The 142,066-nt window shown below is 46.2% G+C and overlaps 7 protein-coding genes across 8 annotated transcripts in view; 4 read left to right on the forward strand and 3 right to left on the reverse strand.

Annotated features, from left to right (window-relative positions):
* Positions 1–9,278: 9,278 nt before the first annotated feature.
* C1QL2 (complement C1q like 2) lies at positions 9,279–11,327 on the reverse strand. The gene is made up of 2 exons (XM_074911340.1): positions 10,415–11,327; positions 9,279–10,095 (listed from the first exon to the last, which is right to left on the reverse strand). Exons 1-2 carry the CDS (start codon positions 11,060–11,062, stop codon positions 9,916–9,918), a joined length of 828 nt encoding a protein of 275 aa, XP_074767441.1. The 5' UTR covers positions 11,063–11,327; the 3' UTR covers positions 9,279–9,915.
* A 36,170-nt stretch (positions 11,328–47,497) lies between these two features.
* STEAP3 (STEAP3 metalloreductase) lies at positions 47,498–70,947 on the forward strand. Of its 2 annotated transcripts, XM_074910669.1 has the most exons (5): positions 47,498–47,596; positions 59,855–60,338; positions 60,813–61,340; positions 62,950–63,114; positions 70,507–70,941. In XM_074910669.1, exons 2-5 carry the CDS (start codon positions 59,856–59,858, stop codon positions 70,795–70,797), a joined length of 1,467 nt encoding a protein of 488 aa, XP_074766770.1. In that variant the 5' UTR covers positions 47,498–47,596; position 59,855; the 3' UTR covers positions 70,798–70,941. The 2 variants fall into 2 exon arrangements, with proteins under 2 accessions (XP_074766770.1, XP_074766771.1); XM_074910670.1 differs by lacking the exon at positions 62,950–63,114 and having other exon boundaries at positions 70,507–70,947.
* A 7,918-nt stretch (positions 70,948–78,865) lies between these two features.
* C7H2orf76 (chromosome 7 C2orf76 homolog) lies at positions 78,866–91,398 on the reverse strand. Its single transcript, XM_074911399.1, has 6 exons — positions 91,359–91,398; positions 89,437–89,589; positions 88,324–88,374; positions 84,891–84,928; positions 84,684–84,765; positions 78,866–81,666 (listed from the first exon to the last, which is right to left on the reverse strand). The coding sequence occupies exons 2-6, from the start codon at positions 89,567–89,569 to the stop codon at positions 81,590–81,592; spliced, it is 381 nt and encodes a 126-aa protein (XP_074767500.1). The 5' UTR covers positions 89,570–89,589; positions 91,359–91,398; the 3' UTR covers positions 78,866–81,589.
* A 274-nt stretch (positions 91,399–91,672) lies between these two features.
* On the forward strand, positions 91,673–95,063 carry DBI (diazepam binding inhibitor, acyl-CoA binding protein). The gene is made up of 4 exons (XM_074910678.1): positions 91,673–91,805; positions 91,939–92,056; positions 93,844–93,906; positions 94,744–95,063. The coding sequence occupies exons 1-4, from the start codon at positions 91,797–91,799 to the stop codon at positions 94,815–94,817; spliced, it is 264 nt and encodes an 87-aa protein (XP_074766779.1). The 5' UTR covers positions 91,673–91,796; the 3' UTR covers positions 94,818–95,063.
* Positions 95,064–103,872: 8,809 nt separating this feature from the next.
* On the forward strand, positions 103,873–108,278 carry TMEM37 (transmembrane protein 37). Its single transcript, XM_074910531.1, has 2 exons — positions 103,873–103,899; positions 104,948–108,278. The coding sequence occupies exons 1-2, from the start codon at positions 103,879–103,881 to the stop codon at positions 105,518–105,520; spliced, it is 594 nt and encodes a 197-aa protein (XP_074766632.1). The 5' UTR covers positions 103,873–103,878; the 3' UTR covers positions 105,521–108,278.
* A 4,459-nt stretch (positions 108,279–112,737) lies between these two features.
* SCTR (secretin receptor) lies at positions 112,738–132,011 on the reverse strand. Its single transcript, XM_074910556.1, is given in 15 exon segments — positions 112,738–112,914; positions 113,918–113,959; positions 114,141–114,279; positions 114,375–114,466; positions 117,204–117,273; positions 117,818–117,878; positions 117,970–118,123; positions 119,320–119,452; positions 120,432–120,529; positions 120,822–120,925; positions 124,879–124,989; positions 127,887–128,013; positions 131,784–131,888; positions 131,891–131,938; positions 131,940–132,011. Coding segments are annotated over 15 exon segments (1,533 nt in total).
* An 8,041-nt stretch (positions 132,012–140,052) lies between these two features.
* CFAP221 (cilia and flagella associated protein 221) overlaps positions 140,053–142,066 on the forward strand; it is a 20,996-nt gene continuing 18,982 nt past the window's right edge. The window contains exons 1-4 of the mRNA XM_074911016.1: positions 140,053–140,191; positions 140,636–140,736; positions 141,718–141,804; positions 141,910–142,005. Of these exons, the coding sequence (XP_074767117.1) occupies positions 140,053–140,191; positions 140,636–140,736; positions 141,718–141,804; positions 141,910–142,005 (423 nt within the window). The remainder of the gene's footprint in view (positions 140,192–140,635; positions 140,737–141,717; positions 141,805–141,909; positions 142,006–142,066) is intronic.

Raw genomic sequence — 142,066 nt, forward strand, 5'->3', positions numbered from 1 at the left:
CTGGCTTGGCTTCCCATCCCAACACAGCTTCACTACAGCCAGATCTGATGGATGTCTAATGAAAACTCTTAGAGTCCTTCTGCGCTGAAAACCCACAGCCTTACCAGGCAACAGGCTCCCAAACCTCACCATTTGAAAGTTCCTCTTTCTGTTTGCCCTTGCTGCTGCATCTCAAGACCCTCTTCTTTCCTACCCAAAATGAGCACAGAGAACACATTTCCCTCCCTCTCTTGTCATTAAGGACCATCCCCTTGTGCTCCCTGCACCCCCTTTCTTCTGGCTGAGCAGCACGATCCATCCCTCATTTCTCTCAGGTTGTATTTTTCAGGTCACCAGACTGGAAATCCACTTGTCTCCCAGCCATCTCACAGCTTTCTGATTGCATGCTCCCCACAAGCAGAGATTCCTCCAGGTCAGATCTTGGAGACCCCACGAGAGTGGGATCACTCCATGTCCCTTGGAGGCTCTGCTCCGGCCCCAGCACAGCTCAATATGTGTACATGTCACTAAGTACACTGCCCTTTTCCAGAGCATGCGCAGACACCTCACATACAGTCAGTGGTCCTCCATAGCCTCTCTAAGGAGCAGCTCCCTGGCTACTGTTTCCAACCATCCCCTCTGCTCCTCTGGCTTCACGGCACATGTCCATGCCATGGACTGCCTCTTGGTAGAGGTAATTTACCCCTCTTGAATTCTCCCCTGGTTTTTTTACATTCCTTTCCTCGGTTTTGTCCTTTTGAATTTAATTTTTTTCTCTGCCTTGATGTCATCTGCAGATTTAACAGACAGGTCTTCTACCTAATCAGTCCCAGCACTAACGATGGCACCAAATACAGCAGAGAACAGGACACATTCTGGCACCATCCCGCACAACACTGATTCTCCTGACTATGCACCATCCGTAACTGGTCTCATGGTACGATACCCAATGGGCTTAGAAATCACTGTGTAGGAGATTCATCTCAGTCTAATAGTTATAATATTCCCACAGCTATTTTGAACGTAACTTGCTACGGTTGCAGATCATTTTCTTATTTATCAGCAATAAAACAGAGAGAGGAAGAAAACAGCTTCACATCTGTTAAATCCACAGTTTTTTCTGCATTACCTGATGCCGACTCTGATGCCTGCCCAAGGAATTGCCACCAACAGAGAATCCCACAGGGAAACACATGGGAAACTACCAGGCCACTCTGCCCCTAAAAGACTTGTGTTCATGCCTTGTAGATATGGTGAGTTTAAAATGTCCGAGGGCAGTGACTGACCTCAGTGTGCAGATAGGGATGATGATGCAGTCTTACCCCAAAACTGTCCTGTTGAACCACGTGCCTTATTCCTCCCACCCCACTCCCTCCCACCACCAGTCTATGATAGTTAAGACAAATTTTTTAAAACTCAGCTCTGCCATTGTCCATACTTCTATTTGACAGCACTGTTCATGGATTTTGAGGCCTCGTTTGACCTTCTTAAGCAATCCAGGCTCTCTTATTTCACTTGGAGATTTCCAGGAGCAAATCAAGTGATGAACACGTACAGATACCTCAAAATTTAGCTATTGCAATGACTCCCTGCCTACCTGACAAGTTTGCTTTTCTGTTGCTTGGAGAAAGTAGTTTGAGAAATCTAGTATGAGAACCAAGCTCCATTTTTCAATTTAAGGTCTGGTAGAATACAGAGGTTTCCAGTGGCTACAAGCTGGCATAAATTCATTCTCCAGTCATCTGCCTTCCACGAAACAAACTGCTTCCCATTTAAGACCCATCTAAGAAAGTAAAACTTGGCAGTCCTATTAGTCCACTAATAGAAAGGAAAAAATAAAAGGACATCTTGTGGCTAGTTGTAGGTAGGTAGCTAGTGCACTAACTCAAAAGAAAATTAGCTTGGACAAGCTATCAAGAATTCTGCATCGTCATTGTGCCTGAAATCTTTATAGTATATTGTTCATCTTCCAGTCTCTAAAACTGTCATACAGCCTCTGCATACATGGGGATCACACTAGTGTACAATTGCTTCAGTTGTACCTCCCTGGCTTTTTTTTTTTTCTTCAGAAGGATGGTAGTGGGAAGCAGAAGAGGAAATCTGAATTGCAGTTCTCAGAAAACACCACCAACAAATTAATAACAGCTATGTATTCAATTTGTGCTGTTCTGAAGTAAAAGCACATCCATCCCATGCTCTGCTCCACAGGCTTCGAAGACTGTACCTATCAATACAGAGGCTTATTGATTATGCCAAGACCAAATCGAATAACTTCATGAGAACTGAGAAAAGTAACAAAAAAGACCACCACCACCAAATCCCAACCAAAGATCAAACCTAACCTTGATCCTGCCCTCACTAAAGCCACAGAGCCCTCCAGCTTTGATGGGGATCAGACCAACCCCACAGAGGACGTCTAGTGCACCTGCCACATGACTTTTCTTGAGCCCTTCCACCTAGACAGCAGAGCTGTTACAGACCTGGGGAGGCTAACAAATCCAAATATAAGAAAAAACAGGCAACAAAATCTCATTTAGATGGCTGCCTCAAGCATTCTGAGACTAAGAAATAATTATTCCTTACAACGTCCCCCTGATTTTGCTGCCTTAGGGAAAGATCTTGGAAAAGATTTGAGCAGAACTTATTTTGGTGCTGCAAAAAGAAATTTTAGGCAGATAGTCACTGCAGGGTTCAGCAGTCATGGCCTCTTATCCTGTCTTAGGTTGCCACAACAACGTTTCCCTGGAAGAGAGAAAATACTATGTCTCTGAGCAGCCTTCTTGTCCATCTCCCTTCTCATAGCTTTGAACAAACTTTGTTTGAGGACAGATTATCTAGATTGCCCAATCAGAAGTGAATTAAAACTAAGACTGTTTTAAAGACCTTCTTTGCTGTCATCCAAATACGTATTTCCTTTACAATCAGTTTCTCCGGGCATCAGTTTGAGCCTTTTTTTTAGGATCAGCTGGAACACCTTTCCTCTTTTCCACCATAATTCTGAAAGCAATATAGAGTGCAAATAGCTGTTAAGAAACACTGTATGCTCAACAGAGACACATTTCTTTGTGGTATTCCTGCCCCCCACTGACAGCCAAGGCTTTGGTAGATCCTGATACAGCACCGTGACTCACCCAGCCTGTAACAGTTTAACTGGGATCGCAGCAGCATTCTTACTATGCACAGCAGTGTCTTTTGGAGACTTCTCAGTGTACACCGTCAATATGTAATAACACTATGCATTGTGAATCATGGAGTTGCTGGAATCAATAGGATTTTGCATATTAATTGCAAACACACCCAAAAAGACAAAGGAATTTATTGGCTTAATTAGCATTTCAGCTTTAGTAACATTCAAGCTTCACACAAATTGATAAATAGCAGCACGGCATTACTCCTCGAGGATGCTTTGCCTTTTGAGAGGGGATGCTCAAGTTTACGATCCAATCTCAGTTCAGCTGCAGCAATGCACTCAGCAGGGTCTTGGAGGAGTTGAGCTTCAGAGATATTTGACACCTCTCTTTCCTAAGCAGGTTGCTAGATGCTGGCAAAAGGAGCTACTCTACCCTCTCTGCAGATGCTAATGGTGTTTTCCCTGGAAGGTATTTTTATATAGTCACACTTACTGGGGCAGACACAAAATGGAGGGGGACCATTTCCATCTCTAGGCTACAAAGACTGAGATTCATTATAACACGTCCCCAAACACTACATAACAGGAACCAGTTGCCACACTGGCAACCCGAGGGTAGCTACACACAATGTACTTAAGGATTGGTTCTGATTCCACATATGCTGAGAAAAAGTAAGTGTGAAAAGAATTAGATCAGTGTACCAGGAAACAGACTTTGGCCTTTGGGCTCCCAGCTCCCAGGAAGGACAATTCCACGAAAAATGAGGTGCCAGGAGAAGAAGAAGCAAACGTCAAGAATTCAACTGCATACCAAAACAAAAAAGAGAGAAACCCACCTGGATCTGATCTCCATCACCTCATGCATTCACACGCTGCAGCACAGCACGGCTGACGTGAAGTTTCAGAACAGCATTATAATAATGAGGGAAGAGCAAGACACTACCTGAAAAGCAGCTTCCTCCCCAAGGAGTTAAAACATTTTCTGCATTATCACACCATCAAAATTGCATCTTAAAACGAAGATTGGACAAAGAATCATTGTTCATAAAGCCTGTGCTCACATCTTCAAAGAAGTTATTCTCCTGGGCATGTTTCCCCCCCATTCTCAGAAGCAGATCTCTGCTCTTTAGGATGGGGATCACATCACAACACTTAAGCAATAAGCAATTTGTTGACAAAGAGAAATGGCACCAAGAAAACATTTCAGCTGCATTCAACACTGGGGTTGGCTATTTTTTTGTTTGTTTTTCTAGACATGATCTGGCAGCTGCAAGCAAAAAGAAGCGCCAGGATCATGTGAATGTCCCCTCGCTGGGAGAAGCACAGCCAAAGGCTGCAGGCGAGCCACGCTCTCCATGTCACCGTGCTCACAGCGCACTGGAGGAAATAATCCCGCATTAATAGGGCAGCAGATCACAGGGATCAAACAGGCCTTTTCTGTTTCTATCCTAGCTCACGCCAAAAAACAAACCTGGAGCAAATGCAACAGAGAGAGGGATATGCCATCAGCCCCCCGTGAAGAAAACCTGCTCCCACTTATTAGAACATAGGGCTGTGCCATGCAGGGTAATGGTTAATCCCGGCTATTTTATAATTTGAAGAACCCAAAGAAGATGGGCATTTATGGCTTTCTCTACGAGGAAGCAGGGCCATAAGTCACAGCTTGTTCAGAATTATGCTTTGTAAAACCTTGAGAGCAAGATCCTGCAGAGCACTCTGCAGCGGGGGCCAGGACACAGTGGTGCCTCAGCACCTTTCAGGCTGTGACCTGAAATAACCAGCTGTCAGGGCTTCAGCCTGAAACACAGGGGGGAAAGAAGGGGAATTTCGATGTATGTTCAAGCCTAGGACATCAAATCATATGCAGCCTCAGCTTTTTGCCTACCCAGGAGGTGATGCCTCTGTCCCCCAGGCTGTTCCAGGGAACCAGCATTGCCCTCTACTGGCCTCTTCCTAATGCATCGTTAAGGCCAGTAAAATCTGGTCCCAAATCAAGAGGAAGAGGAAGGAGCTCACATCCCTGCTTTAATCCCCCACGCAGCCTTCAGAAATGAAGCTTGCTCAAGAGCAAGTGGTGGGCTCAAGAAATAGTCAAGCATCTTCCTCACTTCTGCTGTGGCACCTGCTATGTGACCAAGGGATTAACTTCTGAACTGGCACGGGCTTGGTCTAAGAGAAATGAGCGGCCATTTGCATATTAGCCATATCTTATAATCAAGCTGAACCTCCTTCTGCCATTAGAAGTGAAACCAGCTGAGAGCAGGCTCTCACCTGTAAGTGCCAGCGTGTCCACACAGTAACAGTTTACCTCTCTCATGTGTAATTAATCTTCCAAGTCTCTGCATGATGTAGACGTTCATAGTAAAAAAGGCCAAACTCCTTGCAGTCTCAAAGTCAGTGAAGATTCAGTTAGTCTTTATTTCATTCTGACAGGCTCCTTTGTCCAAAAGACAATACTGAGACACAGCATCTTAGGAATTTTTCCTAGAGTTCAGTCCAATAGCAATAAGGGAAAAAAATGGCATGTTACCAAAAAAAAGGTATTTAACACAAATATACTAGATTTTAAATATATTTATATGCCATTTTGCCTTTATCCACCACAGACCCCTTTAATATAATTAGTGACACAAACAGAAAAATATCACATAAGCATCCACCAAACCCATCCTCCCTACTTTGTGAGTTCACAGATTAAACCTGTCCAGGCACTGTAAAACACTGAAGGAGCCAAGCAAGGAGATAAGCAAGCATTAAATCACCGAGAAAAATGCCCAGAGTGAGTTTCAAAGGCAGTAAGACCAAGACCAAAGTGTGGCTCAATGTGCATGTGTAAAGCCATGAGACCACTTTGCTTTTCTAACAGCAGAAGGGAAAGAGGAGAACCTAGAGGTGGGGGTCTCCAGCCCTGCTGTGGGCCAGGGTGTCCCCATCAACCCAGGCATCACTCCACCAAGGGATGAGCATCGAGAGGAAAACCTGTGGGCCCAGACCTTTGAAAATACAGAAGCACCAGACTTCATGTGGGACATCAGACACCCAGCTGCTCTCGCAGCAGGGCTATCCTCAGAAAACTCCTTCTGTACACTGGCTGGTGAAAACTTAGCCCCAGCAGCTAACCTGCTTCACTCAGGTCAAAGCAGGATTTCCTCACCCATCTGCCTGGAGACTTGCCAGGAGCTCCCCAAGCCAATGAAGGTCAAAACAGAAGAAAACAAGTGCCCAGCCACGAGCCTGCTGGCTTGGAGGAGAGCAGAGTCATCTGAATGCCTTCCCCCAGGGAACGGCCGCTGATGAGGGGTGGCTGGCACTCCTTTCTGGGCTCTCAGCAGCATCCCCATTTCCCCTTCCATGACGTTTTGTGTGCTTAGATGTCTCCCTTCCCCCCTCTTTTCCAGGAATCCTTTCCACAGCTGGTGCTGCCAGGGTCAAGGATTCACATCAGTAGCACAAAGATCAGGGATTTGTTGCTGCAATATCTAAGTTGCTTTGAGAGCATGAATACCTGTCTATTTTTCTTATTTTTTTTACTATTAAGTTGAGCATGCAGCTGGGCATGAAACAGAAGTACCTTTTGTCTAAAACTCCAACCTCCCACTCCTTGAAAGGAGGTTTCCCTATCTGCATCACATCTGATCACCTCACAATTTTTAAAAGCATTTGCTTTACTCATCAAGTAAAATAACACCTCTGAGGGGTCAGACCTTCAGAACAGACACTGGCTAATGGTTGTTTGACATGCCAGTATCACTTAGGAAAGTGGGTTCCAGAGAAAGCAGAAGCCAGCCTCTGAGTATACATTAATTCCCTCCTCTGACCCAAGCCAGGAGACCAGGGTATCCCCACTACAAACAACCCATTCTCTTTGTGCAGTAAAACACATAGAACCCATGGACCACATGGAAGTGGAGGAGGACCCAGTGGAAGCCCAGGGGGCTAGAAGCCCACCGAGGCTGTTGGCTGGGCTGCACATGACCCTGCTCTCACCCACAGCCACCACAGCACAGGGACTGCCATCCCCATCCACAACGCTGCCTCTGCTTTTCTGGACAGCTGCACCACCAGGCACTGAAGTTTTTCATCTCCCAATTGCTTTCCCCTGTGTTACTTCAGAAACAAACCAACCCACACACTGAGCTACTACCAAGATGACTGGGATGGAGGAGCCTGTCCAAGCACCAGTGCCGCAGATGCTGGGTGAGAGCCGTCAGCCCCCCAGAGGTAATCTCAGAGGACCCTGTGATGAGGAAAGAAAAAAGCCTGGGAGCAGCCGAGGGAGACGTTCATTCTATCGATTGTGTAAACTGTCAGTGGAGTGGCAACGAGCATTTTTTTTTGTTTCTATCCCAGGGAATAATCCAGCCTGATAATTAGTACATAAGAGATAAGTGGAAAATGAGACATCTAGCGAGGGCGGTTCAAGCCTCCTCATGACATTGATAATGTGCAGATACATAGATCACTGTCGGGGCAAACCGCCACTGTGAGCCTGTGTCTTCCCATTGCCTCATCAATCCATCATCCGCTTAGCTACTGACACCTTGGCAGGCACACACCGCCAGCCCTGCATTTGAATTGCAAGGAGCAGGCTCCACCAGGGAATACAGATTTAAAAATCTAAGATTCAAATTTGTTTAAGTATTGTGAACAGCAATTCCCTTGCAAGGCATCTTCATTGCCCTTTTGCCAAGGGGGAACAGTTGGGTCTTTGTTAGAAGTACAAATTGCTTCTTAATGCAAAGGATAAAGCGGAGCCCAGGCACCTCCTTAGAATTCCTCCTGGCTCCTGCTAATGCTGCTGCATGTCAATTTTAATTTTTTGAAATTTAAACCGAGGGCTTTGTGTCTAAGCTCCATTTCATCGTAGGGGAGGGGAGGAATAGTCAAGAAGGATTACGGATCTGGGGAGAATTGAGGATCCATAGCAATTATACTTCATTTGGGTCTCAGACACTGGTTTTAATCGTATTCTAAATAGTACAAATCGACAAGACATTAGAGATTGATAAGTGTCTAACACATGTACCTGGTTATGAACTCTGCTTCCCTCAGCTGGGGGATGTTGGAGGACAGGATGAAGGGAGGAATTGCTTTCTCTCTCTGACCCTCCTCTTCCAGCCAACGAGAAGACAATACCCACCGAGGACTAGGTAGGAGACAGAAGAGACTGTAAAAACTCGGTCGTCACTGGGGTGCCCCAAAGTGGGGCTGGAACAAGTTCATCCCAGCTGTGGTTCCCTTTCCTCCTGCGAAGTCAGGCAGGACAGGAGTGAGCTCCAGCCTTGGCGGAGCTGTTGCAGCCCTGCTCCTGTCTCTCTTACCTGTGAAACTGCTCTAACATTGCAAAAGGCAGTAAGCTGATAGAGAGGTAAGACCTTCAGGAGGGAAAAATGAAATGACAAGACAGTGAAATGAAAGTAAGTGCTCTTGTAAATCAGCTTAGCTCTTTCAGCTTCAGCAGAGCAACCCCAACTTACCCAAACTGAGGAGGTTAACTACTGGGGAGATGATGAAAGACGCAACTCCTCCACCAAAGGCTCAGAACCACACGCCCTAGTTACACACCCATGCGCTTTTAGAAGGACACAGAGTGGCTGGGATTTTACCGAGGACAAGCAGAAGAATCTTTCCGAATGGCCTGACTCTCCCAGCCTTCTGTGAGCTTCCTCTCCCAGCCCGTCTCAGGGACTGTGCAGACCCACTGACACTCAGGTGTGGTTTCCAACCCATCCACACACTGCACGAGCAGGGGTTTACACAGACACTCTCCCCAGCTGCCTTCTTACATTTGTTGTGTGTTACAGAAACATGGCTTTACATAACCACTGATTAAACCACTTTTCCTGTACTTTGCTAACCTCTGGATCAGGCTCAGACCCAGTAAATCTGTTTAGGAGATCCGCTCCACATCCCCACTTTCACCTCTTGATGACTGTGTGCTTTCTTTTCATGAAAATGCATAAAGGTGAAGATTTTTTTTCCTCTCCCTCTGCTTCTTCCCAGCTCCCTTGAATCATAACCAAGACCTAGGCAAGGTGCCCCTTCCTAACTTTAAATTTTGCTGCAAACCTTAAGGACCGAAGTGACCCCTTTGTTTACCTCCCACCCTCCCCTGGCACCATCACAACGCTCCTTTGCAGCACTGGAAGAGACAGACAGCAGGAAGGCGTTGTCTAAAAACATAATTTAATGTGATATTTTGGTGATTGTGGTCAATGACTGAATTCTTTTGCAGACAGGAACAGGTTTGACGTTAATGACACCATCATTCACACGAGCATTGCATTGCACAGAAAAGTTTACACTTGACCCCATACAAACAAAGCAGCAGAGGAAAAAACAGTTATGGTCCAGTCCCACTTCATGAATAGTCAATCTGAAAATTCATCATCGTAATTAATACTCATTGACGAAAAATGTGACCGGTTCAAATTCCACGTGCAGCACAGTCTGAACCCTGGGCTCTCTTACACCCCCTGGGAACCACTCGAGAGTTTCAAGCTGCCGAGTTCCTCGTGTGACACATAAAACACCGAGGCTGACAAAGGGAGAGGGGGGTTCAGAGCAAACGGGGCAGAGTAAGGAACGGGATCGCTTTGTTTCACTTCTATTTCGTTTCCACAGGGGTAAAAAAAACCCAAAACAAACCAAAAGAAAATAAAACATACAAACTGATAATGAAGCTAAAGTGACCTGTGGAGACAGCGGACACCGGCAGGAACAGCGGCACGACGGGGTACAGAAACACCAACCAGCCCCATGCGTATCAGTGGCGGGGCCAGTTGTGTCGCGTCGCTTGCTGTGTGTTAATCGGGGTATAAAAGAAAGCCAGAGAAAGTGCTGTACTTATTGTTGTTGCCTCCGTGCGCTTTGCCTCCGTCCAGCTTGACGTACACCTCGTCGCCGGAGTCCAGGTGCAGCACCACGCTGTTGCTGGCGTAGTCGTAGTTCTGGTCCGCGTCCTGGGCGATGGCACTGGCCCGCACCTGCCAACACAGCCGCGGGGCATCAGCCCCCCCCCGCCCCCCTTCCGCAGCCCCTCCATCAGCCCCCCAGCCCCTCCGCTACCCCCGTGCCCTCCCTCCGTCCCCCTCCGCGCTCCTCCTTCCCCCCCATCCCGGCAGGAAAGTTTGCAAGCCGGGAGTTTGGAGTTTGCCGCGGCTCTAAAGCCGCTCCCCGCGGCGCACCCCTGCCCCGACGGCGGGGAGGATGCTCCGGTCGGTCCCTTCCCCGGGAGCGGCGCCGGGGCCCGGCGGGGGGACACCGGGGGCGGGAAGGACGCGCGGAGGAGCGGCGGGGACCCACCTGCCCGTTCTTGCAGAGGTCGGCCCACATGCTGGTGCCGTCGCCGCCGCGCATGAGGATGTGGTAGGTGAAGAAGTAGATGCCGCGCACCTGGCAGGTGAACTTGCCGCTGGCCGGGTCGTAGTGGTTGCCCAGGTTGGTCACCACGTCGTCGAACTTGAGGACCTCGTAGCCTTCGTGGGGGCTCTTCAGCCCCACGTAGAAGGCGATGCGCGGCCCGCTGAAGGCGGCGCTCAGCCCGCCCGCCGCCTCGCCGCCCGCCGCCGCCCCGCCGCCGCTCCCGCCGCCGCCCGCGCCCGCCAGCGCCAGCCCGGGCAGCCCCGGCTTCCCCGCGTCGCCCCGCTCCCCCGGCGGGCCCCGCGGCCCCGGCGGCCCCGGCTCCCCGGGGGGTCCGCGGGGGCCCGGCTTGCCCGGCCGGCCCGGCTCCCCCTTGGGTCCCTGGACGAAGGGCGGCGGGGGGTTGGCGCCCAGGTCCTGCAGGGCCTCCACGGCGGCGGTGCTGCCGGTGCTGCCGGGGCCGGGCGGCCGCCCGCCGCTGTACGGGTCGCAGATCATGCGGCAGGTGCCCATCATCTCGTAGTGGGCGCCGCTCTCGGCGGGCGCCTGCAGCAGCAGCAGCGGGACGGCGACGAGCAGGGCGACGGCCATGGCCAGGGCGAGCCCGGCGGCGGCCAGCAGCCGCCTCCTCCGCTGCCAGAGCCGGGCGGCGACGGCGAGCAGGTCCTCCTTGCCGTGCGAGGCAATGGTGGCGCGGGGGGCCGGCCGCTCCCTGCGGGGGACGGCAAGAAAAGGCGGTGAGCCCCCCGCCGCCGGCGCCTCCCCGCCCGGCCCCCGCCTCAGCCCGCCCGCCGGCCGGCCGCTCGCCCCGCCATTGCCGCCGCCGAGAGCCGCCGCCGAGAGCCGCCGCCGCCCCGCTCCGAGGGGACGCGGTGCCCCGTCCGCCCGCCGGGGCTGGGCCGGCGCGGGGGCGTCGCCGCGCCGAGCGGGCGCCCGGCTCTGCCCCGAGCCCCCGCCGGGGGGGGGGACCGGGAGGAGAGGGGGGGGGGGCTGGTCTCGCCCGCCCCCGGTGCCGCCCCGACGTGGGGGGCGCGGAGCCGAGTGGGGCGGGGCGGGGCGGGGCGGGGCGGGGCGGGCGGACCCACCTGCGGGCCGCGGGGGGCCGGGGCGGAGCCGCCTGGGGGACCCTCGGGGCTCCGCCGCCGCTGCGGCCCGCCGTGCGCCCGCCTGCCGCCACCTGCCCGCCCGCTGCGCGGAGCGACGTCGGCGGCGCGACCCCCCGGCCGGGCGGGCGGAGGGGAGAGGCTGCGGGGCGTCCCGCACATCCCCGGGCTCTCCGGCACCCCCTCGCTGGATGGCGCTTGTGGGGGGGACACCCCGTCCGCCCCACCGACACCGGCGGAGTCCCTGCGGGTGCCGCCCAAACTGCGTCCCACTGGAACGGGACGGTCGGGGACGCGTCGCTTTGCCCCGGTCACCTGCCGCCCGAAACTGCTTCTTCCCTCCGTCTCTCCGTCCCTCCCTGCCCGCGGCGGGACGGGCCCTCCGAGATTTGCCGGGCCGCGGCCGAAGCCCCCGTCCCGTCGGGGCGAACTCCCTGCCGCTTTCCGCGGGAGCGGGTCGGGGAGAGCCCCGCGCAGGCGGCAGGTTACCGGCGGCAGGTTACCCCCGGCGGGTTCCCCGGGGCTTCCTCAGCCTCCCCCCGTCCAGCCTCGGCGGCCCAGAGACGAGCGGGAAGACATCGCGAGTGGATCTTGCTCCGCAACGGATCCCGGCGTAATTAAAGTTCCTTCCACCCGCCCCGATTTCCCGAGGGCAGGCAGGGCTTGCCAGGTGGAAGGGGAGCCCTGGGAAGAAATACCTTTTGTAGAGTTTAGGCTGGGTTACAGCACAGTTTTTTGTAGGTTTCCCTGCGTAATAAGGCGTCCAAATTAAGTGGGTTTCCCCCAATCGGGAAATTGTGGTGAAGTGCCTTTTCTTGTCTGAGTAAACGGTGCTAGTGCAGCGGGAGCTCTTGCGTCGTTACCTGCCTACGGGCATCTCCCCTCTGGAGAGTCAGTTGTCATCTTACCCACGCGAGTCTTAGCGGTGGGGTAAGCACTCGTCCCGGGAAAAAAAAAAAAAAAAAAAAAAAAAAAAAAAAAAAACCCAACAGAATACTACAGTGCTACTTCCTAAGGGCAACATTTCGGGGTTCCCCGCTTCCTTGGTGCGTAAGAAGGGTGAATTTCCAGCGGGTTCACCGGAGCTGGAGGCGCTCTGGTTTATCTTAAAACGGGCAAAGCCGCAGGTCGAAGGCAACGAGCCGCTCAGCCTGATGCAAGGCGCGCCGGAGCTGATGGCCTGGGGGCAGCCCATGCAAACGGTGACATACAGGCTTCTTCCGAGAACTGCAGAAATGCCCTACAAGGACCTGGGGCTCTTCTGTTAGCTTTCCTTGAATTTTAAGGAGGGGACATCAAGGCTTTCCCATCTGGAAGGCAGGCACTTCAGATCTCATCGCAGTTACATCCCGGTGTGCGCCCAGCAATTTTTCATGGAGTTATTCGGGCTTTGCTCTGCCGCTGCTGAAATCAGGATTCGTCCCTGGCCCTCCAAGTGCCTCTGTTTCGGTTTTTGTTTGGTTTTGGGTTGGGTTTTGTTTTGTTTTTTTTTTTTTTCCACATCTATGTATTGGAATCTGGAAGGGAAATTCATCTTGTAAATTAAAACCTTTCCCTGAGAATTGTATAGATAGTCGTATTAGAGTAACCATGTCTATTACTTAGCACAATGCAGCTAAATGTTTTAAGAGATGAGATTGTAACAAAGATCTAAGTCCTTTTCCTCTCCTCTAAATTACCAGTTGCATCCCACAGTGTTATTATAAGCCCCCACACTTGTCTAAAGCCTTGTAAAATGATTTCCAATAGTTGTTTCAGTTACAGCCTCAGTATAATTTTCCATATATTAACTGTGCTAAATACAAATAAATTCACAAATAAATGACACTGCTTTGCCGATCATCCCTACTTAACCTTCTGCTAATTTCCCTTTTGTTCTGGTATTTGTCACTAGCTCGGCTCTCCCCGTGCATGTGAATCCTTGCTATTCCCCCCGAGCTCTGCAAACCCCCCGAACATGGCTTTTTATTCTCTTCTTTCCCGAAGGCAGCAGACACACTGTAGCCTTTCTAACCCTTTTCTGAATATTTAAGTTCTTGTAACATTGGGGCAACTTCCCTGTTGGCATTAACTCACTTTTATGAGGTGACCTGTGCTGGGCACTATATTCCAACTGGAGGCTCGGCTCACCAGCCCCTCTACAAAGCCAGAATAATTTTCTGTGATGGGATCTGTTACTCTCACGGGTCAACAAGGACAGACGAAAAAAAAAAAAAAAAGTAATGTATTCTAACTTTCATCAAGACAAAATTGCTACAATTCTTAATAAGGACAGCTGAGCATTTGGACAAGCAAGCAGAGAAGATTATGGAGATATCAGCAGTTAGGTTAGGTGTCAAATTCTAGCAATTCTGTTTGGGAATAATTTAATTACTCCTCTGTGATGTGGTGAGATGGACGGATCACCTAGTTAATCCCTCTGTCAGATTGCTTTAAAGTAAACACAGTGTGACTTTAATGTATAACTCTCGTAGGATCTACGTTCCTGGAGACCTGGAGTTGTGGGCTGACTGATGTAATGCATCTTGTGCCCCAAGAAGTAGCACCATGATCAGTGGGGTGGCTGGTACCACCCACTGATCCTACACTAGTAAGTATTTAGGAATATAGTCGGAAAAAGGTACATGGCAACACTCAGCTCACAATTTTGCTACAGGCTACTACTACACTGTTCGGTGCCTACTTTCTGTCTGCGATGGAATGCACCACAGCGGTACAAGGAGCAGGAAATTACCAAATCAGCTAATCAGACAGTGTTTGAAGTACTGCTAGCTTGCAAGGAGGTGATATTTGAGGTGAAAAGTACCAAAGCCCCTCTTAGAGTTAGCCGCTTCACATCTTTCAGTGAGTCCGGTTGGTGCTCCATTGCAGGCTTCTCAGGGCTGGCAAGACTCAAGTACCTCTGGGTGTGCACAGAGAGAGAGAGAAGGGCACCCACCTGGTGAAACACAAAGGGTGTCTGGACCTCAACACTAGATGGTGGCTGAGAAAGAGCTTTGGTGATTGCTGTTGTTGGCCAAAGCAGTAATTAAGCGCTTAAAAGCTTGCGTGGATCTAACCTGAAACTCTGTTTTCAGGTGTCGCGTAGAGTCGGGAACCTGACTGATCAGGGAAGCATTTGACAGGTTAGGCACAATTCCCAAATTTAGACAGTCAAGAACCCAGACACTGCATTGAACCTCCAAAATTGCAAGGGCACATGAATTTCCGTCAGTTACCTCCTCCTTAATTTCTGCTTCAAGGCACAGCCACGCAGCTCATGTTGCTAGTAACTCTGAGAAGATGTTTCTGCTCCATCAGATCCATCCCCTGCAGTCATTTCCAGAGTGTCTGCTGGACTGGGCCTCTCATGACCATTGTATGAACTTGTCAATACATACAAGGTAGTGGTGAGGACACCAACCTGCGATGTTGGAGACTTGTTCCAGTCTTTCACCATTTACCAGATTTGGAGCAGGTTTTTTAAACTGTCTTTTCAGTCTTCCAGGAGAAAAAGTATCAGCCTTCCGATGCAGGGTGTTGTGAGTTAGATCTTCTTCAGCTTGCTCTCTAGGATTTATTCTGCTGTAAATATAATGAATATTCACAGGGATAGAGGAAAGAAGAATAATTCCACAGGTTGGTTAGGGCTCTGTCCCAAGAGACACAAAGGAAGGGAGCTGATCACTGAAGGAGCTCAGGGCTGAGCTTTCAATCCGTGTCTGTCCCCAAAGCTGAGCCACCTTACATGGTATGACCAGAGTCTGTCCCTCCAGGAGGCAAACAGGACATTCCTCCAGGCTGCGGCTGGTCATCTTTATTTCACAGGGAGGTTGTCAGCAAGGTGACAAGGAGGAGATGTGGGTTCAGCTCGATTTGTTGCCTAAGAAATCCCAACCTGTATTCTCTAGGAGGCTGCCACAATCTTCCAGGGTCCAAGCTATACAGGGGAGTTGGAGAGAGCAGGGAGGAGAGCACTGCATGCCCTTAGGTTGAATCTCTTTCTCTTTGCATAAAAAAATATTAAAGATTCATGGCGCTAGAAGAAGAGAAATACCAAAGGTGAGTATAATTTTTAGTTTAGTGGTGAGAGCACCTACCTGATCCAGAGTTTCAGTCTTCCTCCAAGAGCTGTTTGTGAATTCCAGCCAGGAAGGTGAGGTAAAAATGAAATGTGAAAGAGAGCGGATGCCTCTGGCATGCACAGTTCCCCTTCCTGAAGGACCATCCCAACTTCTGAGTTACTCTTCTGCACTGTCTCTCTTTTCTCTCAGAAGGTTTGTTTTTGTTTGGGTTTTTTTTTCCCCCTTTCTCAGATACACATCCTCAGCACAAACTCAGCTCATGAACTGAAGCATGTGGTTTTCTATGCAGCCAACAAGAGCTTGACCATCCCCTGAGCAAATCCATAACCCTGGCAGGATGCAGCAGGACTCAGACTCATCGAGGTGGTGGGGCTTCTGAGCACGTGTGCAGTTGACTGCTGTAGGTCTGAGGGTGTTGGAGACTGAAGGTAGGTGCCTCCTGAGTCAGGTACTTCTAGGACTGGACAGGAGCTGAGAGAATCTTTTTTATTTCAGTGCTGGATTTAGGTGCTTAAATTCTGTTTTAATCCCATTTTTCGGTTCCTTTTTGGATTTGGTCCTTAACTTGAAAATGTAAGAAGAGCTGTACCAGCTTAGACCTCTTATTTAGCAAAAATGTCAAGATCAAAGTAAGTCTATGGGGATACTTCCCTGGTATTTTCTCTCAACCTGCAGCAATCTATGGCTTAAGGACTTCATGAGACACAGTAAAATACTTTTAAGAAGATGAAATCAAGATTACCATGAGTAATCTTGGATCAGTACCCTCACCCATCCCACTAAGTAGCTTTGTTTCACTATCTTTTGTCATGATTGATTGAAGTTATAGGTAACATTACTCTCTGATCCTCTGAAGTGCTTCATTCATCACTTTTCTCACGTGACAAGATTCACAGATATTTCTCATTGCCAGAATTAACTATCTGGAACTTTGTGTATTCAACACCTAGTAAAACATACTATATATAATGCTAAAATGTTCACATTTCTTGCTGAAAGCAGATTTGAATCTGTTAATGTTCAGAATGCATATAATATTATTTCCATTCACAAAATATAATAGATAATAACACTGATTATTTTTGCTTAATAGAGGGAAAAGTTTAGAAATGGTTAGGCTTATTGTGCTAACTGCTATCATCCCCCCCAAACACCATGCACTTCTTTTTGACCTAAACTGGGATTTCCAACAGTGCTTGTCTTAACAGCACAATGCTGAATCTGCTCCCACTTGATGAACCCAGTGGGTTCATGGGGTACTGCACAGCAGAAAAAGCATTTTATTTCATAGAACAGGGACAGGAGCTGGCTCTTGTCCTACTGTCTGTGAGGCAGAGTCCCAATAGCTCACAGTAGCTTGTGCTGTAATATCAGTCCATAAAATTCTGTCCATATAGCCAGAATCGGCCCCCCTATACTGACACAGTATCTATTACAGATCCTGCACGAGGAGAAGTTTGTGTGCAATCCAAACAGACATCGCAGTTGGACAGGCTTTATTGTATGTATTGATCACTGTGAACTGCTGCTATTTGCACTTTACCATATCCTCTTGCTGTACATGGAAGACAAAATCTGCTGGCTCTCTCTTTTCAAGGGGGTGTTTGGGCAAATACATTTAGCTGTTTACAAGAGAGCAGTTTCCAAACCCCAGACCTGCCTTCAGGGCACAGCTTGGAGAAATACCAAAAATACGGAGAGAATCAGTGAAAGCCAAATGCCTTCACATCCCCAAAACAGGTGTTCACCAAACAGCAGAACTCAACCTGTATTTTCTGGAAAAGTTCAATCAGAGCAACTGAACCTCGCTTTCTGCTTTTGATCCAGTGGGACTTGTGCCCTTGCCTCACACCCTGAAGTTAATTCATCAAAGCTTAGATAAATCTTGTGGGAATGGAGAAACCTCAGACTGTGACTGAAGCTGGTGCTGAAGATGCCTGGTCCAAACATATGTGGCTGCTCATATCCTCGGGAAATTTTCAGGAACTGTATGGGAGCAGCAGCTGATACCTGGCTCTGGCAGCCCGGGTGATGGAGGAAATGTTACAGGAGCTCCAGGGTGTTTGGGAGCTCCCCATTCCCAGAGCAAGTCTTCAGCTGGAGCTACAGTAGATTTAGAGAGAAACAAAACTGTCCTTGACAAAAGGCAGGATCTGAGCAACATCGCCTATCAAACTACCAGGTTTGAATGACATCTTGCTTTAAAACAGTACATTAAAATGAAGCAGGAGGCTAAGTTGGCTTGCTAAGGCTGGAATTTGGGTCACAGTGAGAACAAATTCAACTCTTCTTTCCTAATTCTGTGTTTCTCAGTATGTGTTTACAAACTGCTTGAGGAGAAACAGGTTGGCCCTAGATTTGTCTTGTTCAATTTGTCTCCTTAGATAACTAATACTTTTCCAGTGTGACTGCTGGAATAACTGCACTATCAATACAACCAAGCATCTGCTTTTTAAGTTGAGCTAGGGCCTTCCATACAAAATACAAATAATGAAATAATAATTAAGCACATTTATGATAAACATAAGAGTAACCCGAATCTGAAGGTCTAGTAGAAGAAAGAGATCCTCCCCTTGCCTTCTGAATATAGCACATGTGCACTTGGACAAGCTGCTCGGCAATGTTTGTGAGTATAAAACCAAACCCCTGGCAGGCTCTCCAGCTGAAAGTAAGTCACCCATCTCCCTTCTGAATGCTCTGAAATGCTCAGCAGGACTCAACTCTCAAGCCTTCAGGACTTCAGAAGAGGGAAGGGGGAAGCTGGAAGGTCAGAGTGCTAAAATCAGTCCATTTATACAGATCCCTTAATTTAGCAAAATTTCCACACCCAACCATGAGGCTGATTATTTCTATTCTGTGAAGGGAAAAATGGCTGCAGGGAATTGATGCGCATGGACAGCTGGCTTCACCAGGATGAAAGGCACACATTAAAAATGCTTTTGAAGTGCATTTGGGCTTCCCTCTGGGAGTCTAGTAAACCTGCAGTCAGGTACCAGAGAGAGTTTGTCCCCTGAAGGCTAAGACTAGAATAAAATTAGTAAGAAATAATAGCCAAACCCACAGGTGTGACAGATGGTGTTGAACGGACATCTGTTGGAATAACATTCGGTTACTATGATAAACTTTTACCCTACATCCCCCAGAATTAAATGTGGTCCTCTGTTAATCATGTATAATAGCATGAAGAAGGACATGTGAAGACTGGAGACCCAAGGCTAAGGATGTCAGAAATTGGCTTTACACCTCCGTCAGGTGTAGGAAACACACAGCGAGCAGGGTGTAAAAGCCGGAGGAAGGCATATGGACGAGGTGGGGCAGATGGTCCGGCTCCGTGATGCTTTGCTCTGGTTTACTGGTGCCCAGTGGAGAGGAGTTGTTCTGCTGAGCAGAGGCAGCTGTAAGGCTTATGCAGAGTCAGGTTGCTTTGTTACATTCAAAGAGCCCCAGATGAAGAGGTTTGATTGCCATTTCTGGAGTAAAGGTAATTTGGGGTGTTGCTAGAGAGGAGACAGAGAGCTGGAGACAAAGGTCAAGGAGAATCAGTCCTGATGCAGTGGCATGTATCAGCTGGACAAGCTCCTGCACCTCTGGGGTGCTCAGGGAATTAATAACCAAACTTTGACAATTTCCCTGGTTAACCTGAGAGTAAGAGTAACTGTGAGGGAAAAGCAAGGATTTAAGTAAAAAAGAAGCTTTAAATAAGCACCAAACCCGAGTAGACAAGATGGCTTTGTGAGATTAAAAAACCCCCTGTTTGAGTAAAACATAATTAAATGTCCCAAAATATGTAGCCTTTTGTGATGACTCTTCAATATAAACCCAAATTAAAAGCATGACAATGGGCTTTATTTAGAAACATCCTGACCTTTGTCGTATGACTCTTGTCCTGCCTTCTCGTTACTTGTCGTTCTCAGTCACTGTATCTTGTTTAAATGAAAAGTGTAAGCTCTCCAGGGCATAGGACTGCATCTCTTTTTTTTTTTTTTTTTTTCATCCTCTCTGTACAACAATGCATGCAGCAGGGAGACTCTTAAAATTGTTAAATAAAACACAAACGAAATATTTATTCTCCAACTTTGCAACTTTACTGAATTTCTTCACAAGGAAAAAAAATAGTCTGGATATTAGTAAGAAGTTATTTGCTCACATAAGTAAAAGTTAGACTAAATAATAATCACAAAAAAGCAGTGATCTCCTTGGTAATGGTGTTTATTAAACTGCCAAACGGTTCCTGGGGGAAAGCAGTGGAAGCCCATTGCTTGGGATTTTGAGAGCAAGGTTGGGCAAAGCCAGAGACTGCACTGCAGGGCTCGGTGCCCCGCTGGCAGGAAGACGAATGAGAAGCCCTAACAGTCTTCTCTATTTTGTTCGTGTATGATCCTTATAAGAGAGATTGATGCTGACAGCATCCAGGTGGTGCGTCCATGACTCAGCTGTCACGTCACTGCTTACAGCTTAAAGCCAGTGAGTCAAGGAATGAAAAACAGGTGGAAGGAGGAGGAGAGCTCTCCCGAAGCGCTCACCTCCAGCCATCTCTCGCTAAGCAAGAGGGGCCAATTGCAGACCGCAGGGACACGGAAGAAGGAGAGGCAATGACAGAAGGAACGGCTGGTCACCTTCCTCCAAGGGCAGCAGGGTTGCAAGCTATTCTCCACGCCTTACGTGGTGTGGAAGAAAAGCCTGGTGTGAGTTAATGGACTTCTGCGAGCCAGAAGTGTCCACCCTATGTGGTAGGTCTGAGACCTGCTGACTCTTGTAACTATGCTCCGTAGGCAAAGCTGTAGATGAAGTAAATATTAAATCCATCTAGTTTTGTTCATGCTAGACAGAAAAGGTTACATTACAGATGTCTGGCCACATATTTTCATCAATACAAAGTTTACTATTATGGATCTGATTTCAGGCGACACCCTAAATCCTGTTCCGAGAATGACTCCTCAATATGCTAGTGACTGTGACAACAGACACTATTTCTCTGAAAATCCAAGAAGTCCTAGAAGACAGAAAGAAGACTCCTCGAAAACTCCTAGGTTCAAGGTGGCTTCTGAGACACCGCTGTCTGTCTGGGGAAGTTCTCAAAGGAAGTCTGCCACACCTGAGATCTAAACCCAAACTAATGTTTTTTGCCACTGCCTTGATTGCAAGGCCAGCCTCTTGTAACTCACAGTAGCAGAAGGTCAATGGCATCTCTAGAAGGTGGGTACTCCACTGCTGGCTCTGCCTTTGGGCACGATCATGGATACATGGAAATCTCTCCAGGAATGGAAATTTCATAATGTCCCCAAGAAGCCTGCTGCAATGCTTCATAATCTCTACCTTAACACATCTTCCAGCATCTGACTTTAATTTCTCTGCTCCAGTTTAAGCGTCTAATTCCTTGCCTTAACCATCACAGGCAGAGCGAGAAGGTAATTCCCTCCCTGTTTGTGATAGCTTTTCACACACTTGACAATTGCTATTTTGCTTCCCTGGTCAGTCTGTCCTTCAGAAGCTCAGTCCGTTCCACCTTTCTCCATCAATTTTTTTCTAGAGCTCTGGTCATTTTCACTGCCCACCCTGGGCTTTCTCCCATGTGAGATGATGTGTGGTGCTCAAGACTGGGCACAGGAGTCTTTGGCCAAAACTTTCTATTCGTCTATTTCAGAACAGTACATCACTGTTGACTTGTATCCAGCTTGTGATCCCTGTCACCCACAAATCCTTCTCTAAAGAGCAGTCAGTGCCCTGTACATCCCTGAATATGCCACCTCCCTGTTGTCCCAGGCTGAATGACCTTCTGCTCTCCTTCCCATGTGACCTTTGACATGCTACTATTATTTGGACTTCTCAGCCTGTCCTTGAGCCTGCCAGCTGTCACCACCTCTCTGTAAGTTTAATGAGTGTTCCCTGTCCCATCACTGGTGTCTTCATTAGCAATACAAATTGTACCAGATGCCTGGAAAGTCCCACCTTCCCTTTTGGCAATGACTAGCTGATACCTTCTCTGTTCAGTACAGTTTTGTATCCATCCTACAATGTTCTGGATGTTCCTGAAATGTTAGGAACAGTCTTCCCTAGTTCCCTTACAAGAATATCTTGTGTAACAGTGTTAAAAGCTTTTTAGAAGCCAAGATACATGGTACCTAGTGTTTTGCTATACACAAAGAAGAAAATTATATTGGTATGACACAACGGATTCTTGCCAAAAAGAAAAGTGTGCCGGTTATCATTTATCCCTTTATTATACAAGTATTGCATGTTTTGGTAGCTGCCAGGAAGCTTGTCATGCATTGGCACTTTCTTGTGCAAAGTGCTATGCAAACTCACAACCAAAAGATGGATCCTGTACCAAGAAATTCACAATCTAATTAAATTAATCTTATTTTTTTTCCCCAGAAAGAAAATTCCAGCTCCTTCCTTATCAGGAAGGATTGAAACATCTAGGAATAGGAGAATATTGATTCTGTAAACCTGTTTTATCACAAAATGAGACGACCATGTCTTTCCAAGGAGTCTCAAACAAGTAGTTATTACTGGCATCATCAAGAGCCATATCTAAGTCTTGATTTTAACAGCATTAAGCCTTGCTTAAGGCTAAAAGACATCATCTGTCTGCATCCCCCTCACTGTCTGCTCACTCACTGTCTGCTCCACCTAGGATGCAAGTCAGGCAGTTCTTCGGTTTTCAAACCTGACTGCTTCCAGTATGAGTGACACATCTTATGGTGACACAACTGCTGCAGGGTCTGCAGGAATTGTCTGAAAGCCAAGAGCTCTGTCCAAAGGAAGGAAAAATGGCAAGGATATAGTTATGTGAAGTGAATGAGTAAAAGGCATAAACTCCAAGACTGCAAGGCACAGTAACTGAAAATGTGGCATTTTACACTGCTCTTGCTGTGCAAAGTAAACCAATTTTTAAAAGTGCTAAATCATGGCACTGGTTGTGGGAAGCAATGAAACTTGATCTTATATTATGAAGTTTTGATCTTCACAGACACAAGGAAGACTATTATCAAGCTGAAGTATTCCAGCCAGATAGTCTCTGACTGGATGTTTGCCGAGCACCTGTGGCAGCAAAACGTGGGCTCTGCTGTGGTCTCTGGAACCAAAGCATTAGTAACAACTAATGTTGTTTATACATGTAAAGTGTTTGGAATTAATTACGGTTTTGTGTTCTATTTAAGTGTACTTTTAATTTCTTTTGATTAGGATAAAGAGGATCATTTTCTTTTACCAATTCTCAAGATATTCAGAACATCTGGAAACTAATGCAATTCTTTGCACACCACATTATTAGTGTAAACGTCAACATTTTTACAGAAAATGCTCCGTGAATGGGGAATGGCTGAGACATCTGGTATGGCATGGATGACCTGGGACCTTGATGCCATGGAAATGGCTGGCCATGCAAACCTTTCCCTACAGTAGACAGGCGCTATCTGTTGCTCAACCACACATGTTTGCCCAGCTTCTAGGGTTTAGAGGCCAGACTGCCAAAAAGTCCAAATTGGAAACATTTATTTTACCCATCCATCTTGCCTTCTCCCATGCAGCAGCTCTCTGAGATGAAGTGCTCATGAGCCTGACGTCAGCCCTGACCGGTACCAGCAGGGAACAGCGGTCTGTTCTGGCTTGGCGTAGCAGGTGCCCGTGCAATGCAGCTCACTCTCCATCTGCCTCACAACTGTATTAAATCATGCCTTTAAAGGCTGCCGTTCAGGGCCCTCTGCTCATGTTGGTGGGGACTTAGCTGAGGTGGACCCCAGCCTGCCTGAAGATGGAGCTCACTGCTTCAGCAGCTGCCAACACCCAGCTCCAGAGAAGAGGCAGAGGTCATCAGCCCAGACAATGGCCAGTGTGGGTGGCCCCACAGTGCCCTGCTCAACTTTGCTGTCACATCCACAGCTCTAAAACCTCTCCTCTAGCCAGATCTTCGTGGCACATGAGGCACACACTTCCATAAATAACTTTAAAAGAATTCCACTTCTCTGTGGGACAAATGGAGAGGAGAGGAGAGGAGAGGAGAGGAGAGGAGAGGAGAGGAGAGGAGAGGAGAGGAGAGGAGAGGAGAGGAGAGGAGAGGAGAGGAGAGGAGAGGAGAGGAGAGGAGAGGAGAGGAGAGGAGAGGAGAGGAGAGGAGAGGAGAGGAAAAAGCCAATGCAGTGAGTCTAGCATCTTCATCATGGGATGGCAGCAAGTATATCATCTTTTATCATGGAAGGACTGCACTACAGCCAGGAATGAAGTCCAGGCAGGTTGGTTTTGCAGCTGAATGCAGCCCCAAGGCTCCACGCGGAATCTCTCACCACCATGCTGCCCCAGCAGGTCCACGCTGATGGAATCAGGAAGCAGGCACGGATGCCAGTGATTTACTGGGAGTGCAGGAGGCTGCTTGCTTTAATATATAGCACATATGGCATGAGAATGTTAATAGAATTTATACTGTAAAAAAATTATCTCCGCACAAAGTATGGAATTACTTGGGAGGATTTATGCAACAGACATAAAATCCAGTGGAAACAGTCTAACCTTTCTGAGGCTTATTAAGTTTTCTCTTTATTTATGGAAATGTCTTAATTTATGCAAGGTGAATGCCAGAAAAAATGCTATAGATTTAGTCAGAACCTAGCTCTTGCTATTTATAGACTTTCACAGCTACATTCCGCTCTTGTTTACATCAGGAGTAAAATTAGTTGAAGTCACTGGGCTCAGTCCAAAATCATCTACATGACTCTGTTGAATGGGTACCAGCAGTATGGTATCAGTTGACCCTAAAATCATGATAATAATAAGCAAAACATGTGAAGAAAAAAAGTCAGTAATAAAGAACATTTTAAAAAATTTGCTTTGTATGTTGCTTACCCTTGGTGTATATGTTACATTAAAGATATGTCAAAGTAACACTTCCATTCATGCCTGCGCTCAAGCAGTAAGATGCAGGACTTGCTGAGGACAACAACGTTTCCTTGGAGCACCCAGGACTGGATGGTGCTTACTCCTTGGTGGCAAGGAAGATCTTTAGACAGGTTACTAAAGAAAAGATGACACTCAGTAATCACACTGTCTCTCCATCAGTGTTTACCCTATACCCACTGTTTCAACAAAATTGTGACAATGTCCATCAAAAAATTATGTTCATACAAGTGTCATGAAAATCAGAGAGGCATAAATTGGTGCTCTGGAGAGAGGAGGAAGAGTCTTCCCAAGGGTTACACCATCTCTGTCAGGACTGGCCAGCCCAGGAGGACACTTTCAGCCAGCTACCAGGAGCGTCACACACAGGGTGGCTTTTGTAGTACAGAGGTAGGAGGTGGATGGAGGCAATAAAAACACATAAATCCATTGGAAAACAGGTGCCTGTTCTTCATCAGTCAAAACATCTTATTCTGTGCATCTAAATCCTGCACAAATTTCACCCTGTACTTTTCCACAGCTGTATTGCTGAAGCATCTTAATTTCTTAAAGACACTAGTGAATGCAACCTTAAAATACTCCCCTGAGGTCAGTCGGGGCTGTTAACTGGAGGTGAGCTCCAGCAAATCTTGCTCCAGTGGCTTCCAACACCATCACCCCACACATCTGCTTCAGCTTCTCCCCAAAGTCACCACCACGCAGCTGGCAGAGGGGAGCCGGGGCTGGCTCCCCAGCCCCTCCAGCTTCCCAGCCCACATCCCCAAACCAGGCAAAACAGCGCTGATGGAGGCTGGCCTCCTGTGAAAGAAACCTGTAAGTCAGTGTCCCTGAAGCGCAGTGCATAAAGCGAATGCAGGAGGAAATCAAATGACATTGAGCAGAGAGTGTCTGGCCTGGCCTTTAGAGACCTTGCCCCTGGAAATGAGTTTGAAGTGAAACAGCGTGTCTTTTCCTCTCATTTTTAAAAGCAAAGGATTTTTAAAGCTCCCTGATGAGGAGCTCTCCTCGCCCCATGAGGCAGGGGAGACTCTGGGGTGGGGGCAGCCAGCAGGAGGGGGAATTTGAGCCTCAGAGCTCAGATTTTGTCACTCTGGGTGATGGGAGGCCACACACGGTGCATTCTGCTGGAGAACCAGCCCCCCGAGGGAGGCGTGGGCCCAGGCTTACTCAGCGGGTTTCCCTGCTCTCTCCAGCCAAGGCAAATCAGGGTCAGCTCCAGGCTCTAGAGCATTCTCTACCAGGCTTTTGGATCACCTCCTCCACCCCCAACAGCACCACTTCTGCTTTCTTCGTTGTTGACCCCCATCTGATGCCATTTTCCCCACGAGCTGTGTCTCACTCCTGTCCTCCCATCTCCATCCTCTGCTCCACCTCCATCTCAGTTCTTTCATACCCCCGTTCCCATCCCAGCTCTTCAGGCTCCATATCTGTCCCCACTGTGTCCAAATCCACTTGAGGTCTGTCCCCTGCACCAAATCTAACCCCCAACGCTTTCATTTTTCCACTCCACACACCTTCCTACGGCAGCATCCCAGCATGGTCCATCCCTCCTGCCTCTACTCCAGGAGTACAGAGAGCACTGGGAAACAGTCCCCAGGCTGTGCCTGGTATCCCACTGGGATGGGCAGGGACACGGAAAGCCTGGTCAGTGAAGGTCTCACCCACTACCCTCCGGAGCAGTGCACACAATGCACAGGGGCCGTGCTGGGCACTGGGAAAGGAGCTGCTGGGCCCCCATCTCTCTGCTGTGTACATCCGATCCGAGACTTTTCAGGCTTATCACTTCAACCAGTCTGGGGATCTAAAAAGGGGTGATACAGCTTGGATAGCATCGCTGCCATCAAACTTAGGGCTTCCACACCAAAGCATGGTGATTCTTCTAGGCAAAACATTCATAGCAATTTCTATAACATAGATAAATTACCTGCTTTTCTCTAAATTTATTCCCAAGAATAGCTGCATTCTGTTAGCTGAAAATTTGCATTGGTACATACAAGGACATGTAATATGACGTGTATGTACCAGCCGCAAGCTGAAAGAGCTAATATTTGATAAAGTTATACTCAAATGAAAAGCAGAATCTGATAATGAAAAATGTTTAGAAATCTTAACTGTAGACATCACAGTCTGTATTACTTGCAACAGGATAAAGACTAATTTCTACATCGTTCTGTATCATGGAGAAATCTGAAAACAATATTCATATTTCATTTATTATTCACTCCACTGAAACTCCCTTTCAAATCAAATCAATGTTAGCTGAAAATAATGTTTTGCCATAAAAAAAAAAAGGATCTTCAGATTTGTTCCGCTTCCATCATTTCAGTTATACTTTTCACAATTATTTTGAATGATGCCCTGCAAAGCCTACCTCATGCTACAAAACTGTGTCAGCATATCCCATCTCCCGTCTCTCTGAACTCATCTGTTTTCCCTTTGCCATTATCTCATCAAACCGTGCAACACGGTCATCTCTGCCTCTTCTATAATGTGCATCAACCCAGAATAAATAGAGGGAAAAATATTAGTAAATGTCATTCTTTTAACAAGGCTCTTATGTATGCTCTCTAAACAGTATCTGATGTGGTGCGTATGTAGATCTGCCTTTGAAAGTGTCATTTAGGGGAGATGCCTGGAGAATTCCCATCCTCTGAGTTTGCCAACGCTGCCGGCATTTTGCTACAAACACATTTAGACAGATGGGTAAGCAGGACAGCTTTTACAAACTCAGCCAGGACTCCTGAAAGAGCTGCGTTTGCCTGCTTAACAGTTATAAAAATGGAAAAGAAGAGGGTGGAAAATGTAATAAGTGATCCATCTGCATTACTGAGCAGTTTTAATTGCTTGCACATCACAGCCGGAGCGGTGGAACAGCCCCGTGAGGGGACAGAGGGGGCTTGTTGCTGCAGAAGCACCATCGCTGAGTCCCACAGAGCCACCACAAAATCTCACCTCAATTCCCATCCCCACTAGCAGCAAAATACGTAGAACAAAGGTGCTGAAAGGATATAGTGGGCTCTTCTCATTGACCTGTCAGAGGGGTTGTGTACTACACGGTGTAAAATTGCAGTTCGACTATTTCAAGGATGTGGGATCAGATCCTCACATCAAGTCCATCTTGCCCCAGCTGCTCTGCTCCCACATTCATTTGATGTCTTGCTCGTTTGCTGACAGCCCAGTGGGGTCCATGGAGACCTCTTGTCTGGTTTCAGTACCATCCTTGTTATTCATTATGCACAGTTTTAGACTTAGGCAGTGTTTTACAGGACACGTAAAGCCAAGGCAGGGGGCCTGCCCCAGTTAAGGCAGGGGCCATGACCCTGCGAACACCAAATCCCATCGCTCAGTGACTCCAGCAAGGAGACAGGCAGGTGGCACTTTGGATAAAGGCTCTACAGCACAAGGACCTGACTCCCTGACCCCTCCTCACATTCCTATTGTATATTCATATATAGTGTATGAATATATATATTGTATATTCATATTGTCTTATTCACCCATGCATGAATTATCTAGCCTGCTTCAGCCTTCACAACAAGGCGTGTGTCCTGCCTCCACCGGCCAGGACTCCCAGTGCTGGTGTTAATGAAGTTGCCTCCCAAAAATAAAAAGCCAAAACCCTCTCCTGATTCAGCGTGGACTTTCCCAAGGAAGTCAAGGGGGAAAAGTATCACCGCAAAACCTAAGCATGGCAGCAGGCCTTGCACCAGCAGCTGTAATCAGAGAATCACAGAATGGTTTGCATTGGAACATCCCTTAAAGATCATCCAGTCCCAACCCCCTGCCCCGGGCAGGGACACCTTCCCTTAGCCCAGGCTGATTAAAGCCCCGTCCAACCTGGCCTTGGACACTGCCAGGGAGGGGGCAGCCACAGCTTCTCTGGGCAACCTGTGCCAGTGTCTCACCACCCTCATAAGAAAGAATTTCTTCCTCAGATCTAATCTAAATCTACCCTCTGACTGTTTAAAGCCATTAACCCTTGTTCTATCACTACACCCCCGATAGAGTCCCTCCCCATCTTTCCTGTAGCCCCTTGAAGTACTGGAACACCACTCTAAGGTCTCCCCAGAGCCTTCTCTTCTCCAGGCTGAACACCCCCAACTCTCTCAGCCTGTCGTCACAGGAGACGTGCTGCAGCCCCCTCAGCATCTTTGTGGCCTCCTCTGGATCCACTCAAGCAGGTCCATGTCCTTCTTCTGTTGGGGACCCCAGAGCTAGACACAGCACTGCAGGGGGGGTCTCACAAGAGAAGAGTAGAGGGGAGAATCCCCTCGCTCACCCTGCTGGCCAAATTGATGCAGCCCAGGACACGGTTGGCTTTCTGGGCTGTGAGTGCATGTTGCTGACTCACAGTCAGTTTTCCATCCACTGATACCCCCAAGTCCTCCTCCGCAGGGCTGCTCTCAATCCCCTCATGGCCCAGCCTGTATCTGTGCTGGGGATTGCCCCGACCCATGGGCAGGACCTTGCCCTTGGCCTTGTTGAACTCCATGAGGTTTGCACGGTCCCACCTCTCCAGCCTGTCCAGGTCCCTCTGGATGGCACATCCCTTCCCTCCAGCATGTCGACAGCTCAGTGTCAGCAAACTTGGTGAGGGTGCACTCGATCCCACTGACCATGTCACCAACAAAGATGTTAAACAGCACCGGTCCCAACACTGACCCCTGAGGAACATCACTCATCATTGCTCTTCGCTTGGACATTGAGGTGTTGACTCCTTATCCACTCTTTAAGTGAGACCATCACACCAGAGGGAACAAATGAGGAGCAATTCAGCACAGCCAGAAGAATGACAAAGCATAAGACATCACCGCGCTGCCAACAGCAGCTCACAGAGGGGTGCAGCTGGTGCCTTTGGCTCCTTCCAGCCTCCAAGCTCTGCTCTGTGCCCCACTGCAATTTGCTGCTGTTGGGTTGATTATTCAGCTCCCTCTCTGTGAGCATCCTGGCTACCGAGCTGCATTGTAATCCCACTGTGACCGCCTGATCGTAGGTACTGTCACACAAAGGAGCAAAACCTGACTGTTTAGTTCTTACACATGTATTGCTTGTGGGATTGAGGTGGCAAAGGTATGATGGGTGAAATTGCCCTTGTCCTCAGGGCAAAGATCCAACTCCAGTTACAGTTCTCCTGGCATGATGATGTATGTGCTTGACAAATCTTGGTTTAGGCCCCTCAGCATCGAAGTGAGAAATAGTTTTAATCAATCCCTTTAACTAATGATGGAGAAATGGGAAATATTAAAAAGACACCCAAAATTTGAGAGTATTTGTTTTCAAGGCAGTATTTTAAAACAAAGATCTGAAGGTTTAAGAGCCTGATCACTTAGATAGCCACTCTCTTTGCAAATCTCTTGCAACAATAAAAAAGCCAACAAATAAATAAATGTTTCTCCAGAGACAAGACACCCCACTGGCCACTTTAGTTTCATGAGTTTACGCTCAGCCCCACAGTCAGGCAGACACAGGAGACAGAGACGGGACTCAGTTGACAGGAGGGCCCTAGGGAGGAAAGGAAAGGAAGTTTTATTGTCCAAACCCCCCGTATTTTGGCCTCCTGGCACAATGGTTGTCAGTGAGGTGACTGAGGGGCACAGGGCACACAAAAGGCTGCTCCAGATGGGAAGGAGCTGAGCACAGGTAAGCACAATTCACCAGCAGTGGTCGCAAGGTGCCACAAAAAGGCAAAATCCTCCTGTCAAACCAGCACTGGAGAACTTCTGGACTTTAACATTGTTTTAAGAAAGCAAAACCCCTGTATCAATGCTCAGGAGAGGGTGATGGGTCCGAAGGCTAGCAGCAGCACCGTTCACACGTCACTCAGCCCATACACAGAGCCACGCAAGGCTCCTTCTGAGCGACAGCTCTACAGCGGGAGCTGAGCTGCACAACCCATCCTTGACATAGATATAAAAAGAGAAACAAAGCGCTTCAAATTTGTCGTTGTATGTTCTTCATCTGTGCAATCCAGCTCACTCTTTCCTTTAGCTCCTTATAAACCTCCCCAGGGAGCCATTCCTTCTGCACCGCAGCTGTTCCCATCCCACGTCCCCAGCACCTGCGGCAGGGCCACTGCAGGGACCCTGGCCCCAAATCCTCTTCTTTTCCTTATTTCCCATAAGAGGTGTTGGCCTTAAATCAATGCTGACTTAAATGCTTTAATCACTTGTACAGAGTTCCTCCTCCCAGTTTTATTAATCCATCAACAATTTGGAATGCTTTGCATCATAGCATCAGCACTACCTTACACAGTGGCTATCAGAGGTTGAACTTGTCACAGCTGCATCCCAGTGTCATACCAGTAATCCTTTTCCAAGTTAATTGGCCCAGGCATGCTGCACACACCATTGCATAAAGCTCTGGTTTTACTTCTCTGGCAGCATGAACCAGAAGCCAGCTTTGCTCCTGGGCTGATGTCCTTACACTGGCAGTGTGGAGACTCCCAAGCTTGTGTCACACACCCCAGCATGCTCACACCAACCAAGCCCAAGACAGCTGGAGGGCTGGGTATCAGGATAAGTCCACACAGCTAGAAATAGTTCAGAAACTACAAAGCCAGGGCATCCATCTGGACACCAAGGAAGAGACTTTCTTCCTTCCAGGGATCACATGCAACCAGTGTCTCTGCAGAGTCAGGGGGGGAGGAAGGATAATTCAGAGCACCCACATCACTGCTGTGGTCTGGGGAAACATGTCTCTCCATCATCTGTAGAAAGACTCAAAAACTAAGCCTTTAAATCAGGCACCTGAAACCAGAGAGCATGAATAGCCCCTATGTTTTTATTTACTGTGTCCATCGCTTTGTTATTCAGTAAATAATTTTATTTATTAGCTCATATTAGAGAAAAATTTTATACAAAAATAGAGCCAGAACACCTCTTTACACATCTCAGGCTACGTTGCATGATAAATTTGGCTGGACAAACCTTGGTCTCCAGCTACAGACAGACCCCAGCCCACACACAGCCTTGCTCCTTGCAGCTTAGCCCAGGGGAATTACACCCCTCCTGGGGTGGGCTGTCAGGGTCCGCACTGCCCAGTGAGACTCCCGTGGCATCACACACACTGAGTGCTGTACTTTGGTGCCACATCTCTCACCAAATCACACTCAATTTCCTCAATGTCCCCAGATCCATACAGTGCCAGGCAAGCTAATTTAAGCTCTTCAGTGACTGCCAGAAATGGCTTCCTCCTCCCTGGCCTCAGCTTTGCTCCCCCTAAAAGCACAAAATGGTGTATTTTGAACACACCGATTCCCAGCTGTAGGTGAACTGAATATTATCCTATAAATTGGGAATTAAAGATCTCTAACCCAGTAGCACCAAGACAGCAAAGCCACAAAGAGATGCATCCTCTTTTCTGTTTCCTCATGTATCATGCTTGCTTAAATCCCAGACAATGCCTGGTAATCACCCCAGTCATGTTTCCAGTAGTACCAGCATGTACAGCGTGACCATAGAACCCTACAGAGCTGGGCTCCCCAAAGCTCCAGACATTTGCAGAAGGACTGACCAACTGCCCTGCTGCTTGACCAAGCAGCAACATGACCCCGTGACTCTTTCAGGGCCATGGAGGGAAGGTGGGAGATGCACTACAGGGCTGGAAAGGGCTGCATCATGTCCTGTCCATTCCAAACCCATCAGGACCTTGAGTGAATCCCCTGATCCCCATCGGTGCTGTGAGAGCCACCATGGGTAGCCAAGAGCCGTAAGAGCAGGTTCAGTTGCTCCATCCTCATGATGCTCAGTCATGGAGATCCCAGATTAAAGGGCCACCTGCATTCCCTAAACCTTATGAGGAAAATCTGCCAGGAATGATTACTACCCCACAACAAAGGTCGTGCTGTCAGGGTTCCCTGCTCATTGCATTGGGATGTTTTCTTTACACGTGCATGTAGCTGCCAAGGCTGTTATTTCCATGTATTTGATTTCTGACAAAGCGTTTCTGTTGGTAAATACCCACTGCTTGCTGCTGAGCACGGCTTTCAACCACCCTCCCTGCAGCCATGGGAGGGGAGAGGAGTCAACTAAATCTACATCCAGCCACCTGACCAGGCGCTTTCTGTAGATATTGGGGACCTCTGGACCTCAGAGGAAAGGACCCGCAGGAGCTCAGCCCGTTCTCAGACGCAGCATCCAATACAGGCAGCACATGCACTTGACCCTGCCATCTGCTTGGACTGTTTGCTTGATCTAGCTCTGGGGAGGAGAATTCATCAGTGTACCAAGTGGTTTCAGTTCTGAGCAGGTGAGGCTTAATATGAGCAATCAGGAGAAATAATCCTTTAAAACTGAAAGCAAAGATGAAGAAATTAGTGCTTTTAAGTCGCAGCCTGCAAAGCCCAGTTCTGGGGTGCCAGGGCACTCTGGGTACCAGGACAGCTCCTCTCCTCACACCTATGCAACTCCATGAGCAAGTGGGGCAGCTCCCACCTGACCTGCTCTGTGATCACTTTTCCAGGAATCTCCATTTACTCCCTTCTCATCTTCCCATCAGGTCTCTTCCCCGTCCTTTGATCCTCTTTTTCCCTCTCCTGGTCGTGGGATGTGATGCTTTCCCCCTTTGTCAGCACAGAGGCCCCGTTCCCCAGCAGTAGTGGAGCTGCTTATGTGGAGTGCTGGTGACATATTGTGGCTGGGCTGGTTAATCACACATATTCCCAAGAGCTATCAAAGCTGGTTGGACCCGAGAGCTGATCTAATGTAAAATACTCATATTGCCCCCCCCAAAACCTACACAAGCCAGTGAGGGCTGTGGTTATCCACCTGCTATAGGCTGAGCCTTTCTGTCTGGTACAGTCAAAGGTTGAAGTCTGAAGGGTTCTACATTATTGATGTAAAATTATATATATGCATGGAGTATTATTTAACACACTATCTTGACTTCAAAAATATTCTGATTTAAGCTTGAACCCGATGATATTTACATATAAAATTCTCAGCTTACCGCTGCTGGCCAGCCCTACAGTTCAGTAATACTCTTAATTAAGGCCCTGATGGGGCTCAGTGGTTGAGGCTTAAATCTATTGACTTAATAAAATTAAATATGCATAATTATTTATTGCTGACTAGTGCAGACACACATGTGTAAGCTATTCCATTCACACTCACCCTGTGCACTTCTAGGGGCAAATCCTGGCTTTGTGTTTAATTTGTATATCACCAAACAGAATGGTGGGGGCAGGCTCTTAGGCACTACAAGTAAGATAATTGTTTAGTTGACATCATTATGCTGATTTAAGGCAAAAGAACTTCCTTAATGCTTAAGCCTGTGCACAATGTGTTATCAATTTATTAATTGTTATCAATTGTTCAAGTCTGTGTTTATGAACTTTACCCCAGGTCAGCAGGTTAAGGGCAGCTGCAGCACCTGCAGGTGCTTCCAGCAGAACGCATTCAGGCTACAGCACAGCTGCACAGTGGTACCCAGAAAATATCCAAGCCCTTCCTTGTGCCCTCATGCCAAACTGACATTTCAGAACTGCAATATCAAGTCATTTAAATACTGCCAGTTTATGCAGCATCTCAGTTATCCTTTAATAGTATACTTACTTTTTTCTCAGAAGAGAGTGGTGTCTAATCATGTCAGGATTTTCTTAAGTAATTCTGCCTCAGGGTAAAGAGTACTTTTTTATACAACAGAGATGGATCTATATGGCTTTAAGAGGCAGATTCTCCTAACACTCAGGGCCTGGCTTAGAGGAGGCTCCTGAACTGATTCTGTCAAAAAGCGTTTGCATTTTCTTCAGGGCTAGTTAGAAAAGGGAAAAAACCTAAATGTGTTTTGACATTTGTATTTCGAGTGTTATCTGTCAAATATGCCAGGACCAGATCACAAATTTCCTAAAGATTGTCGTGGCTATCCAGCCTATCAGTAGCAATCTGGGGCTCATATACGATCCATGTGGAAAGGCACATTGATATAGTGCAATGACAGATTTCGCATTAGGACGGAGGAGGAATAGGGGCAGCTAATGGAATCTTTAAAATTGTACATGGGTCTTCTCAGTAAGTGAGGTCTGGCAGGCCAGTTTGTAAAAAACAGAGGAAACAGAAACCAGAAGGTTGCCCAAGGCCACAGACATGCTACCTGGAGCTGATCAGTGGCTTCATCACACAAGTCTTTCTTCCCGTATATTTTCTGCTGCTGTGGGCAAAATTAATCTGTAGGAAGCCTTGACCTTTCACTTCCTATTTATATGTTATTTTGGAGCAATGGCTCTCTTCCAGTCCCCATTTCTCTGAAACTGGCTAGGGGCAGGGGGACTATACAGGGAAAGGCAAGCAGTATCACCAGGGGCTAAGGGATGATGAGGAGTGGACCCCTCCCAGGACAGGCATCCCCACCTACTGCAGAGCCCCAGCCCTGGGACTGGCTGCAGCACCAGCCTGGATACCTGCTCCAGCAGGACAAACAGCACTTACGAAGGACATCTAAGAGCAGCTTTGCATATGCCCGTTCAAAATCGGTGGCAGCAGAGGACAGAGGCTGCTTAGATTTTACATTGCTTCATCTATTTAGTCCCCCAGGTTTGTTATTGATTCCACCTGTGACATTATGCAAAAGCCCCCATCGACTACAGGACCATTTAGGATGATTTCTGATACTCCAGCAGCATCAAATTAGATCTGCTTCAAGGTGATCTGTCAGCTGTGCCTCTCCATCACACAGTGCACGGCTGTTTCCAAAGCACCTTATTCTAATACTCTGTTTTAATACCATGCACAGAGGAGATCTGCAGGTTCCGTTATTATATGGAATTAAAATTCATTGTGCCGGTTACATTCCTAGGTTTAATGTATTGGCACTGCTAGCAAAACAGCGAGAGCCCACCGAATGCAAGATGCCACGTGTTGTATTAGCTACATTGATTTGTAGATGAGGAATGCACAAATTGGCAGCACACTGTACCCTAACATTATAACAAAAATGCCAATGAAATGTAATGCTGTGTAGAGAGACGTGAGTTGTTCCCCAGTGTATTAACAGTCAAGCTGAACTGGGGGGAAAAGGTGTTGGTGTGTTTGCTGCTGAACGTTCTTGAGATCCTGAGTGGTAAAGTGATGCTGCTCTGTTTGACCACAGGTGACGTTATCCTTACCGAGAGCGTGCTTATCCCAAGGTTTTCCAGGGATCATCAATACCCTGAGTCCTGCTACAGATGCTGTCAACCATTTAATTATAGATGCTTAATCACTGGTGGTGGATTAGCCCCTGGTCTCCTCCAAACACAAGAATGTACGTGCAGCAAAAGCTGAGTTTCAGAGTCCAGGCAGCGAGCTCGCAGATAGCTTCGATTTCCCATAAGGTTGTCCCTGCACGATGAATATCTTTCAATCACATCCAAGTGGATGGGCACAGGCTTCAGTAGGTGTTTGTTTCTCACATAGTGAAGTCTTCTTCAGAGCCGGGGCAGAGCCCACAGGAAATACTTGGCAACGGACTGCATTTTTGCAGGGTTTGAGAGATCACTTGCGAATATGATGAGCTGAGGGACCAGTTCAACATGCAATATTGCAGGAGGCACCATGATTTCCCCTGTGCCGCATGACATGGAGCATATGTGTCATATGCGTCTTGTCTCCCCCAAGGTTTCTGGGAAGGATGCTCTGCAAAGCACTGAATCTTAAAAGCAGCTGAAGCTGAGCACCAGCTCCTCTTTTCTCTCCCAGTTTAATTCCAACCTGGTCCTGGTAGCTCCTGCCCCCGCAACCTCTAACTTACACTGCATACAAACACTAAGCTTTTGTAATCCTTCCTCTCCAGTGGGCCAGGGTATTTATCACTGACACCACAAAAAGGAATCATTGGCCACCACAAGATTGATGGAGTCCCTGGAGGGTAGGTGGGAGGGTGAGGTGGCACACAGAATGACTCTTAAAATACAGCTACCATCTATTTCATAGTATTGATAGATTTGAATATCAGCTGTGTATCCATTATGAATAGTTTACAAAATTTAAGGAGTTCTGATCCCCATGTTTTAGCTGTAATTCCACTTTCCCACCAAAATCTAATGTCTTCTGAATCCTGGGTTGCTGCTCACATAAACAGCTCCTATTTCTCCATTCTAACCCATCAATAATAAGGAATATGAAGGGTAGATTCATTTTTCAGTATCATCAGGATGCCAGAACCAGGGTATAGAAACAGATGTGAGAGCTATGGCACAGCCCCATTGCCTGTGCTGCTGGGAGGCATTGCTGCAGAGCAGAATAGAAGTATTTCTCTATTTTTATTTACTTTGGAATCAGAGGTTTTACAGACATCACAACCACTTGGAAAGAACCATACAAGGCAGTAAGGGGCTGTCTGGTGACGGCCAGAGCACCCTGGAGAGCGCAGGGACACTTGCTGGAGCAGTAAGACAGACTGCCCTGGGCAGGAGCAGTCCAAGCACTCAGCCCTGAAACAAAGCTTCTGTCCCAAAAAGGCTCCCAACTCATCCCAACACAGTCAGAAACACCCAGCCAGACCTGCACCTCCCAGGGCTGCCCCAACGTCAGCCCAGCACGGGCTTCTGGGCTCACCCAAACAGACCCACGAGATGTGTGCTGACCTCCAGAGAGATGTGTCAGTGGTGGGGAGTGCACCGAAAGACTAAAAGAAAAATCAGGGCTAGTGCTGGGCATTCTGTGACATCTCACTGTCACCAGAACAAAATATCATCTCCCAGCTGCAGAAATGGCCCCTCGCCCGAGATCCCAGGGTGCAAACCCCAAGGAGCAGGACTGGTCCCATAAGTCCAGGAACTCCCTTCTGTGAGAGCATCAACTAGGCTGAAAATGATGCTGACCACCAAAAACACTCCAGGTGTCCTTCTGTCCAGCTGCAAATACACACAACACAAATTCCCTTTAAATATGAAATTACACAAATAAGACAACTCCAGAAATCTTCAGCAAGGTCGTCCCAGGACACACCATAACCACCTCTGTTGCCTTGATAATGAGTCAGATAAATATTTAAATCACATATTAGCTTTCTCACTAGCTACTTGCAAAGCACCCAGACCAGCAGAAAACTTGGGCTCTGCATCCCGCCAGGGAGGTATCAACCTGCTGGGTAGCACAGAGTTCGTTTCTGATGGTGAAGAGGAGGAGTAGGCTCTGTAGGGGATGAAGGGATGTCCAGCAGTGTGCTCAGAGCTGGGTGCTCAGCACCCTCTGTCAGTGCAGGACTGGCCTCGTGGGCTGGGATGTGGTTCTGGCCTGCTCTGCCACCACTGAACCGAGCTGGGGACTCGCAGAGGTACTTTGGTATCTATTTGAAAATGCATTAAAGCTCTTCCTCTTGATGGACACATTTGCAATATAAATAGTTATGTCCTCTTTATTTCACTCTGAGGTTTAATTAATATATAAATCAAATGCTTATAAAACTCACAAATGCTTGGGAAGATGTAAAATTTAATTAGTTTGCCCACACAACTCCATATGTCAACTGTTAGCTCAATTACTCTTTGCCATGAAATACTGACTGCACTTTCCCATATTAGTAATTTCCCTCTATCTCGGAGTCATGGTTAATCAACACCCTGAACTCAACACACACATGTTAAATTAAATACTGAGCACAAGGAACAAGAGCCTCTTTAATGAAAGCACAGCTGGATTTTGCTCAGAAATGAGATCCTCACACAATATTGGGGCGGATGATAATCTCTGGGGTGTGGGCAGGTTATCGCTCCACTCCGGGATGTGCTACTGGAACAGCTTGCAGGAGGTGCACCACATTGCTCACGCTCTCACATGGAGTGCTGGAAGAAATACATCCCTGTCCAGGTTTTCTCGGGATGGGAGAAGGATGGAGCAGATGCCAGTCAGGCAGAAACCGGAGGAGACAAGGGGAGGCTGGGGACGGGGAGGCTGGGGACGGGGCACAGGGCAGGGATGGGTGAGAAGGTGCAGACAATAGATATGCTGTGATCGGCTCCCGCACGTGCAAAGTGCAGGTGTGCAGCAGTTAAAAGCCAGTGACAAGCTGGCAGTGTATACATTAAATACGCATTAAAAGCACGTTTAGGTCAGCCCCCAGTCTGGCAGCAAGAGTCAGTACAAATGAGCACCGCTGCTGCATTTATTCCTATTTCAAATTTTTCCAAGTGACATCAAAATGTCAAAATTATCATCTGGAAAAGGGCCAACAAACTTGCCACCCTCCCGGGGCCCCCCTCCTCCCCAGCATCATCCCCAGCACAAGGGCTCCGATAGCCCCCTTGGCTCGTGTGCCACAGGGCACAGCTGAGCTCTGTGCCGCGCCGTGCCGGCTCATGTGGCCATGGCTGTCTCCCTGGCCGGGCGTGCCACAGGGTGACGTGGAAGTGACCTTTGCTGGCTCAGCCATGGTGCCCCGCATGCCTGGCTGCTCCTGGCACAACAGCCGGCTGGTGGCATCACTGAGGCAGGATCCGGCCTGCCCGTGGAAAGCTGGGAGACGTGGCTGTGACCACAGCACCACGGCCAATGGGACCGTCTGGTGGGAAGGAGGATGCCGGTGGCTGGATATGCTGTAGCAGAGGGTGCAGCAGCCAAGTGGAAATTAAGAAAGCTAGAGGCGATGCACTAAACCATTTCACTGCCTTCAGGAGAACTCCCTTAGAATAAAGATGCCTTTAACTCTAAAAAATACCTTAAATTAAGCTCTTATTTTTCCCATTTGTGCCTCTTGCTTGTATATAATTTTCCTGTTTGTGCTGTGAATACAGACTATTCATTTTCCCTAAAACTATTTTCTTACCCATTTTGCTTTCAAAAGCTGGCACAGGAGCAAAGCCCAGCCACGACCCCCACGCATGAGCCGCCAGTGCTGCCCGCCCCCATGGCTTCTGCCCAGAGTCATTTGCACTGGGCTTTTACAGTCCTGGAAATATTCCCGAGGCAAGGGCCCGCTTGTTACTGACCCCCTGGTTTGCCCTCGAGGTTTGGATTTTGCTCCCCTCCCTGTAAGGGAGCTGCAGACTTTGCTCCCAAACCTGAGATGATGCTGGGAAGCCGTAAGCCTTGGATCAAGCTCTCCCATTTTACTGCACATAGTTTAAATCTCCCCTAAACCCATGAGATCAGGTGAGAGCCCCATTTCCTTGTGCACTGTGACTGTCTCCAAAAAAATTGGAATTTGAAGTGTAAAACCACTTTGGGGGGTGGTTGTTGGGGGTTTTTTATGCCATTCTGATACAAACAGAGCTGGAACTCACATACAAAATAAATCATTTTCATCCTTTAACTTCTTTCTTCAGGCAATCAGCTGCTTTCTTTAATTCAAATTAGCTCTTCATATTCAAGTCTTATTTCATTTAAGCTTATTTTTCAATTAAATTCAGTTGTCTGTGATCTTCTTAACTTCCTATGCCTCTCTGCATGTCTAATATAGACACATTTTGTACTTGTTCCTTTCACTTTCCTTTTTTTTTTTTTTTCCAAGCTGGTGATGTTTTGCTTAATGAAACCATCTTCAGGCAGAAACAACTGGGTGAGAGCAGAGCCATGGCTTGGTCCAATCCTCAAGCACATCTGTGTTGCCCATACACAAGCAATGGCTACTAAAATGACACTTCTGGGAGAGGGAATATGTTTTCCACTGGCTGGATGCCTCTGCTTGACATCAAGGCATCCGTGCTCCCCATGAGCAGGGAGGAAGCCCAGAGCCGTGGGGCTGTGAGGCTGGGGCAGACTTTCTACCTTCATCAGCCAGCATTGGGTCAGAGGAAAAGGAGCATCCCTCTGCTTTTTGAAGCGTCCCTTCAAAACACAGCCTTTATTTCTTTAGCCTTTCTAGAGAGATAAAAGGAAGTGTTTCATGAGGAGCATGGTGTTAAACATGGGTTACAAGTACCTGGGGGAGTTTAGACCAAGTCAGACTTCTGATTTCAAATGTCCAATATTCAATGCATTGCAATGCCTGCAATGGAGCCGCAGGGTAGCTCCAAGCTATTATATATAAGATTTTTTTCCTTAAGAAACCCTTTCATAGAGCCTTTCTCAGGACACTCAGCACTCCAGACACACAAGCACAGCCCACTGCCCCACATCACGTCCAAACTCATCCCTCCTGCAAGCCGTGCACCAACTCTGAAGTCCCACATGGGTCTCTGCAGTCAGACCCTACCCCTGGTCAGGACGGGGCAGTGTGGGAGAAACCAGGGCCACTCAACAGAGAGGGAAAGCAGCCTTCAACAGGAAGGAGACTTTAGGGGACAGTTTTGTCCACAGCTGTGAAGCACCCAGGGAGCAGAAGAACCACCTTGGACGTGTGAAGCTGACACCCATCAAGAAAATGTTTGGCAGTGGGTAGACTTCAGACAACACTTAGAAAAGGGATAAAAGTCATGAAAGGTGCAGCAGCCAAAGGATAAACCTCAACATATACAGGGCTGATGTATATTGTCAGCTACATCTTTATCTGGCCACTTCTTCAACAGAAGAGTGTAAAAGGCAGCTGGGAACAACTCTGCTCTGCCCAGTGGCCACCAGACCTGACATTTGCAGGGGAGATGCTCCTGTGGGATTTGCTCGGTTATTGCATTAGGGGTGTTTTGCCACATTTATGCTGTAGCAAAGCCTGGCTCTTTCACTATCGATATCATCACGATGCTTTCATGGCTTCTGGAAAGGTTACAGGAACCAGAGGACCAGTGATCAGGTGAAAAATTCAGCTTCCACCATCTTTTTTAAATACTAATAAATGCTTAGTCTCTCTCGTTATGATAAAAAGCTAGAAGCAGCCCCCAAGTGTATTTCAAAGACAGAAAGACCAGAAGGCAAAGAAAAAAGACCCCCAATTTTATTATTTTGTATAATCAGAATATAATTGGAGAGCAGACGCTGTCTGTATCATGCTGCCACTGGGGACTTTGGATTTCTAATAAGAAATCCATGGGGGAATTAGATGGTGTTTCGGTGGTGTTGTGGCTGATTTACAGGGATGCACCTGGAGCCAGAATCCATGCCCCAAGTCACTGTACTTCACTGAAAGCAAAAAATGTAGGTGCTGTTTATAAATCCCTGCAAAAACTGGGTCTGCAGTAGAAACAGCGATAGCCCCTTAATTATAGCAGTGCTTGTGGGAGCCGTGATAATTAGGAGTTTCTGGTATTCTGGAAATCAAAGTGGTTTCTATTCTCTTCTTTAATTAATTCAGGCTTTTATCTGTGAAAGTGGAGATGAATTAAGGTTTTGCTCTGGGCAAAGTGCAACAGTGCTTGTGTAGTCCCTGGCAGGGTGAAGCCCCTGGACCCAGGGACTTGGGTGATATCCCTCGTGCTGCAGCATCCCTGGCCTCCAGTTCTCGATACTTTGGGAAAATGAAGGGGAAAGGCCAGAAGGAGACATGCCCCAAGCAGGACTCACCACATCACATGTATATCACATGGGGATGTACGTCTGTGTATCCACAGCAGAGGACAGACGGCCTGTCAGCAGGAACTTGTGCGCAGCAGATAACAGACACCCAGCATTATCACCTCCCCACACTGGAATGGGTGAGTCAAGCTGCATAAAATCATAAGATTGGTATAAAATCATGATTTTTTTTCATTTAAAGCAAATTAATGTGATAGGTCCCTTTTATTTTGTCCTGGGAGGGGTTGATTTTGGGAGGTTTTTCTCTGGCAGACCCCTAGGGCTGAGAAATCACATTGAAAATCCATGTGACTGTTAGAAGATGAGGACAGCAGTATGAGATTTGTGGTAAAATCATGAGAGATGACCAAAGCGGATGCCTTTGTGATGTGAAATCGCACATGCATGGATGGCAGAGAGAGGTTTTGAGATGTAAGTAAAGCCTCCAACTGATGGGACAATCTCAGTGATGAAAACAGAAGCATCTGCCACCCACCGGAGCTAAAGGCAGCAACCCAAGCCAGTATATTACAATTAACCCACACAGCTAATTAATCAAATCCAGCCCTGACAATGTTATCAAGGAGCTGCCTGGAAATGATCTTTTATGTCGAAGTCTATTTTTAGATCCAATAAAACAAGACCCATGCTGGACAAGCCGTGCTCCAGTTTGGGGCATCTCCATGCCTCACCATGTCCCAAAGCTGTGAATTCTGCTGTGGGTTCCAAACCACAGGCTCAGCACTAGAGCTGTGCCTCAGACCAGCTTTGTGTTGGATTAAACTGTTCCCCCAGAAAGAAACTGCATTTCAACATCCACCTTGTTTCATTTTCGGTCTTTTTTTCTTTTTCCTACTAGATGGCGCCTGTATGACAGGCGGAGACCAGCGCTGGCAGCGCCAGCATGGAGCATCTCTACCAGGTCTCGTTCATAAAGGGCTGATAAATGACATTTTTCTCCGAAAAGACAGGCAGTTGCGAAAGCAATAACCTGCCAGGAGCTGATTAGCGGCAGGAGGCCGTTTTCTGGTAACGCTGCGTTAACTGTGCTTTCTGACTGACTTTCCCAGGGGATGCTGCCAGACCCCCGGGGGGGGAATGGGACCCGACCAGAAGCTGAATCCGGGCTATCCCAAGTGTGCGTAAGCCCTGTATGGACACTTCCAGCCCGAAGTGTCCAACCTGGCAGCACAGCCAGGGTGCTCAGGAGGATGCTCGGGCGGGAAGTGTCCGTACAGGGCTGTGCAGTCACCCACACTCAGACACATCTCACCTCAATAGCCTGCTCCAAAATCCAGGCATTTCATTGACATTTCTGGATCATCCACAGGACTCACACAGCCGATGGTGAGTAGCAGGCAATCAGTGTGGGTGTGGATGTCCATTAACTTTTAGCACCGTACAGCCACCATCACCCCCGCACAGCCCTCAGGTAGGAGAAGGTCTGTGGGGGTACAGCCCATCCCTCCTTATCTGGGATACTCTGGGAACTCACGGCAGCGCTTTATCCTCCCTGCAACTTGCCAGCAAACTGCTTCCCTCTGCCTGCTCCCTCCCTGCAGCCCCATGAGGGTACAGCAAGGTCTGTCCCTGGCACCATCCAGACTCAGCATCACCCTCCATACTTCCAGACAACCCCAGCACAGTCAAAGGGCAACACAAGCTACTACTTCTTCACCCAACAAAGATGTTGTTTGCTCAACTCCAGCTTCACAGAACCATAGCAGGTCTCCCCCATTCCCATTTTTGCTCATTCCCCCTGCACATGCTCTCTGTTTCACAACCATGCCAAATTCATTTCTGGCCTCCATTCACTGGCAATAATTAACTACACGTTATCAATTCCACTTTGCCTGCATTGTACATGCACATATCCAGCCCTTCAGTTCCTTTCTGGACTCAGTGGTTTCGGCGCTGCCGGGCCACGTGCCAGTTCAGACGGCTGTGCCAGTTCAGACGGCTGTGCCAGCAAACCCGCCTGATGCTCACGTTGTGCTTATAATTTCCCAACCCAAACGGTATCTCTGGACCCCAAGAAAGCAGCTTCCAGCCCAAAACAGAGCTCTGGAAAGGCCAGAGGAGGAGCTACATCTACCGACCGACCTGCCAGATAGGTTTGGTTTACAAGCGGTAAGTTTGCCACCCCTGGATTTCAGGGGAAAGTGGAGCCATTCTCTTGCCATGACATTGCGGGTGGCATGGTGAGATGGTGTCCCTGAGCTCTGCTTTTGTCATGGTATTTGCTCAGGTGCAACTGCTGCTGCCCAGAGCTGCCACATCCATCGTGGTCTCTAGTGCACATCAGACCTTGGGCTGACATGGACACCTCTGTGATGCACCCAAGGGAGCTGGTGAGGGGGAAGTGGCACGGGGGGGCTCGGGGACCACTGCCTTAGTGTCTGGGTACAGCAAAGCCTGGGCATGCCCTGGGACAGGAGAGGGTCACCCACTTAATCAAGGTGCAGGGCAAGAGGCGAGCTGGCCTGGTGCACCCCTCCACACAGCCACTTCAGATGGCTGAAGCATCCCAGCAGGAGCCCCGAGATACAGCATGGGAGGTGGGGGCTCGCCATGGCTCGCCGGCCCGGCAGCCAGGAGCTGCCGAGGTTCATCTGCTCGCCCATGCCACGCTGTGCCGGCACATGGGCACTGGCAGAGCCTGCCAGCCCCAGCCCTGAGCGGATCCAAAGCAACTGCCTGGCCCCGTGGGGGGCAAGGATGGGGAGGAGGGGGTGCAGGTGGCAACGCAGCTGAGGGGACGGCGGGGGTACGGTCAGCTGGGCATGGGGACACAGATGGTGCTGCCAGAGGGCTGTGGCTGTGACCACTGAGTGATGGGCCAGGAAAGTCACTGCTGGGAGAAGGGTCCAGCTGACACAGGGAAGACCCTTGCTCAGGACCAGCAAGAAAGGGGAAAAGAAAGCAGATAAACACACAGAAATACTGGCGAAGTCCAGCATGAGCCCAGCACTTTGGGTATCTCTGGGTAGAAGAGAAATGAAGCCACTTTGCAAGCCCACATCAGGTCACCTCATCAGGAAGATGGTTCCCAAGGGCATTTCTCGAGCAACCAATAAAGCCAGTAAAGAACTGGGAGCTGGGGAGTCTTTAGCTACCTACTGAGAGTTGCAGGAAAAATGGAGCTGCAGGACTCAAACCGTCCAGCAAATGGGTGGCCTGGACAGGGCTGGCCACAGGTTTGAAAAGAGAGACAGGTATAAAATGGGTGTTCATTCTGAGGCACTTCTTTTTGACAGGAAGATGGAAAAGTGGAGAATATTTTGTTGAAAATGATGGGGAAAAAACCTCCAAAGTTTGCTACTCTAGAAAAGGGAGTGAGAGCTAAAAAAAAAAAAAAAAAGAGGTAGATTTCAATGCTTTGGGATAAAGAAACTCCAGAGGGCTGTTCGTTACCCAAGGAAAATGATCATAAATCCGTTAACTCCTTTGCCCCATGCAAGGAAAAAGTACTGACATGGTGCAACCACTGCTTTACAGAGATCTGAAGGATGAAAGAGGAATCATGAAAAATGAATCACAGTGACCAAGGCAAACAAGGCAATGACTATGGGTTCTATAAATAAAAAGGCAAAATTTGACCTTTACATAATGCAGGTAACAAGATAAAGAAAGCGCAGGAGAGTTCAACAATTTCTTTCCTTCAGTCTCCACAAAGGGCTGATCGTGGCATACAGATTAGGTATCAGTGAGACATGCATGAGGAGGCAGGGGCCACAGCAGGGAAGAAGGATGTAAGGATTAGTCTGGGTGTCTCAGCTGCACAGTCACAGATGGACTTCACCAAAGTACAGATATCCCAATGATCCTCCTTGTCCCAACCATGCCAATAGGTTTTGCCTCTCCAGTGTTCCCCAATGCCCAGGGAACTCTCATCATCTTGAAATCTGCAGCTTGAACATCCCAAGCCTCTGAAGGTTTCTCGTATCCAGTGTCCAGCCAGCGGGAGCCACCAATGCGAGCTTTTCCCAGCAATCCCACATCTTCCCTGCAGCCTCCCCATATCAGCAGGTTTCTGTATCTCTCACCCCATGGACATGAGGGTGGATGTGAGAGGTGGTGTGTACGCCCCCGAGCCAGGACGGCCCTGGCTGGCAGCTAGCCCCGTTTGCAGGCAGCACAGAGGTGGAAAAGGGGGGACATCTGCGGAGGACAGCAGTGAGAACAGGCTGAGATGGTTAAAATCACGGCCTGCCCAGGAGAGGGGAAAGAAGCGGGGCTTGTTTCACCCAAGGAACACAGATCCCATGGTGGGCACAAGGGGGATGGCAGTCAGCAAAGATCAGGATATTAGGAAAACCCTCCTAACTGCAGAGGCTCGATCAGAGCAGCTGCACATCCCTTTCGTGCAGGCTTCAGAAACAGATCACACCAGCATCTACCCAGCTATGCTGCCGTCTGGGGACAGATGAGACAATCCCTTTGGGTCCCTCCCCTCTGTGTTCCTCCACTGAGTGAGTGAAACAAGGCTCCAGAGGCATTTTTTTTTTAAATCACTCTGAGTTTGACCCAAGGTTTCTGTGTGAAGACACTGCTTTTAAGGCCAGGTCTCAGCAGCTTAAGAGTGTGCTACCACTGGTCTGTCGGAGCAGGGCTGTGTGGCTGAGTGAGGGGCGATTGCAACAGGACAACTCTTTCCCAGTGTGGGGGTATGAACCATTATCTGCTCCACACCCCGTGGTACAGCTTTTAAGAGCAAGTGCACGGCCCCTGATAGCATGGAAAGAGTCGCATCAAGCCGCACCCTCCCATTAAAACGAAACACTGGCTGGCTCCAAAATGCACTTTATAAACAGAGAGTTAAGGTCTGCCCTGTAATGGATGAGGTATCGCATGCAGCCCCGGCGGCGATGGCCTCCTGTCCCTGTGCGTTTAACCTCAGCATGGCAGTGCCACCCGGGCGGGTGCAGCAGGGAGCAGCAAGGCCGGGGCTGGAGGGCTCAGCGCTCCCACACCCTCACCCCTGGGCCGGGCAGTGCTGGGCCATGGGGTGAGCCTGGCTGTGCAGAGCTGTGCTGGGCCAGGCTGAGTCGTGCCAGGCTGGGCCATGCCAGGCTGGGCCATGGGGTGAGCCTGGCTGTGCAGAGCTGTGCTGGGCCAGGCTGAGCCATGCCAGGCTGGGCCATGGGGTGAGCCTGGCTGGGCAGAGCTGTGCTGGGCCAGGCTGGGCCATGCCAGGCTGAGCCATGGGGTGAGCCTGGCTGTGCAGAGCTGTGCTGGGCCAGGCTGAGCCATGCCAGGCTGTGCTGAGCCGGGCCAGATTATACCAAGCCGTGCTGGGCCATGGGGTGAGCCTGGCTGTGCAGAGCTGTGCTGGGCCAGGCTGAGCCATGCCAGGCTGGGCCACGGGGTGAGCCTGGCTGGGCAGAGCCGTGCTGGGCCAGGCTGGGCCATGCCAGGCTGGGCCATGGGGTGAGCCTGGCTGTGCAGAGGCATGCCAGGCCAGGCTGAGCCATGCCAGGATATGCTGAGCTGTGCTGGGCCATGCGGAGAGCCTGGCTGTGCAGAGCCGGCCTGGGCCAGGCCGTGCTGTGCTGTGCCGTGCCGAGCCGTGCCGAGCCCGGCCAGGCCATGCCGAGCGGAGCGGCGCGGCGGTGTGGCGGCCGCCGGCGGGCAGGAGGGCGGAGCCCGCGGCCTGACATCACCGCTGCCGGCTCACCGCTACCGGACGGCTCCGCTCGCCCTCCCGCCGCCCGCCGCCGCGCAGAGGTGAGCACCGCGGGGGGGACGGGCGCAGCGGGGTTCGCCCTTGCGGGGACGGCGCGGCGGGGCTGCCCTACCACCGGGGCCCGGCGGAGGCGGCGGCGGCGGGGCTCGAACCGGTAGCCGCGGGGCCGAGCCGGGCGTGCGGTGCGGGCCGGGGGTGGCTCGGCTCGGCTCGGCTCGGCTCGGCTCGGCTCGGCGGCGCCGCCGGGAGTGCCCCCGCCCGGGGTGACGGCCCCGGGTCCGCGGGTCTCCCCCGCCGCGGAGCGCTCGGTCGCGGGGCCCCGTCCCGCCGGCACCCCCGGGCCCCGGGAGCCCCCGCGGCGCGGCTGTGGGGCGGGGGGCCGGTCCCGCCCCGCCCCTGGGCTCGGGCAGGGGGTCCGGGCCGGCGGCGGGAGCGGCCCCCGGCGCCGTTTCGGCCGTGGCCGCCTCGGTGCGAGTGTTGGGTTGGGGCCGGAGCCGAGGGGGGTTCCCGAGGGGTCGGTGTGTCCCAGATCCGGGCGCTGACTAGGAAGAGGCCGGCGGGATGCTGGTCCCCGGCGGGGTTGCGCTGCGGGGGGGCTGCAGCTGGAAGCGCTCACCCGTGGCCGCCGGACACGTCCGTGCAGGTGCGGGAAACTCCCTGGCACCGGGCACAAACCCGCCCGAAACGGGGCGGTTTTTGCCGTTCCGAGTAGAGTCGCGCTGCGGTCCCGTGGGCGCGGTGGGGTGCCGAGGTGTGGATGGATGCGCCAGGCGGGTTGTGGCCCTCGGAGAGCACTTTGCACTTCGGTTTCACTTTTTCATTCTCGGCTCGCCAAAATAAATTTGAGGAGATGAGTGGCTTCTTCCAGCCAGGGAGAAATCAGCACTGAGATATAAAAAAATCTTGGAGAAAATCTTGGCCAGGGCCCACGGTCCCTCAGAGGCGAGCAGGGAGCAGCCATGTGGTTTCTGTAGCGATGTCGGGGCTTATAAGAGGAACAAGGGTAGGATGCTCTATGGGGGGGACTTCAGCATTTCATCCGTGTTGGAGTAACGAAGGATGAAAGCGGTGAAGGAATTGGAGAGGTGACTTTGTAGTGGGACCATCCCAGAGGTGATGTGACCTGCCGTGGGGACTGTCCCTGTCCTGTGATCCTGGCCAGGGTGTAACCCTCGGGGGGTGTGTGGGGCCGTGACAGCCCCTTTGCTGATCAACGGGGACTTTGGGGGAGCCTTCGTGCTGGTAATGCCAGCACCCTGCTGAGCCCAGCAGAGGATGGACGGGTACTGAGGACCCCAGATCATTTCCCTCAGTATACTCTGCATAAAACCAACGCACAGAAAAATACCTCGCATGGCAAGAAACCAAAATTGAGGGACAGCGGGAGAGGAAGGCCATCACCTACAGCATCAGTACTCTTGCGGGCTGAGGAGATGGAGGACTAACAAGATTTAAATACTATATCAAGCCTAAGTTTTCTCCTCTTTTAAAATTACATTTGCTATGAAACAAATCTACAGTAATACAAGATCCCATAGTCACTGCACATATTTGATTTTCTCTGTAATTGTAAAGAAGAAATGTTGATGACTCAACAAGCCTTTGTTTAAAAAATCCTTACCAAACCCCAGGTAAACATGCTTTTTGAAAGCATAATAATTTATTTTTTCAATTTGCTTTGCTTTTTACTTTTCTGTTTCGTTTGTTTTGCTTTTTATTGTTAGGAACTATGCTTTGACTGTGACCTTGTAACATCACACTCATAAATAGAAGCAGGTTTAGATTCAGGGGAAACACATTTTTTCTGATGGGGGAAGAAGTAGGCCAGCCACGCTGGCTCTCTCAAGAGGTGGGAAATGCACTGGCAGCTGTGATAAGAGTCACATACCAAGAATTAAAACCCACCAATTTGTTGTCTTTAACATCACTGATTAGAATTAGCTTTCTTTCAAACCCATGATGGAGGCAAATAAAATTTGGAAGTAATTAGCAAGTTACTGCTTCTTCACAGGGTAGTTTTCCCTGCAGCCCTACAGTGGATTAAGCAGCTTCCCATCTTCATCAAATTTAAGGGAAATGTAGCTTAACTGAAAGACAAAACACTTTGAAAACATGTCAGTGATGTGGAAGCTTATGTCCCATTTCCAAAAGCTCTTAGGTACTTTGGGGCCTAAATCACTTGAACATTTTGAAAATTTGCCCAGGATTTAAGGAACTGAGACAGAAATTCTTCCCATCCTTTTTCCAGGTTCTCAGATTTTCAGTGAGTCTCTCTAAAGCCTTGGTTGTGGTTACACTTGCATATGCATTTCCATTCAGTTCATATGAACACGCCACTGTAGTCTTTGGAAAAAATGTCCTACTCCCTACAGACCGTAGGCTTCAAGAATCAGAGTCTGTAGATAACACGTGTTCACCACTGAAGTATGTTGATACTAACTACTGATCATGTGCAAGCACTAATAGATACCAACATGCTTCACTTCAGGTACCTGGAATAAATTAACTTCTCACTGCAAGGGTATCCCTGCCAATGGTGGGTGTGCAAGGCAGTGCTCCAGTAGAGCTGGCTTTAAAAAACACATTAAAGACCATCAAAGAGGGATCCCAGATGGACAGAACTGACCAGGCAGACAGCATCGGTTCCCTCTGCAGCAGCCAGCATAGCTGGACACCCTGAGCGGTGGTGAAATACGTGGTGTTTGTACCCTTCCAGCACATGTGGGTCTCGCTAAGTTGTTGGGGTCCCTGGGAGAAGGCGTGCTGTGCATACCCACACGTGCACACATGTGCATACATGCACCAGGCTTCCCTCATCCTGGAGAAGGTACCATGGAGTTCGTACCTTCTGCTGCTGCTTTACACCGAGGTTTTGTCCTTCCCAGACACCTCTCCTGCCCATCACCGCTGCTCAGCACAGCAGGTATGTCTGTGGCATGCTTTGAACATGCTCCCAGGAGTATAGTGTGTTCAGGCAAAGCAAGTGCTATATTCACAAGGCAGCATGATCACTGTAATCATCATCCTTCCATGGTCCTTTCCCAGTCAAGCCACCTGCCACCTTCTCTTTTCAACCCAGCTCCTCCCCAGCCAGTTACACTCCCTCTTCTTCCTCCTTTCCTGTTGGTCTCATCACCCACTTGAAAGAGTGAAGAAAAAAATAGAAATGTAAAATAGATGGTCAGAAGGGCACACACACACAGCAAGATGTTAGCAGCTTGGTGTCCCTCAACAGAAGGGACCAGGTGAATTCACCTGCCCGGGCTGACCAGTGAGAGCTCTGTGCTCCCTGGGTGAAGAGACCTGGCTCTGCTCTCCAGGATGTCGAACCAAAGACACTTTTCTGCCAGACACAGGCAAATAGCCAGGGACAGGAAGGGGAAGGCAGAGTGCTGTGGGGTCCCAGCATCTCAAGGCAGTGAGTTGAGAGAGAGCATCTCTCCCACCCATCTGGATCCCTGAACAGGACCACCCGATCAGCTGCTTGTGTTTGCCCCACCTCTTCTAGTAGCTTCCTAGGAGCCGCTGGGAAAGGCAGAAGAGGCAGAATGTGGCCCTAACACAAGCTTTGATACCTCTCCTGGGCAGAGGGCCCTGTTTTCACCGCTGTGCTTACTCAAGGCTGGCTCAGAGCTACCTCTGCACGCTGTGTGCCATGTCGGTGCTCCAAGGGAGGAAAGAAAGATCAGCAGGAGCAGGGCTGACCCCATGCTACGGGTTCTGTCCTCCCTCCACACCACACTGCCTCCCAGGCCATCTTCTCCCTCCGTGTGGTCCTGTGCATCCTTTGAGTCACTGGGAGAGACAAAATCAGAAAGGCGAGGGAGTGCTGATCTTGGAGACCCTTCTAACAGGCGCTGCAGCACAGGAATAGCCAATCCAAATATTTTCATGCGCAATTCCTCTGCGTCTTTCCTGGAAAGAAATAAAGAGGTTTTAAACAGTCAGAGCCTGCCAGCTCCCTGTGGTGACTGCTGAAGTCAGGTCTCACCATCCCCAAAGCCCTCAAGCTCCCAGCAGAACGGCACACGCAGCCTGGAGAAGACCAGAAGAGATTTTCCCCAGCTTGGTTCAGGCAGGAGCACCCCCTCTCATCGTGTCTGGCTGCAGAGCATTATGATCTCAGATCTACCTGAGAAGCTTCCACCATCCAGGTTTTTGGCTGCTTCCCTGCTCTCCGTGCACTTTGGGGGGTGAAGGCTCAGAAATGGGCGAGTCACTGTGAGATAGCTGTTAGTTTGGTAAGAGCAGCAAGAGAAATAAGACCCCAAAAGAAATCAAGAGAAGCCACATAAGACTTAAGTATGGCACCTGAAGTTGTTCTAAACCACCCCATTTATGTCACTTAAGAACTGTGAGATGATAAGCAGGGAAAATAACCTTATTCAGAGTCACATTAGTCAGATAAAGTCCTCTGTGCTATGTCAAGCGTCAGCACTGCCCCCATCTTGCTTCAGGTCTGTGCTTTCCACAGTTTTACCATGAAACCTCCAGGCTTCCCAGACTTTCAGATTCCCATTTTATGAAGATTTATTACAGGGCAGGTTCTTCTCAGGCTTCTTATTACTCTATTGACACAGCAGGCAGAGGCAGCAAGATTTTTTTTTTGCAGAAGAGCAGAGGAGGCTCTTCAGACAAGGACTTTGCTGCAGAGAAGATGTACTGCAAAGGGGTGCCCCTTGCCTTTGGAGACAAATTTGGGAAACTTTGGGGATATCTGTGTAAGAACCTGTTGGTAACTGTGCTTAAAAGTATATAGTTTTGATGAAAAGAACAGGCCAAAAGTTCTTTGTCCAGTTCCATATCATAGGTGGGTGATTTTTCTGCTCAGCATTAACATCACCCGTTTACCCTTGGGAAGGGAAATTGTCCCTCCAAAGTGACCACAGGCTGATGTATTTCTATAGGAAAACTGTAGCCAAAATGTCTGAGGTTGTGTGGGAAAAAGATGCTATTTTGCCCCTGTGGGAAATTCTGGTAGCCCTTTCTCCTTCACTTTCCCCTGTTTTGAAATATGTTTTTGAATTTTGGTCATGGTGAAGAACTTCTCATGGTCAGGAACATGCCTTTGGCTTCACCATTGGCTTCCAAAAACAACATCCTCAATATTTATCAAAGTTTAAACTGCAGTGTGTACAGAGTGGAGAGGGTCAGTGCCTGCCAGCCCGTGTTTTCATTAGTGGGTGATGGAATAGGGAGGCACGTACTGCATTTGTAGGTGACACTGAGCTGGGCGGGACTGGAGACATTTTAGAGGGGAGACTAAGAATTAAAGATTCTTAAATTTGAGAGCTGCTCTGAAAAAACAGGGCATGTGTTATGTCCTGTGTGGTAGGACTGACTGACCGTGTGGACACCAGGTGAGTGACCGGCCAGGCAGCGGCCGTGGGGAGCCAGAGGATGGGGTGATGGGCACCACGGCCCGTAAGTCAACGGTGTCATGCAGTTGTGCAAAAGCAAACAGCCTGCTGCGATGAGGAAAGAGAAGTGGCACACTGGGGAAGTGGCACCTCTGCTCCAGCTGTGCCTTTGAGGGGCTCGGTTGGAAATGCAGTTCTGGGAATCCTCCACGAAAAATGAGAACAAGCAAGAGAGGCTGAGTTGTCAGACTCTCAGCAAATAGCTCTGAGGAAAGAGTTGGGTTTCATTCGTGCAGGAAACACTGAAGGGAGATGTGAAACCCATTCTCGAAATGCAAAATGTGTCTGCAGAGGAGAGGGCGAATCATTTGCTGTGTCCTTTGGGGGTAAGAAAGGAAGCAGTGAGGTTAATTGGATCGAGAGATAGAGGGGGGAAAGCTGGGCTCTGCAGGAGCTTATGGAAGTGGTTTTAACAGATAAACACATGATAAATAAGATAATCGGATAAACACCTGCCCTGGGGGAGGGGGAGGCATGAGGACCTGTGAATGCGAAGTGCAGTGGGGTGGGGAGCAGTGGCAGGAGAACACGTAGCACCCTCGGGAGCCCATGGCAGGTCTGGGGTCACAGCAGCCCGGCAGGTCCCACAGCAGGTCTGTCCCCACCATTTCGCAGGGACAGCCTCAGCACCCAGAGATGCCTGCTCAGGACAGCACCGTCTCCCCCAGGGCAGGTCCCCACCCTGGCTGTAGGTGTACAGGGTGAACAGCCCCCCTGTTCCCCATCAGCACTCCCTGCCCTGTGCGCCCCATGGGCAAAGGGGCCAAAACATGGTGATGGGGGAGGCTGGCTCCCAGCATTTCCTCATTCTGATGGCCTGGCTGGCATCCCGGGTAGGTTTGCAACATGGCTTTTCTGGCTGAAGTAATACTGACGGGTAATTTATTCCCTTTGCCAGTTCCTGGTTTGCGCTGTTGGGGAGTTAACTCTGTTTTGGAAGGAGAAAGAGGGAAGGAGTCAGTGAGCCTGGTTCCCCCCCTCCTTCCCTCGCCTGCAGAGCAGAGGGGTTATTTCCAGTCAGCCTGGGCAGGACTGAAAGGTCTCCTGAAATGTTCATCCAAGCTGAGATTAAAGCAGCTTTGGATAAGCCCTTTTCTTAAATCCGTTCCAGTTCTAACAGGTACATGGTACTCACTGTGCGTGTTGGAGGGACACTCTGGGTGTGGGAAAGAGACTTAAATGTTTTCTTTTCTCTGGAAACAGAACGGCTGTAACCAAAAAGTGAGTATTTCTGCTCACAGGAAGACCTGAATGGAGACTTCAGGTGCTGAATGCTCCATTCCAGCTGGGGCTTCTCAAGGGTTAACGCAGCAGGAGATGCCAGCAGGCACAGCACTGAGCAGAGGGCTCTGCAAACAGAAGCTGTAGGGCTTCAGTTCCATGGTTCAAAGGTCCCTCCATGCAGATTGAAAGTCCCCTGGGGGCAGAGATCACCCCTGTCCCTCCCGTGTGTATTTGTGGGACCATGTTCCATGGAGCCAGGTGCCAGCCACCGCCGGCAGAGCCCAAAGGGACAGTCCTGGTGCAGAAAGCAGGATATTCATGTGCAATGACTTGACCAAGGGCTCTGCTACATCAGTTGATTCCTCTTGCGGTTTGCTGGTGTTTCAACCCATGTGCTCATTAGGGAATGTAGCTAATAATCGTGTACTTTATCTCAAAAAACCCCAGCGCAGAAGCTGAAGCACACACTTAGCAGGCTCTGTGATGACCTGCACTGGGCTGAATCCACAGCTACTCCAGATTCAGTTGTGGTCAGTCTAAACAAAACCTGACCTTGGGGGAAGGCACAAAACCAGTTGTTTTAGCCAAGGTACTGCTGGCTTAGGCTCCATGTGTGAGGCTGAGCTCAGAGATGAGCTTCTGTGCAAACAGGAACCAGTTTGGTTGCGCTGGACAGGACCATTACTTGGAGCTCCTTATGAGATTGCTGCCCTGTTCTTTGGCACAGTTTGACTCAGTGATATGTTTAAGACATTGCTTTTTTAATTAGAGTTATTGTAAAACTAATGTTGTAAAAGACTAGTCTTTTATCTGATAAATCTGAACACCAAGGCAGTGAAGTAAGTCTTGATTTTTTTGGCCACAACTGAAGTGGAGTTTATTCCTTGCCACCACAGGTCCATCCTACTTCAGTGTTTGTGACTCAAACATGGCCAGACTGGGAGTTACAGGAACCACCTAGGCTATCCTCCTGTACCAGAGGAAGTAAAAGGGGCCCAAAAAGATGGTCTCGTTGTTAAAGACATAGTCAAGGATATCAGGGTCTTTCCAGGCAAACTTGCTGGACTCTTTTATCATTAGTATCTCAGTCCCCCATGTCTGTTGAAAGAGGATAACAACTGAGCCGGCTCGCTGTTAGCGGTGGGGGATGATCTGCTTGGCAGATCAACTCAGCTGTGATCCCAGAGACACCTGAGTGGGCTCCTGCAGCCCGGCTCTGTCCAGAATGGCCAACCTGCTGCAAAACCTGAGCGAGGCTGTTCAGTGTGGGCAGAGAGGCAGAAAAACCTTGTTTTCCTGGCACTGAGCCTAAGCTAACAGCCTCTGCCAAGCCTCAGGTGCAAAATACATTGAATTATCCATGTTTTTCTTCTGTGAGAGCCCCTCCCTCCCTCCCTCCCTCTGCCTGGGCAACAGAGATTTGACTGCTTCGTTTCACCCAGCTTTTGTCTGTCTGATCCCATTCTTTGGGGCAGGAGTGGCCTTCTGGCCAGTTTTGGTAGGGTGCCTGGCAGATAGGAGCTCCCCGTCTTGCTCGTTGCCCATCACTGCTTATTGTCCTGCAAATAATAGCAGTAATTGCAATGCAGTCAGTGAACGGTACACAGGAATAAGCATGCTAGAGCTGGACATAGCAACCTCACACAGTCATATAAGGGTGTCAGAATAGACTAGCTGAAGCACAGCTTTACATTGTATTAGATATTTTAATTAGGGAACTGCTTCCCAGTTAGGGTTGAAGGTAGGTTACTTCCACTGGGCTGTGCTCTAAGTCATCTTGTAGCTTCCTTGGTAAGAAACAGATCTCCTTGAATTGCATGTGCCATAACTCAGCAGGGGTGCAGTTTCCTTGATAGGGAAGATCAATAAAGGAGGTTTATCTAAGGCTGCAGCACACTAAGGAGGTGTCCAAGCGCTGTGGTATTCACTCTTGGCGTCCTCTGCCTCCGGATGACTCCACAGCATCCTGGCCACGGTGATTTGCACTGACTTTGTATGGGTTTACCTTGCTGTGAAGAATTAGCTTTGGGAGGGAGAGTTTTAAGCAAGTAACACACTGGCCATAGGTGCAGAAGAAGAAGCGTGAACATGGTAAGTCAGGGGCGGTGGCGGGAGAGGGGGGGGTCTGTGTGCTCCACAGAGATACAGAAGTGAAAAAAACCCTGTTGCCTAATCAGACACTCCATTTCCAGGCATCTGTTAGGCAGAGACCACAGTGTTTGTCTTTGCAAAATGCATTTACGGTGGAAGGGGGATTTTCTCCTCATTCTTTCGCAGGATTTCAGTGCGCGGCAGCGATGGCAATGCAACCCACAGTAGCAGACAGCAGCTGGCGGTGGGGACCATGCTGCCATCCCACCAAAGGCTGTGCAGCGGGGATGGCTCCTGCTCCAAAGCCCCAACAGTCAGAGCGTGATGGAAGTAATCACACCAAAATCCACAGAAAAGATTTTGAGGCATCTTACTTTTTAACTGCCCTGCTGACTTCAAAGGCTATTTAATTCTGTCATCCTTTTTAATCAAAATAACTGGAGACAGCAAAGCTGTTTATCTCCAAACATTGCTAACGTCTCTCTACATGTTCAGTGGCAGCTACAGGACAGAGAAAACACACTACAAGAAAATTTGCTTGCAGCAAAATTCACGTCCCCATGAGAGCATGGAGAGAGCTTTTGAGGTGCTTTAGATTGATTATAAAATGAGTCTGCGGTTAACAACCGCTTTGTCACCCTGAATGTTGATTTCTCTCCCCTTGGCTGAGAGCCAGACATGCATCTCTATTTTGAAATAACATTTTGTGCGTACAGGTGGTGGAAAAGGAGGGGGGGTGTAGGAAAGAAAGCTTATTAGGCTGAACAACAGCGTTGACCCTAGAACAAATAGTTCTGGCCATGAATAAATTTAGGTGGAACAATAAGATTTCTAAAAAAGTAAAGCAGTGAGCTTTTGATAAAGCATCTGATAAGAAGGGGCCAGGAAAAAAAAAAAAAAAAAACAAAAAAAAAAAACAAAAAAAAAAAAAAAAAAAAAAACAAAAAAAAAAAACATCTTTTCAGATTGAGCTGCTTTACTTTACACTAGGGGTTTTGCAGCACAGCTGGTTGTGAACAAAGCAGACTGGTGTTTCCATGCTGCTCTCCAGCATGGTTGTTGACCTGAGCTCTACTTGTGAGTTTGCTCTTCATGCCAAGAAATTCCAGGTGGTCACTTCTCCCTCTTCACCCATGTGTTTCTTTTCCAAGCTGACAGCTTTTGTCATCTCTCTTACTCTTTCCATGTGGCCCTTTTACAGGTTTATTCCCTTTTTTTGCAGTGGAGTGAGCAGAACTGCAGTGTGCTGTTTGATCTATGAATTTATACAGCAGTATAGTAGTGTTTTCTGTGTTGTTTTGTATGTCTTTCCCACTAATTCCTGGATGAAACATCCTAGTGACTGTGATACACATGGAATATACCTAAGGCAGGGCTGTGTGCACAGGCAGCAGCCTGGGTTAACCCAGCAGACACAGTCAGCATCACCAAATCAGCCTTGCGGCACACAAACCCTTCTGCAGGTTTGGAACAGAAGCAGAAAGCTTCAGAGTGAAGTATGAGTAATTCTGAGTTTAACAGGACTCTCTTGCTCACCTGGAGCATGAAAGAAAGTCTGTGTGATATGTGGGGAGCAGAGGAAAGGTGTTTAATAGGGGAGAAGTCAGCATGCCTTTCTTCAGCATTTGTTTTCTCCTGAGAGCACTTCTTCCATGAACACGCATCTCTGGTCTCTGGGACAAGGAGCTGCTTGGTGAGAGGCAAGGAGAGCAGACAGACCTCTGCCATAGAAACAGTATTGTCACTGAAGCCATGACTTTTTTTGTATCCAGGACAGCGAATTATAGTTTCAAGGTCCATCTGCTGAGGTGTTTTGTGGGCTTTCCATGAGAAGCAGGACTGAGAGATCATGGTGTCTGTGTCAGAGATCTTCTCCCCCAGCAGTTCAGGTTCTGTTTGATGTGTGCCTGCCATGAAGCACCAAGCTGGTGTTTTCAGAGTAATGTGACCCTCAGTTCATTTGTCTGAGTGGTTTTAACAAATTTACAGCTCATTAAAGTGTACATATAGTTAGGGGGTTTTATGCCCGTAGGCAGGTCTTGCCATGTGTCAGTAGTGAACTTTGGTGCTCAAGCACTTTGAATTAGGAGATCCTTCTGCAGATTCTTCTCAATAAAGATTGACTGTCCTAAATTATTATCCCACACAAGCTCCATTTCTCAATATTCAGTCCCTTTCGCAGATCACTTATGAGCATGTTCAACAACACAGATCTTCAGGGAAAGCCCTTGATAACCTATTCCCATTATGAAAATGATTTACTTCTTCTTACCCTTTGTTTCCCATTGGTAACTATTCATGCAGAAGTGCCCTTCCCCTTTGCACCACTACTGCACCAATCCCAGAAAAGCCTTGGGTGAAGGACATTTTCAAAAGCCTATGAAGAACACAGCCTGCGCCAGGGACCAGGTCACCCCATCAGAGCGGTCACCTTCACTCTGAAAGAACTTGACTAGCTATAAGGCAAGACTGTACTTCACCAAAACCAAGTTGTCTGAGTCCCCAATATATCATGAGTTTGTTAATTATGGTCTTTATTATAATCTCTCCCAGTGTGCCCAATACAAAAGCCAGATGTCCAGGTATGTAAATTCCCTGGGCCACCTCCTCAGCCCTTTAAAAATCTGCCCTTAAGGAATTTGCCATTCCTTAAGGGCAAATTTGCCATTTCTTAACTCAGGAGGCAGATTTGAGCTGCTGGTGGCACAGCCAGTGACTAGCCTGGCAGTTCCCTACCTGAGTTTATTCTGACCTCCAGGGCCGGCTGGTGTGCTGCCTGTGAATTTATTGATCTGTTTAAAACCTCTCCGTGGCCTCAATATCTAATCTGTTACAGAGAGCAGTGTGTTACAGGGCAAAATTCATTAACGTTTGTAAAGCTCATCAAGATCTTTCATGAGCAAATCCCATCATGTTTTAATATATTTTTTAAATGTCACGAGTAAGTTCTCATTACTCATTGAAGAGCTGAAGCAAACAGCACTTGCCAAACCCAAATATTGGAACAGGCAAATGCTGCAACTCTCTTTGTTTACCACATTTAGGACACTTTAATTCCATCTTAAACTCCCTGTCTTGATTCTGCTCCTGCAGATCAGAAGCACGCCCACAGCTTTTCCTGATATAGGCTTAGGGATCCCCATGGACCCCTGGCCCTGGGCTTTTCAGAAGATGCCTGGTAGCTCCAAGGGGGTCTAAGAGCTGCTGGTCCTGGTCACTGTTAGCATTGCCCTGGCTTTGCAGTGTGAGATGCCATCATGAAAGACAGCGAAGGATGGATGAGTGCATCCAGCAGGTGTTGGATCACACAAACCTGGGAAACTTTCCTAAAACCCTTCGCCTTCCAACCCTGCATGGTGTTTTGTCCCCCTCCAATGGTGCTTGTACATTACTGCACACTTGCTGGTGGGTTTGGCAGATGGGTCCTGGGCTACTGGGACCAAAACCACGTGCACTTCTGCTCAAGTGGCCTAAGTGGCATTTTTCCCCGTGACCACAGATGTGGTCTGGGTCTCTGCAAGAACTTCACAGTGAACTTGCATTTCCCCTTGTTTTTCCTGCCAGGATGTCCAGAGGAGACATGGCCAAACCCCTCCTGGGCCATCAGAGCATGGAGGGTGACCCCAGCACCACGCCTGCAGCCGGCCGCACCATCGGGGTGCTGGGGAGCGGGGACTTTGCGCGGTCGTTGGCCATCCGCCTGGTATACTCTGGGTTCAAGGTGGTGGTTGGCAGCCGCAACCCAAAGCGAAAAGCCGGCCTCTTCCCTTCCGCAGCAGAAGTCACCTTCCAGGCTGAGGCAGTGAAGAAGACGGATGTCATTTTTGTGGCGGTTTTCAGGGAACATTACTCCACCCTCTGCGACCTGGCTGATGTGCTGGCAGGCAAGATCCTGGTGGACGTTAGTAACAACACTGAGGTCAACCATCACAAAGAATCCAATGCTGAGTACTTGGCATCCCTGTTCCCAGCCTGCACCGTGGTCAAGGGTTTTAATGTGGTTTCTGCGTGGACGCTGCAGTCAGGTGCCAGGGATGGAAATAAGCAGGTATTGTTTTCTTCTGACAAGGGCCAAATCCCCACTGTTTCAGCAGCTGAGGTCTGGCAGAATCAGCAAATGGCCTTAGGCTCCAGGAGAAGGGTTCTGAGTGCTGACTCTTGCATCCAGAGATCACCTGCGTTTCTTTGCTCAGAAATGAAGTACCCTCACTTACTTCATGCTTTGTAGTCTTTGGAGCCTCTGCCCAAGTAAAAAGTATTATTTAATTGTCTAGTATTGTTTAATTGTCTGTTTATCTAAACACAGCCTGTAAAACAAACTGGTGGTGCACACATGAAAGGAAACCTGTCCAGGAGAGAGGTCTTTGGCAGCCATGGTAAATCCCCATCAGAAAGCCTGCCAGGAAGCATGATGATCAGTGGGATAACGTAGGCTCCCTTTAGCACAGCATCCCTCCCAGCGCACTCATTCCCAGCAACCTGATCTCTCTTTGCCCTGTGTGTATCTTTCTGTTCGTTGCAGGTTCTGATTTGCTCAAATAACCAAGAAGCCAAGCGCACTGTAGCAGAAATTGCTCAAGTCATGGGATTCACCCCTGTGGACATGGGCTGCATGTCATCAGCCTGTGAGATTGAGAACATTCCCCTGCGCCTCTTGCCAGCCTGGAAGATCCCCGTCCTTTTAGCTCTGGGGCTCTTTCTTTGCTTCTTCACTTACAACCTGATCCGACAGGTCATCCACCCTTACATCAGGGAGCAGAAGAACAAGTTGTATAAGATCCCCATCGAGGTGGTCAATACAACGCTGCCTTGCGTGGCCTACGTCATGCTGTCGCTCGTCTACCTGCCCGGGGTGCTGGCAGCCTGCTCGCAACTCTACTACGGCACCAAATACAGGCGCTTTCCAGATTGGCTTGACCAGTGGCTCCAGCACCGAAAGCAGATTGGTCTCCTCAGCTTCTTCTGTGCAGCGTTGCATGCTGTGTACAGCCTCTGTCTGCCCATGCGCCGCTCCCACCGCTACCAGTTAATCGAGACGGCCGTCAAGCAGGTAATGTGGGTACTCTTCAGGTCAGCACCTGTAGTAACCTCCTAAACACATCCAGATGTTGGGTAGTGGGCTTAATATCTTGGGTTTTGCATTCACTTTCCAAAGCACATGTGGGACAGTGGATATAAGCTGTTCTCTTTACAAGCATTTCCTCCACAGGGCAACCGCATACCACACACTGGCCATGCACCCATCCACAATGAGGAACAGTCATCTTAGCAGGATGTTGCCTGTGCATTTACAGCTAGGGCTAGGATCAAACACGACATACCATTGCTCCCCAGAAGCACAGACAAGCCTCTGAAACCAGCCTTGCCTGGCCCCTGGGACTGGGCAGAGGCAGGAAAAATGCTCGGAGAGCCTGGCCCCTGAGACTAGGGCAGAGGCAGGAAAAATGCTAGGAGAGGAGAAATCTAGTGGTGGAGGGAGCAGAGTTCCCCTCAACTTTTCTCCCTAGATTTTGGGAGATCCCTGACATTCACAGTAGGTACCTGCTGGAGGCCAAGTCATAACCTGGGGTGGGAATTGTTTTGTAGAAGGTGTGTCTTCATCACAGTGTGCCTCCAGGAGTTTAACAAAGTGATGGTGAAGAACTGGTCATAGCCTAAGAGAACAAGGAAATGGAAAAGGACTTCATTGCCTTATTGAGACTCTCAGCAGTGTTTATGCAGTGTAAGATACCTTTAGGGAATTCAGCCAGCTCTGTAACTTGGCAGTGCCATGGGAAAATGTGATTCTGCCCTTCTGCCCCTGGCTTCTTGCTGCTGCACCTCACTCCCTCCTGGGATGGCACAAGCTTCATGCAGCTGAGTGGGGAACCTGATCACGGAATTGCCCCACAACCAATCCACTTTCTGTGTTGGGATATTTGCCTGAGTGTTTCCAAATGCTTGTCCCAACAGAGAGGAGGGAAGGGGCCATGGGGGCAGAGGGGAGCAGGATGGCTGCGTTCGGCAGCAGTGCCTGTTCAAAGCATCCATCAAACAACATCCCCAGCCTCTCAGCTCCAGCCTCGAGCAGGTCCTTCTCAATTGCCACAGTCGCACATTAATCTCAGGCAAGCATCCTGTGTTCATTTCCCCTCTACCTCCTGTTTTCTAGCAACATCTTTGTTTAGTAAATTAAACCCATTTAATGGGCTAAAGAGGACGGTTCTAAATGTTCCTCTTTGCCATGCAGCATAAAACCCATCTTCCCTTCCATTAGCATGAACAATTTCCCCCCCTAAATGCACTTAAAACAAAGGGTATTAGGAGACTACTGCATATTCAAGCATCTGTATTTGTTTTCATGGCTTTAAACTGACTTCTCGTTCTAATTATCTTTCCAAATGCGACTTTGGGGCTTGCTGCTGTGGTTACAGGCTGTGGGAGCTGGGAGCATTCAGCAGTTCTTCCCAGCAGGCTTCGAATCAGGTCTAGCTTTGGCCAAATGGTGCTGGGATAAAAAAGCATTTCCACACCTCCCAAATAAGCAAATAGTGCTGGAGGTGCAAATAGGACTCAATCTTCATCCAGGAAACCTGCTTCTAAAACCAAAACATACAGATAAAATTCAGTTCCTCTATTTCTAAGCACTCCATTTTAACAAACCTTCATTGTCATGCCAGGCTATGGAGAAGAAGATGAATATCTGGGTAGAGGAGGAAGTCTGGAGGATGGAGATTTATATCTCTGTTGGAATAATTGCCCTGGGCTTGCTGTCGTTACTTGCCATCACTTCACTTCCATCCATCGCAAACTCTCTCAACTGGAGGGAATTCAGTTTCATTCAGGTAAAGTTGACATTTGCCAATGCCAGAGAGTGATTCTGCAGTCAGTCAGGCCTTCACGCAGGCCATGGAGGGCAGAGGTTGCCATCCCAGCACGTCCCTGCTCCGGCACGGCAACTGCAAGCTGTGCACGGGTGTTAAGGGCAAACCCTGCTGCTCCACGCCTCTCTGTGCACCCTGGAGCCATGGACCCCCCACCCAGGAGGTGACACTGAGCAGCGATGGCAGGGCAGCAGGATGTGGTGGGTCCCAGGGGGGCTGCGCTGCTCTCTCGCCTGGTCTGCGAAGGGTGCTGCTGTCTTGGGGGAAAGGGAAAATGTAATGTGTCATGGGCATCCATGTGAGGATTAGTAGCAGGCTTTGCAGGAGGGAGTCTTTAATGTCTTGGCTGAAATTCTCTCTCCCCTGCATTTAGCAGCATTAGTTAGAGATCCTGAGAAAAAAACAGCTTCGGTTTTGCTTGTGTGATACCCTCCTTCAGAGTCCTTTCCCCCCTCACTTGGAGCCCAGGAGCAGCACTGCCGTTCACAGCTAAAAACCTCCTAAAGTCACACAGGTAGAAAGGCGGAAAGCCTTGGAGTCATTTTCAGATGGCAAGGTTGTTTGCTTCTGTGGGTAGGATCCCCCTTGGAGCCGGACACATATCAGTCATGCACAACATGTCAGGGCTGCTGCAGGAAGTTTGCACCATACGCATCATGTTGGAGATGCTGCAGGGAGTCTGCACCTTGCACGACGTGTCAGTGATGTTGTGGAGGGTTTGCACCAGATTGTGGAGGGCAGTCAGGTAACCTGCCATGGAGACAGCTGGCTGCGGGACACAGATCTGCCCTTGCATTTCAGGGGGAGTGAGCTTCTGAAAAGGAAAGCACTGGGAGGACAGTGCAGGGGGAGGTCAGGTTTGGCAGAGTTTGCATGCACCCAAATATTCAGTAGGTTTGAAAAGGCTTAGACTGGTCTATAAAAATGCCAGAGCCTAAGAAGCACAGAGACCTGGATATGATTTCAATGAAGAGTCCATGTCTGATTCAAAAAGTAATTAGGAATGTAATTTTTCTTTCTCCAAAGTCATTCAGTGGTTTAGGAGCCTTCTTCCCACTCGCAGCGATGTCCAAGCTCCCAAGGGCCAAATTCCCTGAGTGACCTGGGTCCACCACGTGGCACATTCACAAACTCAAACTCCAGGGCTGCAGTGTTCTCAAGGATGTACCTGGAGCCAGGCTTAGGCCTGACTAACAGGGATAGCGGGGAATGAACCTTCAAGTATTCCCTGTACATTAGAGCTGATTTTGAGCCATGTCATTGTCATATCCCATAGCCCTAAAACCCTGTGTTATTTGTGTCTCTTACATCACTGCTGCTTAGTGTGCACCAGGCTTCAAGTCTCGCTGCAGTGACCCCCGTGGCACCCCAACATGCGTAAGCCCCCATGGGACCCTGTCCCCCTGCATCACCTCCCTGTGCATCACACCAGTGCACACCTAACCCTTCAAAAGGGGAGGGCAGGGTTCGGGGATGTGGAGGTGAATATCTATCATCATGTTGAAGCTCTTCAGCAGCATATAAATAATTCAATATTCATTAGAGCAGGAGTTTGAAGCCTGCTCCCTTCACAAGTGCCCCGATCACCAAACAAGCAAGTCAGTTTGTCATTTTTCCTCTTACCATGGACTAACGAGTAATTATTTACACTGAGTAGCAGAGCCTCACCAAGAGAGCTTGACCCAAGAGACTGTCCCTCAGGGAGAAGGGAAACCTGGCTTTAAAGCTCTCTTTCAGAACGGGAGCATATTAATTCTCATCATCATGTCTCAGGGGAGGGCTGCAGCCAGTGGGACGTTGGATTAATCAATCCTGGCTTAGGCATCTCATACCAGGAATCCCAAATGAAGGGAAGTGTCTCCTTGCAGCCTGGAAGGAGGCTTTGAAACCCCCAGCATTTCCCTTTGGCTCCCAAGGCAGCCTGGCAGCTCTCCTGGAGGGTGCTGGCGTTGTGTTGTGTAATATATACATTGTCACAGCAAGGTAGCGTTGCCATCTCCTACGAGTGTCTGTAACACGACTGTCGCATTTGCCCTTTGGGACCCCTTCCTGTGTCTTTCTAAGGGTATGTTGGCACTGGGACCAGACAAATACATGATGGTTGGCTCCAAAATAGCTCTTGGCTGCCCCAAATGGGAACCGGCTGGCTTAGTTCATGGAAAGATACACCTATTTCTGTCCCCATGGGCTAAAGCATGACAGTGCGACACGAGCTCCCAAATGATCACGTGCAGGAGAGGCATGGCTGGTATTGTGCCCTACTGTGGAAATATCATGTAAGAAGAGCAAGTTAGAGATCTCTTAGCATGGTAGCTTCTGTTTTGTTTTTTTTTTAATGAGGACTTTTAAAAATTATTTACTTTTCACTAAGTTGGTGATGCCTTTCTTGAGGAAATTAAGAGCAGATACAGCTACTGCTCCCAAACTCCAGAAGTTAACATTCACGGAGCACGCAATGTGATCCTCCCTGAATTAATGCACAGCAGCACAAGGGGGTGAAGCATGAGACTGCTTTCTCAAATATTTGGGATGTCTAGCACTTGATCCTTTTACAACACATCAGGGGCATTGTGGCTTCCCAGGCCTGGGAAAAGTAAAAAAAGGAAAATGCAGAGTGCAGCCACCCCAGCCAGATGTCTCCCAGAAAATGCAGCAGTTCGTTGCCATTTCAGATGAACTGGCTGGTGTGTTTGAAAGATGTTGTACCAAAAGCCACATTTGAGAGAAGGCTGGGGCTTGTTACAAATTCAGGAGCCACTTTAACCCCCTCCTTACCCAGAGCTTCCCAAGTCTGACATTTTCCAGCAGCAGTGTGTGCACATGTATGTGTCATGGGATACTGCCACACTCTTAAAATACACATCTGTTGCCTGACAGGCCAAAAATCCTATTTGGATTTTGCTAAGATTTTAGGAAAAAAGTTAATTTTTGTAGTAATTCCTGCACATACACAAATTTCGATTAAATATAGTTAGATACACTGTTCCCCTATATGTCCAGTTTTGATTAACAGAAAATGTACAGGATCTAGAGACTGGATAACAGGAATGATGCGTATGTAATTCAACTTAGAGAAGACATTTTTAATGTTCCCCAGTGATTTACAAATCAACTCTAATTGGCTGAGAAGTAAAAATGTGTATGATTGCCTTTACCTTCCCATCCTAGAAGTCCTCCTGGAATTTGAAGGTTGAATTGACCTGGTTTCTTTCTTAGCTCGTGTATCACAAGATATAAAGAATCTGTCATCAGACCTTTTCTGACCCTCCTGTCGATGAAGTGCAAACCAGAGCCGCTTCCATGGAGCTAATGACTTCACGGGACTGACGGCAGCAGAAGTCAGAAACATATTTGGGTCAGGAAGGGGCTGTTTGCTTTGGATGCTACCTAGACATTTCTAAATGAGCCATATGCAACTGAATCACCTTCACTGATGCATTACAGGGAGCCTCAAAAACACTAAGGAGATGGGAGAGATACAAGAGAATACAGAATAGAAAATGTATGCAAAGCCTACATTAGAAGATACCATCTTCATACAGCTGTCTTTCAGAGGGCATTAACACCTTACATGGGTGGTGGCCCCTCATTCCCCATGCTGTGACAGGGCAAAAGAAACCCCTGCCACTGTTCAAAACAAAAAAAAGTTTCATAGCCAGAAATTGCACCGAGAGGATAAAAGAGAGCAGAGCTTCAAAACTCAGTGCGGTATCAGGGATAAGCACGTTGGCAGATTAGCCCCTGGGGGGTGCTCAGCAGGCTCTGCATTGTACTATACTGAGTGTATATTTAGCTGTAGATACTGAGCCAAGCTGCGATCAGCAAAACTTTTGATTTTCATGCATTTACAGACCAGCTGTGGTCTGTACCCAGCTGTGTGGCGGGTGCAGCTGAACCACAGATCCTTCAGTCACCATCCGCATTGGGACCCTCCCTGGGCACCGCCTGCTCTCACCAGACAGCCCCTCATTTCTGTTATGAGCAGATCAACCCATTGCTGCTGAGTAGCTGCTAGCGCTCTTTGCAGCCAACAGCAGCTTATCCACACATTTTTTGCCAGTTTGCTTTTTTGTTTCATGTGCCTTGCTGTCCACACACAAAGGTGACTCACTGCGCGCCTGTGATGGTTTGTCACCTTTTGTGCTACTAATTTCCATTCCTACTCTCCCCCAGTACCAGCAGCGCTTTAAAAAGAAACCATAGAGGAACAAACTAATTATCTGCAGCTCTGACATGTCTGCTGTGCATAAAGCCCTGCTCAGGCAAACTCTGAATGCATCCTCCACCCAGGGCAGAAAGCATCTGCTGCTCTTGAACTTCACCTGTCCCCTCTTCCCCTGCCCTGCTTTGTATCTCTGCTCTGCCATAGGAGTCTCAAGCTGGTACTTCCAACCTTTTGCCACACAGGGATTTTTTTTGTCTGTTGGAGAAAAGCTCAGAGTCAATAAAAGACGGATGAACAATGGATTAGGTCCTGCTGTAAGGTTCAACTGCGATCGTGGCATATTGCAGCAAACTCCTTCATTTTCTAAGTGAAACCAATCTTAGAATCATGGAATTGTAGAATGGGTTGGGTCGGAGGAGACCTTGAAGATCATCCAGTTCCAGCCCCCCCTGCCATGCACAGGGACACCTTCCACTAGATGAGGGCTCATATTGACCAGATATTTTGACTTGTAAAGGCTGCCTTCCCTAAGCTGGGGACGTGAGCAGCGAAATTTTCCCTGTCTAGGCATCTTGGAATTTGGTTGTTATTGCAGCCAGGGGCTCAAATCCCCATCCAACCTCGCCTTGAACACTGTCAGGGAGGGGGCAGCCACAACTTCTCTGGGAAACCTGTGCCAGTGTCTCACCACCCTCATAGTAAAGAATTGCTTCCTTACATCTAACCTAAATCAGCTCTCTTTCTGTTTAAAACCATCACCCCTCATCCTATCCTTTATAAAAGGTCCCTCCCCATCTTTCCTGTAGCCCCTTGAAGTACTGGAAGGCCACTCTAAGGTCTCCCCAGAGCCTTCTCTTCTCCAGGCTGAACACCCCCAACTCTCTCAGCCTGTCCTCACAGGAGAGGTGCTGCAGCCCCCTCAGCATCTTTGTGGCCTCCTTTGGACCCACTCAAGCAGGTCCATGTCCTTCTTCTGTTGGAAGCCCCAGAGCTGGACACAGCACTGCAGGGGGGTCTCACGAGAGCAGAGTAGAGGGGGAGAATCCCCTCAGTTGACCTGCTGGCCACACTTCTCTTGATGCAGCCCAGGACACGGTTGGCTTTCTGGGCTGTGAGTGCATGTTGCTGACTCAGAGTCAGTTTTCCATCCACTGATACCCCCAAGTCCTCCTCCTCAGGGCTGCTCTCAATCTATTCATCCCCCAGCCTGTATTTGTGCTGGGGATTGCCCCGACCCATGGGCAGGACCTTGCCCTTGGCCTTGTTGAACTCCATGAGGTTTGCACGGTCCCACCTCTCCAGCCTGTCCAGGTCCCTCTGGATGGCTCATCCCTTCCCTCCAGCGCGTCGACAGCACCACACAGCTCAGTGTCAGCAAACTTGGTGAGGGTGCCTCGATCCCACTGTCCATGTCGCCAACAAAGATGTTGACCCTGTTCAGGTTTGCTGCTTGTTAGCACTTTTGGTTTAGGAATCGGACGTAGCTTCTGATAAGGACAGCTGTCCCTAGGAGAAAGGATGGGTGTGGGGATTCATGCAGGACTGAGGCTCAGTTCACAGGTCTTCTCCTGACACCTGGCATGACCTTGACTAATGCTCAGCCATAACACAGAGGAGAGCTCCCTGCCTTGGCAGGGGGTCATATGGGTGAAATCTTGGCAGGATTCAGCAACACCCACATGACTACCTGATAGGGGCTGTCAAAGTGAAGTACCTAGATCTGGTAGCATGTTTTTAGAGCCCTCCTTCCCTCCCCTGCCCAGTCCTCTCAGCTGCCTAAATGAAAGTTAGAGGAGTCTTGGTCTAGTTTGTTGGTAACAACATGGTACATTTTAAAAAGTTGTCTGGGTTTTTAAATAGTTTCCCAACAATCAAAAATAGGTAGAGATGCTTTGAATTGAGTAGTTTTCCAGATGAGATTATTTTTTCAAGAAAAAATGATGAGTCCTTCCTCCTGTCTTCCCCTGGTCCTTTATTTCCCTGCAGTGTCCACTTCCCTGGATGTTCAGGAAGACTGTTTCTTGCTGATCTCTGACTAGCTGCACCAAGCCAGATATTTTGACTTGTAAAGGCTTCCTTCGCTAAGCTGGGGACATGAGCAATGAAATTTTCTCTGTCTAGGCATCTTGGAATTTTGTTGTTATCGCAGGCTTAGACCAAGCATTCAAAGAGCAGCAGAGCAATATGCTACACCTGTGCTGTTCTTTGAAAACACAGCAGCAAAGGCTTGTATTTGAGATGCCTCCAGGAGCGAGCACCCAGCTCCTGCTGAGTGCCAGTGAGCAGTGGGAGCTGGCAAGCTCAGGAGCCACCACCTCTGATGCTGGCAGGAAACCACCAGCGAGGCGACCAGTTTAAAACTTCCCTAGAGAGCAACCCTTAGAGGGAGCTGGAAAAATTCAGGCAAAATGCTGTCTCTGGGTGCTTGGGAGCCATGATCTCAGCTGAAACTGGGGGAAGTTCTTCACTGCAGAACAGGGGCTGCATTCCTGCTGCTTCCCTGAGTGGATAAAAGGCTCTTGACTCCCCATTTCAAGGACTTAGTCCATCACACAGCCTAATGGTCTGGCTCACAAACCAGCATAGGTCTGTCAGACAGAGAAACCCTTCAGGGCTGTTGCTCACCTCAGAACAGAGCACTTCTGTCTCCACTATCTCATTTTCCTGTAAATGATGGCAGTTACCTGAAGGCCTCTTCGCTCTGTGCAAAGCTACGGCTTCACCAACTTCTGACCAATGCCAACTGCTGGTCCAGAGCCACAGTAACGATGCTTCACCCCGCCAGCCACCAGCCTCTTGCCAGCCATGGACCGGCAGGCAGTGGAGCTCGCAGCTCCGGCTCGGGAGGAGCATTTGTGAGCTGCCCGTGGTTACGTGCTCGGCAGGGGCTGGGGGCTGCTGCTTCACACGGAGGCAGGAGCCCACCTCTCAGCCAAATTGGCAGCATCTTCTGGGAAACTCCTGCTGAGTTTCTAATATCACACTTAACCTCTGATTAGAAAAAGAAAAATGCAGTCTGGCACACTACCCACAAAAGGCTTCCAGCCGCGTTTTATTCTGTCCAAGAAACGCAGGAATATTCATTTCTTTCTGTGCTATGAACACTTAAAAAATAGTGTAAAAAAATACAGGAAAATAGCCAGGCACAAGGTCCTCTGCTAACTGGCATGTGTTTCTCTTCCTTTTAGTCCACCCTTGGATATATTGCCTTGGTAATCAGCACTCTGCACACACTCACATACGGATGGTCGAGGGCCTTCGATGAGAACCAGTACAAATTCTACCTGCCTCCGACCTACACCCTCACGCTGCTTGTCCCATGTACTGTGATCCTAGCAAAAATCATCTTCATTTTGCCCTGCATCCGGCAAAGACTTCTGCGAATAAGGAGGGGCTGGGAGAAGGGGAGATACGTGAAGTTTGTCCTGCCCAGTGCAACGGGGGAATATTCAAGTGGGGAAACATCTAGCAATGTCTAACAGAGCCCCAGCTGTGACAGACAATTTCAAAGCGCTATCAACATTTCTATGAAGGTGTTTCTCTTTCTTAAATATATGTATGTTTTGGTATAATTGTATTGTGGGTAAATAATAAAATCTGGTGACTTTAGAAAATGGATGACCATAAAACTAGTTTAAGACATTGGTAGTTAAATTATATTGCTGATTTGCTAGGACAATTATTGCCTTAAAAATGACCGTGAAAGCCGAGCTAGCAACACTAACACACATGGGAAACTGATGGACTTTGTTAGTCAGATCAGTCACTTGAGGTGCTGGCTGACAGCTCCCCAGACCAGTACTTTTTGGTTGCTTCCCTAGCTGCTCTCATAAATTTCAATGCCTTTTTTTTTTTTTTTTAATACAAAGTAGCACAGATTTTCTGGGGTTTATGACAGCAAAAATATCCTGCTCCTTCAGTGTCTGGCTCAATCAAGACAGTGAGGTTTAGAAAGATGAATTGTCTCTGGTTTTGGTCTCCTCGAGAACTCTATGAACAAGAAAGAACAGCAATATCCATGTCCCGTAGCATCTGCAGATGTTACTAAAAGCATCCAAACCTGACAGCAAGTCCAAGTATCCCTGTTCTCTCAAATACAGACAACACTTCTGGTCCTGTAAGCTGTGCCTGGTGCATGCTTATAAGCTACAGAAATAAAGCACCTTATCCAGCAGAATAAAAGCATTTGAAGAGAGAGATGTCCCTAATATCACATGTCTGGTCTGCACTGCTAGCTCTGAGATGACAGCTGCTGCTGCTGCAAGTTCTCTGTTTTACTAAGCCAAAGTTTCAAGCAGTATTTGATGGAAATAGAGCGAAGATAATTATCGGAAAGACCTGCTGCTTCACAAAATTACATAGAGAAAACCAAGGCCTTCCAGCTGGCCTTACATCAAATATTAGGGTGAAGCTTTTAGAAATCATTGTCACCTGAACATGCCCATTTATGCAGACAAAACAGCAGCTCTAAACCCACCAGTTTCTCTAGCAGTCATAAGATCTTTGAACAGTCTTGCAAAGGGATCAGCAAGTCTTGATCACAACATGAAAACACAGCAGTTGTACATTTTGAGCACAGTCCTTCATTGCCTTGCACCTTAAGAAGTCACTTGCTAGATCACATAGCAGGTATCAAATGCTCTTCTGACTTCACAGCCACTTTGGACAAAGTACAGGGCAATGAAGATTTCTGTCCTAATTTCTTTTCCTACCTGTCACTTTCTATCCTTTCAAGCTCTTGCTCTTTATCAGAGTAATTCTTTAGGTTTTGGCCATCCAAATCACCAGAGAATGGACAGCCATTCACAAAAGCTCATTTAAATGCAAGCAATTGGGATGACTTTACCTCACTAGGTCAGATACAAGGACATGGCTAGAAAAGCCTCATTTTCCTACAGTTAAGTAAAAGACACCACTCAGTGTTCAGTATTGTTTTGAAAAACAACAGCTGCCAGCATCAAACAAGGTGCCCTTTGTGGGACAAGAAAGTACTTGTTACTAGACCAGTTAATATAAGTGGGGGGGGGAATGATCAAATTTTGGGCACATAAGCCCTTCTGCAAGCCAGAATTGCTTCTGTAACCTGGATGATTTCTACACTGTCAGAGAATCTTTAAAATTTCCCGTTTAGCTTCAAATAACTACAGTGAGTAATATCAAATATTCCTCTCAGTGCCAGTGATGATATTGAGGGATTTCGGTTCTCGCCTACAGCTTATGGTAAAGTCTCCAAACACCACTTCTTTTCACTGAATAGAAAGCAAATGGTATGAGTGAAATGCCTAGATTTCATAATCGGCTGATGTTTTGGGGGTTTTTTGTGATTTTTTTTTTGGCAATAGCAGAAGGATACCATTCTTTCCTACTCTCCCTTTCAGAAAGTTGCAGTTATTCAGGTTTCCCCATCCGCCTCCACAACCTAGCCCAGACAGGCACCTGATCAAATCACTCACCAAGCAGACTGATTACCCAGCACTATTTATTTGTGGTTGAATGGTAGGTTAAGTTTCTGCGTGGATCTGAGACAGTGTCACCTGTATAGTTCTACCCACTCCAGTTTAAGTCATCCTTGAGGGAAAACTGGATTCAGCAAGCTTGTTCTTTTAGTCTTCTCTTCCATTTCATCATCAAGCAAAGTCAACAGAAAAGCACCAGTTTACACATTTTCAGGTTACAATAGTGTATTTCAATACCTCTTTTTTCCCACCTAAGCTCCTTTTCACATCTTTAGATCAGGCAAGACTACTGCCTGATGGTAAAAAAAAAAAAGGATTAGGAGGCAGGGAAAAAAACATCACACAGTTTTGCATGCTTTGTCTTCAAGGGGAAAGGTGTGGTTTTCTTGTGAGTGGCTACGAGGTTAAAGACTCACCTTTCTGCCCAGCAGAAATAAGGTTTGCACCTTTGCTTTGTTTACATGACTTTCACACCACCACCCCCCCCTTTCCCATCAATGGCAAAGGGACAGTTTTCATGAGCAGAAGCAGAGTCAGGGAACCAGACCTACCTGAGGAGCTGGCTCCGTTAGCGAGTCAGCATGGTGCTCTTCAGATGGACGTGAGCCCAGATGGACAGATGAGCCATCTCAGAATCCCCACAGCTACTGCAGCTCCCCAGCATCTAAAAAAAGGCTGGTCGAGTGTCTCCAGGTAACACCTGTGCCAACATACTGTTCAGCCAGTCACCATCCCTTTGGAAACCAATTCCTGTAAATGCAGAACAGCATTTCAATGGTGCCCTCTGTAGGCATCTGGTCCTTAAAATCTTTGACACAACAGTTTGAGTAATTCCTTCAGATTCTGGAACGCTGAAAAGTACTTTGAGGAATTCTGCAAATATCTTTTCCCTATGCATTTTTTTGATGTGAATAGGGGATTCAGCAAGGTTAGTTTAAAATTTACCAATTAACTGGTTTTGCACTTTGAGTTTGTCTCTGTATATATGTACACACACACATATATATTATTGCAGAATATATAGCTGGAATGTAAATTCTTTATATTTTTATTTTCTATATTGCCTACTGTGTGCCTCTGGGATATGTAAGAACCAACTGAAAAAGCTGTAAGCATAAAGTCAGTTTTAATCACTGGCATGTGTAGTTATATAAAAGATATTCTGAACAGGTTGATATATCAGAACTCATTTAAGTATTTTTTCCCTTCTTCCCCTAAATAATACCATTAGTTTAATGGCAGTAGTAGTGTGATTATCTAGAATTTAACCACCAGGAAATAAAACCCACTACAGCCAGCAGCTGGTGGAGTCGCGTTATCAATGTAATAACTGAAAATTATCATTGCTGTGATCCATGGTGCCAGGGCCTCAATTACAGAGTTCCGATGCATGTGGGAGGGCACCAATGTGTACAGACATACATTTCATTACAAGAGGCTAGTGATATTACACAGCACTTGTAGCACAGGATCAAACAAGCTTAATGCACTAAACAAGAAGTGCTGTTGACACAGAGTTCAAGAAGAGGGAGTTCCAGATGAGGGTTTATGGGACTGGAAAGAAAATGGGAGTTTTAATACTATCAATTTGTTCTCTGTTTCTTAAGTCACTTCACAGAAGTGGCATGCCAGATCAACCAACTTCTGGATCTGCAGCATTGCATTTTAATGAGCTAATTTGTAAGTGGATTTTAATGCGTTCATTTAAATTCCTGTGCTGAAGATTAACCTCTGCAGGTACAGTTCTCTCACTCCTTCTGTTTTATAATACAAGGCTTTTAACAGGGCAATTGGTTTCTTGCTCTTCAGGGATTTACTTACAAAGTGATATATCAAACTACAGTTAAATCTTTAGGGGGATGCACTTGTTTCAGCACCTCTATGCAATATATTTCTTCCAGACTCTAAGATGGCCAGTGCAGCTGCATGACCTGCTACAATCAGCCACAAAAGTCTGGTGTTATCCTTGAGCTCAGAATTTCACACACTGAGCTAGCGGGATCTGTGGACTGTGCCTTGGGTTTGAGGAAGGAGATTTGTTACACCAGGACAGTTTTCTTTTATCTGTTTATTGTGCCTTAATAAGCAGCATCGGTTTTGCAGAATTTCTGCACAAGGATTTTTAGTGCAAGTCAGAACTATGCTTATTTTAAAGCAGAGCATACAGTATACAGCAGGAAGATACCATCTATGATTAGGGACAGTTCTTGTTAGCAGAGCGCATGCAGGACTTTCATAATCAAAGACTAAAAATAACCATTGTGTAGGGCCAGTCAGGAGGATCACATATTACAAGCCATAGCATTACTGGAACCTTTCAAACACTTAAAGTGGCACTACTGCAGTCCTCCTACAAAGATAATCTGCTTTAGATTTAGAAACCTCAGCACTGAAGGATCCACTACCGCTGCTGTTCAGCTGGTTAGTTACTCTTGTTATCTGTTTCCCATATCTGATCTGCAATTAGCTAGCTTCAGCTGCTGCTGCTGAATGCCAGCCTGATGGTTTAAAGAGAGATCTACAATCAGATGTCTGCATTTAAATAGCCATCGCATTCAGTGCTCAAGAAAACAAAAGTTGCTGTGCAAGATTCAAGTCTGCTTTCTGCAAAACCAGGTTTATTTGATTTGGGAGGGAAGGGGCAGGGGACTAGTGTGAAGAAATGGCCATGATACTAACTGCTAGGATATAAAGCTTTCATTTCTAGAGTGCTGCTTTGACTCTAAAACCCCCTGATGCTCTCCAATTGCATGGACACAAATACATGCATAGAGCCAAAGATGTCACCTCAAAGTAGTGTGAAAAACAGACCAATACCATACCTTCCAATTTAAAAATCTTCGTTCAGTGAGGAAAAGGGGCCTCCCAAACTAAACATAAAGAATACATTCCCTGGGCTTCAGGTTAGAAAGCAGAATTAAACATTCCCAAGATGTGGAATGAGGGCAGAGAGCAGCAGTTCTTACAGTACTTCCTGGTACACAACACTAAGTCACCTGCCAGAGAACAGAAACGGACATTAAAAGGTAAACTGTTGTATTAATCTGTCATACTGGGCTCTTGAATGTATTCACTAACAATTAAAACTCCTACTCTTCTGGCTAGCTGCTTTTGGCCCACTACAAAGGAAAGAATCTATTGCTATCAGAGAGGGGGGATGCTAGGAAACAAAAGGTATAATCCCTACCTGATTAAAAATACTATATGTACAGGAAGATGAAAGCTCTCTGCCCCATCCTCTCCTCCACTGCATCACCAGCCCAAACACCCACCTCTCCTCTCAGCTATCTGCCACGCATGTCATGCTTCAAGACAAGGTCCTGGTTCCCAGCAAACCAGAACTGGTGCTGTGCAGGAGGAAGAGAAGCAAGAATAACACCTCCCACACAACCTGCACCACCATGCTGGCTGCACCATGCACACAGTGATCTTCCCTGCAGACAGCACAAGCTGAACAGCTGTAATCTCACATGCATCACCTCCAGATTGTGATCGGTGTTTGAGAATTATAGTGATAGTATGGAATCAATAATAATAAGCAGTTCTTGTACACAGCAAACTATGGTAAACTCCTAGCATGACACCAGTGCTACAAGGCGAGAAGAAAGGAACTAAAGAAGCAGCCCAAAACAGAAGAAAGGAACAATTTAGGTCACCCAGGCTCTACTTGCCACTGAACTTCCCTCTCTTCTATAGTCTCCCTGGCATCTGCATGCTGCTGCAAGAAAAGTGACAGGAATCTCAGTAGAAAGCTCTGTTGCACCTTGTCCCTGTGCAAAAATTCAAATTTACCCTTTTAACCAGGCAGCATCTACGCACACTTCAATCACTGACAGCATAAAGCAGTGCACAGTGCTTGGGTTTGAGCTCTGAAATTCGTATCCCATCTCAGCTCATCACAGCTCAGAGAGCATGGCCCAGAAAATGCGGTGCCAGGTTCTCCTCAGCCCTTGCACTACAAGGAAGAAATAGGAGCTTAGGGTCTGAAGCATGGAGGATACATTTGTTGTGTGTTTAAGCTGTGTTGCTGAAGGATGTTTTGCTCTGCTTTGCATGTGTGTCTGTTCTGGGTGGTTTTCCTTGTGTTTAAAAAAAATAGGCATACTTAAAGTCTACTTTACAAAACCTCAGCAAATTAACACTGATCTTTTCCAGACATTCATTCTTCAAATGAATGTTCTGCAAATGCCTCCTCACAGCATGCAAAGATTTAGATACGCTGGAACTGGCTCCGCAAGGGATGCTCTCTAACAAGAGGAATTTAAGCACTGATACCAGTTCAATTTGCCGCTTTTTGATTTTAATACAAAAAGAAATACTTTCTGCAAGGAAAGATTCAGCTTTCATCACCAGAACCCTAGTACAGACTTTGCAGGCTAAACCAATTCACAGATAAGCACTTTTCATAAACATTACATATTTCTTGGCTTATACGGGTTCTGGAGAATGAAAGAACAGGCTGTGCTGACACCTGGTGGCGTTCCCTGCAGACAAAGACAGTTTATGGCAATAGATTTTAGCTTTTCGCTCCGGGTTGTTGTTTTTTTTTTTCATTCCTGAGGTAACTTCTCTTGTTTTTTTCCAAGATACAAAGCATGATGATAAAAACATTTTTTGTTTCCACTGGTGGACAGTGCTGTCTTATGCAAATCCTCCTGTAAACCAAGAAAGGATCTTTTGTTGTGCACCATTAGTGACAGTACAGAAAAGGCCTCCTCTTTATTTCAAAGCGTAATTCTTCATGAGTACAAAAAAAAGTACATTCACTGCCACAGGAAATGCTACTATTGCATATCAGATGAGGTGCAAACCTAACCGTTAAAGCACTGCAAATCAGCAGAGGCGCAGCAAGAAGCAAAGGGAAGAGGCTGGGAAAACACCCAAAGGTGTGTCTGTTTCCCTAACTCAACAGGAAATAGGTAGTAGGGAAAAGCCAACATCCTGATACTACGAAAAGTAGAGAAGTTGTCTACTGAGCATCCTTGTTTGACTCCTTAATCACATGCAAATCTGTGCCAAGTAGTACTACAAGAAGTCGGGGGAAGGAGGATCAGGTGCCAACCAGGAAGACTGAGTTTAGTCCAAACTGTTCAATAAGCAAAAGCGTGCACTCACCATAAGCGTTTGTAATGCCTCCAGCCAGCTGCCGTTGCTCTGAAACCACGGTTCTATCAGTCATAGAAGAACGAGTATCGCACGTTCTGGTTTTCCATTCTTGATCTCTGGATTTCTGTGGCTATTAGCTTCCAAGGACAGGACCCACACATGTCCTGTCATGGCTGCGGTAACTCTTGGACTGTTACTTGAAAGCTCATTTTTAAGTAAATGATCTGTCAGGGGATGTGCTGAATACTCCAGAGTAAAAAAGAGAAACACCACAGCTTACAACATATCTCAGGATCACCTTTAAGACAGAATGTTTACATCAGATAAAGCAGTTCCCCTAACAGTGGTGTATATCAGGTCTTTGAGGACTCCTTTATGCCATGGGTAACTGTCAACACTTAACTCATCTATCCATGTCAGCACTTTTCTTAGCTCCTCCTTCTTCAAGAAGCAACATAACTTCCTCCGGACAGTAAAATACACAAAAAACTGTTGCATGCAGAAAGTGTAACAGACAAAGCCAGGAAAAACAAGATCCCAATTCCAGCAGTTTATGAGTTCAATTCCAAAAATTATTAAAATGCACCATTTTCATACCTTTAGTGCTATAAAAAGCATCACTACAGTATTTCTGTGCCAACAGTGTTGTACATTCAAGGTTTTTCATGTTTATTCAGTTAGTTACCTCTTCTTCCTCTTCATGATAATTCCTTTCCTAATTTCCTCTCCTCTCCCTTAGTAGCTGTTCTTCCACACCTCCTAACCAAAACTCCAGTCTCTCTGGAGTGATTTTTTTTCTCCAAGAAACACCCAAGCCTCATACACCTCCCCAGATTCCAGTTTGACTGCCCTTACCTGCTACAGTGCCCAGAAGCTGTATCTTACTTCAGCATTCACTCTGGATGCTGTTTTGTTAAAAAAAAAAAAAAAAAGGAAAAAAAAAAGGCTGGTGAAAGGACATCATAATGAAAGATGAATCCTTATTAACCCCACAATGTCTAAGAACACAGCAAAGCTATGTGACTCACCCCACTACACATTATGGAGAAGCCACCTTTGATTAACACTAATTGTAAACCAATGCAGTTCATGACCTCTGTCAGGATAACAAACCACAGTACCAACTCTGTAGGTGGTTTCCTTCAATAGAAAGGCGATTTCACAAGAACATGGGCAAAGACATCTCAGTCTTTAGCAATTTATTAGCCAGTGTTCACAGATTTTATTCAGTATTCAACAATCCTGGAATCAAACCTACTTTGACGTGAGGCTATACCCTATCTCACTGAAAAATATTGGGACAGCATCTGTCTTAACAAGTTCTGTTATAATCTAAGGTTTTGTGGGGCTTATTTGAAAAAAAGCATTATTAAAGGTCCAATTAAAAAAAAAATAATAGAAAAACACTTTAGGAAGAAACCAGTTTATAAGTATGGCCATTGAGAGCATTACAAAAGGCTTTACTGTGCTGCTACAGAAAGGAGCCAATGAAGTGCCATTGCCAGAGTGAGCTGAGCTCACAAAGCAGTACTTTAACTCTTCCCTTGGAAAGAGAAGCTAATCTGGAGTCCCAGACACATCATTCTTGAATATTTGCATTAGAAAATTTATCTTTCTTTTCACTGATGCTGTTGAATTGCTCTTTCACTGTGCCACACTGTATGTGGCACTGAACGTTTGTAGCCCAGAAAGGACAGTTGTTAAAATTTGGTGTCTCTTTCAAACACAAATACCTTAGAGAAAAGGGATCATAAAATCAATCCAAATCTGTCTGAAGGGGCTGGAGATCAACTTCAAATCCCCAGAACAGGAGGAAAAGAATGACTGCGTTTGCTCAGTCTCAGAGCCTGAGTGTGACAGCTGTCATCCAGATGCCTTGGTAGGACAGTCCTGAGACACTGATCTCTCGTTATGCCATCCACTTCCTACAAAGTTACCTTCAACATTGTAAATTTGGGTGAACAAGGCTGGTGTACTCTGGAGTGCAATGCATTAGCTTAAACTGTCTGAGAAGATGAGTACAAACTCATTTTAGCTAGATTGATCTGCAAACATGACAGATGGTGTAAGGCGGTAGCTGAGACATGGGTCCACATTTGGGGAACAGGTACCAGCAACAAAAAGGTGGCCTGGACAGAAGGAGGAGGCAAGGAGTAAGTTCTCCTCACAAATTCATCATAGCATGCATAGCAGCATCTAAATCCCAACACAGGTGACTTAAGTGACACAGGACTCCTCCTTACAAGATAAAGATACAATCACCCTTTTAATCGTAAATGACAAAGTGGTAGACTTTCACAAGAGAATAAAACTCTGTTTGAAACAAAGCTGTTGGTGAGTAACACCAGCCACCAAAACCAGCCTAAACCCGAGAGATGTCAGGAAGGATGAAGAAAATGAGGTGGGAACAATACATAGAGCCTTCTTTGGCCCTACATCTAACGTAAAGAGAACTTTTATTTAGATACTTCGGAAATCACACATCTGTTTTCACTATCACATGTCCAAAAAAAAAAAAATCATCAAAGCTCTAGGAAATGGTAATATTACTTTTCTGGAAAGCCTCTTGTGGAAATGGTGTTGTCAGCTCTCACCCAGAGCTGAGTGTAGATGTGTGGGTCTAAAAGCGATTGCACATGAGGTCTCATTTGATTTAACAGAGCCTATCTCAAAACACCTGCTAAGGCAGAGAGCCAGCATCACTGCCATTTCAGTGAAGAGAGGCTTAAAGGCAGTGTCCCATCTTGGTACTCACGATAAACAGTTTCATAAGCAGTATCTATCTAAAGGTAGTCTATTGGATGCATGATTATTTTTAATTATTCTTGATTTTGTTAATGTAGTAGGAAAGCTTGGAATTACCAAGAACTAACATACAGCAACAGAGTATTTGGCTCTTGGAAAGCAGGGAAGAATCAATTCCAGTCTTAACGACATGTGGCCTCTCCTCACAAAAATGCAGTCATTCAGGTTTTATTCTTAAAACTGAAACCATGAGCTTTCACTCCATTTGGAAAAATGCCCAGTTCCTACCAGTTCCTGGCAGAACTCAGGTTGCTACCTCTTACATGAAAGTGTCTCCATGAAGTAACACTAGAAACAAGCGCAATGGTCCTTGAACACAAAAGCCTCTCAACAGCCATTTGTCCCTTTCAGCACACTAAAGGGGGCTGGAAGAGAGTATAAATGAAAGCATTCACCAGTGAAAAGCATGAAAAACTTGCCAGTCTGCACCATTTAAACAAAAGAGACCAAACATAAAATGAGAGAAGTAAAGCTGTGACTTGAACAGAGATACTCTTCTCAAGCTCTCTAAAATACCCAGTGATTTGGTCATAAAACGTCTCTGTTTTCATTAGAAGTTAGTACTGTGATGGGATCTTACTATTGTATAATCTCCATATGTAAGTAATGTCTGCTGTAGGATCACACCAAGAACATGTGTCACAGGTCAGAGATTGCACTGTCTGCTTCGTAAGAGGCAAGCAAAGGAAAAAGAAATGCCATAAAGAAAAAAAGTCACTTACGTCCCCCAGTTTTTCCTTCCTCAGTCTTAGCATATTGACAGAAATTAATTTCTATAGGAAGGGAATTGCACTGTTTGCAAAGCAATCCTCTAGGATTTATTGATCTTTAAGAAAAATCTCATTAAGCAGAATAAGGAAAATTTACAACAGGTATGGGAAAACAAAACAATCTCTCGGGATCTTCACCAGGCTGAAACAGGATTAGCTTTGTAGTTTCTGTAATCTTCCTCACAGAAGAATGCTAATTCCGTCTCGTTTGCTAGAACGAATAAAAAAATTAAATATTTAGCACATCAGCAAATGAACCACCCAACAGTCAGCTATTTAGAATCTTAGAAGACAACTGGCAACTTTTTGGTCAAAGACAATTATAAATCACCACACACGTCACTCCCCCACCCCCCATATTTTTGCAAAAAAGATTCCAGTATTAAAGATGTTGTTTAACCTTGTTAAAAAAAAAAAAACCCAAAAAAACAACCCAAGAACCTGAATATATAGAAGTAAATATGTACAGAAGACCCCTCAAGATTTGTTTAATGCAGCCTTCAGAATTATTTATATAAGCATTCAGTAAATTAAGTGATTGCATTTCTAACACCTTCAAATGCTAGAAAAATAATAACGCTTGATTTTCTATTCTTTTGTGCATTTTTCTGTTAAGAAAGGGAAAAAGAAACTGTTTTTTCCATTAAATTAGCCTATAGGTATAATAATTTAATACTTAGAGGATCAGTAGAATATTTTACAGATCACTTTACATTCTCCCTCATGACCCATCAAAATATGTGTCTGAAGAAGTTAATTTTTTTGCCCTGCTGATGATTAATTCATGAGACTTCAACAATATGCAAAGTGAAAGACACAAATTGGCTTCTCCAGCAATACCTTCAAATACCTCTAATTATTCACAGGGGATATGGCAGAGCTAAAGGACCCACAAAGGTTCAGAGCAGTCACAATTCTTTCAACCCAGTAGGTCAAGGACTTCCTCTTCTAAAACAATAAGTCAGCAACATTACTAATTCAGAACAGAGACAAATCTGATGGAAAGCCTTCACAATTATTAAACATAGAATTCTTTAAGGTGCTGAGCCAATAAGTTCCACATTCGTTTTTTAAATTAAACCTGAAGTTAATGAAGTCTGCCTGTCTTGTAAAAAAGAAAAAAAAAAAAAGAGCAGAAGGGGTTTTAGAATCTCAACTAGAAAACAGACAAGACTTTTTGCAATGAATACTGAACACTTTATTAACATATACCTTTCTAAAAAAAAAAAGGCAAGCATTAACTTTGCTGACTAGATAATAACTGTAATAATAATCACTACCACAGAGGCTTTCCTGAGGATACTTATCTAATGTCCTCATAATTTATAACTCTCTAGCCCAACCCTGTAAAGTGCCAAGGGCAATCAACTGCAGCTTAGAATAGATGTTCTCAGTGTCTTCGAATTTCCCAGATTTTCTAACGGCAATTCTCTGGTTTATTGGAGTAAGTCTTATCCAGATTAGAGATTGAAAAAATGTAATATGTCAATAGGAGATTTCAAATCTTCTTACTGATTTAAATGAAACTGCACAAAATGAGGACTAGTGGTATATACCATCATACTTCACTTCCTTGGTTTAGTCTTTTCCACTTCTTTAAGAAGAAAAGTTAACTCTTCAAGATTTTACTACAAAGACCCCACTCCTTACTTAGCTGATTTTCATATCAAGATGCACTGGAACATATCAAAATTCAAAAGGGCACGACACACTGCATTTTACGAAGCAAGAGTTTTTCTTTTCTATCACAAATACACACGATATACTAATGACTAACTGCTCTCAGTTATTTTGAAAAAAATAAAGCAGCCTTAAATTGTTTTCTGCTCTAAATAAGCAACACCTTTCTTTGTACAGAAATACAGAACGGGCTGATCTGTTCCGATTTCCTTTCACTATAACATTTACTGTGATGTTTTGACACCTATTTGGAGATCGCATCCAACTGTTTCACCGCTGTAGCTACAAACCTAGTTTCAAAGGTGGGTAATATATACAACTATTTATCAATACCTTTTTGAAATAAGACAGCTCTGGACAATGTCATTTATAATTCAACATTTGGCACTGTCATCAGTCCCTCTCCTGAACTGCATTGCCTCTTATGCCTTAGGTAGATAAAAATCAGGCTTAAATGAATACTCTGCTAACTAAATTACAAATCTATAACACTTGAGTGCCAGTAATCCTCCATTCTGAGGAACTTTTTTAAAAAAAAAGACCTGGTTTAGTACAAACAGCCAGAGAATAACAATCATTTATATTACAGGAACACCCAAAGACCTTTAGGAAAGGTGTACTGAGGCCAGTTGCTGTGCACCCCAGAGAAGAACATTAAAGAGACATCCCAAGTCACTTAAAACTAGAAATTAGACGGCAGGAAACAAAAGAGCCAAGAAACCTATGAAAAAGAAATCTCATTCACTAGCTGGGGAGCAATCAGAGGGCATCAAGAACAGGCAGGAGCTTTCTCCATGAAGCCCCTGCACTTAGAGGCAGGCAGTTATGCATTCCAGCTAGGCAAATCAGATTCAAATGAGCAAATGTCCATATCAAGGTGGAACGCGACTACATCCCTTAAGTACCCTGCTGCCACAAAGTCATTCAGCCACATTTATGAGAAGCCCAGAGGACATCCAGAGACCATCAATTTTATCATGACAGACATTTCTTTACATTACCAAAAGACATGGCCTATATGTAGTCCCTTGTCAAAATGTGAGAAATCAGGTCAAGTTTCAACTCTTTGCTATGTTCAGCACATTCTCTAAATGATACTGCTTGAGCTTTCCTAAGAAATCTGGCTATCAGGCACCGTAGGCTGCACATTAAACAAATCTAATCTTATTTCATTATTCCATGCTGGTTCCACTACTTACATTGCTAACCAAAACATCAGTTTAAATGTTACTGATAAGACTAAGCAGACACGGTACTAATAACCTATCTGTCAATCATTTAAAATTACTCTCAGCAGAATTATAAGCATACCCTCTAAAAATCACAATTTGCATTCTGAACATTTGGAGTGCAGATACCTGCTGCCCTCAGTCCAATGATATGAATGTACATTATCCCCCCTTCTTCCCTGAGTAATTACCAAGTAGTGTAAAGAGCATCAGGAATAGCATTTACTTTTCAGCAGGCTATCCAAACATAATCAGCCAGTTACCAGTTTAATGACAACTACAATGAACAGCACCTTCAGTCAAACAAATGCGCTCCTACCTACTCCGGCTGCTTTCAGCGTACTATCTTCTTTCAAAATCAGTTTGTCATCATCTTCCAAACTCACTACAAGTTCACCAGTCTACAAATCAGAGAACCAGAATACAAAGGTAAGAATTTACTGACTGCCTCTGCCCCAGTCTTGTTTGACAGTGCAAAGCCCTGCCTGCATTAAAGCATATAGAAGAATATAGCTAATAATCGTACCTTAGATTTGTGTGCTTGGTGAATAATCTTCATTGTATCTGAAAGAAAATGCAGTGTTTTCCTAAAATAAGGCTGAATAATCAGATAACATTGCAAGTTTTACTAGGGGAGAGAGACAAAGGGGTAAGGTTCAAAATCTTATATTATTAACAATTTTGTGTATTCAGTCTAGAAGAGGAGAAAACATCCTGCAGTCACAGTCTTAAAGCAGGCAATCCAACATTAAGGTACCACATTCTACTGGGCTTCTCTCTACTAGCTGAATTACAATAACTAATGACCATCCCAATTGCAAGACAAAACACATCAATTTAAATGCCACTTAGGGGGTTTTAACCTACCAGGCTTTACACATGCAATTGGGGCAGGACAACCAGCATTTATGCACTGTCAACTACTACATTAAATTGATAGGCAGAAAGTGATTAAGACACAGTAACCTGACCCCTTCAGATAATTCCTTGAAATTTTCCTTCTCATGAAGAAAGCACCCGCAGTAGAAATTTCGTTAAGCAAGTCCATCTTCCATGAACATGTACAGCCTCTGCTCTTTTTAATGCTATACGCTCTTCAATAACATTTACCTCTAATATGTTTGTGTAGTGTAGCACTTTAAGAAATAATGCTACACAAAAAAAAAAAAAAAAAAAAATTGCTTTCCTCTGGCAATGTGGCTAGGGCTTTGTTAACAGAAGTGAAAAACAGGGGAAAATAATGTCATCACTAAAGCAACCAGAGATCCAGAGGGAATGAAAGTCAGAAGATGCCCATGCAGTGCTAAAAAAAAAAAAAAAAATTTTTAAAAAATCAAACTCTGAAGCCTCTGTGTTTGAACAAATTCAGAGTAACACATCAATCCCTTCTCAGTGAAGAAGCAAAAACCAGTTCTGCTTGCCTGTTCATTTTCTGTTCTAGTTTGTTTTTGTGCATTAGCTGAACACTATGTGTTGCAATAGCCTGGTAAGAGAAGGATGGAAGAAAGTTAAATACAGGCTAAAACAACTTTCAAGCTACCAAGAACAAGTATTTAGATGTTCAGAATAACAGAGGTCACATTTCCATTCAGAAGTTTCCCTCCCTACCACTCTGGTCCATTTTGAGCATTTTATTTAGAACATTACATAAGGTAAAAACTAGTCTGTATTCCCACCACAGAGGTCACTGAGAAGGCAGCCATAGGATGCTGTAATAATTGCAGTATTAGAAGCAAGACATATATTAAATTGCAATTGCCAGGATCCATCTTGCATAGAAGCACTGCAAAAGACCAGACAACCACAGCAAAAATATACTGCAATCATGAAACCTTTCTGCTGCAGCAAATACAATCCAGCCTCTGCCTGTTAGTCTCTTCTCATCCTAGGTAAAGCCTTATGTCCTCCCAATAGCCTTTGCTATTTCATCCCCCTTTAGTCACACTGAATCATATCCCCAAATTTTTATATCTCCTTCTCTGGTAATAGATCTTCCATGACAATAGATAAGAAATCGCTTTCCAAGTTTGATTTTGTGAAGGATCTACCATATTGCTCCATTCATGGAGAAAAAAAATAAACAGAGAAACAGCTTATGAGACATGTTGGCACCCAGGCTGTCATCATTAGTGAAAAGATGGCAATGACAGGGTAGGGACAAGATTGACTAAGAAGAGTTCTAGACCATGAACAAGAACAATGTGTGCAAAAAAATGAGGAAAAAATGAAAGTCATAAGCTTTGAGATGTGACTTGAAGCACCAATCCAAGAAGAAAAACATGATGTCATTATATATGATGTTGAGAGAACAAAGTGGTGTTGAATTCTGGAAAGAAGGAAGCTGAAACAGGCAAGGCAAGAAACAGCCAGGTCCAACTGAGATCTCTGGCAGTGCCAATCAAAGCAGAAGGAGAAATCTGACTCTTACTAGTACTATTCATGCAGAAAGTCACATTGCCCTTTCATCACCAAAATACAGGAAAGACAGTGGAGCACACAAGAAATGCCAAAAGCATGAACCCGGATGGCCTGAGGGAAAGGTGAGGAACTTGGCTTTGATTTTTCTGTGTGAAAATTTCCACGCAGCTAGCACCATCCCACTAAAAGCAGGCTCCCACTAACTGGTGTAACAGGTTTTAAAGTTCTGCAATGGTTTTTACCCACATTATGCTCAGTCCTACACAGCACAATCAGGTGCTCAGTCACAACATACGCCTTGGGAAAAAAATAAACTGCTGCTCTAAGTGATGAAAGAACTAGCAGCAGGGATAGGCAACACCAGGAATACACTGATAGCAGCAGTTCTAGACAGGGCCCCCTCATCTAGCCAAAGCCACAGATATTAGAGGGAGGAAGGGCACCTCCAAATCGAAACTTAGTTACCTAGATTTTAAGACCTTAAATCATATATAAAAAATAATAGTAATATTCAAGTCCTTGCCATTGACATATCATAAATCTTAACCCCTAAGGCTTTTTCTGCTTTCATTTTGCACTATCTGTTTCACCATCAGCAAGACAGAATTAAATGCTTGGCTTTTTTGTGTGTGTTAAATAGGCAAATAGAGTCTATTACCATTTACATGTATGAAATAGGTTCCTCATTCAACTCTTTGAATCACTGTAGATGAAGGAGTCTGTCAACTCCAAGAACATGGGAGACAAAGGATGACTTGCAGCGAAACTCCAAGGGAACTTTCAGAATTGCCAAGTTTAGGAGAAGATACGTTACTGACATCAGAGTTAACAAATTCCAAGAAAGGAAGTAATTTAGTCTATTTTGAAAGTATATTCTGTCCCAAACAGATGAATTGCACATGTTCGTGCCAATCTTCACAAAAAGGAAATAAACACATATATTTAGATTGGAGGATAAAGTCAGCCTCAATTTCACACCAGGCTATTTCATTCTGTCAGCTTGTATTTAAGAGCTTTCATATCTACTTTGAGCAAAGTTCCCCTGCTTCTCTTATATCATGTAAATTATTTAAGTATAGAAGTCTTAAGCATTTTCTATTTACTGCCTTCAGCTCCCACTTCATCATCCTTTCTGACTTCACAGTAAATAGATACTGAAACACATAAGCACAGAGAACTACAATTTCAAAGCATTTGAGATCACAAGCTTCTCACTAGAGTAAAAAGAGTTAAAATGCACTTATAAAAGTAATAAAAAGTTGATACCAAAACCCATCAGTACCAATCAGCTAATAATGTATAACATGCAGCCTAATTCAAAGATTAGTAAAGAACCTCAAAACAATGGTCAAGTTCTGTAGATATGATCCCAGTGGCATAACCCCAGCTACAAGAGCTGGATAGATGTATGCAAATATAGGCAGGCACTGCCACCAGCATGAAGATTCTACAGCAGTTATCTTTTAAATTGTATAAAAACTGATATAAAATATTACATCTGCATTTTACAGGAATTAAAACAAGAAAAAACTAACACCTACCATACTTAAAATTTTTAAAAGGAGGAGGAAGTCCTGTTCTTGAAGACACATCTATTAAAATAAAAGCACCAAGTGAAAAACAAAGTTGTCCTTTTTTATTTCCACTATTTAGTTTTCTATTATCGTGCAATGTATGCATCCTGGACATCCTTTACATCAAAATAAATCCACAACACAGGAGGCTTATTTGAGTATAAAATACTAAAACACAACCTTTGGCTCAGATTCTATAGTTATGATTCTATAGTTAGATTCTGTATGTTCTGAAAGTGCTTGTAGTTTTCTAAAAGCATGAAAGTTGCTGAAAACACAATATAGCCGTGAGGCCCAGGGCAGTGTCCTAGAAGTTGCTCAAACATTATCAGCTGTAACAGTTTGAGACTTGTTTGAACTGACTTCATGCAAAAAAAAAAAAAAAAAAAAAAAAAAAAAAGCTATTCTGCACCCTTTGAATGTCTCCATTTAGGTGTGTAGCAATACACCTGCAAGATTAGGGTAACACCCTGAGTCCCTGCGTGGGCTGGTCTACATTAATTATCTGTTAGATACACTGTCACTCTCAACCAGGCTTCTAAAACATAAAGCCCACAGATGAGTAAATTTGCACCACAAAGCTCAAGATGGAGACAGAATCTCAGAAGCAAACATGCACAATGTCAAAAACAATTTTTCAAGATCCTCTCTTCTCACAAATAGCAAACAGACTTGCATTCCCACATTCCACATATTGGTGTAGTTCCTAAGGATCAAAGGCTCTCTAAATTCTATTAATTTACTCCTGTTAATTTATGAATAGTTGCCTGACAGCACCACTGAAGGAGCCAGAGGCACTGAGCCAAATGCAGCAATGCCCCTGGCTCTTTTTGACTAAACATGGGGATTTGGGCAGGGGGAGCAGTCTATCCAAATTTAGGCATGGCACACCAACCATGGAAGCTCTTATTGACTCCAGACCTCTCATCCAAGGGAGGAGAGAACACAGGGGATGTAAACACGAATCTGGCATCTCTACCAAAGCTGCAGAATTCCCATTCATTTGCTCCCCTCCACTTTCTTGTGCAGAGACAGCAACACATGGGACTGAAACAAATGAATAAAGCAACTGACCCTTACCCTTCCGCACAAAAGTAATGAACTGCTTTACTGTCTGATCCAAGTTAACTCCATGATACACCACAGGTCTGAAATTCCGGTGTTCAAAAGAACGAACAAGACGAACTGTGATGGTTGAGCTTTCTGGTGACATGAAAATTAATTCTGAATAACCTGGAAAACATTAAAGAAGGAATTACTGCCTTTCCTCTGTGTACAAGCACAGCTAGAAAACAAGGTGCAGGTGGACCTCATTCAAAGGTTAAAACATGGCAAGAAATTCAATAGCATTATGTCTCTCAGGACTTCACTTTTAGTATTTCTACACAAGCAGTAACACAATCCCAAAACAAACAGGGTTACCTAGGATATTACTGACACTGCACACCAAATACTCCCGTATTTGTACCTGTGCTGTGTACGACACCAGACTCCATATTAAACACACAAAAATATTATGGATAAATGCAAGTATGTCATTTTGGTTTTAAGTAACTTAAGACTTTACCTCCTGTGTGAGTAACTTTGTGTTCTAGAAGAATGTACTAACATGAATAAAACCAAAATCTTTTTAATATGTTGTAGAGACCATAATACCCTGAAAAATGCCTAAGCTGTTACACAGAGCTCATTTTCACCCACCAACAAAAAATGGAAATACCTCCCCCACGTACACATGCAAATAAATTTCCTGGTATATTACTACATAATTAAGCCTGTTAATATAATTTATAATAGCAGGTCTCTAGAATGGCTCTACAGGGCTTATACTATCCTAACAGAGAGCAGAACCTACAATGGAATTGCCTTATCAACCTGAGCCCCTCTTCAGACAAGTCCACACATTGTGCCGTTGGGTTCTTTCTCTCCACAGGAAAACGAGCTATTTCCTATCTCTGCAACCTTCTCTATTTTTTGTGCTGGGTATTCCTTTACAGCCTCACTTTCTGGTCACATGCTAAACTGCCATGGCTGCTGCAGCAATGAGCAAACACTGCAGTCTAAGTGCTGCAACATCAGCCAGGGGCACACCACGACCTCTGTGTCTCCTGTCCCTTCACAGCCATTTCAGTCACCACATCCAGGCCTGTAAGGCAGTCTCTTACCTCTTCATCCCTTTATGTTTTGTCTTTGGTTTGGGTTTTTTTTTTCCATTTTTTGCTGTTTCAGGAGATTATTTAAGGACCCCACCATCATGCAGGTATCCAGTACCTCCCAGTCTTGGCTGTATTTGTCCTAGCTGTATCCTAGCAAAGTAAATCAGTATTTTCTGCAAATACTTTCTGCAGAATGGGGATGCAGACCTTCCACATCACGAGGCAACTTGGAAATCCCTTTGCTTCTAATTCCCAGAGCTCTAATTCCATTCTCATTGTAAGTAAGTTACAATATGCAGTTAAAAGATGCCAATCAAGAAAAGCATACTTTACACCTGAAAATACTTTATATTAAACAGCAAAGACAGGTATTTTGTTGATGCTGTTTCACATGGGCTTAAGATCTGGAGGGCACAGTACAGAGTAAGGAAAGGGGGACAGCATTCAATTCACTTTCTCCCGAGCTGCATGGAAAGAACACTGCAGGAACACAGATTTGGGAGCACAATTAAAAATAGCCTATTTTCACATTTACTGTACAGACTGATCGCATCTAGGGCTAGGACCAAATACTACCCAGCGCCTCCTGAGGAACACGACAGACCCTCCTCAATCCGCCTCCCGGGTCGGAGACGCTGGTGGTCAATTCCTCTTGTGAGGAGGAACCTCTCCCGGGCCTACCCGGCTCCTGCCCACGGGCAGCAGCCCCAGGACCGGTGGCGGAGCGCCACCCGCCCCAGCGCACCTCCTCCAGACCAAGCGTGCTCTCCTCAGCCCTCACAGCCCTCCCCGTCCCGCCCCGCCCCGCCCAGCCCAGAAGGGCCCGTTACCGGCCCTCAGCCTTACGACCGACGCCGCGCCGACACTTCCGGGTCCCGCTCCTCGCCCCGCCTCTCACACCGTCCCACCAATCACGTGTCCCCGGTGCCACCCACTGCACCGAGGGATTGGCTACGATGCGCCCTATCCCCGCCCCCTCCGCGCGCCTCCGAGCCGCCGCGGGGCTGGGCGGGGCTGCCTTCGGCCCCGCCCCCGAAGCCCTCCCGTTGGCCGCACCCCTCATGCTAGCGAGCGTGGCGGCCCCCCGAAGCCCGCCCATCCTGCGCCGCCTCCGCATTGGTCCCTTGCCTGGCTTCTCCCCGCCCCCGGCAGGCGTCGATTGGCGCCGTGTTGCCTGTGGCGCTGGGATTGGCCAGCGGGCGCTCTGGCCACGGGTGAAGCGGGCGAGCGGCCGGGGCGGCGCGGCAGACGTCAGGGGGTTGGGAGCGCGTCGGGCTCGTCACTATGTCAGAGGTACGGGCCGCGCTGGGGGGCTGTGGGGAACCGGGGGGTGGCGGCGGGTACCTCCCTCTGTCCCTGTTTGGCGGTGGCAGCCTGCGGGTGCTCACCCCCACCCCGCCCCGGGGCTTTCCCCCCTCCCCTCTAGGCCGAGTTCCAGAAGGCCGCTGAGGAGGTGAAGCAGCTCAAGTCCCAGCCCACGGACCAGGAGATGCTGGATGTCTACAGCCACTACAAACAGGCCACGGTGGGCGACGTGAACACGGGTAGGTGGCCTCGGTCCCCGCGCTGGGCGGGGAGGCGGCGGCGGCCGGGCAGCGCCGCCCCGCGTCCCTCTGGGCGATGGGGTTATGGCCTGAGGCCGAGCTGGAGGCACTTGGGGAAGCAAAACCTCTCCCCTATTGCGTGCCTCGCTTCGTGCCATCCCACAGTTTAGCAAAAATGACTCAGTACCGACTTGGCATGGATTTATACGCAGGGAGGCATGAGCTGAAGTGATAAGGGTTTGTGCAATTTGTGGTTTTGTGATTAACCCAGCTGCAATCATCTAAATCGTGTAGCAACGGTCTGAGAATCCTTTGTGTTAGCTTTGTGCAAATATTGGATTTTTGGAGACCTCTATCAGTAAGTAGTTGCCTAGGTCAAGGGATGCTGCTTTAATACAAACACTTCTCAGTTAAACAGGCTTAAACAGCAAAGCAGACTATACAACTGTGCAATTGCAGTACTTGGGGGGAGGCAGTTTGTTTAAACTGGATTGGCTGCTGAAAATGATACTGGAAGGCCAAAACAGAAGATCAGGAGAAAACTTTTATAGTAGCTGCAATTAAATATCATGTCTTGGAAGGACGGTAGCAGAAAAATTTCTGCTACACTTCTGTAACTGGCAGCTCAGTTTAGGAATAGCATTTAGAATGAAACCTGCCTCTATTGACCTTATGTAACACTCGAGTAACTAGAATTAGAAAGGGAAAAGGTCATTTGTTTCAAGGGCTGGCCTTCTGACCCAGTTGCTGGTGAAGTTTATTGGGTGTTGATTGACTGAAAAACTGGCAGTGAATTGTACAGGAAATGTTAAGTGTGGGCGCTTGCAGTCTCTTTTGCCCCAAGATGGGCAGCATGGAGAGAGAACAAAACTGACTTTCGTTTTAAGATAACGATCCTTTTGGTGTGGCTGAATCTTAGCATTATTAGTGTTTGTCAAGGCATAATGGTGCTCTAGAGCTGTTAATATACCAACGTTTCTGTCAGTTACTCATTCTTGTGAAACAGTAGGTAACATGAGTTGGCAAGAAAAGCAATCTGTGTAAGAGTAAGCTAATAAGGTTTCTGTTGGAGAGAAGTGGAGCTGCCAATTAGCTCTGCAGGTCACATTGCCATTTGAGCAGCACAAGGGTATTTTTGTGGCCAGTGTCCAGTTCCATTTGTTAATCCTGAAAATTGTCTTTAAGGAGACAGAAGAAGTAAAAATGCAGGGGGGATTTTATGTGAAGAATAACTATATACGCATCCATATCTCATTCATTCCTTCTCTGTTTGAACACAGCGTAACGTGCAATGCAGTCAGAATTCAGAACTTATACCCCTAGATGACAGAATAAATTAAGAGCTTTATGTCAGAAACATCCCATTACCTTGACGATAATGAGTTAGAAGATGTATGCTACTAGCTTTTGTTTTCGTGTCTCTGCATGTAGTGGACCTTAGGGCGCTTTTGCTTTACTTCAGAGCTGATGTTCTTTAGTGGGATAGCTGTCATGCAACAGCAGTCCCTTCAGAAAGTATGATAACACTAAATCACACTATTTGGTGCTCTTCCGCTCAAATGCTGCTGTCTTAAGGGAACTTGATAGAGGATATCTCTGTTGCCACCCGTAGTGTTCTAACATGCTCACTTGAGGTGATCTCCTGACCACAGGTTAGTAAGTAATAGCTGCAAAGGTGAACCAATTTATTTTACCATAGTTAAGAACTGAATAGCCTTCAGGAAAGAGTAGGTATTACCTACACCCAGGCCACACAAACTAAATCTGCTGCTTATCCTGTCTCTCAGACCGCCCTGGTATGCTGGACTTCAAAGGCAAAGCAAAGTGGGATGCCTGGAATGCATTGAAAGGTAAGTGTCTGCTTAAAAAATAAAAATGAATAAATAAAACCACAGGCAAACTAGTCAGAAAAGCATATGTGGCTCAGCAAGACATAAAAACAGTGTTGCCTTATAAGAGTTCTAGAAATTCAGAATGCTGTGATAATAAACTCTTACCTTTTGATTACCTCTGCAAGGTGAAATTTTGAAAAATATAGCCTGTGTGAAAGGGAATTAAGGTGCAAAATGCCCAGCTGATCCAGGGTGTTACACAAAGGAGAGCTGTAGCAACAGCAGAAACCTACATCTGTTTTCCAAGTCCCAGCATAGTACCCTGGAGACTGAGGTTTCCCTACAGTTATTGTGCAAGCTTCCCTAACTGGAAGATGCAACTGGGCTCTCTGCTGTAAATGAGGAGTCAAGCATGTGGTCTAGTCTATGAAAATGGGATTTTTCAGGTGTTTTAAGGAGCTAGTACTACATCTAAATACAGTGTAAGTTGATTTAATAACTTCCCTGTCATAATTTTGAATGGTGTTAATAGAACTAATACACTGTTTAGTTGCTGTCTATATAAATACAACTCTGCTTCAGAACACTGTTTTCTCATGACTGCTGAACACGTTTAATACTAGATTCACAGCCAAATGACCTCGTTGTCTTTGCTCTCTGGTAGCATGCTGCTTGATTTACAGAAGTACATAGGGATTAAATCTATCATTACATATCTGTCTAGGTAAATACATAGTTCTGTGCTAAGTTACGGAGGCTTTGCTGGGTGTGTATAGCAAGGAATTGTGATTTAAATGTAAAAGGTATCTTAATTTGTAAAAGATATCTGACTGCTTCCTGTGTTCTGTCCTTCAGGAATGTCCAAAGAAGATGCAATGAAAGCTTACGTAGCAAAGGTGGAAGAACTAAAGGGCAAATACGGCATCTGAGGACTGGACATAGTAGCCACTTGCACACCTGAAACATGCCTTATTTCTAATACTGTGAAAAACTGGTTTCTGATAATAATTTTAAATACCTAGTATAGGTATTTGTTTATAGGTACAGTCGGTTCTTCTCATGCCTGTAGTTCGGGGGAGTTGTGTATCTGCCTAATGTACTGACACGTTATAAATTCCTTCTGGGAACAAAACCTGGAACTCATTAAAGTGCATTTGGTACTTTAGCTGTTGTGATGGTCATCCTTTAAAGATTATTCTGAGCACATCCCTTAATTGCTGTGTGGCGGCTGTCAAACCCTTCCTAGTAAGGCTCAAGCCAGCCTCTCCAGTCCTGGTACCACTAGAGGGGGCTCAGTAATCTGTGTTTCGAGAAACGCGGACCCGTGTCCAAACCAGCCGGGTCTTGTCAGATGCTGCTTTGCCTCCTTTCTCACGTAGATGAGCGGCAACCCGCAGAAGCAGGAGCACCACCAAGATTGCCATGAAGAGGTTGGGTCTAATGCTCTGTTTGCTAAGAATAAGCTGCTTTATATTTGTTGCTTTGGGCTTTCAGAGACTTGGTCAACAATTGCCAAATCATATTTCTTAAAACACTGCTTGTTGATATTATTCCCCAACAATAATGTTAGGCTGATGGACAGAAGGCAAATACTCGGCAGCTGAACCTAAAACCTTCCCTGTGAAAGAAAAGGTTCTGCAGACAGCGGAGTTGATGCCGTTGATAGTGTGCTGCTGTGAATACAGAGTACTGGTGTTGCCATGTACTGAGGCTACACTGAGGAGTGAATCCTGTATAGACTGGTTTAAAATGGACAAGATGTTCAAACAGGAAGACTTAGTGATCATCAGCAAAAGTTTCATTACAGAACTCACAGCTGTGACCATCTCTAGTAGGCTTTTACCTGGTTTGGTCTGCCTAGTATAGTCTGTTGGAGCTGCTGATGCTGGAAAGGGGGACTTTGCTTTTAAAATGGGACATTGAACTGTTCCAGCGTAGAGCATATGAGAACGAAGTCCCAAACCTATATGGGAACAAGGCATTTTCATTCCTACTGTACTGGTTAGCATCTGAACAGGTGAGGACTTCAAATGGTCTTCAGGTAAGCAACTGTTTTACAGAAATACGTAGGGATGAAACCTATCATTACATATCTAAGTAAATACATAGTTCTGTACTAAGTTACACAGGCTTTGCTGTGTGTAATTTGTATTTTCTTATGTCACTGGTAAGAGATGGAGATAACTCTACCTCATATCCTTTCAAAAATTTTAACTTTTTCCCTTTGCTACCTTTAATGGGAAATGCTCTTAGAGCTACTTGTTCACCCTTTAAAATGTGTTAGGATAAAAATGAGCTTGTTCCCTGTTCTCATAAGAAAAAAAATGTTGTTTATTCTTGTTCTTCTGGGTAAGTAATAAAAACCTTGGGGTTTTTTACCTCCTCTTGTATCCTATGTTAGTTATTTGAGATTGTGTTAATTACATTCACCTTGCAAAAGAGGGGTAAGAGTCAAGGTTCAGCATAAGTGATGTTTTTAGTTTTTTGCTAGCCCTAAATTCCACCTCTTTCTTCACAGCTGTGTTTTGTGAAGCTTGGAGAATTCTGCCAACCTGTAGCAGAATGTAGCTCATACTGGCTGGAAGCTGGTAGCCTGTGAGCGTGCTGTGCTTTGCTAACATGCTTTCTGTCAAAGCAGGTGTTTTCAGAATTTTGGCTCCTAAACCAGTGGAAATGGATTCTCTATAACGAATGGGCTGGAAGTAGTGAGTTCTATATCCTACTCCTCATTCAGCTTTATTTCCCCTGTGAGACATAACTAATTGTTACAGTGCTGCTCTCCTTTCTCATACCTGTCTGGCATTAGGAAAACATCACTATGTACACAGTGCTTATTCCAGAGAGGGCTTGGTCTTGGCCAGGGTTTATACACTGCCTTGTACTTACAGACAATGCTATTTTCCAGTCTGTACCAGTGAATGAGAAGTCTGCCTTGGTACTTCTTTACTGGGTACTTTATTTTTACCACAGTAACACCTTCCTTAGGAAAGTAACATCAGTGGTCTCGGTATTTAGCTTGTCCTTTGTCAGTGAATCTACCCTTTGGCAATCAACTGTGCATCTTGGGAGTAAACTGAAAAATTCAAGCTGTGGAAGTAAGAGACTGTCAAAAGGCCCTAAAGCAGAAACAAAGGCACTGATGTCTGTGCACAGGGCTTGCTGAGAGGCAGCAACACAAAAGTTGGCTGTGCAGCTATGAACTGTGAGTACTACCATTGCAGGGAGTGTAGAAAAAGACTGAACTGAGTTGGGCAGCTGGCTGTTTAGCAGCAGGATGAATGTCTGTAAATACATGGGGGGTTTGTTAGGCTGTCTGAAAATGTTGCTGACTTTCCAACCGCACAGTGCTTGCTGGTATGGGGTAAGAGACTCCTGGGCTGCAAAAATAACACTTTGACAGCAGTGATGCTAGGGCAGTGGTGGTTTAAGATCATCTACAAACAGATTTGTAGGTAGAGGTAATTGCTTTTATTAAACCATAAAGTGGTATAAATAGACAACCATTAAAGTATAGAACCTTGACACTTGAAACAGAAGCAGCAAGCCTCAAACCAAAATACAGCTTCAGAACCATTGCTCTGCCTGAAATAAGGTACTCCTGATGGAGGAACAGATGCTTTTGATGGCCGGGCAGTGCTGCAAAACAGGGGATTGTTCTGATGCCTGTTCAGGGAGTTGCTGCTGTTTCCTCTGTGTTAGATCAAAGAAAGGCCAGCAACATCCTGATCCTCGCAGCGCTTGCGAAGGGGAAAAGACGTGCGCTGAAACAAGCCCAGCACGCTGGAGGTCAGAGGCCAGCTGGCACACGTGCACTCAGGTCTTGTTTGCTGAGTTTGCAGAGCATGTAGGACGGAATCTGGACTTTGGATATGGCAATAATAAATGTTAACTTGCATGTCTGATAAGACAGTGTTCCTTCTATCGTGCTTCTACTATTAGTTCTTGCACAGAGAAACTAGTTGATTGGCAGCCAGTTCAATTAGAGATAAGCTGTAAAGGGGATGTTGTTTTCCTTCAGGGTTTTTTGCTGTGGGTTTTGCTTGCTCTTACCAAATATATGTGAGGTGGAACACTCCTAGCACAGATTTAACAAATCAGTATTGGTGTGGTGCTTAAGGCCCATAACCAATTTTTCAGCCCTGTGAGGTTAAGTTTTCTGTTTGACTAAAATCACCCTGAGGCTGACTGCAGTGTGCAACTACCTTTCTGTCAAAATTCTTCAGCCCTCATCTGGAGCAATCTTGTCTCACAATGCAAGTATTTTAACCTTTTGAACTTATTTGACCCTGATGATACTGCTAAAAATAAGTGACAATTGTATTTGCCGCTGTTTATAATATTTGCTCTGCCCCCTGAGTGTTCAGAGCAAACAACATTGGGCAATACCACTTCAGGGTGACTGGGCAGCTGAGCTGTCTTGTGGGATTGATTATAAACTGGGGGAGACAAAAAATAAAACGTATTTTGGCTTGGATAGGTTTCTAAATACCACAGCTGTCACCCAAAAAGGGTTACGCAGTCCTCCAAGTTGTCAAAGCTACTTGGAGGCAAGACAAGTTGATATTGCATAGACATAGCACATTTGAGAGTTACAGTAATAAACTCAGAAGTATAAAAGCTGATAGAACAAAAGATAGAATATGATTATTTTTTTTCCCCCCTACCCACAAGTGTATGAAGTATCTTCAGACTCAGATAACTGATCTATAAATTAGCCAATCTTCGGCTGCTCAGTTAAAGTGAAAATAACATCGATCCATTCCAGGCATGAGTCTGTCTTCATTGTTTATAGAATGAGCTTGTATTTCCTTTAGAACCAGCATACCTGTGAATGTTAAACACAGCTTGGTTGTGTTATTCTAGAATAGAGAATTCATGTGGACCTTGTCTGCAGTGGTCTTTTAACTTTCATTCCCATTTCCACCTGTGGCTACTGGATTCTTTGGTTACTCCCAGTACACATACATTTATTTTTCAAGGTCTGACACTCTTAATGCTCATTAGAGCTGATTGATTTCTTACAACCATCCTGCTACCCACTGTACTTCTAGAGCAATCCTTTGCTACAAGTAGCTGAAGACTTATGGATCTGTTCTCAAAATCATTCAGTATGTCTTGCCTCTAATGTTTTAAAGCCTTCCCATACTTTAGACTGTTCAGACTAATGGAGAAGTAATTCAAAAATACAGTATTGTTAGTAAGTGTGGGCCTGGGGAGGAACAGCTGGTCAAAATTGCTGGAGTTTGTTGATCTTATGAAAGAGGTGATATGGAAAAACTACCTGGAAGTGGAATCAGTGGCTCTTCAAATCCCTTCCCATCGTTATGTTAGCAAAGATTAATTTAGCTCTAGGTACTGCCACTGCAATGAGAAGCTCTTTATTGTTATGTAAAAGAGTTCAAAGCCCTGGCCCACTGAGATGTTATATGATCTGCCCAGTTGGTTCTGAGAGAAGTATGTGTGACAGCTGAGTAATATATATATATTCAGTAATAAATGAATAATATGATTTCCCCCAGCTTATGTAGCACTGAAATACGGACACAGATTTTTCCAGTAGTGCTAAAAGGGCTAAAGTTTTATTTTCTGTATTGAATGTGTATTTCAAAGCATCAGTTCGTCAAAACAGACAGATGAAAATACTTTGAGGCATGTCCTAAACCAGTGTAACTACTGCCAGAGGTCCCTGAAAAGGTCCTTGAAAAGGTCCTCTGAAGCCAACACAGAATGGGCAAGCACCCAGTGTTGGGTCTCAGCAATGTGATGCTGATGTAGGGCCAGAAACTGATCAGAAGCAAAAAAACAATTTTTGCCAGGATACAAAATGTATTTCTTTAAGCCTGTCCTTCTGCTTAAAGTCTCTCTCCTTCAGAGGTACTGTTTGACTTGGCTGAACAATAGGACCCCAGAGGCAGGTGTTGTTGCCATGTCCAGCAGCCCAGGTCTCTCGCCCACGTCCAGCAGCAAGCGGGAGAGCCCGGAGCTGCAGGGACAGGCGGGAGCCCCTGGCTGGGTGTGTGCAGCCTGCCTTCCAGTGCCACATGAAGGGTGTCCAGGCAGGGGGCAGAGTGAAACCATCTGGCCCAGGAGCTTTCTCCTCTTTATTTGCTTAACTATATCTCTTTTACGTGCTAGGACACAGCTGTCTGCTTGGCTGCAGTAACTTGCAGTGATGAGAGAAAAATCACAAGCTGAAGTAGTTGTGATGAGGGCTTGGTCCGGGTTGTATGAGCCTTGGTACAACCCAAAACTCCCTTATCTAACATATGCTACCAGGGGCACTGTTCACTGAGGATGACTGTGCCAGTGTTCCCAAAAGCTGCTGGTCTTGAGCCCCCTGCCAGCAACTTTTTTGCCCATTTCAGCCCAGATCGGTTGAACCCAGCCTGAGCTGAATGCAGCTTCAGCTTGGATTTTCAATCTACTGCCAGAAAAAAACAACCAAACAAAACCCCAAACCAAAAAACCCTCAAAAACCTGCAGAAGAATAGTGATGTGAGACAGTTAGCCTCTTCCTTCTTCCTCATAAAATTTTCTACATGATCACTTTTGGGGGAAAATACAAAGAAAACCATTTTGCCCCTCATACATGCCTTGGAAGTCTCCTAAAGTCTCAGTCTGTGAGATACTGAAGATCTATTTGTCTCCAAGATCAGGTCAACCTCTGCCTGGAAAGATACCTTGAAATAGGGATCTGACAAAAATGAGGGTTTAAATGCCTAGCCAGATCAGTTGCTACGCCAAGAATTAAAGAGGTGATCAGAAAGAATGTTATTCAACAGACAAGCACATTTACAGAAGTAACCAACTTTGAGATTAAATGAACCTGGGCTGGTGGTGACTCAGGCACTTGTGTTCTGCTTTACCTCAAAGTGAAATACTTTATCAGGTAACCATTCCCTAAGCCTTGGACTTCAGGCCTGAACCTTCTTCAGGCTTCTGCAAGAGAAAATCTGAAACAGATTCTTCAGTGTTAAACTTCTCATGGTTTTAAATGAACCAGATGAAACTATTTCATGTTTTACAACAGTCTCTGGTAATTTCCATTATTTATGAACACATTTCCCTGAAAACTTTCTCTCCAGGGATAGGATGTGAAATACCCGCTTAAACAATAGAGAAAAGGGACTTTCTAAACAAAATAATGAAACTGGCAATATACCAAGAACTCTGCATTAACACAGCTGAACCAAAAATACATTGGAGGTGCTTTAAAGGTCGTTTACTGTGGTGTTGTGATGTAGGCAAAAAAAATTCTTATTTTTCCTTTTAAAGCACTGAGCTCTTCTTATTGTAAAACACATTTTCACATATGATTTTTCCAAAATAATAACCTCAAGGCATTTTTCCACAATTTCTTCAAGAAATTCTGTAATTTTATCTTTAAAAGACGGAGAACATGTTTGGCTTGTTTTGTTATGAGACAACAAAGATAAACTCATTTTTCAATTTGAAAAAGGTGCACAGTTCTAGTAGGTTTCATAAATCCAGACATCTTTACCAGAAAGTATCTCCAGCCAAGCAACAGCAGAAACAGAGTACTAATGAACTGCGAGTAACTGTTTACACAGTTGTTACAATCATCCTCTCCTTGGTGACTTCAGTAAAGAGTGAAGCTGAAAGTACCAATTCAATGCCGATACGAATTACAGGTCAAGTTTAATTCTGGTTTATGTTTTATATTTGGGAAAACTAAATTAAATACAAAATTTTAAAGCAATTTTGTATTTGTAGCAAAAGTACCATCCCCAAACCACCCTTTTCCTCAATGAACCAACTTGGTAGATAATTATGTATCTACTAAAGGATCCAAGTATGGCAGGGAGCAGTTCTGGTTTCAGAAGTAACCACTTCAAGTTGCCTGTTCTACAAAGACTTTTATGCACATGTTTCCTCATGTGAGCCATGCCACAGGCTCTTAGAGAAAAAAAAAAAAAATGTTGTTCATAATTTTAAAAGCAGGATACACCTCACTATTAAAAATTATTTTTTTTAAATTGCTAAAGTCATTAGGATGACTCACATGTTTTAAAGGCAGATCTATGCTTAATACTTTTGCTAATTGGTGGCCAAATTGCCTAATGCTTTGCAGGATTGAGCCTGTGTTACAGAAAGTGTAAGTCATGTGAGGTTTTTGCCAGATAAGAGTTGGTGTATTTTGTCTGGCCCGAGCCTGCATTTGCTTAGCACAGTTACGTGCAAGCAGCGTTTGTTCAGTAAATGAGACAAGACCTGCTTGTGCTTTTTGAGCCAAAAATGCATAAATGTTGTTAAATTTGGAACTTAGAAGTGCAAGGGTGTAACAGCAAATGGATGTGATCAGTCTGAACACTGTGACATGGAAATGCTGTTCAACCTGTGGAATAAATAGACCAATTGTTCATAAAACTATTCAATCAGCTGATGAACCTAAAACGAAAAGGATGTGGCAAGCATCAAGTCTGCTAGCTTGGGTAACGTGTTCAGAAAACAAAAAATGTTGCAGACCACAAATCCACAAAAGACGTTTTAACAACAGACTCTGCAAAAATTTGACGTTGAAAAAGTATTAAATCCCAATTCAGTGTTTGATAGACATATAATCTAATCATGTATACACAACTTTGACGAGAAACAATTAAACAAAAGATTTTGCAGGAAGAGAAGAAGAAAAAGGTCAGAATTTATCATTAAAATGCAAAGTATGAAAACTAAACATTTTGTTCAGAACACTCACTCTTACTAGAAATAGTGTTAGAGAAAACACTCTCAGCCAAATCATAGCAAATATGTATGTGTTTTTAAAGGAACATAGAAAGCCCTCATGAAGTTGTGTAGAGATTAAAATAATGAGACAATCTGTACAGACAATGGATTTGTTCAGAAATGGAAGCTGGAAGAAGGGTCAAGTTATCGTAACCTCTACCACCCCATGTTGGAGGAGATCCTTCCAACTCCTTTAGGCTAGAACAGGAATGGTTGAATTCTGACCCCGACAACGTACAAGGGAGGCCCAGAACGACGACCCGTGAGTCCATTCGCTGGAGCCTGTGGAGTCACTGCAGGCCTCTCCGCTGGAATCAAAATCAGAATTTGGCAGTAAAACAAGAGTTTTCTGATGACACAGCAAAACCCAACTTCCTTGGGCTTTTTTTTAAGCTGTTTCTGGAAAAAAAAAAAAAAAATCAGTAATTTGTTAGAGGATGGCAAAACATGAGTGAGAAAAAGAGCAAGGGCATAAAATTTTATGAGCAGAGATGTTTTTTGCTGACGGTACAGGTAGATACATAAGGTTAGGTATGCTGGTAAGAGATAAGCGTGTACACACAGCCCAAGGTGAGCGGCTGGGATCACGGCGGGCAGGGAGGAGAGAGCCGGCGGCCGAGCGGCTTCGGAAACCAGCGCCGGAGCAGATACCGCCGGGCAGCTGCAGGGCAAGGGCAGGCCGGGGGTTCTGTCCTCTGTGGCTGCATATGGCTGTGCCCAGCGCTGCAGCCCCGGGAACTGTCCCTGGAGCGGGGCGGGGGCACCCCCGAAGTGCAGCACCCACCTCCCCAAGCGCTGCGGGCCCGGGGGTGGGCGAGCAGGTCTCGGGCTTGTTCCCCGTCCCATGGGAGGCCGGCATGGAGGCCAGGAACGCTGCCTCGAGAAACAGCCCCCGAGCCCCGCGGCCGCCGGTGTCACACGCGGGGAGGGGATGAGGCGGCTGCGCGGCGGGAGGCACCGCTGCCGCCAGGGACACCTTCCCCGGGGCCGTCCTGCTCCAGACCGGGCACGGGCGAGCGCTGCCCGGCCCCGCCATGCCCGGCCCGGGCGAGGGGAGCAGCCCCGCTCGGGCTTCGGCTCAGCCCGGCCCCGCCCGGCCCGGCCGCGCTGCTGACTCAGCGGGGGGGGGCCCGGAGGTCGCCCCGGCCCCGCGGGCGTGGCGGGCGGGCGGGCTGCCCGCCGCCCTCCGGGGACATAAAAAGCCGCGGCCGGAGCCCGCCCGCGTCTTTCGGCGCTGCCGGCAGCATGACCGCCATCGGGGCGCAGGTACGTCGCCGCCCGCCCCGGCCGGGGGGGTGGGGACGGGGCGCGGGGGAGGCCCCCCGCACCCGGGGGCTCTTGCTTCGGCTTGTCCCTGCGCGGCCGGGGCCGCCTGGACGCCCCCTTCCCCGGCCCGGCAGCGGCTCCCCCCGGCTCCCGGGCCCCCAGCGGCGGGGCTGCCGCCGCTCCCCCGCAGCACCTGGCGCTCGGGGCCGCAGCGGCCGCCTCGCTTGGCATTCAATTCCGGGCCCTCGCGGAGGGTTTCGGTGAGGACAGGGCGTGCAGCCGGAGTCACCCCCCAGCCCCGGGGCAGCCGAGTCGTGCCGCCGCCGGGGTGAGGAGGAGAGCTCGGCTGGCGCAGCCCAGGAGGGCAGTGCTGGTACTTGGGTGCCCCCCCCTGCCCCGTTTCGGCTCTCGGCCCCCATCCTCTGTGGGGCCGGTGGTTTCCTCCAGCCCTGCCAGAGCAGGAGGGGGGGCCGGGGGATCTTGCTCAGCCCAGAGCCTTTGTGATCCCCAGCTCGGCCCCTGACATGGGAACATTGTGCAGCCGGGGAACGCTTCGGTGTGTCTTGTGGCTTTGCTCTGTCTCAGGGACAGAGGATTTGTGCCTGGCCATGCTCACTGGTGTTGAGTATTGAAAATCTTCACTGGATCTCACTCCTCCATTTCTCTTTCCAAAGAGAAGGCACACAGCTCTTGATCTGGTCTCCCGTTTTGTTTCCTGCTGCCACATTCCCTGTAGCTGTGCTCTTCTCTGAGTTTTTCTGGGACACTTCTGACAGAGGCACAGGGAGATGTATCTGTCTAGGGGCCAAAGGCAGGTGTTGGGTGATGTGGGTGTACAGGGAAGGATTGCGATGCCTTCTTGAGCAGCAGTGCACATTCCTTTCTCCTGGGTACAACTGCACTGCCTGCCCCTGCAAGAAAGGCTTTGATATGTCCAAGCAAATATTTTCAAATGCTGAAGTCCCCCAGCTTTGTCCCTCTGGTTTCATTTCACCCTTAAGTAGCACTGTTAACAGTTTTTTTTCTTCCCTCCCCACTATACTTTAAGGCGCAGAGGCTGCTGGCGCACCGGAGACCAAAGAAATCCTTCTTTGAGACGCTCATCAGGAGCCTGATCATCTTGTGCGTGGCCATAGCAGTGGTCTTGTCGTCCATCTCCATCTGCGATGGCCGCTGGCTCTTCGCGAGGGGGCAGCTCTTTGGACTGTGGCACTTCTGCACCGTTAGCAACAGCAGCGTCCTGAAGTGCGTCACTGACCTCAGCCTGGCCAGGGTGGAGGGGCTGAGCGTGGGGGTGATCCCCATCAGGAGCATGGTGTCCTTCGCCGTTGTGGTTGCCATATTTGGCCTGGAGCTGCTGATGGTGTCCCAAGTCTGCGAGGACGCCAATGCGAGGCGGAAGTGGTCGATGGGCTCCGTTCTCATCCTTGGCTCGTTTTTGCTGTCAGCCACTGGGGTTCTGAGCTTCTCCATCCTTGTGAAGGATCACCTCACCTTCACAGGCTTCACGCTGACATATTGGTGTGAGTTCATTGCTGCCTTTCTCTTCTTCCTCAACGGGATCAGTGGACTTCACATCAACAGCCTCACGCACCCCAGGAACAGCGTAGGCAAAATCTAGGTGGAAAGGGTGCACCTCTGCCTTTGTGTAATCAGCTTTGCCAATTAAGACTGGAAAAAAGGGAGTCTAATGAAGTTTGAAAAGGACATTGTCTTAAATTGTGTGCAAGGAGGAGAAGCCTGAGTCCGTCTTGATGCCTGTAGAAGACATACCCACCCACTGGTCAGCATGGAGGGCTGTGCAACATGAGCAAAGCAGAGACTGGGACCGGCTGCTGCGGCAATGCGGGTTTCTGGAGGACTGATTAAAGAAGAGGACATCCCATTAAACGTGTGGAGGGGTGGCAGTCTGCAGTCTACACACGTGGGCTGTTTCGAGGCTCACACAAAGCCTGTACTGCTGTGGGTTTGGTGTTGGTATGTTTTCCCCTGTACTCTGGAGCTTGTGAAGAATGTGACACAACTTTGGTGTGTCTTGTGGCTTTGCTCTGTCTCAGGGACAGAGGATTTGTGCCTGGCCATGCTCACTGGTGTTGAGTATTGAAAATCTTCACTGGATCTCACTCCTCCATTTCTCTTTCCAAAGAGAAGGCACACAGCTCTTGATCTGGTCTCCCGTTTTGTTTCCTGCTGCCACATTCCCTGTAGCTGTGCTCTCCTCTGAGTTTTTCTGGGACACTTCTGCCAGAGGCACAGGGAGATGTATCTGTCTAGGGGCCAAAGGCAGGTGTTGGGTGATGTGGGTGTACAGGGAAGGATTGTGATGCCTTCCTTGGGCAGCAGTGTACGTTCCTGTGCTTGCTGCCTCTCCCCGCTGTCACCACTCCTCATGTCCCCACGGGGCATGTGCCAATCAGTCACCAAAAATGGCTTCCACACAGCCCTTGCGAGGCTCACTGTAATGGGGTGTTGCTCTTCCTGGTTTCTTTTATGTCCCTTTGGGGCAAGAGGGACAAAGTCTGCAGGGGCTTTAGGTGGGTGCTGTAGCTGGGCACACCATGCTGAGACCACCACACCTCCCGGGGTGTGCTTTGGTTGTCAGGGTTTCCCACTGGGGCAATGGGAAATCTGCTCATCCTGTAGCAGAGAGTCTCCTATAGCATTTCTTCCGAAAGGAGAAAGCTCTAGATCCTCCTCACCAGACCAAGTCCTTTTCTTCCCCTGATTAACGTTAGGCCTGGGAGGAGAAACTGCCTGTGATGGCCTAAGGAGGGGCTGATGGGGGCACCTCTAATTTGTCACAGCTGGTAGAAACAGAAAGAGTGGCCAAAATTATATTAAGGCTGGTCTTCCTCCTGCCAGTGCCTGAGTCAAGATCTCTAAAACTGCTGCAGCTTTGAAGTTCCCCATGGTGTCTGATGTAAAAGGAGAGGCGTCAGCAGGAGACCTCAGGGGTTGGTTGCCTTACATGTGTCCTCCCTGTCCAACATCTTGGTTGCCCACAGATAAAAATGTCTTTAAGAGTATTTCAGGGTTTCTGGTTTAATGTTTGTTTTGTATGTGCTGGTAAAGCTGCCTGTATTTTTGTTTTAGGACAAATGGTTCTATGTGTTTCATCTCTGTAGCTTGTCTGATAGCTGTTGAGCAAGGTTTTTATTTCCTGTGCAGCGAGTTTGACACAATTTTTCAACTGAAACAAAAGCATTGTAGCACAAAGACTGAGAAGGCTGTGTAGGCGAGCCATGAGTAAACAGCTTTGTCTTTGAAAGCTAAGACTCTGAAGTCCTGCCTGAGCACACATCCACGCTTGCTGAATGTGCTCCTGTGGATTCGCTTGCCTTCATGAGGACAGTCTCCATTCCTTTTCAGATTTCCCTAACTTTTTAAGACAACACTCCTAAGCCTGTTTTGTGATGCAGTTTCAGACTCTGGACTGTTGTGCTTTTGCACATGAATCTCTGCGTCTTTCTGGCCAGATAACACACCGAGCTGTGCTACCCAGACAACTCCCAAAGTTCTTGCAATGTCTGGGGCTCTGTCAGGGTTTCTTGACCTGCTCTCAAGGACAAGGATTTGTGCCCTTAACCTGCCTCGGCACTGTGATTGTGTCTCTCTCTCTTTGTCGAGGTGCTTTTGATTTCATGAATTGCTCTGTTGAAGACGTTCTAGGGGGCTGAACTTGCAGCCGCTTGCGTGAACAGTGCTGTTGCCTTCCGCAGAGCCACGTACCCCAGAGAGAGTCTGCAGGGTCTGGTCCCGAACTATTGCACTTTGGTGTTACCAGGTGGTAGAGTGCCTTAACTAACCAATATACCAGGGGTGCCTGTGCCAGGGAGGACAGTCCCCTTAAACAAGGTTAAGGGTGTCCATGGCTTATTTAGATACATAGATGTAACTTCAGAGTGCCTTCTTGGTGACATCCAAAACTGGAAATCAATTCTGCATGTACTCCTGTTCGTGCTAGTGGGAGGCTGTGCCCCAGCCCCTTCCGTTGGGGAAGGCAGCTGTAGCCAGACTGAGTCCCAGGCTGGTCCCTCCCACTTGGGTTAGAGGGAGGCAGTGGACAATTGGCCACTGAGTTCACCCAAGACTTGTGTAATTGTGAATGATTTTAGGATGCCTTCTGCTAGCTGAAGAAGCCACCTTTTGTTGGGGGTAGGGAATCCTTTAGGGAAAATACGGTAACTTTTTCCAACTGCCTTTGTATAGTACTGCTTGACTTACTAATGCTGGGAGAAGATGTGTTTTGATGGCTAAATATTACAAAACAGTTGATTCTCAGAGACGTCCTTATTATACAGCAATTGTATAATTGTATAACAATTGTATAACTGTGCAGCAATTGGTAACTTCATTTTCTGAAGCCTGTGAAAGTGTCAAGCAATATTTCTGAAGTTTGTTAAATAAATTTCTTTGAAATAACTGTAATTGTCTCTTTTTATATTTAGATATTGGGGTGCAGATTTAAGGGGATGTGTGGGGTTTACATAATCTTGCAGCATTCTGTGTGTTTACCCAGCTAGACTGATGAAGAAATGACTGCTTGGTGCTTTGCCAAGGTCTAGCCAAGGAAGCTGAGGCTACAGCTGCTGCACACTCCCCCCTCTCCTTTCCCCTCCAACGTATGCACATCAACCCAAGCAGCCAGCCCTGCTTTCTTGTCTTGCAAAACAAGAGGGTCAGTCAGCTGTGCTGCTTCGTGGGAATTGGAGATAACCTTGTAGTCTCTCAATGATTTCCTGCTGTTGCATGTGCTGTGTTTACCAGCTAAAGAGCTTTTTCCTGTGTCCTTCACCTCCCTTTTCCCACACCGCACCCTGCATCTGAAGCATCCTTGCTTTTTTCCGCAGCTCTGCTTGTTTGGCCTGCAGAAGTGGTGTCTGAGTACAAATGTATTTATAGAGGTTTTTTTCGAGCTCACTCTAACAGGTTTAGTTAAATGGCAGAAAAACAGATTTCCAGTTTCAACACTGAGTTAGTTTATGTAATTTCAAGTAAGTTAATTAGCACCTGGTGTTTTCTTTTTCTGATGGGAGAGGTCCCTGGCCTGTTTGAGATGGTTTAGTATCTCTTAAAAGCAGGGTAATGAGCATCACCTCTTGCTAAAGAGCTATTTAAACTTGCTCAGTTACTAACTTTAATTGGACACTTGTGCGCAAACCATTGCTTGCGGACAAGAATAAGGAAATAACAGTACAGGGCATGCCAGCTAGGGAGGTATCCTGGACTGTTTCTGGTATTTCAATTTTAAGTAGCTTCATCAGCTGTGCTTGGAGGGACACCTGGTTTGGGGGTTGAGCTTTGCTTGCTTTTGTGAGTCAGGAAGGTGATCACAGCAACATGAGTGTCCTCACCTGCCTTCTCTTTGGCACTGCTGGGGCCTATGGTAAGCAGGTAATGGCCCTTCTAAACCTTCCCATCAGCTTGCACATGTAAGAAGGGTCTCATTTCTAGGTAAAAGAAAGGTCTGCCCTGGGGGGATGTCCTGGAAGGGGTGTTGGCTGGATTCCTGGGGCCTCTCACCTTCACATGGATCCAACCCTTCTAAATCAACACCACCCGGTTCTGAAACACTTCATTTCAGTTCCCCAGTGAGGTGTTGAACAAAGTAATTATTCACAGCACAACAATACTGCTTTTTGCTTCTCAAGGTTTTGCTGGGAACTTCCTTGTTGCTGTGTTGAGAGACAACAGCTGATGTCCAGGCTGCTGGAGCTGCTGCTGGCACCCCTGGCTTGCAGAGCTGCAACTGGCTTCTCAGGGGACCTGGAGTGAATAGCCAGAGGCTGTCACCACTGTCCCAGAATAATCGTAACTACTTGACTGAAAGATGGTACTCGAGTCCTATGTACTGATCACAAATGTCTGTTTTACACTGAATACCGAGGAGCAAGTATAGAGAAAGGGAAGTTGGTGAACTCAGAATATGGAGTTCATGTTCAGCCAGTGTCAGTAGTTTTAGGCCACTGACGCCAGCATGCCTTGCACTCAATCATCTGCTTTTTGCATTGCTCACTGAGATTTACTTCCCTGTTCCTCTTCATCTGCTTATAAACATGTCAGCATAAATAGCTCTTTTCTTTAGTATTCTTCAGTACAGTTAATCAAGAGAGATCCCCAGCAGGGAAGGGTGCTTTTGCATCACCTGTGCAGAAGATGGGCGAGGTGAGAACCCATCCTGCTATGCTGGTGTTTGGCAGCAGCTTTCTACATGCAGGTCACAGCACTGTGATGCCTGGGACTGTCTGCTTCTGGCACCTGCCCAAGTGGACTTGCTCTTCCCAAAGAGCCAAGGACTCTGAATCCCAGCTGACATCCAAGGGTTTTTATGGAGCCTCAGTTTTTCATCCAAACCAGGCCAGTGCTCGATGCCTGAAGCAAACATGTAATACAAAATCTGGAAATATTTTCTTCCTGTGGTTATTTCAGGCAAGTCAAAACCAAAATGGCCATGTAAAACAATAATTCATGCTAGAACTTTTTTTAAAATAAAAAAAACAGCAGCATTTTATTTCAGGGCATGCAATTTGCCCCTGTTTCACCAGGACTCCTGTACCCTGGTATCATGCCCAGATATCCTGTACGGGTATCATGGCCAGCCTGGGCTCCACCTGATCTTGTGCCATCAGTGCTAGTCCTAACTACGCACTGCAGGGCTGAGCTCTTACACTGGCTTGTGGGAGAGCCAATAATTGCATCAGATCTAAATAATTACATGTTATTGTACCTCTGAATCTATATTTCTTCTTTTATGCTGTAAGAAGGCACTTGCATTTAAAACAAACAGCTGCTTTGACTTGACTGATAAATGTTTAATTCTTGGACAGGGAATATACAAGTTGTTTCACTCTTGGTCTTACTTGTAGGCTGGAGAGAAAATTAGGCTAATGGCTGTGTCTTTTTGAAAATACCCGACTTGCTAAACTTGCTGGGACATAGTGAACCCCTAAGAAAGTCTGAGGCTCTGTTTGGCTTGGGTAAGTCACCCAAAGATGTGTGGAGGGGCTTTCACTTCTCCCTCGGTCACGGGACTGATCCCGCTTCTGCTTTTCCTTCCACTTGCTTTGGCTGAGTCTTAAAGGATAAAATCGTCTCAAAACCTTGCCATTTCTAAAAACATAAGTTTAACATTAATTCCTGGAAATGCTTACAATTTTACTGCTTTATATTTGATTTTTTTCCCCTGGTTTTAAAGAGGTTCAGCTCCCACTGCTGGGTGACTTGCACCAGCAGACAAAGCCAAACAGGCAGGGGAAGCCAGAGTGAATGTGAAACCCTCCCTCCTGCCAAGGCATCCTTCCTCACCTGGCTGCCATCAGTGGTGCTGCTGCCTGCAATGCCTGCTTTGCCAGGGAGCATACAGTCTGTGAGGTCTAACTGTCAGCACCGACAGTGAAAAAAGACGATTTTCTTGAATCTCGGGGTTTGAAACAGTGTTAATAGCACTCAGAAACCTACTTCTGCACAGGTAATTTAACTTTGAAAGCATCCTTTGAATTTCTCTGCATGTTTGCCCTCTGGTAAAATGGCAGAAGTCTACCATGATGTTTTGGTGTGAATAAAAGCTTGTTAGAGCCGTTTTGGCAGAGTTGGGGAATGCTGCTCGGTCAGTATTTGACATACCATGCACGTTTTGCCTATGTCTTGTAGGTGATTGGGAGGACTGAGAAGCATGATAAAAACGCCACTTGATCTCTTTCTGTTCGGGCATCTTTGCCCTTGAAGAAAACTAGGCATTGCCCCAACTGGGGAAATGCAGATACAAAATCAAGTAGGAGGCTTGATTGCATTTGTTGGGTGAATTATTTTCTCCCCTTCACACTCAAACCAGGGAAATTTGCTTAACAATTAAGAACATAAAGCTGTGATAGAATCTTAGATAGCTTGTAACAGCATATTACAGTGTACAGTCTTGCAGATTTCAGCACATTTCAGAGTGATTGTAGACTCTAAAACGATTTTTGCCAGTCACTATGGTGGTATTTTTCACAAGGTATCTTGTAGTGTCCAGTTCAATTAAGTTTTACATGTCTCAAGGGCTTTCATTCCTTCCCTTCAAAGAGTAGCTGGACAAGTCTCAGAGGTACAGACACAAAAGGAAAGAGCCATCTTACTAAAGTTTTCTCAGCCACCCTTGGAATATGCTACAATAGCTTTTTTACCATTTCAAAAAGATACAAAGATCCAAATTGGACTACTGTTATTTCCGAGGTCTTCACTGTTAGAAGAGGCAAAGGAAGAAAACTGTCTGAACCTGCCACTGTCACTGGAGCATACCTGAGCAGTGGATATGCAGTCAGAGAGGAAACAGGAGCTCAGCTGTGCTTTGTGTTCTCAGTGTCCATTATCCATCACCACAACAGAAAGACTTTAATCTAGGTAAATTTTTAGGATTACTTTTGCATTTCAAACCCATGGGCTGTGTTAAAGGATGGCATGTAACTTCCATTGTACAAAACTGAATGTCCTCCCAGCTTCAACAGCAGAAGAAATAGAGAACATCTAAAACTCACCAGCCTGGCTTAGCCTGGACCATGTTGCAGAGCCACATGGAAAATGAAAGGTCACATTTAAGGTAGAAATAGCAGCTGAAAAATATTGGTGTGGAAACACAAATGACTGTGGCCAGAAACCCAAGGAAGAGCATAATGTTTTGGCCCATTTTGCCTTGCAAAATAACTCTGGTGCTACACAGGATATAAATGAACAGATGTGCTTCAAGAACTGTTGATCTACAGCCAAGTCCTGCTTCCAGACACATACACAAGACTCCCAGCACGGTCCATGGGACTTAGCCATGTGTATCTGAGCATAGAGGTATCCTCCAGGCATAGCATATTAAAGCACGCTTGATCTTTGGAGGGTTGTTCTCCTGTGCTCTGGTGGGCTCGACCTCACCATCTGCATCTCTTGAGTTAAGCCACTTCCTCCATTACTTGCTGAGGTGCTGAGATGCTGACGCAAGTGTTTACTTAAATGCCACTGCCTCCATTTTCTCTGAGCTTCCAGCTGAACCTAGGTAGAAAGGTCACAAAATACTTAATTCACCTAGTTTATCTTGGAGCCCTGCATTGCGGAGAGCAGTATAACAGGAAAAGGAGAACAGATTACCTTTGCCAAGGCTTGAATTTATTTATTTAACCCCCAGTATAAGGGGTTAGGGTAGAGCCTGTTTTTTGTCACTTCTAGTGACGCTGTTTTTGCAGCCACACAATTTTCTCTTAAACTTTCTGTTTAATTGCAGGTGAAACTGTTCACAGAGTCTATCTGGCTTTAGTAACTGTTTGGTTTGGTTTGTTCCAAGATTCTTATTTAAGTTATAAAAATGGGACGTTTTGGCACTCAAAGCTAAAAAAATGCAGATTTTCTTATCAAAACAACTTTTTCTGAACCTTATTAAAGGATCAGTCAAAGTATTTCAAACCCCTCATCTATTTCAAAATTACTTTTTCTTCCAATTTTAGGCACTAATGTGGTTTTTTTCTTCCCCTTCCAATAACTTCAGGATCTCCCAGGTTTGGATAATGTTTCTCCCCACCTCTACCAGCAGCAGCATTTCAGAGTGCAAGTTCTAGCCCATAAGTCTGGAAGTTTTATGACTACAAAGGAAACAGTCCCTCTTCCAAAAGCTTTACCTTATGCTGGATACAGCTTTTGATAAATTCTCTCCCAAGGGTAAAGCAAAGAAAACAGCCCTGGGATGACAGATAATAGCATCATACATCAGAACCACTGATTGTCAGTGTGACCATGTGCAGGATGGTACTCCCACCCTCCCTTCCCAGACAGTAATAATGCTATCTGATTTATGAAAGGGCTGCAATAGTCAAGAGGTGAAGTTTGCATCTGGCATACAATTACTTAGGCTTGCCAGGCCTAGGAGGTATTTCACAAGTGATGTTAGGTAGCTGGAAAGAAAACCCTCAGATAAAATGTGTAATTCATTGGAGAATGCATCCTACTGATTAATGAGGCATGCTTGAGCAATAAAAAAGAATGTTATATACACAAAACTCACCTCACCATTAAGAAAACAATAAAGCACAGCCACGACAAAGCCCTGAAAGATAAAAGAACCGGGTCACAGAATTAGAACTGCATTTTCAGCTTTTGAATGGAGATGAGGCATCCCAAGGGAAATCAGACAGTTTGGTTTTGCCATTGGGACTCTGTCGCAGAGTTGTATGTTGTACCTTTTTTTAAATTTTATTTTAAAGAAATAATAGCTCGTCAAATATTACCTGGAATGATCCAAGACCCAATTCAAAAAACAGCTGAATTTCCATTGTGCCACTGCTTGTGTCTTCAGGAAAAAAAGCGAAGATGATATAGTGGACCCCAAAGAGAGGGATGAGGAGGAGTGTTGACTTTGCAAGTCTCCTGACAACAAAAACAGAAGGGAAAGCTGGTGTAGAAGGAGCAAGAGGAGCTCAGGTGGGCTCATGTGGCATAAAGTCAAGATGTAAGGGACATACTTGTACTGGTTGAAATCACTGCTCCGTCCTTCAGGTGAGCTGAGCTTCCTCATCAAGATTCTTAAAATGTTGACAAAAAGAATAAAATTAATCTGAAAAAAACAAAAGGAAGAACATGAAAAAAAATCAAACACCAAAACCAAATGCTCAGTAACCACTATGTAAGTGCCAGGCATCAGCAGAGCCAGTTTGGGGTGTTTTGGCCGAGCAGGCAGAATAGAGGGGGTGGGGCTGGCCTGCCTGTGTCCCTGTCCCCATCCCAGTCCCTGTCCCTGCTTCTCCAATCTGCCTGTCCACCCTGAGCTTGGGTGCTGGCTGCTTTCCCCACTGGTTTGCTGCAGCTTTAGTTATGGAGACGATCAGAACTTGTTATCCCCACCAAATGGGAGGGACACCAGGCACTTCTGTAGGATCTGTTCTGGCTGTGGGGTTCAGCCTCTGCACAGTCTGGCCCCACTTTGGATGCCAGCAAAGGGGCAGCACTTAACTGCTTGCTGACCAGGACTGCAGATGTCACTTTTCTCTGCCCAAAGACACAGCGTGGTTTGGGATGATGGAGGGAAAGTAGTTAAAAGTGGGGATAGGAGACAGCCGACACTGGAGGTCTTTCTTTTGCATTTCCCCCTCTCCAAGAGTGTGTTACCATAATACAAGTGGGTACCAGGTAAAAATGCTGATCTGTGGCTCAGTTTGGGTGAAGGTGAAGCAATAGCTCTTTCTGCTCATTTGACCCTCAGGCAAAGAGTGGGAGTCGCAGGAGAAGCAGAACATGCCTCTCTCCCACAGCCAGTGTCTAGCACATGGGAACGACCTCAGTGTTATCTGCCCTTTCCATCAGGGCTCCCAACATCTATCTCTCTGTGCTCCTCCTGCACCCGCACAGCCCGCAGACCAGCACCCACAACCCTTTTGCAACACCCTGCACCGTGGCAGGCCCTTAACCCTTCCCTACGCCTGGAAACACCATCACAGTGGTGCATCCTCTTCATGGTGGCTTGTATGTGCCTGTGGGTGTTGGAGCAGGGCTCTGAGGTTGTGTCTTTCCCTAAGAGAAGCGGGTCCACTCTACATGGGACAGACCCAGGATGTTCCTGGGTTCCCTAAATTATTGGATGAAGAGGGAGCAACTGTGGCTACATGGTCTGAGCTGCTGAGGGTGTATGGAGAGGGCTGGAAGTTTGGGGAGCTAGGGATGGGTGAGGAAAGGAGCAGAGCTGGGGGAACATGGAGGAAGACTGAAATATTTAGGGCGTGTTAAGGGAAATAGGAGGTTCAGGTCCGGGGATTCTGGGTTTTTTAACCTACGAGGCCAGGCATGAGCCATGTAGGCTGAGCAGGACTTCTGGCTGAGGAAAACTACGGGGCAAGGGGGGATGGCGGTGGGATTCCTGCTGGGAGGGATTGCCCGCGGGCAGCACAGCAATGAATGTTAGCCCAGGAGCACAAAGGAGTTTATCAGTGTTGATTTTCTGCCCTTTGAACTGCTAAGGACTGTGGGCTGTGAGGAATAAAAAGATTAGATCTGAATTCTGAAGAACTGGCTGTTGTCTGTGGCTATGGCCTTGGGATAAGCCCCTTTTAGGTAAAGAGGCAGAGTCATGCAGGCGGCTCCTGCATCAAGTGACTAAGCTAGATGTGATCAGGTTTTTGAGGAAACTTGGAAGGGGATAGCTGGTGGTGGCCATCGAAAGATAAATTAAGATTGTGCTTTTTGTCTTACAGAATGCCTGTGCCTTGTTGTTGGCATTTAAATATTGCTGAGTGGCTCCTGGAGCATAAGGGTTGTTTCATTAAGAAAAATCAGTGCTGTGGCCTGATTAAGTCGATCCTGAATCACTTGTGTGGTCTTCTGCTTGTCTTGTGGGGGTGAAGGATTGCTCACTGGTAAATGGGAGCAGAACTTTAACACACCATCTCTGCTGCTTGGGTTTCCAAGAGATCATGCAGGTGTTGCAGTTTGTTTTGCAAACGTTATGTGAGTTAGGAGCTACTGGCAACATGAAAACCTCAACCAGCTCTTGGGTTCTCACATGGAATGTCAGTGAGTTACGTGAGAGTAACTAGCAGTTCACATGTTTCTGTACTAGGGCTTCAGACAGATTGGAGAGTGGTCTGCCCCAGGGCATCTCCGTTGGACAGAACAAGTATCTCCAAGAAGCAGCTCCAGCCCCTTGGTACCAAAGGCTCTGATGGTTAGCACCAACAAATGCTCAGACCATAGGTGCTGAGTATTATATGTACCAAACTGCTCTTGAAATCTCTACTGCCTTGTACTGAGTTTCAATGCCTATGCCTTATTTCAGTGAGCAATGCCATAATAGTATAATTGCAGTCCACTAACTTATAGTGCGTGCCTGTGAGTTGCTTTCGTTGTTGGGAAAAAAAAAAAGCTAATGGTCATGTAAATCAAATTGGTTTTGGCTTTGCTAAGCGGGCATTGACCGGGAGACACAAAGGCAATTGTACTGAAACGTACAGCCACTTCGTTTCTCCTCCAGAGCCTTCCTTGAAACAGTCCAAAACAAGCTTCCACAAGCCAGCCAAGTTCATGTGAAATCAACAGGATGTGGAAACCTGATCTTCTTCAGGCTCTTGCTTCTTGGGAGGACACTCTAGCTTTCCTTGTGAACTTAGCTTCGGGGCATTAGTCACTGACTAAATCCTGCTGAGCAGAAGTTGCTTAAGCAGTAATTCATGTGTCACACCAGTTCAGGCACATGTCTAAGATCAGTTCGTTTACACACTTCTAAGGCATGTTGAATAGATGATCTCTGACTTCACAATATTTGAAAATACAGTTTGAATATGCTTGTCCCAGAAAAGACTTACAAAAATAGACAAAACTACAGGGCCTCTAATGATCCACCAGGTATTGGCATTAGTGTTAATGTCCCAACACCTGTAAAAATAGAAGAGAAGGTGCAGTCAGTTATGAAAACACTGGTGTCTTTTCAAAGAGGTTTAGTCTATTTTGCACTTCAGATAGGCCCCTATTCCTTTCTTCTATGAAATTAATTTCCTGTTCTCACTCAGCGGTACAACATTTCTGACAGAAAACTGTCCACCTGCATGGAACAAAAGTATATCCTACCCTTACAGTAGAACCACTGTTCAAAATTTTGGAAGGGAGAAGAGAAAGGAAAAAAGTCTCACTGCTCAGAAAGTCAGACACAGATGCTGAAAACATTGTGGGCTGCATTCATGCTTGAAGGCTACCTCCTGTCCTTAAAAATGCTCAAATGAAATTTGAGGCTCTTTCTCAGATTGCTCAGCTGGACCTCTACTCCCACCCACGCTAGGACCCAGGCCTGCACCACAGCGGGGTGGTGGTTGGTTTGCTTGGCTGCCAGCAGTTAGAAATGAGCAGGACCCCGTGGAGCAGCCTGTGGGGGGGCTGCATGCTCCCCCTGATGTGTCACCTTCCTCCCCTCCACACAACTTACCCAATATTTTCATGGAGTTGCCTAGCAGTCGCCCATGCAGCCACAAAGACAGTTGGGGCACCTGCAATTGGAAAAGCTAGTTACTGCTCCACAAGTCCATCCCGAAGGCAAAACAAACCCATAGTTATTCTTACTGAAAGGAGAATCAGTACCCCATCCGAGGGCGATGAACCACCAGAGGAACTTCCTTTCCGAGAAGAAAGAGATAACCAGGAGAGTGTGGAGGTACAGTCCCTCCACGAGGAGCCAGCTGTAGTTAGACATGATGCAATACTGAAAGAAGACCATGGTGAGCTTACACCCAGCCTGAGGAGAAAGAGGATAATTAGCTTCTGTCTGTGTTTGTATCTACCTTTTAACAGAGAGTGAGCTGTAAATAAATCTTGGGAAACAGAGATTTTATAGTTATTAGGGGACTAACCGGGTGGCCTTGAGAAGGCGTTCCCATGACAAGAAAGCAGGGCTGGCACTCACTAAGGCATTAATCAACTGCCTTACTAACAAGGACTGAATGTATCATGGACACATGGGTTTGGGTTACTGTCTCACTTAGAGGATTTTCACTATTACTACCCTATTAGTATCAGTAGCACTAATATCACCCTAGAGAAGTATGTGAAAGTATTTGTCACTCTTTTTCTCCTAAGAAAAAGGGTTGATAAAGGCAAGTTAAAATTTTCTCAAAATGTTCTTGTTCAGCAACAAAAATCCAGCAAAACTGGGGGGATTAAAAAAAAAAAAAGTGCCTTTTTTTTCCCCTCCCCAATACTTATCTTTTGGTTTAAAGCATTGAATGTCATCTTCAGTGCTCCCCCCACCCAGTTTTCAAGGTATTTTACTGCCAATAAAAAGAAAAAGGAAAAAATAATTCAAAATTTGGGAGGTTCTTTTTCCAGGGTCTCTGGGTGCAAACCTGTATCTTACTATCAGTTCTCACACTACAGCATAAATCAGCAATGTTTAATGTATTCTTGTACTTTTCCTACCAGCCCCACCTACCAGGATCTAAAATCCATATAAGAATCTCCATCCTGGTGGTGTATCCTCTGTCATAGCTTGAGACACCCATGTTTAGGCATTTCTGGGTCAATGTGCTGAACTCCTGGTGTCTTCTGTGGCCATCTAGTCAATGCAGTCAAGATGATGAATGTGGGTACCTACTTTAGACTCACCTGAATGCCCTCTGCTCCAATACTTGTAAAGGCATCTGTAGCTGGAAGGAACCACACCTGCGTTTCTGTGTGTATGTTCTAGTCTGGGCATACCTCATACCACCATGACCCACACAGAAACACCCCCCGCCCCAGATGGGTAAATCTCACTCAGGAACAATCAATACGCAGGAATGAGCAGTGGAGAAGGGACAGGGCATACTTTTCCTCTCCCATAAACCCTCATGCTGAATGGAAAGCTGAGATCGAGATTTCCTTCCCTGTACACTAACTACTGCTGGGATGCTGTTGGGAGACAGGTATGGAGCAAGCTGGAAGGCAGAGGATTACCGTGTATGCGCCACAGTAATTTATGTCCTCAGAGGAAAACAAAATGGCATCCTTGATGAAGTTGGACGAGGCTCGCAAAATGAAGGATGTGAAGAGATGCATGTGGATGTAGTTCCTCGTACAGCGAAGTCTTCTGTTACAAAAAGAGAGAGCAATCCTGTGAAGTTACATTCCTAGCCAATGCGGGTAGCTTGTGACTGTAAACAGCAGGCTTCAATCCTTACTCATGCTAAACTGACAAATTAAGAACAGTTTTTCTGTCTGTGAAAGGAAGACCAATGCATTTCCCAAGAGGGATACCCTAGACAAGATCTTAAAAAGCTAAAGTCGCCTCTGCTCCACTCAGGTACTAAAACAAGCTGAACATTGCCAGAAGAATTGTGATCTCATGCCAATACACTTGGACTAGCCTCCCCTTCTCCTTTCTGGAGTAACATGAACCCAAGGTGTTTATTCACACCTGGGTGGATTTATTTGGTTTGCCTGCACAGTACACTTGTGCCTGCAATGTTTTCTGTATTAAATCTCCACATAATCTGGGTTCAGAAGCCATTCAGCCTGAAAACAAGTTTGCAAAGTAGTTGGGGTTCCTTCTGCCCAGAGGTGCTGCCCTGACACTTACTGTAAGGGAAATTAATTTTACTGAATAAGCAGTAAAGTACAAATTCCAGGTTATAAGGATGGGTGAAGATAAGCTGACTGTCAGATCACTACTGTAAATCTGAAACACCTTCATAGAAGTCAGCACAGCAGCACTTAAAGCAAAGTTTTAGCTGCAGTCACAAGTGGGGAAAAGAACAGCAGAGGGAAAGACACTCTGCCCAAGGGACACTGAAGTCGTGGGAAGACCTCAGCAGGGAGGTGGTGAAAACACCAGTCTGCAAAATACATCCAGCTACATTTTGGAAAGGACAGGAGAACACAATATGAGGAGCAGCCCTGACATTTTCTAGGAAACAAGACTCAGAGATAATTTTTATCCACCGATTTCTGTGAAGGTTTTCAGAAATACCTCAATTTTTCACTTGCCCTGAAAGCCAACAGAAGGGTCTGTGTTGGCTGAGATGACCAGAAGTCCTGGCCAAACACAAACCAGAGATGTTTCTCCTCACCTAAAAGAGACCAGGACCACTAGGGCTATCGTCAGTGTCACAAGGGAGGTGCAGTATCCAATGGTGTACATGGTCTTCAGAGTCATGAAATAGGAACGCTGCATGGGAAGATATATTCACACCTTTACCTGTGACTGGGAGAAATCAGCCCACACCAAGAGAAAGGGGTCTCCTCCTATTTAACAAATACAGTTTATTGTAAAATCAGCTACTGAAGTTTTACCCTGAGCAACCCATTCTGATCATTTGGAGGAAGCATTTATGCTGAAAAATACCTATAACAATAACCCCACCTGAGTTACATCACAACATCATTCAGTCTGTCCTTCACGTGTTCCTCCCCCGGGGCCCCAAAGCCACAGATCTGTGGTCACAGGCACTCAGACTCACTCTTGCCTCATTTGTCGTGTCATTGATGTTGTAGCCACAAGCGATATCGGGTCTTGGATATGGGTCTGACCAACCCTCACTCGTACAGTTTCGGTACACAAAACCTGTGTGGTAGCAGGAAAAAAAAGACAAACTCAGGTGTGATCATTTCCAGTTGTATCTCTGTTCTCCTTGGGGGCCAGTCACCAATGTGTAGGGTTGCTCCAAGAACAAAGACAATATTTTCCCCCAGGCAGTGCACTCTGCATAGCTGGAGGTGAAATGCAGCTGAGCTAATGATGTTGATACTTGCCCAGTGTACTTGTGTGGGTCATAATATTGTTTGCCCACTCAGGGATGACTGTGATGGATGTGTTTTTTTTAATTGCAACATAAATAATACTGTTCAGTACATCTGGTGTTTCTTGGCCAGTATTCCAAGATCAGCAAACACATGACTTGTTCAATCACAGATTCATACTCTGTGCAAACCTGATACTTTCCGGAACGCTCACACCTCCTTACTGTGGTTTGTCATGGTCCGAAGAGAATACAAAACCTTAGATGGTCACAGATTTTCGGTGAAATTTAAATGAAAACTAAAAGGCTTGTCCCCACAGCCATGTCTGGGCTTTATTTTACACTGTTGATTTCCTTGCTTGCTTGCAAATTAAAAGCTAGGATGGGATTCCCCTCACTTAAGTTAGATTTCTGAAAGCTAAATGCTTGAGTCCAACTCTGTCCCTCATGGCTGTCTTTTAGTCAGTGGAGAAGAAGAGGCATTTTCAGAATTAATTTCATTTTCAGACAGACATCCACAGAGGGCAGTTTGTCTGACCCACTTCTCCTGGGACATCTGACTCCTAAAGCTGAGGGAGATGGATCCCTGGCAAGTTGCACATGGTTGGATACGACAGGTTTGAATATGTCCATATTCATGTTTGGCACTAAAGTAGAAGTTGGAAGTCCTGCCCCACACACCTTATAATCTCAATGGAAGAAAATTACCCTAGCAGGCATGTAGGTTATGCATTGAAGAGAAGAGAACCTTTTACAAAGAAGTAAAACCACTGCCTGCTGTCTGAATCACATTAATCTGTCAGGTAGGAGCCACACTTTAGAAACAGGGGTGAAATCCTGGCTTCGCTGCAGTAATGGCAATACTAGCAAGGACTTAGAGAGGACCTGAAATCAGCATCCCTTCCTAGTAGAATCTTTGCCATAAGGCACCATAAAAGTCTATTTTTGCACACATGTTTAGCTGTGGGGACTCCAGGGCATCCAATTCCTGCAAAACATCCCCACAGTGTTGAGGGAAAGGAGGGAGATGCATACACAGCAGTGTTTGTCACTGGTTTATGCTCTTTGGACCCCTGCTGGGACTGTCAGGACAGTCAGGGCTCCTGCTACCTCTGGGCTAATTCTGGTGACCTGAGGCATGGCTACACTTGATTTGAACTCACCTCTGTAAAACTGCAAGGCACAGCAAAGATGCTGAGATCGCCACCGGGGAAGAGCTCTGGGTGTGTCAGAATCAGACTATTATTCTGATGCTTTTATGAACATCTTGTTTCAGCTTAGCATCTTTGAAAGGACGAGGTTTGTTTTTTAAGACGGGTTTTCTATGGCCTGCTGCTGTGCAGCAGCAACAGGAGAAAAACAGCTCTCCCAAAGAGTCCTCCCCCATTTGTCTTGGCGCTCAGCAAGGGAGTGGTACAGAGGCAAATTCTCTACTTCAGCTTCAATTATTAAGACACATGTACTTAACTCAGAGCAGAGTGTTGTGCTTGTAAACATGCCTGTAACTGGGTTTTGCCTGAGGATGTCAAAGTAGATCAGACAAGCAGAGGTGAAGTTCTCTGTTGGTGTGTGCATGTGATTGCGTTATATGCAAAGCATGGGAGATTACACAGGGCATACTGGTGGACATGAGCACAATTTTAACAATGCTACTTGCTTATGGGTGACACACACTGAGGAAACTGCAGCATGCCCCACTCAGAGCAGACTTGGGGTCTGCACTCTGTCTAACCATCAATCCATGCTTGCAAGGGGGAACACTGGCTAAAGGAATGGCCGTGGAACTGGGGCCATCTGATGTGGCCTTCTCCTCTGCCCCTGAACCCCCACAGTCGTCACACCTTTCCATTTCTTGCCTGAGACACAATGTGCAGGTCTGGATGTGAACTTCAGTTATGTTACTTGGTTCCAGATTATTTTTTTCTTTCATTTGCTATACGGGAAGAGGCCAGACAGTCTGGGCTGCAAATGCAAGTCTAGATGTCAGCACAAAGCTCAACAGCATGGAGACCAGGGTTTGGTCAAAGCTCAGAGCTATCTGCGTTCCTTAACGTATGGGTCTTTGGCATTCGTGGCTGCCCATCTGCTCTGTAAGTGGTCAGGAGAGAAAACTCTGGCTTTTATTTCAAGCAAACAGAGCTCTGTTTTTCTTTTGCAAAATTGCTTCAAACAGGACAACGACTGTAGCGGTAATTAAATGCATGAGTCACAAGCCAACCACAGTATAAAATCAGAGAAGAATGTGGCTATGAGAATGAGAATAAACTACTGCTGACTTTGACCCAAAATGCCAGATGCAGAGACCGAAATAAGATGCAAATGCCAATGGACCATGCCTTGGGTTTCTGTTTTGAACACTGTCACTCTGTTTATTGCTTATCAGCAGTGGTTCAGCTCTCAGCTTCTCGATAAGAGGGTAAATAAAGTTTAAAGTTGTTAGACTATCTCCAAGATAATACAATGCACATTTGAGATGTAGTTATGACCTTTGGAAGTACAAATTCCTGTTTTCCTCCCCGGTACGAAGGCCAGAGGCAGGGAGCAGTTCCCTCTAGTGGCTATACCAGCAGGGATTTAATTTAATGCGTTTAAGGGCCGGTATCGCTATTGTAAAGATTTGTGAGCTCATGCCAGATGGATGATTTCTTCAGCGATCTGTGTCTTTGTGTAGTTTATCTTCTGTCTTTAAACCAGATTATAGGATTCAATGGCAGCTACCGTTCGTGTGTACAGAAAGTAGCACGGTATTTATTTTAATCTGAATGGCTCACGTCTGATTTTATTTAAAGAGTGTTAAGTGCTTCTCCTCTGACTTATCTATCTTTATTAAGCAATCTAATACTTTGTCTCCTGTTACTCCCACAAATTACTCCAGTCTAATCAACACTGTCTGCTTTTCTGTACGTACTGGACCTCATTAATCCGTGTCCTATAACTGAAGAATGAAAAATCCTCTTCCAATTTGAATCATTAACTAAAAAAGAGAAATGAAGGCACATTTCTTGGGCATTGCTGGATAGTAGAAATGAACAGAAAGCAGGCAGAAACGTTGACTTCATGGCTTACGATTACTGTAGCATACTGGGAATAAAATTAACTTAATTTCAATCTTAGAAATCCCAAGTAAAAAGACAACAAATGTTACTTGAGCTTCTCTCTTTTTGAGTAAGTTGTTTGGTGAGCCATGAAACCTGAGTTCCCATGAATTTATGCCACTTGCATGGAGCCTGTCACAGACAAGGGATGAATCCCCAGTGCAGATTTCCTCTTGATGGAGGCAAAAAATGGATCTTTTCCTCCTACTTGGCTGGCTGTTTTGCCAAAACTTTTATGAACTTAATGCTGTGTAAAGTTTTGTCCCTGTCAATATCAGCTGAAATCAGCCTCTGGCTCTAGGAGTTATTAGAAGGGGAAAGACAGACAAATAAGAAACACAGAACCTTAGTGGAGAAAACTCTTACCCTTAACAAACCATGCTAAAAATCTGCTTTTCAGGATAGCATTTACTTCCTGCACTTTTCTCCACCTGGCTAAGAAAAATAAACACTTAAAACATCTTACTACTTTAATTCCAGGCTTTCCCACATTTAGCTTAGTGTTAGAAATGGAGCTGCTTAGTGACCATTGGTCTTTAAAAGAAGCAGGGACACAATTTCACTTCAAGTTCAGACCTGACAGTGGCATCTCTGTAAATAGCACATTTAATAAAAAACACCTGGGCAAGAAAAGCATATCTATCAGCATTATATATATTAGCATTATATATATTTAGCGCTACCTTTTTTCCCAGTCAGCATCTGGAAGAATTCAGGGCAGTGAGCGTTGACAGTCTGTCCCACAGCTGACGAAGGCCAGCAGCTCATGTTATCCCACATTCCAGAACATCTGCCTGGGGGGGCAACAACGAAACACCATGCAGCATCTCCCAGTGATGAAACACCATGAAACTTCTCCCAACAACGAAACACTATGAAACATCTCCAAGCAATGAAACACCATGCAATGTCTCCCAAGGACCAAGGCAGCTATGGAAACAAACATGCTCAGTACTCTGGAAAGCAAGCTGGATGAAACAGAGCAAGTCCTGCTGAGACCTGTCAAGGCCTGGATAGGACAGAAGAGGTCCTGCTTGCTTCAAACAAGCCCAAGCATGCTTCAGGACTGTCCCATTCTGGTCCTTGACTCCACTGGTCTCTACTAGCCAGACAAAGAGCAACTTAGGCCACTGTGAACTTTGCATTAGGCTCTTGGCTGCCCGTCTGTCTTCTGGTAACTATCGAATGGCTCTGGAAAGATGAAGGAAACCAGATGTGAATTTTTTAGCTCACTTTTCAGTCTTTCTAAAGCTTCCACTTTGAGTCACCCTGATGTTCTCCTTACATAATCCTTTTGTAAACAGAAAAAGATAAAACTTTACTAGGAGTTTAAAGAGCTTCGGAATGATACTGGGGAAAGGGAAGAGAGGAACAGTATCAATGCTGAATGCCCTGCACACCCACTGAAAGCCAAGGGGAGGAAGTGTTGAGCGCTCTCTTCGAATGCTTTATGCTTTATAAGGCCAGCCTCTATTAGCCTGACACAAATATTTACATTTCTAGAAATGTATTGTTTTCCTCCTGCACAACAGTCCTAGTATCTGAAAATACCGAGCTTTTCACAGCCAGAGCACCTCAGCTCTGATGTCTTCCCTGTGTAAATGTTTATAGGACTTGGTAGCCATTTACTTCAACAATTTCATGGCAAATGAAATATCACCTTGAGTGGTATTTATGCCTATCTGTGCTGCATTGTTTGGGTTATCAAACCTTCATGCCAACTCCACTGGCATAAAGCCCCCAAATCGGACTCAGTGCACAGAAAAACCTGGCAAAATTGCCATGTTGGAATGATCTCTGCCCAGGAGGAGAAAACAAAAACCAGCTGAGCCATTCCTCCTGCAGGTGGGCTTCTTGTCATTATTCAGGTGCAAAGCTGGTGCCACCCACTCCTACCTAGCTCAAGAGCCTCCTGGGTGGAGGCAGAGCACAGCAGCACCTCCCTGACATCCCTCTGCTCTTTGGGACCTCTTGCAAGCAGCAAATAGAGCATTCCTCCAGCAGCAATACAAGGTGTTACTGAGCCCATGGCAGTATGCCTTGTTTGATCTGACTTGTAGTGTTAAAAGAGCAATTTTGACAACCATTGGAAATTATTTCTCAGAGATTTAACACAGTCCTATACTTTTAACTTCTCTCTGTTGAATTGGGGAGAGGGGCACAGAGAGTAGAATTATCCTGTTTAAAAATTCCAGTAACAGAGGGCCTCAGGGGAATTTTTAAGATTGGGATCCAATTTAAAACTCTGCTGAGGTGCTACTATTTGACTGAGATAAAACAAGACCATCTGTAAAATGGTACTGCCTGCTGATATTAGCGCTGGTCCACACCTGCACAGTCCTGTGAAGTTTAACTGTTTGCATCTTCAGAGCTCTGGTGCAAAGGAAATGCAGAGCTCAACATTAAAGCCATGTCACAGAATCAAAGCAAAAAAATAGGTTGTCAAACCACCCTTCTCTTCAGTGAAGAGCACCAGGGAATGAAACAAACAATACTGATGTATTCATATGATCAAACTTCTTATATGCAGTGAGACAGATCTGTAGTCTGGAGTATCTGGCAGCTTGCCACAAGGTACAATATGGGCGTAATGCCCTGAAACTGTGCTCACACCTATCAGCTTGAAAGGCTCACAGGAATAAAACAGACATAGAAAAATGTGAGGCATCCTAAGAAACCAGGCAATAGATCTTTCCTCTGAGTCCTGCCTTTGGGCCAGGTCATAGTGAAACAATTCTGTGTCTCCAACAGCCTCTGCTAGAGAGGAAGGCTTTGAAACTAAGAAAAAACCTCAACTCTTGCTCCACACCGTAGCTTATCTCTGGCCAGGACACCCTGCACACAGCACATCTCGCCAGAGCTCCTTCACTTTCCATACTGGTGAGGAACTTGCCATGTCATGGTCCACAAAAGTCACCCAGAAACAGTTCAGTCTGCAAGATGCTGTGAATGACAGAAACACATCCTTAGTGGTGGTGGCTGGTCATGCATAAAAAATAGCCACATCTGTTGCCTCCATCCAACGTACTCTGTGAGATGCTGACCCAGCTGCTGCCTGGGGGAGCTAACACTCAGTTCATCAGCAAGCTTCAATAATTGCTTGCGGTCTTCTCTCTGAGACCCCTTGCACATGAGTGCACTTGCTCAGCTGTGAAAGGAAAGATGTCTACGTGATGAGGACTCGGTACCACAAGACCTTCCCAGGCCAAAAAACTCCTTTATAAAATGATAAATCCACTCTGAAATGCCAGAGCTCTGTTATGTGACAGTAAGCTAAAGCAAAGAGGAAGCAACAAGGACCTTCAGGCCACATGCTGGCTGCTGGTATTCACTGATTTTGAAGGCAAAGTAAATATGCACTTTCTGGGCTGACTTTATAAAAACATCTTTGTCAAAGATGAGAAGAATTCCGAATTCTCTGCAATTGGCAGGATTTTGTTCCTGATGTGCTCCCTAATTGTGAGGACTGCAGTTGAGCAGCTGAGTTGGAAGGCTCCTCTGTGACTTGCTTAACAGTAAAGTCAAAATCCCACTCTTGGAGCATTGTAACATACCTAAACTGGTTTTCTACTCCTAAATGAAAGATGTATACACACTACATGCTTCCTATGGGAACAAATGTGGGGTATCTGATTTTGAGGCCAGCCAGCACACTGGAGAGCAGTTTTTATCGTGCACATTCAGCCTTTACCTGAGCTCAGGAGCAGATCGTTTTCGGGGGTTCTGTTCTTCGCCTCCAGGGAAAGAGTCTTGGCACAGTTTTCTTCCTCCTTTTTCAGGACACTCAGGAGGTCACAGACAGGCGGGACAGCTCTGATCTGCCAGTTTTAAAAGCAGTAGAATCACTTTTCCTCTTAAAACCTATGTCCCCTCTCCAGGATTTACCCTGCTTATGCTCAGATTTCTCGTGCAACCCTATCAAGTGATGGGGGGCAACATTTCCTTGAAATACAGTCAATTTCCTTGAAATACAGTCAATTTTCTTAATTAAGTCTGCTTTTTTATGGTAGCAGCAGGCAAGCACAGACTGAGTTTCTGCCTTCTCCCTTTTTCTGACATTAATATTATTGAGAAAGATGAATGTGTTATTATGCCAAACTAAGTACATGAGCAGGATGCTCTTCCAAAACACTGCAGAAGCATCCAGGGCACTGCTGGACTCTCCTAGAGCAACATACAATTAATTTCTTGCCCCTGGCAGTGTTAAACCATAGACCTGGCAGGTCATTTTCCTGGGCACAAGTGATCCAAGTATGTCTGCTGGTTGCAGACCACCCAAGCCTGTTTCACTGCTACTGACCAGGAAGCTGCAGAAGCCAACCTGAAAGCAATTTTTTCCAAGAACCTAGATAGTATTATGTTCTAAGGTCATTTTCTCACCTTCCTGTCTTGCCCCGTCCAGGAGGATGCTTCTCACAAAGCAGTGTGGAAATGTTAGTCTTAACTCAGTCCTGAAGTAGCAATTAAATGGGTTTATGTTACATGTAGCTGGACCAAAATGAATGTACAAAATTCCTACTGACCATTAAAATGGCAGGTAGTAAAAATAATTGCAAAATTATTTGCAGGACAGGGTTCCAGTTGTTATGTCTTGCAGTTAAAAAATACATTAAAAGTTTTTATTATTTTACCAGTTTCTATTGTTTTTGACAATAAAAATACTGAATATAAGCAAGCTGCCATTTTAATAAATTAGATAATTCCTCCCTCATGAGCAAAACCAGAAATCTTTATAAATTCTCACTATGGAATGTATATGTACATATATATATATGCATATGTATATACAAGTACTTAAAAGATTAAAAGCAAGTCATCAAGTTGTTTTATTTGAAAAGTATCAGATAGAATTTTTTATGTTCTTTGTGCAGGAAAAGTTAACCCAGCAGCATCATATTACTACTCAACCTAATCAATCTTGTAGCATTGCTGATTGCTTTCAGATTAGATTTAGGAGAAGGACTGATCACTGAAAACCTTGTAATGAGCACAATTACTCTTCTGCAGTTAAATTTTAGCGTAATAGACGTCAGCAACTATAGTTCCACTCATTTCGGCTGGAAGTATTCTAGGTATTGTATTTCTGAACAAAGTTTCATCTTTTCAGCAGTGTATCATGCCTCATCTAATTGGTCTGTTGTGGTTAACTTCAGCATTTTTCTCCCTTGTCTTTGTGCATCACAAAATAAATAAACTAAAACCCACTTGGTCTTGCATAATGTAATGAGTTTTCTGGAATCACACATGCAAAATATTCAGATGAAATAAACTGTCCTCTGATGCCAGGATTTAAATGCATTTTAAATCCATGTAATATTTGAAAAAAAAAAACCCCAGATTTTAAAAATCCATTTATTCTTTGAAAAAAATAGAAGTGTCTGATGGAGTAACATGTTGTCTAAAGAAATGTGATTTCATTTAGCAGTTTCAGTTGTTAGCTGAAGGTTGAATTCGATAATTTCTAAATATTGACAGGTTTTTTGAACGTGCATTATTTATCATTCTCTATTGTTATCTATTTGATTACCAATAGTAATTTAGTTCAGAGTTTACAAGTACAAATGTGACAGTTAAGACCTGTAACATACTTTTGCTGTAGTATCTCTATTCGAAAGTTGCCTTAAAAATGCATTAAAAACCAATATTAGTGCTGAGCATTTGAAGTGGCCAACAGAACAGGCCTGGTCTGCATGCCGGTTGTTCAAGATGATAGTGAACATATGTAAAAACAAATGGCGGCAATCATGTTAGTAACGATCTCAGAAACAGGAAAACTGTTCATCTTAGAAAAGGCTATACATCTTGTAGGCACCATTTTCTTTTAAGAAAGGTAGGTCTTAAGAAAGCTTTTTGTTTAGAAAGAGATTTAAAGCCGTTATTTCTTCATGGCTAGAATGAGTACAGCATTATTTTCTTACATGAAATGTGTTGTTCAAGAAGGAATATGGTGTAGTTATTGCCTTACAATTATTGTTTCACTCCACCAAGTGATGTCCACCCTATTCTTCTGATCAGATAGATACTGCTGCCTTGTAATAGATATGCAGGTAACAGGATTTTAAACCCGGAGAAAGAAGAGAAACTCCAGGTGCTGGTTTAAAGACCTTGTTTTCCACAAACGCTGTCCCTGAGTCAGTCTTTGCCAACGCTGGCATCCGACGGGGCAGACCAGGCATGAGCAGGGCTGTCGCAGGACTGGTGAAGCTGTTTGCTAAGCAACATGAAATCCTGCTTCCCATGCCACGGCCAGATAACCCCACTCCACTACCAACTGCGCTTGGTCTCGTTCATGTTTACCGTCCACAGCTGGGAGCAAACAGCCTGCCCCCACACCTTGAAATCAAGGAGGAAAATGGGCTCTTCTATGTGTAGTTTCTATGCCAATGTAAGAAACCAAAACCATTCCAAACAGAAACAGCTGTGATAACTAGATGTCCGAAATGGGCAGAAAGCTGCAGTCTGTGATATTGATAGCAACAGCCAATTACAGTTTTTAATCTGTGAAATGAATGGATCTAAACACTACTTAACATAAATAATATTTGCAGCCACAGAATTCACAGCCATTTAATTTGAAAGTAAATGGCTTTAGTTTAATAAGAGGATTTAAAGGAGAACAAAAGATCCCTGGCAAAATCAAAATAGGTATTTCTGAGGATTAGAAAAAGAACAAGTAGAAGGAGATGATCTCAGTGGCACCTTGAGCAATGACATCTATTTACAGAGTCCTTTAGGTAGTACTTAAGAATAAGAAATCTAAATAACGTGAAAACCATCATAGTCACTATTTTTATTGTGGAAGATGATCAAAAGGCAAAAAACTTTGCAGATTGTATTCACTCTGTAAATAAAGTGTCTAGGCAGAGCTCAGGCTTTCTCAGACTTTGTACCAAATTCCCTGCTGGAAAAAATAGATTGATTTTTCCATTAGTTGCAATGAAACAGTGATTTTTCATATTTGCTAAGAGTTTGATCATTTTCCAGCTTCTCACACCCAGGCTGGACATATTTCAGTCTTGATTTTATATGCTTTCAAAATCTGAAGAAGCTGAGCAGCACCTGGAGATCACAGCCCAGGTTCAGCTGTCCTTCCCGGCTGGGCTGAGCACCCGGAGCTCAGCAGTGACACTCTGCCACATAAATTCCCAGGAAAGTGATAAAGCTAAAAGAAAGAAACCAAACTTTGTGGGTCAAACACTCCTTCATACTCCTTCGGTCTGAGTTAAGGCAGACTTTGGTAGTGGTGGGCATTCCCCCTTAGGGGATTGCTTGTTGGCGTAAATCAGCAAAGCTTCTCCAAATGGCATCAAGTCTTTTCCCCTTCACTGCAGAACTTATGTTTACCAAGGCAGGTTAGCAACACTGATGTTTTATATAGGTGGGGAAACTAAGGCATCCAGCATCTAGCCATCTGGCCACTGTCAATTAGTGCAGGAAGCAGCAGAAGCAAGAATAAAATTTTAAAAATCCCAGGTTCCACACAGACCTTTTTAAAACAAAGACACCATGACTTCATGGAATAGAGGTGCACTTACTCAGACAACATGTGATTCTATGCAATTGGGAATAAATAGCTCTGAGTACCTACCAGGACAGCTGAAATACAGAAGATGATCACCCAGATGGTCCACATAGTCAATCACAGTCTGTTTCCTTCATCCCTTGCACATCAGAGGTCACCGGGCTGTCTGTACACTCTCTGGCGTGGCTCTTAGCTCCTTTCACTTCATCCCTTTCCCTCCTTACTTTTTTTCCTTCCCAGCTTTGACCATCCTTAGCCAATGTTTCTCTCCAGCTTCTGAGCCCTAGAGAGCATCAGCAGTGACAGGACCCCCCCCGTCCACCCTCCAAGCTCTCTCTCCTCCTCCTCTGCAGAAGCCTTCTGTCCCAAGAATAACAGCACCTCTCTTGAGCATGTTCCTACTATCGTCTGCCTCCCTTCCCGGCTATTATTCACTGTTATCAACGGGTGTCGCTGGGGAATGATCATTCCTCATGCTCCCATGATAAGGGACCAAGCAGGACTCCCGCGTAAGATGTCAGCCCCACAAAGGCAGAGGTAATCAATCAAGGGGAAATACAGCCCTGGAATAAGTGCCCTGCTGAGAAACAGAGTTGGAGGAATGTGATTCAGGCTGCCTGCACTGCTTCTGGTCTCGACAGCTCTGCACATGCCTCCCGCAGCGAGCAGACATCCCCGAGAGGCAGAAATCAGAAGGCTGGCAGAGCCTGCTGCAGGGAGCCATCTACCCACACCTCCCACCAAGCCCAGGTGAGCACAGCTGCTGGAGCTGTGCACAACCTCGAGCCTGGGGTAGGCACCAGAGAAAGGGCAAACAGGGAATCTGCTCTTCCCACCCATTCAAAAGAGGACTCTAAATGCTCCCTGGACTTCACCCTCTCATGCAATATCCAGAGAAACAGACAGTCTGCATTTCATCCTGATGCTATACTTTGCCCTCAGTGGGGGCTCCAAACCCTTGCTTGCCAAGTTCACTTGTAGCACAATAATGAATATAGCTTCAAAAAAGAGCTGAAGTTTGCACTGTGCACTAGTGCTCTTTCTCAAAGCATTGCAGTCCTCAGCTTGTCTCCAAATATCTTTTACCACCTATTTCAATTTACGACCACTCATCACCCCAGACAGGTCAAACATGATGAAGGCCGCCCAGAACACAGGTGTTCTCCAGATCTACCAGTAAAGTCAACACCTATGACCATAAAACAGAAGGCTCGTTACCTGTGCACTGAAAATCCAGTCGTTGGATTAAGCAAGCCATCTGCTGAGCAGCCCAATGAAGGAATCCGGGATTCCTAGTGAGTGATGCCCTTTCCCATGCCCACTCTGACCACAGTAACTCCAGCTCATGTCTATATGTGTTCCTTAGGACTGTTGCATTACAGTGCTCTCTGTTTCCCTACACACCACCCTTATCTCTCCCCACACCCCTGGGGCAGGACTCAAGCAAGCAGCAGTATTTGCTCTGCCTCCATGTCACATCTGTCCTGCCCAGTTGCCTGGTTTGCATGTGCTGGCTGCCCAGCTGCCACACTCCCACAGCATCATTTCCCTTGCAGAGGGCAAATCTTTCATTCTTCCTTGTCCCTGTCGGCACTAAACACTTTCATTTCAGGAAGAGCTCTGCTTTCCCACAGAGTTTGGTTGAAATTGGTCAAAGGATTAAACAAATTGTCAAAAGGGGGTCTGAGAAGGAGCCAGACAATGTCATTACAGTAGTCTGAAGAAACCACATTGGCAATGCTGCATCATCTTGGTGGGGTGCCAAATCATTCTCTTTCTTCCTTTGGCTCAAGGAATATTTTATTATTCTGTTCATATTGTAACAGCTTCCCCCAAAACCCACCGCTCTTGCTTGCATTTGTGGAATCAAGGGAGTTTTGATCCGTAATGTATTTCTGAACGTGGGGCATTTTCTGATATTGGCAATGGATTCCCAGGAGTTTCAGAGAAACAACACTGAATTTAAACACCAATGGTGTGAATAAAAGCCTGGTATTTTGTGACCCTCCCATTATATTCACGTGCAGGCTGAGCATTTGAAAGAAGCTGGATACAAAATAGAAGTTTGAAAACTCTCACCCGTGCAAAACCATTGCTTGACTCAGCGCAGCAGATGTCAGTGCAGCGGGAGAGACAGCGCAGGTTGGGGAATTTAATTATTACAAGAATTCACATCTCCTGAAATGAGGCGTTTGTTTAATCAAACAAGGTAGCATTGCACTTGGCTGTGTGCAGCTACAGCTACTTTCATTCCTACTCAGTATATCCATTTTACATTTGTCATAGCTGAAATATCTTTCAACTCTGTAATCTAAACCAGAAATGAAACATCAGAATTTGTTCATGCTGTCTTGAAAGACTTTTAATTGTAACTTTAGGGGTAAATAAAAGAAATTACTTTGCTTTGTATTACTCTGATTGTAGGATTGTTTACTTATCAAACACTAACCGACTTTGATGTTAAATGTTTATTTATTAATATTTAAAATTTACATTAGTGCTTCAGTCTAATAATTCTTTTTTGTCCCTCCTTTGCTAAATAATTAAATTGTTTGTAATGCCTCTATTACAGCTTGAAAATTAGGCCATGCATTTTCATCTGATATTTGGAATATAGAGATAGAAGTGAGGTGAGGATCACCTATTTAAATCCTAGTTCACAATCTTCATTGATACTAGCCTTCCCAAGGAAATTTGCAGATCTGTTGACTGATAATCCCCTCTTTTCACCTGTCTTTTCCACTCGTTTGTGACTTCTCAGGAAACCTGACAGAGTGCTTTTCCAGAAGTGCATTATATTCAGCTTCTCTGATGTGGAAGCAGAGATGGATTCTGGTTTACACTCTGCTGTCACTGTCCAAACAGGCAGACGTACATGCAAATTGGGCTTCTGTGGGAGGAGAAATATGTTAACATGCTATTTGCTGTACTATGTTCCCATGGACTTTTTCTTGGAAACAGAAAAAAAAAAAAAAGCCATCAAACCCATAGACTTAAACAAGTTCAGCGTGGGACACTGTGATTAAGCTCTGGAGCTGGCAAGTCTATTTTCAGTGCCAAACCATGCCATGCAAAAAAAGTAGCATTTTGCAGAGACATGTCCCCTTGCCTTGTGGAGCCAATTTGGGCAGCCCAGCCCCCTGCGAGGGCTCTTCAGCAGATCCACTCTGCAAGAGAAAAGAATTTCAACTATCTCCCCAGTTTGTTGGGTGGAGAACAAACTGTCTGCCTTAGTCTGTTTACTCATCTGAGGCGAATGGATAGTTGGCAAAAGTGCTAGCTTTCTTTCTACCCTGATGTTTGAAAAGATCAAAGTTCCACCTAAGGTGGGTAGCTGTGCACATGGACCTATGAGGAGGAGGTGTGTGTGCCCAGGAAAGGAAGGCTGAGACATGGGATTTGGCAGGCAGGAGGCGGTTTAGGTGCCTCTCTGAGGGGTTACGTGCCTTTAGAGTCATGTAGCACCCCGGGGAGGTGAGGTGAGGACCTCCCCCGACAGCAAATGGTGCGGTAGTGAGCTGCTGGAGTTCACATGAAGTCAGTGTAGAAACTGATCCCAAACTTTCTCCTAAGCCCAGCTTGAATGCTGCCATCACTGGGCATCTCTCCCCAGCCTCATCAAGGGTGTAGGCATCATTTTTTCCTAATCAACAGCAATTACCTTTTACTAAGTATGAAAACTATGTTCTGGGAGCTGAATTTTATGATCTGAAGTTTTTCTTCCTTTCTATACAAACCGAGCATTACACTACTTTTGGTCACATTTTACCTCTATGTTAGAAAAACTAAGAGAAGAATTTTATTTTTAGAATATATAAGGGGAAAAAAAAAAAAGTTCTAGAAATGTTTCTGGCTTTCTATATTAAGCTTATATTTAAGACATCATGAACATGGTACACAAGACAAACATAATATACCCATGGCAGAAGGAGCTAAGGCAGCCAATACTCTCAAATTTATTTTTGATGTTGCCTAATGCAGGGTATTAGTGCAGATTTCTTCTGTGTTAATCATTGAATTATTCAAGCATGTCCAAAGAAGAGCAACGGAGCTGGTGCAGGGTCTGGAGCACAGGTCATACGAGGAGCGGCTGAGGGAACTGGGGGGGTTTAGTCTGGAGAAGAGGAGGCTGAGGGGAGACCTCATCGCCCTCTACAGCTCCCTGAAAGGGGGGTGCAGAGAGCTGGGGATGAGTCGCTTTAACCAAGTAACAAGTGACAGGACAAGAGGGAATGGCCTCAAGGTACACCAGGGAAGGTTTAGACTGGATATTAGGAAGCATTTCTTTCCAGAAGGGGTTGTTACACGTTGGAATGGGCTGCCCAGGGAGGTGGTGGAGTCCCCATCCCTGGAGGGGTTTAGGAGTCGGGTTGACCCAGCACTGAGGGATCTGGTGTAGTTGAGAACCGTCAGTGTGAGGTTAATGGTTGGACTGGATGATCTTCAAGGTCTTTTCCAACCTGGATGATTCTGTGATTCTTTGATTCTGTAATGTTTCTCTTTGGCTCCTCCACCAACTCTGTTGGGAGTCTGGAGGGCTTACAGGTTTGGGACAACACTTATAAGGGATGCCAGGGTATCTTCAGCAAAATAGGTTCTGTCTACCCAAGCCAGCAACACTGCTGTGTTTAATTCAGCATTTCTCAGTCTCATTAATCTGTCCAGATCACCTGTCTGAAGGAAAAAAAGAAAGAAAATTGTGCTTTCCCTTCACTCCTGTACACATGTGGGTAAAAGCCAAAAAATCATTGGTGATAAGAACAATACACTGAAAAATATGTTTTCAGGGTTATGTTTCAAGGGACTGTTCGTTAATACTGAAAAGTGAGAATTTATCAGTAGTGGTAAAAGACATGGTCTCCTTTTTAAAGTATTGTAATAAAACTGTCAAAGTCTGTTTTAAGCCACTGCAAGCCCCGATGGACACTGCATGATCCTGGCTGGCTTAGTGGTGCCTCACCGCAGAGAAGATCCTTTATTTGAGCCTTAGCAAGGAAGAACAATTTATGTGTTAATAAATTAATATTTTTAAAGAAAAAAGCGCCTCTGCCGCGTCCACGGCCACACTGTGGATCCTGAAAACGACGCTTACAAGAAAAAAAAGTTTTTCTTCGTTTTTTGCACTTTTGCCGTCAGAGGCAGCTGAACTGCAGCGCTCGCCGCGCACCTTCCCGGAGGGAATCCCCCCCCGCACCCCGAATCGGCGCCCCCGAGCACGGCGGGTGGCGCCAGCACCAACCCCCCCTCCACGGACGCGAGTGGTGCGGCCCTGTCGGGCTGACCCGTTGCCCAGCAACCGGCGCGGCCCGCCGCGACGCTGAGGTGAGGGACGGGACCAGCCGGGCCGAGCCGAACCGAGCCGAGCCGAGCCGAACCGAGCCGTGCCGAGCCGGGCCGAGCCGAGCCGAGCCGATCCGTGCCGAGCCGGGCCGAGCCGAGCCGATCCGTGCCGAGCCGAGCCGAGCCGTGCCGAGCCGTGCCGGGCCGGGCCGGGCCGGGCCGGGCCGAGCCGAGCCGAACCTGGCCGAGCCGAACCTGGCCTAGCCGAGCCGAGCCGGGCCGAGCCGTGCCGAGCCGTGCCGAGCCGAACCGTGCCGAGCCGTGCCGAGCCGAGCCGAGCCGAGCCGAGCCGAGCCGAGCCGAGCCGGGCCGAGCCGAGCCGATCCGTGCCGAGCCGGGCCGAGCCGTGCCGAGCCGTGCCGAGCCGTGCCGAGCCGGGCCGAGCCGGGCCGGGCCGAGCCGAGCCGAGCCGAGCCGAGCCGAGCCGTGCCGAGCCGAGCCGAGCCGGGCCGAGCCGGGCCGAGCCGTGCCGAGCCGTGCCGAGCCGAGCCGGGCCGTGCCGGGCCGGGCCGAGCCGAGCCGAGCCGAGCCGGGCCGCCTGGGCGCCTCTGCGAGGGGTGGAGCGGGGCTCGCAGGTGAGGACGCGTGGCCCGGGAGGACCCGTGGCCCGGGGCGAGGGGGACTGTCCCGGCCTGCGGCGCGTCGCTCGCAGAGGCCCGAAGGAGCTGGGGCGGGACGTGCAGGTCTCCTCCGGCCGCGCTGGAGGTTGAGGAGGACGCGGCACCGGCAGGGGTACGTGTGGTGGAGCTCTAAGCCCTTCTGCCCGCTAAGAAACTCGCCTAATTATCTGAAGTGGACCTTAAAAGCCCGTTTTCCGTTGCTCCTAAAGCACGTCGATGCTTTTGCAAGTCTCACGCAGAATGTAATGGCATTAAACTGAATGAATCCCTTTGGGGTGGCGAGGTGTGCTCGGGCTCGCTGAGACACAAAGGGATTAGAAGGCCCAAGTGCTGACAGAAGAAGGGTGATTCGCTGGCCTGAGGGAGTTTGGGGTGAGTTTTGCCATTGCCTCCAAGGAAAACGGGATTTCACAGCCCCAGAGTTCCCCTCTTGGTGGTTTTGCACAAAAAACCCCCAAACAAACAAACAAAAGTCACGTCAAGAATAGACGCAGATATATTGGAAAGCTTAAGACCATCATCTGTCAGTCAGAGCTTCCATGACCTTGGCACGTAAACATTCATCCCATATTAGCCCCTTTGAGGAATACTGCAGTGTGATTAAAGTTGGTGAGTGGTGATGGTAGCGTCACTTTAAATTACTGATAAGATTACACCGGGAATCCTTTGCTAATATAAGTCTGTCTACAGCTTTTCAAAACTTGTATGCCTGATCGGGAATGCTGAGCAAGAGGAGGATGGCAGCTGTATAAATTAAAGTTGAACAACGCGAGCGGAAAGATTGTAAGCCTTATATTTAGAATTTTTTTAGCATGTTTTAGTCTGATTTTGGTTGGTCTCACTACCTCAGAGGAAATTTACTATTGTGCACAATAATACAGTTCCTCTTACAGATTTTGTGTTGCAAATGGAAAATTTGTACTTGGAGCCATGGAATGGAAAATATTATTGAGGCCAGGGTAGCACATTATTTTAAGCTTCTTGCTTATTTATTATTTAATACTGCACAAGGCTATAAATCAAAACAGCACTTTGTGAGCTTGAAGCACCTCTCAACTTCTGCCTGAAATACCTAAAGCAGACTACAAACCCAACCAAATACCAGAGATGAGACCATAAAATGGGGAAGGTGGACTTCTTCAGTTCTCAAAAGTGCTGGTCCAGGTATGCTGGGCACCCCTTTGTGGCTCCCCTCTGCCCTTCTTCCCTCAAACTTTTATTGATCAGTGTTAATTTAAGCCCTTTAAGGTCATTCAAGCCTGTGTGAGAGTGTTAAAACAACAAAACAAACACAATATGACTCCTGATACTAACGATTCAACTTTGGAACTGTTGAATCTCAAAGTACTGCTGTAGTGTGGATCGTACAACTGAACTCTGTTATCCGAGCAGCTGATCAGCCTTTGTGCCACAGCTCCAGGAGCAGCAAGGTGCCCCATGACCAGCACCTGGCAGGAGGAGTTTATATTGTCTAGCATTGGGTGAGTTCAGCTGTGCACTGACATTAATGTGGCACCACCCTCAGCTGTTCATGAAGAACAAATACAAAATGAGGGGTTTCAGCACCCTTCTTGAGGGCTGAAAAACCCAGCATGTCTCTTGAACTTGGTACTTTTTCCAAAAGTATCTTTGTCTTTTTCTCCATGCAGTTGTCTGGTTCATAGGAGAGCCAAGGGGTATGTGCTATATTTATGAAGATAATTTCTTCTGGATGGATTATGTCTGGTGTCCTTACTGTGTAATATTTGCTGTTGTCATTAGAGAAGTTTATGTTCTGATAACTGTGCTTACTTAACACAGGATCTATAATACCCGTGGCCTTCTGGGTTTACAGTTATCTTCACTAAACAAATAACCCAGATGTTGCTATCCAAACAAAAGATTCAAATGCCAATTTTCTTATCCCTTATATTAATATTTAAAAATTAAAAATGAATCTGCAAGTTAACAACTCAAACACTCGGGAGAGATTGGAAGAACGTCTCTGCAGAAATCAGTTTGGATAGTGGAATTATCAGAAGAACCTTCTCTCCTTCTCTGTGCTGGGAGATGTGAAGGAAGAGAGATATGTTTTACACAGTCCTGAAAGTCAAATGTTGCCAATAAGCCCTAGAACAGATGAACATGCCCAAAGTGCTAGGGCTTGCAGTGGGAGCAAGGTTTCCTGGAATCACTCTGTCCTTGTACTTAGCACGCACACAGTAATTTACTTCAGGAGGAAGAAATATAACTCCCTCTCCTAAAGGTTTTTTGGCAGTTTCAGGCAACAGATGTTACCAGTGCAAGGGAAGACATTTTGATCATTATGGTATTTTGTTTCTCCCCCAGGGTGCTAAGAAATTTTGGTACGATTCAGACCCCATTTCTGTCCTAACATGGACGTGGTTCAGTCAGCCTCTACAGAAGTCACGACTGCTAAGAAATCCTTCAAGAAAATACCCAGTGTCATTCTGGGCAGCCTAGTGGAGGAACCCAAAAAAAGACAAGCTGTTCCCAATCACCTGCTGGAATCAAGTAAGTTTCTGCTCTCTGACTGTTCCCAGTCTTGCAGCAATCCTAGGAGGCACTTCACTATTTATTTTTTTGTGCAGCCCACAGGCAGAACTCCCATCCTGTTGCTTAAATTGCATCTTCCTTTGAGCTCAAATCATAGGAGAGGTGATCAGGAAAGAGACAGTGGCTGTACTGAGCCTGGCTGACCCCAAAGTTTTGGGGTGGCTTCTGAAATCCATGATTCCAAGAGATAAACTGGCAACAGGATCATGGCTCTGCTGGGCTAGTAGGGTGCTGCCTTAACTTGCCATTTAAAGAGTCATGCCTTCTTGACAGGAGAAATAATCTCTGTCTCATTTTTTTTCCTCTAGAATACATTGGGTGCAACATAAATAATGTTAGTAACAATCATCATGTGTGTTTCAGTTGGTCTCCTTTTCTCCCTGTTTTATTCTCTATGTCTAGAGATTTATTCAGAACTTCAGAGGAGCAAGGTTATACAGGCTGAGCCTGCTGTGTTACACTATGGAGGGTATGAAGTTGGAAAACATCACCAACAGACACTGGTAAGTATGAGGGCAGATCCTCATGGGGCTCATAAAAGGATAACAGAAGCTGAGTAGACTGCTTGTGGTTGTGAGGCCTTTTGCTCTATGGAGTGCTCTAAAAAGCAGCACTTAAAATCAGTGGCCCTGTAGTAACAAACCAGATGATTACCATGCCATGTGCATTGCTGTCCTTTACAGTCTGTGTTTTACCTTCCTGTTTCCCATGTCTGCAAGCAGTGTTAGTGATATGTGACCTGCACATCATGAATGAAGGATTCATGCTTTAGCTCCCTAAGAGACTGTTTACAAAATTTACTTGGCCCATCACTGTGTCTGCAAACATGTTCACTGGTGGGAAAATTTTGAAAGCACCTCTGGCCTTCTGCCAAGACCAGTTTAATCTAAGGAAAGAAACTCAGTGCATAGGTTTGATTACCTTTCCTTGTGAATAGTTTGGGTATTTCTTTTTCTCCTTTCTGCTTCCTCTTTGTTTGCCTTCTTTATTCATGTGGTAAGTGTTTTGAGGCAGTTGGGCAATTATGGTGGACTAGGATCTCCAGATATAGTCAAGATGCAGGAGGTTTTGCAGGCTGAACTGTCACCATCCAAAGGTTTGTTGCTTTGTGATACAAACCAAAACCATTCAATATTACATAATTTCTGTTGTTTCAGACCTCTGTAAAAGCAAAGCCAGTAGTTTCATTTTTTGTTCCTTTTTCACATAAGCAAAACAGGACCAGAATTTGATTCAACAGTAGCATCTTCTTTAGCAAGACTAACTGTCATTCCTAGGTAAGGAATTGTGCCTTGGTTCCAAAGAACAAAAACGCAGCATGCAGGGTTTACATAATTTTCTTTTAAAAGTCAGAGGATATTCAGAATTATTTCTACTAAAGCAATTACTTCTTTGCTATGGATGGTCTTACAAAAGTACAGTTGGCATTCTCAATCGACCTCTTGTAAAGTGTTTCGTGGTTTTGGTTTTCTTTTGTTCTACAGAAGCTGATAAATATTTCTGGTGACGTAACAAACCTTCATATAATACCACCCCAGACAAAGTATTTTCAGATCAAATACAGCAAAACAGTAAGTGTCAGAAAGCTTTCACACCACTCTTTGCATGCGCCACTGGTTTTGAGTCATATAAGCAGCTTTTACATGCTTTCTATGTTATTTTGGGTTGTTTTCTAGCACCGGCTTGTCCCTGGTTTGTCCTATGTGGTTAGTGTTGATTTTTGTCCTGATGAGTGGCGATATTACTATGACTGCATTCGAATTCACTGTCAGGTGAGAATTTACTATAAAATATATTTACAGTTGTAATGGAATGAAACAACTATTAGGACAT

The sequence above is a fragment of the Athene noctua genome, chromosome 7, assembly GCF_965140245.1.
Source record: "Athene noctua chromosome 7, bAthNoc1.hap1.1, whole genome shotgun sequence".
Lineage (NCBI taxonomy): Eukaryota > Metazoa > Chordata > Aves > Strigiformes > Strigidae > Athene > Athene noctua.

Bases quoted from the DNA above. Each gene is read 5' to 3' on its own strand.
- C1QL2 (XM_074911340.1), bottom strand. From the start codon at position 11,062: ATGGCCGTCGCCCTGCTCGTCGCCGTCCCGCTGCTGCTGCTGCAGGCG. The intron at 10,096-10,414 runs GTGGGTCCCCGC...CTGTGTTGGCAG, and splicing joins ACCTCTGCAAGAACGGGCAG to GTGCGGGCCAGTGCCATCGC.
- STEAP3 (XM_074910669.1), top strand. From the start codon at position 59,856: ATGTCCAGAGGAGACATGGCCAAACCCCTCCTGGGCCATCAGAGCATG. The intron at 60,339-60,812 runs GTATTGTTTTCT...TGTTCGTTGCAG, and splicing joins CCAGGGATGGAAATAAGCAG to GTTCTGATTTGCTCAAATAA. The intron at 63,115-70,506 runs GTAAAGTTGACA...TCTTCCTTTTAG, and splicing joins GGGAATTCAGTTTCATTCAG to TCCACCCTTGGATATATTGC.
- C7H2orf76 (XM_074911399.1), bottom strand. From the start codon at position 89,569: ATGTCACCAGAAAGCTCAACCATCACAGTTCGTCTTGTTCGTTCTTTT. The intron at 84,929-88,323 runs GTAGGTGTTAGT...ATTTTCTTTCAG, and splicing joins TTTTAAAAATTTTAAGTATG to ATACAATGAAGATTATTCAC. The intron at 84,766-84,890 runs GTACGATTATTA...TCTGATTTGTAG, and splicing joins ACCAAGCACACAAATCTAAG to ACTGGTGAACTTGTAGTGAG.
- DBI (XM_074910678.1), top strand. The intron at 92,057-93,843 runs GTAGGTGGCCTC...CCTGTCTCTCAG, and splicing joins GGTGGGCGACGTGAACACGG to ACCGCCCTGGTATGCTGGAC. The intron at 93,907-94,743 runs GTAAGTGTCTGC...TCTGTCCTTCAG, and splicing joins TGCCTGGAATGCATTGAAAG to GAATGTCCAAAGAAGATGCA.
- TMEM37 (XM_074910531.1), top strand. From the start codon at position 103,879: ATGACCGCCATCGGGGCGCAG. The intron at 103,900-104,947 runs GTACGTCGCCGC...CTATACTTTAAG, and splicing joins TGACCGCCATCGGGGCGCAG to GCGCAGAGGCTGCTGGCGCA.